The following is a 129,488-nucleotide window of genomic DNA, read 5'->3' on the forward strand; positions in this document are numbered from 1 at the left end:
TTTATATGTGTATGATTCACTAGCGATAACCTTTCAAAGGATAATAGTTTAATGAAGTGAGCATAGCTAAGTTGGTTGAATTCCTTGTAGTAAAACCTATCTATTTAGGTTCAAGTTTTTCATTCTTTAGAATTACATAGTACGACGTAAACACTCACAACACGTACACACATTCACCCCTATGAACACGCGTATGCAACCCTACCCTATGAGCACCTCTGAAGGACTGAGCTAGCAAATCTCGAGATTCACGAAGTCACCATAGGTGCCTCACTATCGACGGGGACTTCACTTACCACTGAAAGTATAGCGCCGTTAAATTATGGAATAAATCTAGAAAAATACAAGCACTCGTGCCAAAGTCGAGGACTTGAATCCAGGTGGAAAGATTCCACCATAAAGCACACAAACCAACTGATCCATGATCAATTCACATTTAGGTTTAAGTTTTTGACTTAGCATGGATACCTGTTTTTGTATAATTTAATTCAAGAAGTAACAACCTTGTTCTTTAGGTAGCAAGAGCATGTTTGTCGACAATAAAACGCTTATGGTAATTTTGTCAGTCTCATATGTGCTACTAATATAAATGTAAGAATTGCATGTGTGCAATTGTGTATACATTATATGTAATAGTTCAAATCTAGTGGATCGCCATCATACAAACCTACTCCCTCTAACCTAATAAAATAAATTAATTCGTAGAGTCACTCAAAGTTTGCCCAACTTTATAGGAAAGAGTAATAATATCTATGACACCAAATAAGTTTATTATGAAAATATATTTCTAGTCATACTAATTTGATCTCATAAATATCGCTCCTTTCCATAAATTTGGTCAAGCTTAAAATAGTTTGACTTAGGATAACTCTAAAAGTTGATTTATTTTGGTACGGAGAGAGTACTTAAGAGTGACAACACCATTCCAATAGGCGGATTCAATGACTACACTTTGAATTATTTATGATCGAAGCCCCCTTTTAATTGTTGGCATGTTTTGGTGGCTAGACTTTCAAATCTTTGGTCATCACGGTGGACCGCCGTGGGTGGTGCATCATGAATGTGATAGCTTTTGGATGTTTCAATCAATCTCTAATATATAGAACATTTTCTTTTTCTTCTAAAGTGCAAGGAGAACAATGGCAAGTGCTATAGTAATAATCTACTTTCCCTACTTGTAGTACCGATATACCTCCATCCAATAGCTTCATCTACTTCCTATGGTAACCTCCTAAATGCTCTTTCATGGCATCTACACCATGAACTAATGACATGAAGGAGAAGTAAGGGGGTTATGATAAGAGAATCTACTAGATGAAGGTGTATCGGTACTACGAAGAAGGGGATAAGATAAATAGCCATTGTTCTTCTTGCGCACTTTAGCACAAGATGCATTAAGAGAGAAATCTTTCTCTCGCCACACACACATATCTTTTCTATTGTGACATTCCTCCAATTCAAGCGATCCTTCCTCTTTGACTCGTCCACCAACACCTTTCCATAATGAAGAAAGCACTGACTGCTGCCTCTAGGAGGGTGTTGGCTATGACGATGTCTCTAACTATCACTGTTCTTAACCTCAGTAGTCGTGGCTTATACAACTACAGTTTTGATGGAGCGCTCTTCAACCTCACCTCACTCTAGTGACTAATTGATCCGAGTAAGAGTGACTTTGGTGGATCCCGTATTTTGGTGGTTGGCTTTGAGAGGCTTTTAATTTTGGTACTCACACACACCTCAACCTTTCTTATGCAGGTTTCTATGGATGAACTCCCATTGTGATAGGCAAACTCTCTCACATCATTGGATATTTCTTCAATAACAATGATGGTGCTAAAATAGACACACTTTATAGTGTTGTTGACATCTATAAATTTTTGCTCTTAAAAGAGCCTAATTATGAGACAATAGTGCCAAAACTCACAAATTTGAGAGACTTCTGCCTAGACAGATTGAACATAGCTATTGAAAGATAGGACTGGGACAAAACTCTTGGAAAAATTGTTCATCGCCTTTAGGTTCTTAACATGGAATATTGCAGCCTTATTAGTCCTATACATTACTCAATGTCACTTCTCCCCTCAATTGAAGTGATCAACTTTGAAGTGAATGGAATTTTTAGTGTGGTTCTAGAATTCTATACATATGTTTCTCAATTTAAGAGTTCTCAGCTTTAATAATTGGAGAATAAATTTCTTACTAGGATGAAAAAATTTTGCCCTCAGGGGCATATGCTCCCATGTGCATCACCATTGGATGTACATGGGGATGCATGTGTAGCAGGATCCCTCTTATGTCTATCTATGAATAACACACCAACCCTTCATCAACTTGATTTTATGGTAATAATATTTGAAACTAAATTTCATTATTGTAATCATCAAAGCCAAGGAGTAAATATAATGGACTAGTTCTCCATTGCTTGCTCCACCTAATAATTATAAATGAATGCATCAGGAAATAATATTTTGCTCTAAAAATATTGCCAATCACCTCACCTAGATGTGGAGATACATGCGGCTTGTCTAGAAATCCTCAAGGCCAAAGCAGACTAATGTGTAGCACCCCTTGCAGAGGAATCAACAATAGCATGATGAATTTGAGTTGGGATGATGGGCAGGTAAAGGCAAAGTCAGGCAAACCTGACATTGGGAAGAGCAACAGTCAACCTCACCGGTCGATAAGAAAATACTATTTTTTGTACTTTATAATTAGTATCGTAAATCATTGAATATATTTTTATAATAATTTTTTGAAGATATATATGTTACTATTTTTTCACAAATCTAATCAAATTTTTAAAAAATAACAAGTACCAATCCCATGATGCTTTTTTAACGAGATTGAGAGGTAGACGTTGCTGGCTGTGCGGCCAGGGTCAGAGGCCGCGAGCCGCGCTTCACACTCTCGCTAGCCCCAGCTGCTTGTCTCTCGAATGGCCGTTGTCATTGCAACTATTGAGAATGACAGCGAGGGAGGCAAAGAGAGAAGCTCGCAGCTGTGAGAAGCAAGGAGAGTCGGGGACTGCCGGAGGTGGACAGGGAGCCACCCACAACAAAAATTTAAAAGAGGGTACGTGAAATTTTGAACCATGCTAAGCAGTTTCGTTTCCTTAGCACTACTGACAACGCGTGTTTTGCTGAGGATCCGAGGCTTTATAGAGGGCCAAATCTGTATAATTTCTTTACCAAGGGCCGTGGATGGAGACCCTCGGCAAAGACTTGGAAACGGCGCTGTCACTGTTACTTTTATTTGCCAAGGGCTGTTTTGGCCCTCAACAAAGGCTTTACCGAGTACCCGACCCTCTTTACCGACTAAGAATTTCACGAGAACTCTTTGCCGAGGGCCGCCCTCGGTAAAGCCTTTGCCGAGGGTTTATGGGCCTTTGTCGAGGACTTCGGGCCCTCGGCAAAGAGGCCGTGTCCAGTAGTGTAGGTAGTGTACTATACATCAGCCCCTGCTCTTAAGCAAAAACCATTACAATTTTTGAAAGCTTTACAAGTTCGATTGTATTATATTACATACCACATCTTTTAACGAAAATTATTTATATAATTCATATGGTCCACTTTTATATTAAAATAGTTTAACATTCTTTTCATGTGTCGTCGTAAACCTGCTATTAACCCTAGCGCTAAATACACACACCATTTTGCCAAGTTATTATTATGTCTATTTGAAAGTTATTGGACTAATCTGCACCCATGGACCCACCTAGCAAGTTGTTGTATAGTGAATGTAATTTACTCTTTACCAAATTAATATGAGTGTCATGTCTCTTATCATCGATTGGAATTATAAAACTATAACACTAATTTCTCACAACATCGAAATGATGAAATGACAACCCACTAAAAGCAATAAAACGAGCCATTTAAATTCCTTTGATTAGCAAGAAAACTTTGCTCCATTATAAATGCATAGGACTATGCATGTTATATTTATGAAACAAATCTATTCATCGAATTGGTTAGTAGTAGAAAAATATAACTTAAGTAAAATATTTTCAACTTGCCCTTGACCAAAATAAGTCAATTATATTTCCATTATCTATGCAACATTATTGGCAAACTTTTAGAAATAAAGATGACTTCTTCCATGGAAAAGAGAATTATTCAAGTCACTAAACTACCATCATAAATCCTACTAGCTAAGGAAAAAAGGTTTTCATGTTGAATCAGAAAGCACTAGCAAAAGCTAGACCCATACTGATTCAATTTCCTATAAAACAAGAGAAATGTAAACACATAAAATAGATCATTAGGGCCACTACATGTTAACTGTAAAACATTTAGTGACAAGCATCTATACTTGTTGCTTCATAAGATTTTCATTCATCCATAATCATTCAGATGAATACATCATTTTGCTCAATAAGAATTTCGGCCATCTCAATACCAAACATTGCAATGTTGTATGAATCAAAACGTGTGGTTAAAAAAGTTTCTTAGTAACCCAAACCATAAGGCAAACATATAGACAACCATGCACATCAGTCATATCATTCTCATTTTGTACATACAACACAACAGACATTAGACAACAGAATCAAGAGCAACCTATCAAATAGTAAATCAAATGCGCTAAAATCTGTTTTAGTACCAAATATAATTGAAACCATTAAAATTAGCAAAACTTTTCCATGATCATATTATAGAATTGTACCACAAATCAACTCTCTATACCAGATCGATAATCGATTGTATGACATCTTTAAGCCGATCTACCAATAAGGGTCGTCGATTCTCAATTTTCTATATATCTTGAGTGGTCTAGTCTATAGTATTTATGATAAAAAATCTGAGTTTGACATCTCGGATATCTCATTAATAATGTAGTTATTTATTTTATGGTCGCGACGTTGCATGTAAATTATAGATGTACATTTGGCCCGTTAAATTTGGCTCGGTCCGTGGCCCGGCCTTTTGGCCCGGTCCGTGGCACGGCCCGGTCCGGTGTTTGCGGGCCACGGGCGGCCCGGCCCGCTGCCGGACCGGGCCATGGGCCGCACCCTCGGCCCGCAGCACGGTGGTGGCCCGGCCCGGTCGGCCCGTGGCCCGACATGGCCCGCTCATTTTGTTCTATATGTTGTGATTTTGTGCTCTTTCTCTTTGATATAACTTGTGAATTGAGATATGTTTTGCTTGAAACAATGAAATTGTATTCTTTCATATGTTGTGATTTGTGAAAAAAATTAACCTTTGTTAAAAAAAACTGGTAAATTAAGACATGAGATGCTTGTCGGGCTGTGGGCCGGCCCTGCCCGACCGGGCTGAACAGGCGGCACGGCCCGGGAAAATGGCCCACGGGCCGGACCATGGGCCGCACCCTCGGCCCGCAGCACGGTGGTGGCCCGGCCCGGTCGGCCCGTGGCCCGCCCCGTGCTGGCCCGGCCCGGTCCGATCGGGCTGCGGGCCGTGCCGGCCCGGCCCGTTGTACATCTATAATGTAAATAGACATATTTGTTCTTGGTTACTAAGTAACTGTTCAACCAAAGTAGGAGACGGAACCAGTGCAAGCCACTAGATGTGGTTGATTACATGATTATGATTGGCATATATGTAGAAAAGGAAAATGAAATAGACGTTTTAAACCTGTCTCAATAAAAAATATCTAAAAATAAAATACTAGTTTTTTGGGCTAAGAGAAGTTTGTACGAAATCTAAGGCCTTGTTTAGTTCCCAAAAAATTACCAGATTTCCCGTCACGTCGAATCTTGTGGCACATGCATGAAGCACTAAATATAAATTAAAAATAACTAATTATGTAGTTTGTGAGACAAATCTTTTGAGCCTAGTTAGTCCATGATTGGACAATAAATATCAAATACAGACGAAAGTACTACATTACCCAAGACCAAAAATTTTCAACAACTAAACAAGGCCTAAACACATTAGAGCGTACACTCATCTCATAACTCCCACAAAATCAAACCAGGCCACGCACACACACATGATCAGCTCCTTGGACAACAGGAAGTAAATACGGAGATAAAAGTATTATTTTCATGTCAATGGACCTGTATATATAATGAATAATTAGTGTCTAACTAAACAAATTTAGTTACATGCCAACTACACAACTTATCCATTTAAAGTTTTACTAGCCCCATTTTGTTTGGTGATTGCCATGAAAATATCTAGACCTGCTGCACACACAGCATGCATAAATTTGTAGGAATAAATTATGCTTGTCATGATTATGAAAACTTTTAAAAATTTGTTGGGACAGTTCACACACTGTCGAACCGAAAATCACATATATAGGACGATGGATGCTTTGGTTGCATGCAATTGATTGCCTTTGCGACAGCCTAATGAATCGTGGCCATTTCTCATGTAGATATTTCATCCTGGTCCCTAGATAGCTAAGCTAAGCAGGGCGGGCTCCAATCGGATTTTGACTTCTAGTGTCTAATCACCATATCCTTCGTCATCCCCCCAAAAGATAAAAATTTCCTGACCACTGTTCATCAGCTAATGCTGCAATAATTCCAAAAGAACCTAGTCTTAATTATTGCATGCAAGAAACTAATCATATATATTCACTCTCATCAGGTCTTATCTTGAAGCAAGCGCATTCTTTTTTCTTCGCAAAGGGCGAGAAAAAGGGAGCTGAATATATACATACAATACCAAAAGTGTGCCTACTTTCTTCTGCTACAAAATTCTCCAAACCACACCACCGAAAAAAATTCTAATTAAACAAGGAAAAGCGAGGTGAAAAGCATGGACGTGATTGTAAATAAATAAATAAATTAGGCTACATGTTCTATGGAGTCTGTCTGTCCAGGCCTTGTTTACTTCCTAAAAAATTTTGTAAAATTTTTCAGTTCGTCACATCAAATCTTTAGACGCATGCATGAAGTATTAAATATAGACAAAAATAAAAACTAATTGCACAGTTTGGTCGGAATTGACGAGACGAATCTTTTGAGTCTAATTAGTACATGATTGGATAATATTTGTCAAATACAAATGAAAGTGGTATTATTCTTATTTTGAAAAATTTTTTGAACTAAAAGGAGAGAGAAGGAGAGGGGCTCAGCCGCTCGCCAGCAAGAGGAAGAGGGTGGGGGGTAAAATAGTCCATTCACAGGACCACCCCCATGGCCATGGGCATCAGCCATGAGCCCATCAGTTCTCCATGTCCATGCATACCCCACCACAACTCCCACCCCCACCCCACCGCAGCAGCTTTTAAAGATAAACCAATTCCGCTGCGGCCTTTCCTTGCCCCGCATCGCAGTTCAGCAGCAGCAGCTGCTGCAACTTGCTCACAGGACACAGGCACAGCTGATGAGCAGCAGCCAAAACAGAAAAGCGCGATTTGATCGCTTCCTCCTCCACCTCCACTACCACTAGCTAGCCTGCCGCCGACCGCCGACCGCCGTGCGAGCTCCGGCCGCCTTGTGGAGCAGCTCGTGCTCGTGCTCGTGCAGCGCCGCACGGCCGGTGCCGGAGGCAGAGGAGGAAAGGTGAGCTGCCGCTCCGTGTGTTCTGTCCCTCCTCCTCCTCTCTTTTCTTTCCTCTCGCAGTTTTGCAAAGAACTTGGAATTCAGTTCTGCGTCGAGGAAGCTTTTTTTTTTTTTCTCTCAAATCTGCGTCGCATTTCCCCCCCCAATGTTCCTTTTTTTAAAAAAAAAAGAAATATAAATCCCTACTGTTTTTTTTTGTTTCTGGTAGTTAGTTACTGGAGTCGGTTAGGAATGTTTATATGTTTTGTCTACGAGTGATGTTGGTTTGGTCATTTCCTCGTCCTGAAAAGCTGCCTCTTCTTCTGCCTTTTGTCCAGTTCCATTCCCTCTCTGAAAAAAAAATCGCAGTTTTCATCTCTGCTCCGCTCCGTTCCAAGAAAGCCCCCGTTTCCCTTGTCGCCCTCCGCAAATCCTCCCTCAAACGGTGCCGGCGGATCTCCTTGTCGCCGCCGGGAGGCTCGTTGCCGTTGCCGTTTCCGGCGCAGGTAGGTCGCGCCATTGCCGTCACCCCAACCGCCCCCAACCCAGGTTCTTGGGATTGGGAATCACTTCGGTCTCGTGCTTCAAAGATGATCTCTTTTGGGCCACAAATTCTGAGAGAAATCGTGATTTCACAAGATCGGCTGCGCACTCAGGCTGGCCTCTATACTCACCTTGCGCCCTCAGGTTAACCGAAAATAAATTGCAAATTTCTGGGAGCCACGTGACGCGTGTTCTTTCCGTTTCTTCAACGGTGAGGAGGCTAGGCTGGACATCAGGAGATCAACCCACTGGAAAATTTTCTCTGTCAATTTCCTTGTGCGCATTCCAAACCTGTTGTTGTCTACGAGTTTCTTCTTTTTTTTAAAAAAAAATAGAGAGTGTCCAGACTCCAGAACCAGTGGTCTGTGGATTGCAATTCTTTAGTCACCGTTTGACTGCCTACATGTGCTAGATCCTAAACAATACAACAATTTCCCTGTTGCAGCGCGTTTTGCCATCCACATCCATTCATTCATGTGATTGCTTGCAAAATTAACGAGCTAAAAGATTCCTCCCCCTCACTGGTGCTTGTTCCCATGGTCTCCCAACATCGAGTTGCCAATTATTCCCGCTGTCCCCTCACCACAAGATGCTGCCCTTGTGCTCTGCAGGTGCTGCTGCTCCCCCTGCCGCCCCTGCGTCCTGTGACTGAGATCCATCCAGCTCGGAGGAGGAGGAGGAGGACGAAGAGGAGGAGCTCCTGGTCCTGGCTTCTAGACGTTGTGACCCAGATCTTGATGCAGCTGCGCAACTAGTTTACTCATCTAGAGGAGGGGTTGGGTTCTTGACCCGATTTGGTGGGGGTTTTGCCACTGGGATAGGGGGACAGTTCGGCCTGCTGGATCTTTATCGCCAGTTGTTGGTCCTGTCCTTTCCGTTGGGCTGGGAAGCATTCACATGCCGGTGGCTGCTGGTTTGGTACTTTCTTGACGGATTGGTTAAGCGCTGTCTGTGGGGTTGTTGTGCTCCTCCTCCTTTCATCTCATTTTGTGGTGATTGGTGTGGGGAGGAGGAAGAGCTAGGAAGACCGTCTCTCTTGTTTTTGGGTCATTTCTCGGTGTGGCACAATGAAGTACATGAAGCTTGGATCAAAGCCGGATGTCTTTCAGACAGAGGGCAGCAATATCAGGTTAGTTGATTTTTGTTCCTGCCTTAGCACCGCATTTCTTTCAGATTATTACAGAGACATACATCTTCTTTTTTTTACTAGTCATCCTAGACTTTGTTCTCATTGATTTACTCTGCTTAACCGTTGCTGGTCATGTTGCACGGAATTTATCTTGATGAATGTTCTAGAGATTCTGGGATAGAAATTTCAAGATCCATTTCACTTGATAGAAAATAGGCCTCAGCAGTTCTAATTCAATTTCTTAACATATTTGTGTTTTTATATGCATCTTGTCTGCTATTTGGCCAAGATTTAGTGGATCTGCTTTTTGACTATTCATTTAAAAGAAAATTTAAATCAATGGAGTTGCTCAAGGGGCCAATCATACTGGTTAACTGGATCAGCTGGAAAGAGGCTTTAGTTATGTAGTTTTTCTGTGCTCTGTTTCTTAAATGGGAAGGAAAGGAAGTGACGATATCCATAGGGGCTTTTGCTTTGCTTTCTATTTGTTTGAGTTTAGAATTTAGCATGGAACATCCAATAATTTTGAAGTGTGTAAAATTAGTGCTATGAATTAGGACAGCACTAAAAATTAAATTAAGGCTAGTTCCATCTTCACAAAGCTATATGACTGACAGCTGTGTTGGCTTGTGTGCTAGTTATTAAGGTGTGGATTACCCTCTCATTTGACAACCAGCATGAAACTCATGGTCTGGAATACTAGGAAGCGCATCTGATGATGACATGCAGATGGCTAACTGTATAACTGATCTTGTTTATATGCTAAGTTGTCCTTGATTCTTTTTAGTGGCATATGTTCTTAAAGTTCTTATGTACTTTGGAGGCTTGTGACGATTTAACCATAGGAGTTCTTTTCTGTAGTTTGCTTTCTATTTTACCTTTTGGATGAGTGGATTGGTTGGTGGCATTGTGGTCCATCAAGTAAATTTAATTCCTGGAGCTCAATAATTTCTCTTTACCTTTGATAGAACTAAGTTTTTAATCATCTATATGTTGGACCACATATCAATTCAAATTAGTTATACCTGTCATACACGCTGCTGGTATATCTGAAGTTGCTTTTGCCTTTTTCTAGTTTTGCTTATGGTACTTGGGCAAAAGGCTAATGTTCTTTGTCACTGTTATCTCACCTTTAGCTGATTTGCTGAGCGATGATTTTGTTTTGTTGCGTCATTTCAGCTCTGCATTATTGCAACATTTGCAGTATAAGGATTTATCTAACAAACATTGCATCCACATAACAAGTTTTTTTTATCCTAACATATCTTACCATGATTTTAGATAAATGATATGTGTACTTACTATGTTGCCTCACATTGGGTAATTCTGCTTATCATGCAATATCTTCACATCTTTGGTCCCATTGCCTTTTCCTCTACTTGCATCACTTAGCTCCAATGCTAATCTTTTGCAATCATGCTTTTCAGGTTTGTTGCAACAGAGCTGGCAACAGACATTGTTATATCCATTGGGGATGTCAAGTTTTATCTTCACAAGGTATTGACTTCTTTATGTTCCGCACATTATTGGCCTCAGCATGCATTGAGCAAGAGTAAACCTTATTGTGGTAGAGCTATATTTTGTGCCACCTGAAAATCTTAGATGTGGTTATGAGTACCATTGGCACATCACATCCTACTCCTTTTACTTGCTGAAAAAGAAAAACACCGTGTTTGCATATTCCGCATATTGTGTCTGTGTTCTGACTAGATGCATTTGCTTAGCAGCTGGTCATATCTAATGCAGCATAGCTCTGTGTCAAACAACTAGTTGACATGTTTTTTATGTACAAAGGGAAAATAATCACATACCCTGCAATTGTTTTTCAGTTCCCTCTTCTATCAAAGAGTTCACGCCTGCAAAGGTTAGTTGCTTCAAGCAATGAGGAGAAAAATGATGAAGTGGATATCTCTGACATCCCTGGTGGACCTTCAGCATTTGAAATATGTGCTAAGTTCTGCTATGGCATGATTGTAACACTCAATGCATATAATGTCCTCGCTGCCCGCTGTGCAGCTGAGTACCTAGAAATGTTTGAGACCATTGAGAAAGGAAACCTTATATACAAGATTGATGTTTTTCTAACATCAAGTGTATTTCGCACCTGGAAGGACTCGATCATAGTTTTACAGAGCACAAAGTCACTACTGCCTTGGTGTGAAAATTTGAAGGTAATCAACCACTGCATTGACTCTATCGCGTCGAAGGCGTCAATTGATCCATCAGAGGTTGAATGGTCATACACTTACAACAGAAAGAAACTCCCATCTGAGAATGGTATTGATTCACATTGGAATGGTGTCAGGAAGCAACCTATGGTCCCTAGTGACTGGTGGGTTGAGGACCTTTGTGAGCTTGAAGTGGATTTGTACAAGCGGGTGATCATGACCGTCAAAGCAAAGGGAAGCACACCAGCTGTTGTCATTGGAGAAGCATTGAGGGCCTACGCATACCGACGGCTGCTTGGCTCCCTTGAAGATGCTGTGAGCAATGGAGTCGATTGCACAAAACGTCGTGCAGCTCTTGATGCTATTCTATTTCTCTTGCCCGCTGAGGAAGGCTCAGTGTCATGTGGTTTTCTTCTTAAGCTGCTAAGAGCTGCATGTTTGCTGGGATCTGGGGAGTCCCATCGGATTAACTTGATCAAGAGAATAGGCACACAATTGGATGGTGCTTCAGTTTCAGACCTTCTTATACCACCAAATACTGATGAAAACAATACATACAACATAGATCTGATCATGCCAATAGTGGAAGAATTCATGTTACAGAATAGTGATAGTGGTAAGGAAAAATTTCAAGATGATGAAGAAATCGTGGAGATTGAGAACGTGACATCTGTTTCCAGCACGTCAAAACTGGCAGTTGCAAAGCTGATCGATGGATATCTTGCTGAGATTGCCAAAGATCCCAACCTTCCTCTTCCAAAGTTGATCGCACTTGCTGAAATGGTGTCTTCTCTACCCCGGCCAACACATGACGGGCTCTATCGTGCCATTGACATGTATCTGAAGGTATCTCTTTGTGTTACCACCAAGTGCTCCCATTGTAGGGAGTTTGGATACTTAACACTGCTTTCCATGCTTACAGGAGCACCCCGGCCTATCAAAGAGCGAAAAGAAGAAATTATGCGGACTGATGGACTGCAAGCAGCTGTCACAGGATGCGTGCATGCACGCCGTGCAGAATGAGCGTCTCCCCTTACGCGTGGTTGTGCAAGTTCTCTTCTTTGAGCAAGTCCGGGCATCAGTTGCTTCTGCAAGGAGCGACCCTTCATCTGAGCTCCCATCTGTTGTTCGCTCACTTCTTCCCAGAGAGAATGGCAACTCTATTGGCAGCTCCAGGTCAGCTGCGACCACGACAACCGAGGAGGAATGTGGGGTCCCGACATCGAGTGACATCAACTCTTTGAGGTCAATGAGGCTCGCCAACAACAGCGGTGGAAGTGAGAGGAGCAGTGGCAGCAGTGACATCAACAAGAACAGCGATGACAAGAGCACCGCAGGGAAGGCAAAGGGGATGCTGATGCCGAAGAAGATATTGAGCAAGCTCTGGTCTGGGAAAACGAACGCCGGTGAGAACAGCAGCTCAGACACGTCGGAGAGCCCTGGGTCCGTGAACCCGGAGGAGGTGAAGTCCACGCAGTCACGGATCACAAGGCGCTCAGTATCCTAGTCGCAGGGGGTTAACGGTGTCACAGCCTAGTTTTGTTCTTGCTCTTGATTTGCCTTCACTAGAGAGTAGTAGCAATCTCAAAATGTGGAGTACTACTACTGTCCTCACTTGTCATGTCGCCAATGGCTCTCTTCTTCTTCTTCTTCTTTTTTTTTTTTTTGGCATGGGATTGCTTGTAGCTGGAGTAGGTTTGGTCATTGGTGATGTTTTCAGCGAAGTTCCATGTGGGATATTTATGTGACCTTTTTTCATGGTAGGAATACAAAGAAAGTACAGGTCGTTATAATTGATGTATTTTTGCATGCAAAATCATAGTGTTTTAGTATGCTTTTTACTGTTCTCTCTGTTCAAAATTATAAGGTAAGCGGCTTATAATTTGGAACGGAGAGAGTATATAACATCCGTTATACTTATACATAGCATATATTCAAGTGAAATGGTGAGGATGGTCAGGAAACATCGGTTGCTCATGTTTTTATTACGAACAGTAGTGTTAGGACTCATTCCATCGAATCTTTGGACATATGCATAAAACATTAAATGTAGATAAAAAAATAAACTAATTACACAATTTGGTTGAAAATCGCGAGACGAATCTTTTAAATCTAGTTAGTCCATGATTAGCCTTAAGTGCTACAGTAACCCACATATGCTAATGGCAGATTAATTATGCTTAATAGATTTGTCTTGCAGTTTCCAGACGAGCTATGTAATTTGTTTTTTTATTAGTTTCTAAAAACCCTTTCCGATATATTTCCAACACATCAGATGTGACACCCAAAAATTTTTCACCCAAAAATTTTTCATCTCTAATCTAAACAGGGCCTTATGTTAGAGCTGTTTTCGGCAGTTGGCTACATGTAGGAATTTGTGAGAAGATACGAGCTACAGTCTTAAATCATTGATGGGGGGCTGAAAATAGAGAGAAGAAGATGCATTATGATGTGATTGAATTTGTTAGAAGAGTAAAGTCTATCACCACTTACTAAACTTGTTCGAGTGTGTCATATTGGTCTCTAAATTTACAAAACGACTGTTTAGATACTTAAACTTGTTCGGTTGTGTGATCCTAGTCCCTAAACTTGGAAACCTCCCATATAAGTCCTCAAACTTGTTCAGTTATATCATTCCGGTACCTAAACTTGTTTTTAAGTATCATCTAGATCAAAACGTGGCGAATCTAAAAACTCTATATAAAAAATAACTCATAACTTTTTCATATGAACTTGAAAATAAACTTTATATCAAAATTGAAGCCAACAATGCAATCTACAACTTTGTAGTTGAAAAGTTTTTAAATTAAACTCATTTAGGACCGAATTTTTTGTAAGTTTATAGATTTTGAAATTTAAGATTTAAAATTAAATTTTGTGACACTAAATGATTTCAAATAAAAAAAATTCAACTACAAAGTTGTAGATTGCATTGAGGGCTACAACTTTGATATAAAGTTTGTCTTCATTCGAGTTCATATGAAAAAGTTACGAATTATTTTTTGATATAGAGTTTTTAGATCGCTTTGTTTTGAGCCAGATTAGACTCAAAAGACAAAACTGAGTTTAAGGACCTAAATGGGTGATTTCTATGTTTAGGGATCGAGATAACACAACCGAACAATTTTAGGAACCGAGATGACATAGATAAACAAGTTTGAGGACTTAAATGGTTGATTTGCGAGTTTAAGGACCAGAATGATACAAAAGTACAAGTTTAGAGACCGATGATAGACTTTACTCTTGTTATAATGTGATACTTTGTCTAGCTCACCATATTCATGACTCGGCACCTCTCAAGGTCGGGTCCACTGAATCCCACAACAAATAAGATTTAACTCAAATAAAAAAAGACTAGAGGATTGTCTATACTTATATGTTGTGCTCCTAATCATCAATTTTCGATATAAGACCGAACGTCTAAACATAGCAATGTTTCATATTCTAGATATTGTTTAACTCTTCTTATTAGTTCTAGTTGTGCGCCCGTGCTGATATCAAATTTCTGTCATTTTGCATTTCACGTTATTATGGTCTACTTCCCTATGTTTATGTTGAGACGTGTGATAAAATAGAATAACATATAGTTTTTGAGATCATATTGATATGGACATCACTGCTTCAAGGTATGCAATGACAATACCGAATTCTTCGTTGCCAAAACACCTTTTAGAACCTAGCTCAAAATGGTTGTTGGATGAGAGGCATGAACTTAATGATACTTAGTTAGTATTATAAATATTATTATTTTATCAAATAAATTTAATTAAACTTGAGATATTTTAAATCTTTAAGATTTTTAAAATGACTTATAATTTGGGACGAAGGAAGTAGTTTCTTTTTTTAAGATGGGTGCTAACTTTGCTGATATCCAAAGTCTCCTATTCTGCTACGTACAACATACCCCCAGTAGCCCAGTTCGTTGCACAGTAGGAAAGCCCGGCCCGACGACAAGGAAAAGGCCCAGTTTGGCAATTGCAGCCCTAAGCCTACTCCAGAGTCTCCCACGGCGCCGACGCCTGAGGCGCTCGCCGACGCCTGCCAGTGCCAGGCCGCCACCGCGCACGACTCCGTCTTGCTGTCCATCCTGCGCCGCCTCATCCTCTCCTCCCCGGCTCCCCGGTTCCCGCCCCTAACACTAGCACTAGTAGTAGTTAGGGGCTGTCCAACGGGCCGGCGACCCCGCCTCAACCGCCGCAGTTTCGCCGGAGATGGACTTCCAGGTCGTCGTCCTCGCCGGCGGCACCTCCGACTCCGAGAAACTGTGCCCCCTCGTTTCCAAGGTGGAGTCCCCCCTCTCTCTCTCTCTCTCCCCTTTTCCCCATCTCACCTCACCTCATCCATGTTAGTCCCGCCGCGCCTTAACCTCTACCTAAGCTCACTTCCTCCTCTTCGCTGCGCAGGACGTTCCCAAGGCGTTGCTCCCGGTCGCCAACCGCCCCGTGCTCTCTTACGCGCTGGACCTTCTTGAGGCCAGCGACCTCAAGGACCTCATCGTGGTGAGCTCCTCGCTCTTCTGCTTCTCTTCCTCCTGTCACGGCTGTGGTCCCAACTTCCCGAGCCACGAGCAGGATATTGTTTGGCTGAAGTGGTGTGGTGCAGGTGGTTGAGGGGCAGGAGGCAGCACAGCTTGTCGACGCTTGGGTATCCAGCGCGTACCTGGATCGCCTTCGAGTGGAGGTGAGTCTGCTTCTGATTCCGTGTCTGAGATTGCAATGCCCAATGCTCTGTTACTAGGGTATTGCCTTTGTGTTAGTGCTAAGAGTGATATGTAATTGGAGAAGATCCTAGAAACAAGCATATAAATTTGTTCTAAGGATGCATGAAGATAAATTAGCCGGATACATTTTCATGGCAGAACCAAATAAGCCTTTAAAGAACTAGGTATTAGGTGAATGTTTCAGTTCTTATAGATTAGATTATTGTTCATGTGGATTTTGAGTTAGTTTAACTACACACCTATCTACTAGCATTGTTATGGTAGGCTGTCTATGGAGGCAGGTTACCTCATCCCTGCAATGTCATTGGGACTCTATATTATTTTTTGTGGAAAATTTTCTCTTGTGTTGCGAGTGGAATTTCATTTAAACAAACTGGTCTTGAAGCATGGATATGCTATGGTACCTGATACCTTTTTGTCTGGATTGTTGAGGTGCTGATATTAGGATTATGACTATTGAAGGCTAATCAGCATTGGAGAAGCTGCCACTTGGGTGTTGCTTGGCCTCCCCTACTATCATTTTTGAGCAAGCTCCTAACCTTTTTTGCTATGACTTCCTTTCATGCTAGTTAGCCACCTAAGTGCAGATGAGGCACTAGGCAGCAGCCAATCGCTCACCAAGTTTTGAATTGAATGACTTCTACAGCAAGGATGTTAATTTATTATGATTTATGAATGTAGCATAACAAAACAAATTCTTTAGTTCTAAATGAAAATTTGATTTCAAGTTGTTCCCTCTATATCTCAGTACCATTTCATGTTGTTCATTTGTTAATCCTTATTTAAACAAGGCACTTTGCTCTCCCATTGTTTCTTTTTCTTTTGTTTAAAGTTGGAGTTAAGCTGGCTACTAGTTTGAATCTTGTAAGATTTATATTTCTTTTACCAATGCTTGAATGCTATCTTTGTTGTTTTTTCAATACTTTCTTCGATGAAGTGAGAATGTGAAGCTTGCGGACTATATGTCAATCCAAACATAACTCCATTAAAATTTAAATATCTTGTGAGCATGTCTCTGTTCTAACTTATTTCCTTTTTTCATCAATGCTAATCATTAAGCCCATGGATGTTTCTGTTCATGTTATATTATATAAAAATTCAGTATAATATATGATTTTATTCCTAGTAACTTCAACTTCTTGAGTTCATTCTTGTTTTTATATCTCCTAGTTTTTGTTTTCTTTGATTGACATTTGTTTATTTATTATGGTATACTACGAGCTCAATCTCATTGACAAACAATTGAATGACTGTAGGGAAACATATTTTCATTTTGTTTGTGGAAATAACTCTTTTTTGTATTCAGGTAGTTGTGGTTTCTGAAGACCTTGGAAGTGCTGGTGCATTACGAGCTATTTCAAAGCGACTGACAGCAAATGATATTTTGGTAATGTTTGTGCTTTCATACTATGGCAATGTGCCAATGTTGACAAAATGTTGCATGATTCTAACACATTGAGCTGTGTTTGAATAGGTAGTTAGCGGTGACCTGGTAACAGATGTGTTGCCTGGAGCTGTTGCTGCTACTCATAGAAGAAATGGTGCAGCTGTTACTGCTTTACTATGTTCTGTTCCTGTTAGTGGTCCTTCAGACACTGCTTCTTCTAGTGGGAAAGATAAAGCTAAAAAGCCAACTCGTTTGAACATAGTAGGGCTGGACAAGAGTAAACAATTCTTGTTGCATATCGTGTCAGGTTTGCTTACTGTGATTTCATTAAGTGTAGTAGAAGGCTAGTAGTGTCATGCATGCTTGATTCTCATACCTGTCAATGTCACCTGTAGGAACTGATGTTGAAAAAGATGTTCAAGTTCATAAAAGAAAAATACAGGCTGTTGGTCAGGTAAGGCACCTATTCTACGTATGAAGTCAGCTACATTTGTTTCTGAGGAATTTTGAGTTTCAGTGCTATACTTATGTGCACATTGTTATGCATCATGATTCTTGAAAAACAATCAGGCCAACACTATTGTGTCAGTCTCAAGTTTTTGCAACTGGGCTGTCCTTGCAATGATTTAGATAGAGAAATTGGTGGCCCATGGGCATCCATCTATCTATCTATATGATCTTGTCAGTCACTCAGAGGGGTGCTTGGATCTCAGGAGTAAAAACTAATCCTTGGTTTTGGATGCCAAATAGAAGGACTAAACATAGACTAAAAAAAATTAATGACGATTAATTGATGGTTAGACCATTAGAGGCCATTAGAAAAAATAGTTCACATTTAGCCTATTATCATATGATGACTAATTTTTAGCCCTGAGATCTAAACACCCCTTAGGCATGGCAACTGTGGAGCTGTGACAGAACCGCCCAATTTATACAAAATCAAGTACGGCTGCCCCCACAAACACATTGGCACACACACACACACTTCCACTTATATAAACCCGGTAGTCCGCCGAGTGTCACGAAGGACCTCGGTAAATCCACATCACAACCAAGACTGTAATAGATTAATAAATACACATCACATACACTAGAGTTTGCAGCGGAAATAATGTTTACAATTGAGTTCACCAATAAATAATTAATAATACATTACGGAGTTTAAAACCAATTAGAGAACAAAATATCTTTGAAATGATTAGCTTGGGGATGCATGGAGTAATCTTGTTGCTTTGTTTTTGGCCGTTCTGTCTTATGTTACGGTTAGCAGGTCTTGAAAGTCAATAATGTAACATAATCCAATGGCTTTGGCATTTCTAAGTTGAAGTGAGGTATTTATTTTATTTTGGTTCTTTTTGCTCCTGTCCTTTGTGCCCTCTTCATCATGGGCACTGGTATATGATGTACTTTTACCAAATATAAATGTATTTCAAAGCTTAATTCACCCTTTATTTTTTAAATTTTCTAAAACTTCCTTTTAACAAAGTTGTGGGTTGGTATTGCAAAACATGCCTTGGGCTAAAACTTTAGTGCCTTAGCTATGTACACATTACTTGATGAAAAGTATTGGGTCTGTCGAATTTTATTGATTGATGAGGCAATCTGATGTAACCTCAAACCACAAAAGCACAACTTAGCTGTCACTGTCAGAAGTCTGAAAATCTCAATCATTATTTCTTTGTTGTCTGTGTACACATTATTTGTTTACAAGTAGCACAACAATAGCTAATATAGGAGTCATACTCTTCTAAGGAAGCAAGTGAAGAAACTTATTGTCCCTTTATGGACGATCTGTGCTGGGAACTGAATGATAGCTCAATTGGTAGAACCTCCATTAGAGAGGCTCGCCACTCACCAGCCAGCTTTCCTGACTCCTGAGAACTGGTTTCAGCGAGTTTTCTAGCCAGCCAGGATTGGGCACTCCTTAAAGTCAAAGCCAGGGTGAAGTCTTCTCCCTGTAATCAAATTCTTTTTTTTTAAAGTTTTTATAAGATGGCCTCAGTCCCTTGATAGCTTAGTTGCAATATACGGTACTTAGACACAACTTGGATGCTATTATTTTTATAGTAACTGTATTTTTGTTGGATGTTCATATCAAATTTTTATGGGAAGTAATAACAGTCATGTTAATTGTTCTGTAATGATATGGTTTAATTTAAATTCAGAAAAGCACTCAGTTTGAATGATTTGATGAACTATAAATTGAACTATGCTATCCTTCTTTTGTTAGATGGAAATTCGAAGTGACCTAATGGATGCACATCTTTATGCTTTTAAGAGGTTAGTTTTTTTTAACCTTTTGTGATGTCTTGTTTGGTCGTTCTTTTAAATATGCTCACACTCAAGTCATAGATTTTGCCATAATTTACTGCTGGTCACAGGACAATATTACAGGACGTACTGGAACAGAAGGAAGCATACCGTAGCATTAGACTTGAAGTCCTCCCATATTTAGTTAGGAGTCAATTGGTATGCTCATGCTTAATGACATGTAAACATGTAACACACTCGTCTGAAGCAGTGTTTAACTGTTGTAAACTTGAACAGAGATCAGCTCCATCTGGTGGCAGTGGAACAGCAGTTGATGAAACTGGGAGTAGTGCTGTTCAGTCCAGTGGTAATTTGCAGTGTTTGTCACAGCATCGTGTCATTGCACCATCTGCTTTCAAGCAGGATGGTGGTGGACATAGGTGCTGTGCTTATATTGCTACTAAAAGCAAATACTGTCACCGGTTGAACTCAATTCAGTCGTATTGTGATATCAATCGAGACGTAAGGATTTCACTCTACAGGGAATTATTTTGTCACATGCACCACTATCGAATCATGATTAAATTATTACTATTTTGTATTGCAGGTTATAGGGGAAGCTAGCCACTTGTCTGGTTATTCCTTCTCTGCACAAAACAATATCATCCACCCATCCTCTGTGCTTGGATCAAAGACTACAGTAAGTCTGTTGAACTAATAGCAATCTAGCATCCAGATGACCGCCTGAAAATACAGAACATATCGTAAAATGAATTTAGGATGTTACTGTGTTAGCTGCTACCATGTTGCGTATATATATGAAAATATTCATTTGTTTGCTTTAAGATAATATTGATCTTTCATTTGTGGGATTTCAGTATAAGTATGCTTCAGTTAAAATTGTGATTACTTTGCCATGTTGGCTAGCATTTAAAGAGGGATCATGACATGCAAGTATGTATATTGAGAGGTTAATAATGTTTTTTCATGTGACAAATCCAAGACTTTTTAATTGCATGTCAATGATCAAACTTTACAATGTTTGGTTGCATGTCTAGATTATCTAATTGACATCAGAGGTAGTGATAAATTGCTTTTGATACATTAATAATGTATCCAATTCTGCATGATGTTTGATGTTTGAAATTGTTACAATTTCTATTTTGGCTTATTTTGTTGTATTTTATGTTTGTTTAGATAGGACCACATTGTATTCTTGCTGAGGGTTCACAGCTAGGTGACAAGTGTAGTGTGAAGCGATCCGTGATTGGTCGTCACTGCCGAATCGGTTCCAATGTGAAGGTAATTGTGGTGTGACTTGTTATTCCATTGTAATGATTTTTGTATGCTCTCGGTTAAAAAAAATACTACCTCAATATCATGATAAAAGTTGTACATGCTGGCTTATGTAGCAAAACTAGGAATTGCCATGTTGGGTGCTGTGCATTACAGGCTACAGAAACTGCTTGTATTTGTAAACAGTATTGTTCTTTTAGATCTAGCCTGCTTAGGCTTAAGAGTGTTCCTTAATATAGCCTTCCTTGCAGAGGCATGGGTATCCATATTTCTACCAATTATTCGTTGCCATCATGCTGTATTCCTCTGAAAAGAAGTCATTTTTCATAAATCTTTTAAAGATTTTCTGTTAACTAGCAAGATGCAATTGATAATATCTGTTTGTTCTCTGTAAGATATCTTTTGTGATTGTCTTGCAATTATATCTTGGTGCTTTATTGAAATATTACTGTTTGGCCTTAGATGTCTATGCCACACTTAAGTTCCGTTCTGGTTTAAGCTTCTTTGTTTCCTTCTTATGAAAGAAATCATTTCCACCCTTGCTGCAGATTGTCAACTCTGTTGTGATGAATCACGTTGTTATTGAAGATGGTTGCCACATCCAAGGTTCTGTTGTATGTAATAATGTTCAACTGCAAGAACGGGCTGTTCTGAAAGATTGCCAGGTACCATCTTCTGTACTCCCTGTAGCAAAAAGAGAGACATTTTAAAAATGCAACAAAATTGGCCAGCAATATCTTCCATTATGTCATAGTCTTACTAGGTTTATTTAGTAGAAAAAAATAACCATTAGTGGCCAAAATTATTATTTTTGGATAGTCAAGGTCCATAGTGATTTAATCTTGATCAGGAGTGGAGCTCCTTAGTTGGCCAGTGATGGTCGTTAACTTTAATGGATGCAAAGCTTATAAATTCATATGTAGGCCTTGTTTAGATGCGATTTTTTTTGGATTTCGCTACTTTAGCACTTTCGTTTGTTTGTGACAAATATTATTCGATCATGGACTAACTAGGATCAAAAGATTCGTCTCGCGATTTACAGCTAAAGTGTGTAATTAGTTTTTGTTTTCGTCTATATTTAATGCTTCATGCATGTGCCACGGGGAATCTTGAAAACTTTTTGGTTTTTGGGGTGAACTAAACAAGGCCGTAGTGTCTTATTCAGTAATTTCTTCAATCTCCCATTTTTCAGGTTGGAGCTGGTTATATTGTGACTGGTGGCAGCGAGCACAAAGCAGAATCCCTAGCAAGAAAGTACAGTGAGCTTTGACTGTTTTGTTGGATACTGAATGATTTTGTATTCACTTGAGATGCACCCCAAAGAAGAAGAAAAAAGGGTAGCAGTTCTTGTCTAAAATTTATAAAATATGTCATTATGTACAACAGCACAGTTTTGGTTGCAGTGTAACAGTGCGAAAGGTTTTGGTTGCTTATTCAGTACCAGTTTTGTACCAGGCTGCTTGAGCAAGTTACTATTGTCTAAAATTTTGGATCCGGTTCCTCCTTCGCCGTGTGCTTTTGAGAGGCCAGGTTGTTGCCTACACCTTTAGATGTGCTTTGTGCTTGGTTGAGAGGGTACATTTAGCACGGTCTTTTTGTTTGGTTGGGGTGGTCGGGTCAAATGGGACTTGTGTGCATCCTCTAGCCTGGCATGAGGAGCTTGGCTTTAGATCTATGAATTATTTTAATTAATTATAAAAAAGTATAGATTTAGAGTTATAGCAAGAATTGTATACTAAAGCATACCATATTATATATGTTTAATGTGTAGATCTATTTATGTGAAGTTCAATAAAATTGTTTTTTTTATTTTATGATTTTCTATGATTTACTATAATTTTTTAAAGATTCAGTGGAAAAATAAATTAAAAAAGACAAAACTATCGTCATTATAGCAAAACAACTATCTAAAACCGATTAAAGGGATTATTTTACCGGTTTTTGGAAAGTTTAGTAGGGCAGAAAATCAAGTTTTATAGTTCATGGCTTTAGACAGAAGATACACCGATGACAATATTTGTTTTTTATTTTTTTTCTTTTGTCAGCAAAACCATTGCTGAATTCCTCCATTTGAATATGTGCCTGATTGGTTTTAGTACGTGAAAGACTTTGTCTCGAATTTTTTTTTTTTGGTCTATGGAAGAGTTTTTTCGAAAAAAATTATTTTCTGTATATTTTATTTTCTGATGAAATGTTTTTTTTGGAAACTGGAAATATAATTTCGTCGGTGTTAGCAAAGATTTCCTGTATGAATATATGTGTGATATTTTTTTTGTTTGACAGCAATGCTCTTGCCGAATTTCTTTGTTCGAATATCAATCCTTTATGGGTGTGTTTGGTTTGTGTCTACAAGCCTGACTTGTAAAACTAAGCCAGGCTAGCCCAAGTCTGTCTTTAACAAGCCAGGATGGACTTGTTTGGTTGCATGTATCAACTAAGCCTGACCAATAACTAGATGTGTTTGGTTGTCTGATTTGCACTACATACAATTACCTCTTCTCTATTTCACAAACACCTGGTCTCCCCTACTGCGATGGAGATGGAGCTGAGCCTTACATCGACCACCACGTGACCCGCCCGCCACTGAGCTTCGCGAGCGATGAGAATTAGAAAGGAGAGCACAGCCTCACCGCTGGACATGGGAAGCACACTACCGGAGAACAAAAAAAACACGGGAGAAGAAGAAATCTCAAGGGAGCCCGCTACTGGTCCTCGACGGCGGTCGCGGGCGCAGGGTGGGCGGTGAAGATGCGGCGGAGGTGGGACGCGAGGGCGCCGGACGAATCGGCGTCCGCCTCCCTGCGGAGCGCGTCCTGGAGGTCTCGCATGTGGTGGGAGAGGTCCTCGCGCTCGCGGCGGAGGTCGGCGTTGTCGACGGCGAGGTCGTTCAGGCGGTGCTTCTGGCCTAGGGACCGCAGGCTCATCATGAAGACGCCCGCCATCAGGAACAGCTGCACGAACCCTTGCTCTTCGCACTCGATCCATGGCAGCGCACTCGAGGTGGAGAAGCTCTTCGGGATGGGGGAGAGCGAGAACCGTGCCGGCGGCAGGCGCGCCGGCGCGGAGGCCACACCCCGCATGGCGAAGGGGAGCGTGGCGGGGGGCGAAGGCGGTGGGAGGAGACCCCCACCGCCGCGACGGAGGAGCAGGTGCGGGCTTTGGTGGCAGACGGCGGCAACCGCCGCGGGTGGCAGCGCCATCGCCAGAGATTCCTTCGGGAGCGGGTCGGAGAGGCGGGTCTTTGTCACCGCAAGCACCGGTACGTGAACCGAACGGGACAGAGGGCTGGCCAGAGAGCCTGGCTCAGAAGGTCGATTTGGGTTTCAAAGCTGGCCAGACTATGGCCTTGTTTAGTTCCGAAAAGATTTCGGATTTCGGTATTGTAGCACTTTCGTTTGCTTGTGAAAAATATTATTCAATTATGGACTAATTAGGATCAAAAGATTTGTCTCGTGATTTCTAGCTAAACTGTGTAATTAGTTTTTGCTTTCGTCTATATTTAATACTTCATGCATGTGCCGCAAGATTCGATGTGACGGGAAATCTTAAAAACTTTTTGCTTTTTTGGGTGAACTAAACAAGGCCTATCTCAGTACGGCTGGCCAAGCCTGGCCGTGCCCCAAGCCGTATTCAGCGAACCAAACATCCAATTTCTGGCCAACTGAGCCATGGCCACATGTAGAATGCAACCAAACACACCCTATATGATTTTTGGAAACTTTTTTTTTCCTCGGAAGAGTTGTTTCGGTAAAGTTTTTTTTTGCCGTTGAATAGTTGGTTAGTTTTTTTTGGGAAACCTTTTTTAGCAACCCTTTTTTGTGTGTGGATAACGTGGAAGTTTTGGAAACGTTTTTTTTTTGTGCCCGTGTTTGTTTTGGAAACAGTTTCTTTTTTTTTGCCGTATCATATTTTCCCTTTTTTGCCGTACCATAATTTTTCTAGAGGAAAGTTGCGGGTGATTTTTTTTACCGTCGGGACGCAGATTCAGTGACGCTGTAACTTTTCCTGTCAAATCCACCGTTCATCCAACATCTAAGGGCTGCAGGCCACTTGAAGCCTGGGTTCGGTTCTCTCCTGCAAAGACGGAGCAGGAGCTCACAACTCACAAGTGACACAGCCAGCGTGCACGGCCGGCGCGGCTGACGTGGTGAGCGCGCGGCCAGGGGCGGAGCGAGTGGGCGTGGCCGGTGCGAAGAGCGACACGGTGAGCATGCGGTGGCGGCGAGCTCGTACGTGGCCGGAGACGAGTGTTTGGATGCACAACGCCTTATCGGTGGCACCTTGCTCCATGCCGGCGCCGACTTTGGCAGGTTTGGACTCCGTGCTGGCCTCGCCGCGCCTCCGCGCCCACCGCATGCTCGCCGTGTCTCTCCGCGCCGGCAAGTCGGAAACTGCTCGATGCGCGTCCGGGACAGCACGCTGACATCGCCCATTGGTTATGGTCCCCACCGCGACGGCGTGAGCCCGCTCGAGGTACCGGTGAACTTGGGCTTAGTGAAAAATTTGAAGTACCGTAGCATTTTCGTTTGTTTATGACAAATATTATCCAATCATGGACTAACTAGGATCAAAAGATTCGTCTCGTGATTTACAGCTAAACTGTGTAATTAGTTTTTGTTTTCGTCATGCATATGCCACAAGATTTGATGTGACGGGAAATTTTGAAAATTTTTTGATTTTTAAGGTGAACTAAACAAGGCCTTGCATTTCATCTAACAGTGACTGACGGATGGACCCCAGAAGCTGAGAGGAAGGATAGCCTTTGGATCTGATTTGGAGGGAGAAAGTTATATTGCGACTTTACAGAGCAAAGTCACTAGTAGATCTCAGTCCAACCAACCCGTCTTCCCCTTCCCTTCCGTCCGCTGCATCCTGCTCTTCCCTCCTCCTCCTCCTCCGCCTCCTCTCTCCCTCGCGCGCTCCAGACGACGACTGTTGGGCCGCCGCCGCCGCCCTAGGCCAGGTGCTGAGGCTTTCCTTGGTCTCTTCGCCGGCGACGAGCACCCTACCAGGTACTCCCACCCCTTCTCTTCCCTTCCCTTACGCTGTGCGAAGCTGAGCACCGAAACCCTAACCTGAAGCTATTTGGCTATTATTGGTTGTACATGTGTACACCCATGTCCGTTTACTGGATCCGCCCAATCTAGACTGGCGTGTTCCAGTCATTTTCCAGGAGCAACATTTGTTTTTCCTCTAGGAGCTAAGATCCAAGTTCACTTATGCAAGTCTGGTTGTTTCGGCACTGAAATCTCTGGGTTGTAGAGGTTGTGGCAGGTTTTATGCCCTTCAGATCAGCCTTTTATATATAAAAAAAAAATATTATATTTCAAGCATGCTCAAATTTTGTGCATAATTTCAGCTATTCTTTTAGTTGGTCAGCTCAATCGACATTTGGAGTTCTTGATGTTTCTAAATTTTGCTCCTTTGTTGTTTTTGGGCAGGTCTTTTCAGTTCAGCACAGCATATCAAGACTGTCTCTGTTAATTTGTGTGTATGAGATCAGTTAACGGATAAGGACATGTGAAGCACTAGTGAAGAAGGACTGATGATCAGTAATTTGTATGCTCCAGATTATAGTATCCTCTGAGATGGACGGAAGAGAATCAGGCTTATGGTAAATCCTGGTGAATATTCATGGGAGGTCAGCAAGTTCTGGCCTGACTAAGACTAGTAAAAAAAACAGCGTGCTTCATCTCAGATCATCATGGTGAGAATGAGGTTCCCGAAACGTTATCTCATTGTATTGCTAACATTCGTCTGCACAAATGTTTGCTACATTGAGCGTGTCGGTTTCTCGATTGCTTACACAGTTGCAGCTGATGCCATCGGTGTGAATCAAGCCAACAAGGGGATGATACTCTCTATGTTCTATTATGGTTATGTTTTATCACAGATTCCTGGTGGATGGGCCGCACAGAGGATAGGAGGTAGACGTGTTCTGCTACTGTCATTTGTATTGTGGTCTATGATATGTGGTTTAATTCCACTCGATCCCAACAGAGTAACCATTCTGGTCCTGTCTCGCCTATTTGTTGGTGTAGCACAAGGTTTCATATTTCCTGCCATTCACACTGTTCTGGCCCAGTGGGTGCCACCACAGGAGCGCTCTCGCTCGGTATCTCTCACTACCTCAGGGATGTATCTTGGTGCAGCCTGTGGCATGCTTTTCTTCCCAAGTCTGGTGAAGCACACGGGACCCCAGTCAGTTTTCTTTGTTGAAGCAGTGTTGGGAGTAGCATGGTCTGTGATATGGTTTAGATTTTCCAGTGACCCACCTCGTACTGATCTTCCAAAGGTATCAATGCCAAAAGTGGCATCTCGAGACATGATTAAGGCACAGGCAGGAGGGGTTGTCGCACCTCGCACAGTAAAGATCCCATGGCGAAGGATAATATTCAGTCTACCTGTTTGGGCGATCGTTGTAAACAATTTCACCTTCCACTATGCCCTGTATGTTCTTATGAACTGGCTCCCTACCTATTTTGAGCTTGGCCTTAAGCTTAGCCTCCAGGATATGGGTTCCTCAAAGATGCTTCCTTATTTCAATATGTTCATTTTCTCCAATATCGGTGGTGTGATTGCTGATCACTTGATTACAAGGAGGATTTTGTCTGTTACCAAGACAAGGAAGCTTCTGAACACCATTGGGTTCATTGTCTCAGCATTTGCACTCATGGCCCTTCCTTTATTTAGCACACCCTCAGGCACTGTAATGTGTTCAGCGATATCCCTTGGTTTCCTGGCTCTAGGAAGAGCAGGGTTTGCTGTAAACCATATGGATGTTGCTCCGAAGTTTGCAGGGATAGTGATGGGGGTCTCAAATACGGCGGGAACACTGGCTGGAATTGTTGGTGTCGGCCTCACTGGGAATATTCTGGAGGCAGCAAAGGCTTCTAACAAGGATCTAACAGACTCGGAAACCTGGAAAACAGTCTTTTTTGTTCCAGCATACCTTTGTATTTTCAGCTCTGTCATTTTTTTAATCTTTTCGACTGGCGAAAAGATCTTCGAATAAAGGGTGGCTATTTTTTACTATTCTTTTCTTCCCATTTACAGTGAGGCAGGATAGCAAAACGGGAATCTCACATGTATCTGTAGTATCTGTTACCAAATTTCAGATTTCAGACTGCATCATACACATGATCTAAAGTTATGTCAGGAAAACTCACATTTTCATTATGAAGACTCATTTCCTTGGCACAGTAGCACTCACACGCTGAGTGCAGCTAACAGAATTTGCTGTGCACCAGGGTTATCTTATCTTCTTGGTTTTGGTACATATAATCTCACCCAAAGTTTGTTATGTTTCCATATCTTTTCCCTGCAATGTAAACATATGATCCCAATGAGGATAAACAACATTGTCATTTGCTTATTTCAGTTATTTGCATGAACCTTGCTGAGTTGAGGAAAATTCACTAGCTTAAATGCTCTGAACCAAGTTTTTTTTCTGTCTTTGGATCTTTTTTTGAGTTGTGGTTATAGACTCGGTCTTTCCAGCATTTGCTGAATTAACGGTTCAGGTGGGCCATGTGTGTTTGCTTAGCAAGTATATGGTGCTTTTTTTTCTGCCCAGAAGATACATTGCCTTGCTTATCCTTCCTCAATTCTTCATTCATCTTTTTTCAAGTTATTTTTCTTGGCTGCACTGTGTTTCTTGACTATTTGACTTCTCTGAATGTGCATGTCCAAGGGCTAGATGAACACTGACCATATATTGGTTGAAGCTTGGTTGTGCTTGTGCATGCTTGCATATGGCGTAGGGGTTTCTTCCTTCTGGTTTTCAAGTGCTGTGCTTGTTATATCTGATCTGAAAAAAAAAAAACCAACATGTGCAGAAAGTATATAATCTGACGCCAGTTTGGAGCTTTTTTCTCAATGAATGATGTTTGCTTCAACTGGAGCTCCTTAGATTATCGTTGGGCGCGTTCAGAAAGGTTGTTGTCACATGCATGATCTTTCGATTGGAAACATTTGTGCTGGTCACATGTACGCGTGCTCTTTGCTGACCACGGGCAGCCGTGCAGCACGACAGCACAGGCGCAGCACCTTTGGTGCATGCATCTGATCTAAGCAGAACAAAACCACAAGTCTGGAGTGTCATGTGCGGAGAACGTGCCCATCATTCGAATCATCAGGTGGCCTCGGCCACCAGATCTGATCTGGGCAGTGGCAGGAATGCAGGTTGGTGTGCGTTCTTGAGCTTTCCGAGATTCAAGATCATGTTCATGTAAACGACGGGCAACTAAAAAAAAGCCGTTCAAAGTTGGAAGCTTTGAAGAAAAAAGTCATTTTTTTTGCTTTCTCGAACAATCGTCCTTTTTTTTTTTGATAAATTCTTGAACAATCGTCCTAATTTATCGTCCTTGACTTCCAAAACCGTTTAAATTAAGAGAGTGACTACACATCTTTCGGTTGATTTTGTTTCAGTCCATCAATCAGATTGTAGTCCAATCATTACATGACACATAGGTTCCTGAAACCAGATTAGAATCTGGTAGATAAAAGGGAAATAATTACACCCAAATTTTATACAGAGACATATAAAACAATAAAAAGTGATTGAAATTCCAACAATGAACACCCAGATCGTCTTATCAAATAGGCGACCTCCTGCTCACGTGCAGCAACAAATCCCATAGAAATCTCAATGACCAACAGAATGCATTGTTGAATATCATCGTGCTACAAAAATAAACCGACACACATGAACTTTACTTTTTTTTATTTAGGGGATTTATATAACATAATAGCATTGTTGTAACACAGAAATCTCACTTTTTTTATTTAGGCCACAACCACAAGGACGGCAGGATGAACGAGGCGGCGCAGTGGTCAGCTAGGGAAGGGAACTTGGGATTGGAACCCACGGACACAGAGTTGTCAGCAAAAAAGTCCAGTGGGCCGGCCCAGTGGGTACAAACACCAAACTAAAACATTCTGGGGTGTGTGGCCTTGTGGGTCATCTCGTTGATCCAGTAATTTAAATTAGGACGTGACGTGCAACAGGCGGTTTTGTCATGTGGCTCCCGATGGCTCCGGCCGGCCTGGTGCTCGTCGCATTATTTTTGCCGCGTCCGTCGCCGCCATTGTCCATTGACGACGGGTGGGCGGCGACGAGCCATGCATGCGTTGCGAGTTCTTTGCGCAGTCCCGGCAGTCCTGAAAAGGAAATTAAGGTGGGGGCCGGGAAAATTAAACCCGAGCGCGCGCGCGCGGGGGGCGGGGCCTGAAAAAGATGTGAATCCGATGCGGCACGGAGCCGGAACCACCGATTCCATTCCCATTCCATTCCCGTTGCCCGGCGGCGTACGTCACGCCGCACCACCGTACCGGCACGCACGCATGCAGCCATGCCAGCATGCCATGGCCCGCGCATGCCTGCTGCCACTCTCTCTCTCTCTCTCTCTCTCTTTCTCGTCACAGTCCACACCCCCGGCCTCTGACCCTCCATGCATCCCTGAGCCATCTGAATTGATGACGTGGTACGCTCGATCAATGCAAAAGGCTCGGCGCTGTCCAGATTTTATATATATATATATATATATATATATATATATATATATATATATATATATATATATAGAGCAAGTTGCGGCTGGTAGGGCATACTAGCTGCTAGCTCCGTAAGTCGTCAGACGCGAAGATATATAAAAGAAAACTAACGCAGCTAGATAGCCGAAAGGCACCCCGGGGTCGGCGCGGCAAGTTGCATGGGTGTAGGACCTGCGTGGCGTGGCGTGATGAGCGCGCCAGGTACGTACGTGGGTCCGGGGCGCCAACGACCGAGGAGGATACGATGGAGGCCACCACCAGCCTGGTGAAGGGTCTACTGCTACGAGGGAGGGACGGAACGGAAGGGGCAAGCGGCGGAAGAGAGAGGCCAGGGCGAAGGAAATTAAAAAGGCGAGAGAGACAGAAGAAGAGAGGCTCCGGCCTCCGGTTTGAGGTGGCGATGGCAGCCGAGCCGGCAGCAGCCCTTGGCGGCACCCAAGGGCCAGGGGACGTCGCACATCCATTCGTGTTCATATAATCTGAGACTTTTCTTTAAAAAAAATAATAATAATTTCGCGGCATGCATGCCCACCCCACCGGGACGGACCCTCCGATCCGCCCTCCCCGCCGCGCGTCGCTTTCCATTCTGCCGGTCGGCTCCCGGCTCCCTCCCTCCCTCCGCTTTGTTCCTATCCACAAACCCTGTTCCGCGGCCTAGATTAGCGCTGCCAAAACCGTCCGCACTGACACGCTCGGATCCTCTGCACTTGCGCTCCCTATGCATCACCGCGAGAGCGCGCGGCCCGGGGGTTGCAAATTGCGTTGCGTTCATGCATGCCCACACAATGACACTAGTACACAACCCATGCGCCCAAAGTGTACTCCAAATAAGCCGGTGGTAGTTAGGACGTGGACAGCCTACAGACTAGCATGTGTGTTGGCACCCAAACTAATCAAAGTGTGTACCCACAATTTATCAACGTCTAAACGCTTATCAGTTGTAGCGGTATATAGCCACACAGAGAGGGGCTATCAATTGTACGACGTGCAGAATTTGTGGATAGGAACCGGAGACGACATCTAAACGTACGCTTATCACGCGTCGTGCTCGGCAGCGAGGTGTCGTGACTAGGGTGGGCAGGGGTGGGTGGCGTGGCGAGGCGGCCAGTGGTACGGTAGGGGTAGGATGAGGACACGACTGGGGAAGGTCGCGGCGGAGGTTGGGGGTGGGCGGGGCCGAGAGGTGGGGTGGCGCGACCAATGGCGAGGTAGTCACGGCTAGGGCAAGGGAGGCAGGGTACATGTGTCGCTAGCTAGGAAGAAGACGCGTGGAGCTAGGTCGTGCAATAACTCTGACCTTGAAAAAAAAAGTAAGATGCAATGCAAGTCATCTAGATTCCTGAATGCTGATTGAGTATAAAGAAAAATGATTTCACAATGAGCCACTAGCTACAATGAATAGAAATGGTGCTGTTCTCACAAAACTAACCCACATTTGCATGGACATCGATGGTAGTACGTGGTTGTTGTGCGCTTAATTTCAAGTATCGATCCCCAGCTAGCATCGGTGTATTAGGCGGCGTTGGCATATTTTCTTTGAGAGCATATCGATTACACCTTGGTCAGCGTCTAATAAGGAGCATGGACGGATAGGAGTAGTGTTACCTGCGTAGAGGATCCTGGGGAGAGGGCGCGCGACAATGGGAGCAGACAGGGGGATGTTGCGGCAACACGGAGGCGCGCCAATAACCGCCAATGTCATTGGAGCGGAACGGAACCCTGCCCAATAATTTCTCCGCAGCTGCCTTGTTCAGCGTTTATTTGTGCCCCCTGCCACTCCGGAGGGACCGCCGGCCGCCTCGATCTCTTGCTCTTCTTCCTCTGCCTTCGTCTTCCTCTGGCTCTATATAAGCAACCAACCACCAGCTAGCTGCCTTCTCTCCTAGTTCTCCAAGCTTCTCGCATGGATCGATCGATCAGTTAATTGTTAGCTAGCTGTAGCTGCTGCATAGAGACATCACCTCGCCATCGGCAAGCTAGCTAGCTACCGATCGATTGGCTGCTAGCTAGTAGCTAGCTGCTCCGATATATCCTTCATCACACGCCGCCATTGCCGACAGCTTGCGGCGTTCGAGCAGCACACGGCCGGCCGGCCGGCCGGTGGTCGTTGGCTTCGATAGTTATATATTCAGTCGTTATTAGCAGCTTATATATATCGAGACAGGAGCAAGCAGAGCTAGAAGCGAATTGAAAAAAGGCGAAAGAGATCGAGAGCTTGAAGACGAAGATCCAAGAGCGGGCCGGGCCGGGATAGATAGATGAGCTGCAACGGGTGCCGCGTCCTGCGCAAGGGGTGCAGCGACGCCTGCGTGCTCCGGCCCAGCATCGAGTGGATCCACGGCGCGCAGCCGCAGGCCAACGCCACCGTCTTCGTCGCCAAGTTCTTCGGCCGCGCGGGCCTCGTCGCCTCCCTCGCCGCCGTCCCGCTGCACCACCGCCCAGGTAAATTAATTAACTTTGTTATTACTTCACTATTACGCTGGTGCTCCATCATCACATTCCATCTATACGCCTTCCAAGTTGCACGATTGATGGTTATCAGTAGTCGATCATATGCTTACTCTCTGACGTTATCCACATGTAGTATGTAGATGATCGACGAAGTTCGTTCAATCTTTTAAGTAGTGTTTAGTTGAGGATTTATTACTCCCTGCAAGTGTCTTAGGACGAGCTTTGGTTTCATCTATCCAGACCAAAAATGACTTGTTCAGCTACTGTTCATTGATTTATTATGAGATAAAAAATACTACTAAATAGTCAATAAATTCAGATAATCTCAGAGAACAGACGTGACCTATCCATCCACAAAGGTATCTCCCAGCAGCAGTACGTACCAATGTTTTGTTTATGGCGTTACTTTACGCGGCCTTCCGACGCCCCCATGGGACAAAAGTAAAAAGCCATCCCATCCCATCACAAAGCTGCAGAATCTTTTTGCCAGCAGGCCCAAACCCAACGCTACCTCACCAAACCGACGACTCCAAGATATGCTACTTAATTATTGGGATCTAATTTCAATCTTTTTTATTTGTTAGTGGTGAATTTTGAGTGGTAATAACTCCGGTGGGCGGACGCTACCGTAGCCTTTTTTTTAGAATTAAGAGCCAGTTTGATGAGGTTCACAAAACCGGATTAATTAATTAACAATGGATAATGGAACTGTGGATATCCTAAATGCAGCTCTGTTCCGTTCGCTGCTGTACGAAGCGTGCGGGCGGACCATCAACCCGGTGAGCGGCGCCATCGGCCTGATGTGGACGGGCAACTGGGACCTCTGCCAGGCCGCCGCCGACGCCGTCCTCCGCGGGGACTCCCTCCGCGCGCTCTCCACCGTCCCCGCCGCCTTCACGGAGCGCGACATGGACGGGCTCTACGGCGACGTCGTCGTCGGCCTCGCCACCGGTACCGCCTCCTCCTCCTCGCCCGACGAGAACAACTCCTCCTCCGCGCCGCCGTCCAGAAAGCGCAGGAACGTCGTCGTCAACGGCGCCGGCGTCGTCGTCCGTCCCACGGGCTGCCACCAGCAGCAGCAGCCGGCCGGGCTGCTGCAGTCGTGCGAGCTCGACCTCTGCCTGACGCCGGCGTTGTCGCCGCCGCCGCTGGCAGGTGGGCTGCTGCTGGGCGGCGGCGCGTCGGACGAGTACTCCGCCACGACGACGTGCGAGGACCACCAGCCCGTCACCGGCGGTGATCATGCGGAGGCCCGGACCACCCCCGCGCTGCTAAACCTCTTCAACTAATTAACTGACCGACCATCGTCGTCATCGATCGTGTTCTCCGTACGTAATTAACTGTTTCCGTTGTTCCTTCCTTGTAAGATATGTAACTGTGCAGAGAGAGAGAGAGAGAGAGAGAGAGAGAGAGAGTCGTTCATCTCGTGATGGGGGCAGGGCCAGGGTGTACGTGTGCTACGTGATTAGTTGCAGGGATGATCAATGGGTGTTGGTTAATCGACGTTTTTTTTTTGGCATGTGAAAATGCTTGTGAAAAGTAGTAAAGAAGAAACTCGCCGATTAGCACTGTTAATTGGGTGAATTAACGAGTTTTTTTTTCTTAATTTTAATTGATGATTCGGTTGCCTCGGCACCTTGCTACGTGATCCGGCACCCCCCGAGTATTCAGGAGATGATTTGGACCCAACATTTTGTCTCTAGTCTAGTCAAGACACGTAGGGTCAACAAAAACATTGATTCCTATGAGCTAGTATTGCGGCATGGATGCCTGCCTTCTGGCTATCGTTAAACACCAAGTCAAAGTCAACCAATCACCTCATCGATCGGGATTGTTATTTGTCTCATATTGCTGGGCTAATTGTTTTTTCTCTCTTGTCTCTCTACCGATATATATATGGTGATGGAAAATGGCCATGATTCGCTATACATATGTTACTTGTCTGATATTGTTGGGCTATCTGTTCTACTGATAGTGATGAAGAAACATACATGGTGGTTATGAATCGCTGTAAATGATATTTGTCTTGATATTGTTGGGCTATTTGTTTTTTCTCTCGTTACCGGATGGTGATGGAAAAACATACGACATGGTGGCCATGATTCGATATATATGGTATTTGTCTCATATTGCTGGGCTACTTGTTTTCTTTTCCTTGTCTACCGATGGTGAGATGGAAAAACATATAAATAGTGTGCCCATAATTCGATTATATTTTTTTTTTGATATATGGTCTCTTTTCTTCTATAAATAGTGTGGCCATAATATATAGTGTCCCGGGGAAATAGAATTCAGGTGCGCGTAATGTTTGCATGTGAGAGAGCCAGCTGAAACCAGCTCTAGCGACGCCGAAGAGACAGGCCAGAATTGGATTCAGGACAGTGCGGCATGCCACGCCATCACCAACTACAACCTGCAGTTTCATTCAGTCAACCAACTTGCACTTGCCAAACATCGACCGCACCGGATCTATCAGAGGTCTGGAGGCACTCAGTTGCATGTTTGCAACCAATAATAACAGTGCTTTTCTGCTCTGCATGCAGTGCTACATCCTCCACCGCCACCAGCATCAGAAAGTTTTTTTTAGCAATCGTATCAGAAAATATTGTTTCCTAATTTACTAAATGACTGACAAATTTGACAAATTCGACTGATAAACTCAAGCAAACAAATTGAGTGTTGTAGCAAGGGATGAGCAATTGAGCATCAGTCACCGTCGTCGCCCACCCAAACCATCAGGGATGCTAGATGCTACACGTCCAGATTCTCGGTAGAAACGATTGGAAATTTGTCACTGAAAAACTTTTACCCCTTGAACGAATGAATGACACGTTACGTGGGTCCGAATTCGTGCCCTAAATTTCGGAAAATCTTCGGGGCTAATTTAGAAACTCAAATCCTCTTCGAAATCCCTGGTTCTTTTTTCAGGGTGAGAAATCCATGTAGAAATAATTTAAATAATTATTTGGTTTTCATATGGAGGGGTTTTCCTTTTCCATCCTAGGTGTGTCTCCCCTTATTTCCAAATTAGAGCTCTGCATGTGGGACCAGGTTGCTTCTTCTTCGTTGAAGTTGTTGCTTCGCTCTCTTTGTTGAACCCTGCTAAGCTAGTAGCTCCATGCCAGTCTTGTCGTTGGAAGTTTTCTTCTTCATCTTCATGGTTGTATTTTTTTTGTTTTTTAGGGATGTTCATGGTTGTTGTAATTAAAAGCATGAACTAAGTGAGGCCTGTTCACATGGCCCGAACGAAGTCCTACTAGGCTGTGTTTTGGGTTGTCCGGCCCATGATGGTTTATTACCTATGTGTTTGCATCCGCGACATATATACGCGCGGCCCAGCTTGAATTTCTTCCATTCCTCCTCCATGCGTAAACTTGGTTCTCTCTTCTAGAGCTGTTTACTGATGTTTCTCCCTATACGTTCCTAAATACTAGTACTAGGATCCTATGATTTCTTGAACAAAATTAAGGCACAGTGTCTCACTAAGCAATTAGCCCATAGGTGAAGAAAGAGGTGGGGCCACGTTAGTTAACAGAATGAGTCTTAATTTACCATCAATGTGTAAGTCAAACTTTCCATTGGCCTCAATAATACATTACTAGTTGAGAAAACTTAATAAGACACAGTTGGAGCACCCGCTTCTAAAAAAAAATACTCATAGGAAACTAGACATACTCGCTCATAGTTAGATACAGTTGGAACACCCGCTTCTAAAAAAAGCATTTTTTTTTGTGTCGTCCCTAAAACACCAATAATAATCTGTCCTGACCAGTTCAGAAACACACATGAGCGGACCTCAGCTCACTAGTTGTGAAAAAACCTTTTTTTTTTCAAGACAGCGCAAATAGTGCAGAGAATCCCAATAGACAGATTTGGATTTTAGCGATATGTTTTCCTTGATCTAAGGGTCTCGACTAAGAAATGTGCTCAAGACAACATATGTATAACTATTCCCTGGTTTTCATGCGCATTTCAAGCACAGATTTGCAAAAGACCGAAATATGTAGATACCGCATAAGAATACAAATTTCTTAGCAACGACTCTAAGCATGTTTATCTTTGCATTAAAAATATTAGCCTTAGAATAATCATGTGGTCAAATATTCGAAATGTAATAATGACTTTCTGAAAAATGAATGACCCTACTACGGAATTAATATGTATATCTAACATGGTTTGCATTCAAAGTCTATGATATATAGGAGATAGCGACTACTTGTAATCAAACAGCTCACGGGAGAGTTTTATGAAGATATAAGGGTCTAATGCACGTTTAAGGCAAGTGATCATGACGTTAGGAACAAAATTAATATGATATTCTGATATAAACAAATTTACAAATTAATTAGAAACATGGAAGCCCATACATATATGTTTCATGTACGAGGTTAACCACATATAAAACTTGTAAAGTTCATATCACTAATTAACAACGGGTTAACCCATTTAAGAGAAGTGTCTGAAAGTAGATTGGCGAGAGTGCTTGTGTTTCACTCACCGTGAGGGATATGAGTCGTGAGACATTAAAAATTAAATGGTGTCAATGCTGAGCTTTAGTAGGTTAGGGACATAGGCGGATCCACCACTAGGGCGAGCCAGGGCGGCCGCCCTAGGTCCTCTTGGGGCTGATCTGACACTCTATGGGAATTTTAAATATTAGTGCAAAATAAAAAGAGGCTCCCAAAGTATCCGACGGAGGTTGAAGACAACTTAGACATTTTGGACTATCATGTGTGGTTCAGCCCGTATAGAAAATCACAGCCCACAAAACGCAATAAGAATACGATCGACTTTTCTCACGTTTCTCGCTATTCTCGACTTCTGACTTTTTGGTCGTCTCTCTCGCTAATTCACAAACTTGCGAAACCTAAGAACCTGCGTCGGACTGCAGGTATCTTCATTTTTTATTTGCCCTTTTCACATAGTTAATTGTTTAAAATTTGATTAAGGATGAATCATCGAATGATTTGGTGAAGTCAGTTTAGAACTATTAGGTATGTATGGCTTCTCTTAATTTAAGGAATAAACTTCTCTAATTTTGATGTGGAAAATATATGCTGAAAACTTTAATATTGGTCAAATGATTATGTTGCCAAAGCAACTTATGGAATTTGTTAGCTTATATTGCCATTGATTTTGTCAAAATTTTAGAGTATAAGTCCGCCCTAGGTCGTCATTTTTCGAGCTGGATTCGCCACTGGTTAGGGATGTGGACATGTGCCATATGGCATACATGGGTGCTACAAAGCACATGGTATGTCCATATGTTTTATATGTGCCAAGTAGGAATGTTCTACTCGATTGTACCATGGGTTCCTTAGGCAGATGAGAACGTCGGGCTCTGCTTTGAGGGGGGAGGGGGTCATGACTAACATGTCAGAGGTGTAACCAGAAATATATTTTTTTCTCTTTGATAGAGGAGGCCAACAGTATTTTTTTTTTGAAAATATAGTCAAATTTAAATAAAAACTGAACGAGGGGTGGATAGGTGTTGTCTTGGATCTCCACACCTGACACATGTATTATTATTCAGGTTCCGTAATAACCAATTTAATCCCCTTTTGGGAACTCACATGTAACTTTTACATGGTAATGATCATTGTTGGTTCTATATAGTGAGTTTCTTTCACGTGGCAACGATCATTGTGAGTTCTATGTAGTGAGTTTGTTTAAAGCATGCATTGGAGATGACGTGAACGAACCTTGTTGGGGATATGTTGACATTTGTATGATTTATGTTTTCTATGCATCTTATGTTTTCATATATATGATAGGTTTAAATTGTTGTATGGAATTGTGGTTAGAATTTTAATACACCTATTGTTTCTATGGTAGATTTGTTTACCCACTAGTGAGTTGCTGCTATCTGAGTTATTCGCACTTCAAGATCAACTCAACAGGTTCTATAGAGGGTAGTGACATCGGATGCCAAATTTCACTTCCTCCGTTCATGAAAGAGTCAATCTCTAGAGTTGTCTTAAGTTAAATTTTTTAAACTTTCACTAAATTTCTAGAAAAAATGCTAAGATTTATGGTATCGAATTAGTATTATTAAATTTATCATAGAATATATTTTGTATGATGCGCATTTTAGTCATAGATGTTGTTACTCTTTTCTATAAAGTTAGTTAAACTTAAAAGAAATTGACTGGCACGGATTCTAAAAATTGATTTTTTTTTCATGGACGGAGGGAGTATTGTCAAAATTAATGTATGGAGTTATGGTTACGACTTAACGTATGGGCTTTGTGACTAGAACTTGATGTATAGATTTGTACGTGATACTTGCAAATTGCTATATATATATATTTTGGTGTAGCTAACTGTGACATGTATGCTCATTTGACATGTATTCCCGCCTGTTTAATTATGAAATAAGTACTAGCTAGTTGTATCCTATAACCACCGGTGATCAGCCAGGTTTGAATGCCGGTACGTTGTACCATACAACTGCTAGGGAAACATGGATATCATCGTCAGTTCCACAACGGTAGTCATAGGTATTTGCCAAGCATCAGTTGCTGACAAATGTTAGTGCCACTACAGGAGACTGGGCCTTTGCTAGTGCCCCAAGTATTCGGCAAAGGCCTAATTGCACTCGGCAAAGGCTTAGTGCAGCACTTGACAAAGGCCACTCGGCAAAAAAAATATCGGCAAAGACCTCCTTGCCGAGTGCCTTTTGTCGGGCACTCGGCAAAGAAAAGGCTCTGTCACGATTGTTTCGCCGTTAACAGTGGCTTTACCAAGTGTCTAGCAGCGCGGCACTCAGCAAAGAAAATATTTTTTTTGAAAAAAAATCTTTGCCGAGTGTCTACAACAGGGCACCCGACGTTTGGCACTCGGCAAAACCTCTGGCACTAGGCAAAGACTCAGTTTCCAGTAGTGTGCAGTATACATAACAAAACATGAGCATTATATGAATTGTCACATGAACACTGCAACAATGTTGTAACCATAGATGATAATTAGTCCATGTAGTTAAATTAAAATCTTATTGATGATTCTGGAAGTAAAAAGTGTCACTTCCTGGCGCTGCAGTGATCAATAGTTGATTATAGAAAGTAAGCCAAACTATGTGACCATAAAAGGGCTTCTTATGTATCTATATCTATCCTTCTATCCTGTGGCAAACAATATCATAAATAATTCTAATAAATACTCAATGATTCTAAATCTTATCATTCTTCTATAACAATATAAACTTTCAGCAGATAGGAGGCAGATCAAGGGAGCTCCAGAGAAGCATGTCACTGTTGTCTACTGCTTTCGCCTCCTGCGGGGAGTCGTCGTCGTTGGTTGCTTCCGGCGAAGAGCTCGTCGCTTCCGACGAGAAGCTGTTGCTGCAGCTCGAGCACTCCTCATGGCCAACGACGTTACCTTCCTTGTCTTCTACTTGTTGTCGCCGTCCCTGTTCCTGCTGCTGCCTCTTGTTCCTGCACGCGTCCCTCAGGCCGGAGAGCGCCAGCTCGCGCTTCCCAGCAGCACTGCCACCGCCGTCGCCGATGCGCATGCGGAGGCACTCCGACACCCCGCTGAGCGCATAGAGCGACGCGGAAATCTTCCTCTCGTACTTCATCCTCTTCATCACCTCGTGGATCGCGGTCGACGGCTCGCCGTCGCCGGTGCCCTCGCCCTCGCCTGCTGCATAAGTAGGCGGCGGCTCCATCTCCAACCCGTCGTCGTCGTCACCGAGGTCGGCGGCTGCCACCATTTCGAACGGCGAGTACTGCAGCCCCGCGTTGTTGTCAGCCTCACCCTCACCACCAGCTGATGACGGGCGCTTGTCCATGAACCCGAAGTCCAGCGGCGCCTCGTCCTCCTCCTTGCAGGCCACCACCTCCTCCTCCTCGTCGCCGTCGCCGCCCTCCGTTTCTTGGGAGCAGGTGGACCCCTCCTCGTGCTTCACGTCGCTGGTGGTGCTGTCGTAGCTGAGGAAGTCGTCGACCTGGAAGCTGTACTCCTCGGGGACGGCGCCGGCGCCGGCGCCGTACCCTTGCTGGCCTTGGTGCTGCGCTGATGGCACCTCCTGTGTGACCGCACTTGCACTTGCAGTGCGTGCTTTCTTGAGGCGGAGGAGGAGGAGGCTGGTGACCTTGGAGGGCAGAGCGGACGGCGCAGCAGGCGGCGGCGCCACCAGCTGGTGGTGGGGCGGCGGGGGCATGACGACAGCACCGGCGGCGGCGCGGGCGCGGGGCCAGAAGTTGGTGCGGGTGTTGGAGCCGCGGAGGAGGCAGGCGGCCTCGTCGTAGGCCCGGGCGGCCTCCTCGGCGGTGTCGAAGGTGCCGAGCCACACCCGGATCTTCTGGATGGTGTCCTTGATCTCCGCCACCCACCGGCCGGAGGGCCGCTGCCGCACGCCCACGAACCGCTTCCGGGCCCGCTGCGCTGCCACCACCGCCCCCGCCGCCGCTTCTGCCCACGACGACTCCGTCATCGCCGCCGCCGCTGCGGGCGTAAAGCTGTTGCCGGCGCCGGTGCCCAGGGGCGTCGACGTCGACGACGCGAGGATATGGTCGCCGTCGGCCAAGCTCGGACACGCCTTGCGCTTGAGCGCCATGATGGGTGGGTGGATATGCTGCCCGGCAGGCCGGCACACGGCGGCCCTTAGCTGGAGGCCGGTACGGCGAAGATCGATGGTGGTGAAGTGAAATGCTTCGTGCTCTGCTGCCAGGTGGGCTATGAGCATGCCATGAGGTGGGTGAGCAGAGTATAAATAAAGGGTTCGGGCTGCGGGAGAGGAAGAAGAAGAAGAAGGATGGAGGAGGCCGGGATGCATGATGTCATGAACTGGCTGTTTGTTGCTTGTGCAAACAGTGAACGCGTTGTGATCTTTGATTGGACTCTTGGGAGCTTTACAAATGGAAGCTGCTGATAAAGAGGGCTACTCAGGACTTACCTGGCTGATGATATTACATGGAAAAGCCTGGGGTTTGCTGAATTTTTTGGTTATACACAGGAGTATATATATAAATCGTTTCTGAGGGAAAGGAGTATATAAATCGTGCTTTACTTGAAAATTTCTTGGTCTGAAAGTTAACACAGGGTCTGACGACAGACGCCCTTTGGCTTGACCAAGTAATTTGGGATTTAGAGCAGATTCAGTTTTTCTTTATTTAAAGGACTATTTGGGGCAAAACAAGAGAACACTGTTTGGTCTGGCTTTTGGGGATTTCGGCTGCTCCTCCGGTTCAATGTAACACTATTATTTGCTATTTTCGCAAGGAGTCATTTTGCTGCCTTGAGATGAAAAATAAACTAGCAAGATGAGGAGCCGACAGAGCCATGAATTCTACTAGTTTCATGCTACAGTGTCGTTACAATGCTCTGCAGTGGCGGAGCCATAGCTACGCCAAACAGCTCCTTAAAAATTTATGTAATTATGTATGATGAGTAATTGAATATGATAACTTATGATGATGGATTAGATCAGACGACTGTTTTTCTTTTAAATTTTACTGGAGCATAAATAGGTGAATTCGAAACTTCAACAGTTTTCAAAACAACATTCCTCTTTTATAGTTTAATCCACGAGAATCGCATGCATAGAACTACTGTAAGATCTAGTTGAAATTTGAACTTCCTGCGCTGCGCATATATAATTTGAGCCATGACTAGACTAACAAAGACATATCCTTTTCATTCACGGATTTCGTTCAACAGAAAGTGACCTACAGGCGACAGACCTACCAGTCTAGTGTTTTTGTTAGCGTCTCGTCCAGGGTACGCACATTTTTGTTTATTCTTGTCAGATCTCAAAGGGGTCCTTGAAATCTAGGACGCTATGTTATGTTGCGTCAAGACGCATCAAAGCCTTCCATCTACCGTGCGTGAGGATGTACACTCGGTCACCTATTTTTTTTTTTAAATTTCCTTGGACTTCCATTTGGGACTCGATCGATCGCTTGACACTTCGAATCATTTCGTCAAGCCTACTTATATTGAGCATAACGGAGACATGACGTGGTATTGCCAATAGTCATGTATATTATTACATCAAACCATTAGTAGAGATGGTAACTCACCCACATCTGTAAATAATAATAATATAATAGAGACGACATTGTAAGGGACCTGTCTCTATAAATGCCCATCAACAGCGGTTATTTGACAGAGATTGGTAGATGCCTATCTCTGCTAATAGAAAACGGCTGCTTCTCATACATATGACTTCAATTATTTTAAACATGAGAGTTGCCACGGATGTGAGAGTTTAAATGGGAATCGCTGTAATACAAGTGACTGAAAATGGGTTTCTCCCATGTGATGATGCAGAGTTGTCAGATCATCATCATGTGGCTAGGGTTACGTGCGCACTATTCATCTTCCATGTTGTGTCCGCGCGGTTTCTTCCTCCTCGTGTCTACGCCAGCCGCTGCCAGGCCCGTATGCCCTGCCACGGTGCGATAGAGTCTCGCTAGAGCTCTGGCGAGACGCTACTATGGTCGCGACGGCCTCCCTCTTCCCCTCCCCCTCACCTCGCTGCCATATCCATCATCGCCCTCACCTCAACCTGGCCTGGCCGCCTCCATCGCTGCCAACGCCCCTAAACTGCCCGGCTAGCATCCCCACCACTTGGCCGACCTTACTCTCCCTCCCCTGAAATCTCTTCTAAGCCCGCCGGAATTGGAAAACTTGCCTTACCAGAACACTAGCAACGGCGAACTTTTAGTCTCCAACGCCGGCTAGCTCCTCTTCCATGCAGCCATCTCTTTTCTTCTTCGACTCCGGTGGGGGTGCGGGCGCGCGGGAGCTCGGGTGTGGGCGTCGTCGCCTGAAAGCTCCTTAGATTTCAGTCAACTAAAATCTAGGAAGCGTGTTTAAAAATACACCATCACAATGGATTCACATTCAGCTGGTGTTAAAAACGAAGTCGCGATGTTTACTTAACACAAAACCAAAACATGTTGCAACTTATACAAACTAATAATAACATTCCATGTGTAGATTAAAGCAGCAAAATAACTCAGCATACCCTATATTTGCACATATGAAAATCTGAGTTTAGGTGTCTGTGTATATATGAATTCATCGTGATTACTTCATTATTAACATATTGGCAATTGATTTATTAGTATGATGATGTGAATATCAGACAAGATTGGGGAAGAAAGTAAGGAGAAGGAAGGGACCCTGACGTCTCTATCATGCATGCTTTGAAGCTTTGACAAGGTCCATAATACGTCCAAATATCATCTTTTGGTTGTTACTCGATGTCTTAGTCTTTCCAAAACACTTCAAGGTGAGAAACCAAATTAATTATATTGTTTATCTGGTATATATGTTTGTGACCTTGAATTGGTCAAGTGGCCTAATTTGGTGCAACTTGCTCCATTAAACAACTATAATCGACTTGGATTCCAACGCCGGAGAATTCTGGATTGAAATTGAAGTCCACACACTACCGGAAATTGAAGTCCAATACAACAGGGTAGCCCAAGACTTAATCTATACATCATATTCTAGAGCTACTCTAAATGTGGGTCTTATAGATAAATAAAAGTTGCCATATGGCATCTTATGATAAACAATTGTGCACTTTGATGATATAATAAATTAAGTCAGAAAGACCTGGCTTTAAATTTGGTAAACTCTAATCAACCTTGATAACAACAACCATTGGATATATTATGTTTCTAAAAAGCTAATCCCACCTCTACCACTATGAAAAATAACTTAAAGTAACCCATAAAATTCACATCTAAATTACCCATCCTACCTTTATGATACATAATCTAAGTAATCGCTAAAAAAATCTAAGTTACTATCTTATCCCATTATCAATTTTTAAATTAAAATACCCTCAAATTGACATTCAAATTACCAGCATCCGCTATTATGGATAGATAACAATTGGCGGGAGCAAATAAATAAGTAATTTTAATTAGTTGCTAAGCAGGAACTCTTTATGATTATGTCGATCGTCATGGGTGATGAACTACACGTAGCTAGCTAGTTCACATCAATAAATCTGCTTATTCCATACGTCACTACAAATCCATTTTGCATAGAGGTTCATAACCGTCTTCGAGAGAAACTAATAAATATCTACACATCATACATCGTGGCCGGTGTGACCAATTCGAAGCAACTCTATCTACACACAAGCGAACAAAACTGATGAACCCGAAATTTAGAAGCAGATTTACGTTCACAAGGTCGCATGTTGGATGGTAACTATGCATGGGAGACATGCATGTTTAAACACGAATAGATATGACAGTAATGCCACAGGGTGGATTCCTGGATCTACAGCTGTTAGATAGAACTCTAACATTTTTTCCCCTTTTCTTGCTTGATTTGTTTAATTTTGTGACGTTCCATATATATATTATATATACATTTATTAAACCAGCAACGCTTTCTCATGTCCTCTATCTTGTCATTTCTGAGGAAATCATCCAGATGATGACGGTGTATCCGATGCGGCAATGCCCTTTCTACAGCTCCTTTTTAGCCAAAACTTGGTGGCTTCATTTGAGGCAGCGCTGAAGCTACTCTGATTTGAGAAAGTGAAGAGACAAACACAAATGGTCAATCGTGTGCATATGCGATGATAGTGATGTGGATGTGATTTAGTTTTAGGACAACTAGCCGTGCGCTGTACTGGAAACAAAATAATAATTATTATGTTTGTGCATTGAACGGAATCAAAAAAATAAACTATGATTTCATATTTCCAAGCCATGGGAATTGTTCCGCAATCCTCTTTGTGGTATGAGCAGTGTGTTGCCTTGGAGCCACATGGCACAGTCATGATCAACAAATTGAAATAAATCGTACAAACCTTGGATTCTAAGTAAATCGTGCATCACACATTTATATAAATCTCTCTTTGTAATCTGTAAATATAATGTTAATAAAATTACAGTAGGGGGTCAAACCCCTCCTGTTCCCTCAAAAAAAAAACATATAACCCTGGCCGCTTTATACCAATGAATTAAGATCAAATGACAAACTACTAAAGATACTAAAAGCACTGCAGGGAACACTTAGTGGCGTCGTCTGTGTATTCAACGGTACAATGAAAATTCGTTTGGAGCATTGCAATATAATATGGGAAGTACTTGCAAGAGGCCACTAATAATAGTTCGACTTAGAACAAACCTAAAATGCTTTCAAATTTCCCAATATATACTTGTGCTAGGTGCAATACAAAGCCCTGTTTTGTAATGGTCCCGTAGCATTATCATGTCCTTAGTACTTCTATAAAATAGATGAGCCAACTGGCTTAGATCAATAAATCATCCTTTAGGTGGGCTAACCCTCCCGCGTTGATTCAAAAAAAAAAAATACTTCTATAATAGTGGCATGTCTTAACAAGTCCCGTAGGCATTGAAATGTTTTTTTAATGTGTGCGAGTGCAAGTATCCTATTTAATACACAGTTTAACAAAAATAGGTTCCGAACAAATAAGTAAACTATTTCAGTTTAGCGAGAGCAAGACAAGGGTTCTGGCCAGACAAGAGCTGAATGCCTAATGTGGGCCACGAAGAGCAACTCCAACAGTTTTACAAATTTTGTTTGACAAATATTGTTATTTGTCAACTCCCAAAACGATATGAAGAGGGAAAAAAGGGCATCCCCAAGTGTTTGTCAATTTTTACTTGGCAAAAAAATTCTATTGGTTTCAGAGATCAACAAAGAAGCATCAGATTGTCAGTTTGGTATAAAAGCGCACGTATGCAGAATGTCAAGCCTATTCCAGGCATAAATATCAAGAAAGGAGTAAAATTTACCAACTTGCTATTAATGTTAAACCCAATTGTCAAACTTGCTATTAATGTTAAACCCAATTGTCAAACTGTTGGATAGGATATTTTAAGAGTTTTAGCAAAAAAACAAGAAAACTGTTGGAGTTGCTAAAAAAACATAAAATAGTTTATGACAAAGTAATTCATAGAAAAAAAAGTGCCGCCAAAAGAAAAAAAACTAACGATACAGCTGCACGGGTCGTGCGTCCGCGTGTATGCGTTCGATGGAACGGACGCCCGCCTCCCAGCATTTGGGTGCTTGAAGAGCATTTTCAACCGTTTGACAAAATTTATTTTTCAAATCTTGTTATTTGTCAACTCCTAAAATAATATAAAAAAAAATCTCATCTCTCAAATTTTATTTCCACCCAAAAATCCGCTAACAAAACGAAGAGCTCCACTACGCAAATGAAGAGTCCCGGTAAGCATGAGAAGAAAGACCAATACAAAGTATGGAGCTCGCGCGCATATTTGTATGCTAGATAGAGAGATATGTCAAGAGAGCATCTCTAACAGTTTGACAAATAACTTCTCATCCATAATTTTTTTAGCAAAAGAAAAATCTTCTCCAACAGTTTGGCATCTCAATTCCCCATCTTTTTCAACTTGACATATCTCTCTCTAGCGCGCAAATATACGTGTGGGCTCCGTGCTTAGCATTGGTCTTTTTTCTTATGCTTAGCGGGCCCTTTGTTCGCTTAGTAGGACTCTTCGTTTCGTTAGCGGGTTTTTAGGTTTTTGAAAATAAAATTCGCCAAACTGTTGGAGATGAGATCTTTTTTTACTCCCCATATTATTTTAGGAGTTGGCAAACAACATGATTTGGGAAACAAATTTTGCTAACCGGTTGGAGATGCTCTTAGAAAAGATGAGGAATTTGAGATGTTAAAGTGTTGGAGTTCCTTATTTTGCTAAAAAAAATTATAGATAGGAAGTCATTTGCCAAACTATAAGAGATGCCCTAAAGCTTTGTCATCAATACCTAATTTTCCTGTAAGATTTCAGGGTCTATTTGAAGCAAAGTATTTTTAAAGTATTGGGTAAATATTATAGTTTTATAAAATATTTTTGATTTTAAAAGCTACTAGGTATTTAGATGCAACAAATCTTGTAGCCTCTAAAAACTATGGAGTTTGTCAAATTATAGTCTTTTTGGAGTTTTAGAAATTCCACTCATGACCAATTTTTTTGTAAACCATAACTTTATGTCCTTTTGGCTTAAACTATATTTTTGTGATACTATAGTTTTTTTCAAAACCACTTCATCCAAACAAGTCCTCGGTGGTAAATGATGTAACCCTTCCTAATCAATAAAGCTCAGCCTTTTAAAAGAAGAAGAAGAAGAAGAAAGAAAGAAACCACTTTTTTTACCGGTTGTGGGTTTGGGCTGTAATGCCTCTGTACTTTTGACTGTTTGTAGGTTTGGGCTGTATTGTACCCTAGCAAAGAGCTTTTTCTTTTGAAAAATTCCTAGTAAAGGGCTGGTTGTTTGATTGGAATGTCAGGGCCCAGGGGAGTACGATTTATGATTCTAGTCTGCTCGCTTCTCTCAAAACTCTGAACTGCTCTACGGAGTCTCTCTCTCTAAACCCCAATCCTATCTCTTTAGAGATTCGAGAAACCCCAATCTCCCAATTTGTACACCACCATGGTGGAGCCAGGGTGTGATTCTGGTCTCGGCATGTCGCCGGCTAAGTAGAGGGATGTCAATCCTATCACCCTGACTGAGCACCCTTGGAACCTGCCTGCATGGTTCCACCTCCCCTAGTGCTCCAATGACTCCCTAGTGCTGTGGTGATACCTCGCTAGGCAAATATGTTAATCGACACATAAACTAGGAGGCTTGTGGCGCAGGTCTCCCAGGCAGTGGTCGGCATCGCCTCCGTCGATGGTAGTAACTCCATGGGCTCCATGTTTGATCTCTTGTGTGTTCCTGCACTTTGTTAAAATTACTAAAGCTTCTGCATTTAAAAAAACTCAACTTTGGGCTACTCTAACGTACACATGTATTCTAGCCTTAACTACAACAATGGGCAAGATCAAGAAAGATTACACCTTTACAACATGCCCTTAGGTTTTAGCTAGCTAGACAAAGTGTTTGGATCATGAGATTCTAACTGAGACTGCTAACCTAAACCTGGAAAAAGCAAACCATGTGATCTTTGCAATCTCCCTTATTCAGAAATAAAAGTATGTAAAAATTCACTAGCGTGTGATATTTTTATCGAACATTTGTTTTGGAAACTATAAAACAAAACGTGTTGCTATTGTCTTTTGAAAAAGTAACAATTTTTTATCTTTCTTTCTCTCTAAGTACTAACACTATGTTATACTTATTCCTTATTTTTTATGAGATCTTCACAAGGCTTTAATCCCAATGTGGACAGTTAAATACACTGTAAAAGAAACCTATAAATTAATTTTACAGACCAAAGCATGGTTCTTATGAGCTCATTTTTAAATTGTTCTTATGCATCAAGCTATTCTGTTTAATAGCTGATGGTGACCAGATGTGGAAAGGTTCAGAATTTGTTGCTGAATTTGATGAAGCTAGTATGATCTTGATGATCTTTTCATCAGCAACTTTAGCTAGATGTGACTCTTGCTTCCCAGCCATTGAAAAAGGTCATATGTTCAAATATAATTAATTTTGTTAATTGTTCTTTTGTTTTTGGTGGGAATGCAAGTTTCTAATTTGTAGTATACTTATTGTAGATAAAACTATATCTATTTGATGGTGCCTCTTATGATGCCACTATAGCAGCATGTGATTACCACTGGAATTTATTAGTTCTATCTGTGTCATTTGATCGTGTTGTCAAACTCATGAAATTGGTGGAGATAAGTGAAAATAGAAATTTAAGAGATCCTCCACTAGAAAGATGTAGTCCTCTGCCACGTTTAAGTTGTGAAAACCTCTGTGGAGATACCATTATTGGACTTAGTCGATGGCTAGAAGAACCCTTCGAACTTAAAGCGAATCGTGGACTTCACAAGTATTATACATCTATATCTAGTTTTGTTGGATGGTTATCATGATATTTATATGAAATCCAGTTTTTAGTTAGTTACAAGAAGGATTTTGGGGGAATGCTTCAAAGGAATTGGATTGTTTAAGACAAATGAACAAAGAAAGTTAAGAATGGTTGTTTTGGGTGGCAATGGCTGCCATGTTGTCGTACGGCCAGGACTCTAGGATTGGCTGCTCTGTTCTACTGGCTGGCTGCGTATATGGTGGGAGTGGGACTTAGGGCTTGTTTAGATACACCCAAAAACTCAAAACTTTACAAGATTCCCCATCACATCGAATCTTACGGCACATGCATGAAGTATTAAATATAGGTAGAAAGAATAACTAATTGCACAATTTACTTGTAAATCACGAGATGAATCTTTTAAGCCTAGTTACTCTATAATTAGACAATATTTGTCAAATAAAAACGAAAATGCTACAGTGTCAAAATCCCAAAACTTTTTGCATCTAAACAAGGCCTTAGACGTTATCAGGGGCCCATGGGGATGTTGCTCATCCATCTTGATGCCATGAGGCAAACTGGCAGCCCATCATGGTGTTGTCGTCTAGGTTCTTAACCACTCTTTGTGGTTTTGTAACCAGTATCTATGGCGGCTTTCCCACAGTTATGTTCTCTTTACCGTTCTTTCGGCACCTCTCGTATTTAATGAAATACGCGTGAAGTTGTGTTGTAGAAAAAAAATAGTGGCATTGAGAGATCCAGTGAGTAACAAAGGGCATCGTAGCATTCTGACTAGAGTATTTGTTGTGAGCGTGGCTTGTTTCTTAAGCTGAGTGGATCACATCTGGTTGCTCAGGGTTGTGCAATTGGTGACCCGGTCCACATGCTTGGTGACCCGGTCCACAAAGAGATGGGCTGCTAACTAGGGAAACATTTTTGGCCCAGTGCACAACCATGGGTCAACATGGCTTCGCCCCTACTATCTGCATTTGAATGAAATATATATATATATATATATATATATATATATATATATATATATATATATATATATATATATATATATATATATATATATATATATATATATATATATATATATATATATATATTTACTCTTATTAAGACAGCTAACATCGGCAGTAGAATGGCCATGTCCACGTGTCCTGTACGATTTGGAGACCGGCAAAGGCAGCAAATAAAATAAAATAAAATAACACAGCGCTCTTCCCTGCGGGTTGCCTCTGTGTGGTAGAAACATCCAGAGCGCGTGCTGCCATGTGGTTGGCCCAGCCCATTTCTCATTGGCTCCGGATGCATTTACATCTGGGCCTTGTTTACTTCCCAAAAAATTTTATAAAATTTTTCATATTTCCTGTCACATCGAATCTTTAGACGTATGCATGAAGTATTAAATATAGACGAAAATAAAAACTAATTACACAGTTTGGTCGGAATTGACGAGACGAATCTTTTGAGCCTAGTTAGTCTATGATTGAACAATATTTATCAAATACAAACGAAATCGGTACTATTCACATTTCGCAAAAAATTTTGCAACTAAACAAGGCCCTGGACCTTGTTTACTTCCCAAAAATTTTGCAAAATTTTTCAGATTTTCCGTCACATCGAATCTTTAGACACATGCATGAAGTATTAAATATAGACAAAAATAAAAACTAATTACACATTTTGGTCGAAATTAACGAGACGAATCTTTTGAGCCTAGTTAGTCCATAATTGGACAATATTAGTCAAATAGAAACGAAAAAGCTACAGTGTCGATTTTGCAAAATATTTTGGAACTAAACAAGGCCCTGATTGCCGTGCTCTTTCTTTCGTCCGCTTACTTTTCGTTTATGGTCTTGTTTACTTCCAAAAAATTTTGCAAAATAGGAATAGTAGCACTTTCGTTTGTATTTGACAAATATTGTCTAATTATAGACTAACTAGGCTCAAAAGATTCGTCTCGTCAATTCCGACCAAACTGTGCAATTAGTTTTAATTTTCATCTATATTTAATACTCCATACATACGTCTAAAGATTCGATGTGATGGAGAATCTGAAAAAATTTCAGGAACTAAACAAGGCCTATGTGTTTTCCTGCTTGCCGTCCTCGTTGCCGTTGTCGTGCACGCCGCCGTTACTGCACCCGCCGCTGCACCGCGTCTGCTGGTCGGCGTCCCGCGTGGTGAGTTCCTCTCCTGCCTTCTTTTCTCTTGCCCCTTCCTTTCTCCTTTCCTCGAAGCACGGGATAGGCTCGAGGCGACGGTTCCTACTGCGGGCGGCTCCCTCCCTTCCCCCGACCCCCGGCCCTGCGGCGCGGGTGGCACTGCCGGCGGCCGCGGCCGCTCCACCCTTCCGCGCGATCTCGTGCAGATGGTCGGCGCTTCTCTGCTCTTCCTCGATCTGTCCACTCTATCCTCTCTCTCTGCTCCGCGTATGCGGGCGCCGGCGGCGGCCACGGGCCACTCCACTCCTCCGCGCGAGCTTGTGCAGATGGTCGGCGCGGCTTTGCTCTCCATCGATCTGTCCGCTCTGCCCTCTCCCCCTGCTCCGCGTATGTTCGTGTGCTACAGGTAACCCTACCTGCTTGGGCTACAAGGTCACGACCGCCCGGCACCGCCCCCACCCACGGCAACGGTGTCCTACTCCCAGTGAGGCGCTCGCCGGTGATAGTAGCGGCGCCCACCAGGCCGCTGTCCCTCCGGTGACTGCGTGGACGACGAGGTAAACTCCCATCTCCTCTCTCTCTTGCCCTCGCTCTCTCTATCTTGATGAAGCTCAAAAGAATTGATTAGAGTGGGGGATTGTGCAGCAAAATTTGTTCTCGTCTCGTCATGTAGGGAAACCCACTAGAATATGTGATAATCTCGTCAATGAGTAGTAGATTACAGTTGATGAGCTACCTCCACGATCCAGGTTGCATACAACCTCAATAGTGTCCATGATGATTTGGGGTGCTCATGAAAAGAAGAGATCAGATTATGAACAATTGTTCTTTCCAAAAGATTACGAACGGCAATACAACCATGGAACGTACCAATAGTTGCTTTGGTTCTCCATAAAAAATTAAACTTTTCGCTACTGACTATGGATACAAATATTCTTGATGGACTGATTAGCGCTCTTTCAGTATCCTATGTTCACTTACTAATGGTACCTCTATACTGCTTGTGTTTTCAGTTTTTTTTTTCTTTAACACACTCTTGCCTTCGTTGCTAGGTGTGAATATAGAGGTTACACATGCATAGGCAGGTGTTGGTCTTCAAAAAATAAGATTCATCAATAAATATGTAGCTTATTTTGTAACATCAAATTTCGATGTTGTAGCATTTACATTTGTTTAGGTAGATCCTCTCATGAATTATAATTATGAAGTTAGTCTCATGGATGATTGTTACAAAATAGAAATATAGTACCTAGATCTCTGTTAATTTTTCATCAGTTCCTTAGTGCCAAATTAGATGAAAAACTACTTTGTGTTATCAAATCATGGGGATTTTTTTAACTGATCAAATACCTTTGGGATTTCAGCAGGACCATTGGAGCGGCAACTTTAATAGGAGGTCAGATAGAGACTGATAACAGTGTCTGGCAAAAGGTATCCATCCTTGCATGTTCTAACAATTTGCTGCTCCTTTCCTTCACTACCAATTGAAATTGATTTATTTCACTTTATTGGTCTTGAATAAAATAATGGTTCTACCTACGTTGTGCAAAGTAATTGCCTCACAAAGATTGTCATTGCAAGTGCATGGCTTTCAGATATAGTGACTATAGAAACCAACTCATTCATGCTGGTTTTGTAGTGGAAGATGGCTTCATGTACTTTACTTTCTACCAGAGTATTAATCCAGTAGCCATCAAATTTAGTTTAACTGAGATATACCATTTGCTAGATTTTTCAAATCCCTTAGGCTACTAATTTGGCACATGCAGATTGTGGTTTTAACATTATGGTAATTATACTATTCATGGCAGTATCCTTTGAATTGGTGTTCATAAAGCAGAGGCCCAACTACACCTTCCAGATATATAGAGGTATGGCCACTCATTTGAATTTATAGATGAACGCAGGGGGCAGAGACAGGACAACATAGAAGTGCTTGTACTCATTTTTAAATTTGTACATGTTATTATGCTTGTTATCAGAAGCTGCAAATCAATCCTTTTGTTGTTTGTTCAATATGCTGAGAGCTTGCATAAAATTTCTTTGAAATTTATTTTTCACGCCTCTATTTAACCCTATATGATGGCTTCTGCGTTCATTCTCCTTAATCTTAGTTTTGTTATTTCTTTTTCCTAGCAGGCCATGTAGTTCGACTATAAAGATGCCAAGCATGCGAGTTGCATCTTGAAATTTAAATGTTGATGTTCCAAAGGAAAAGATCAGTGACTAGATAATGAAGTTTATGCATGCTATTTAAAATTTTATGGTCTTAGTTAGCTATGGTTGCATCATGCTGAACATGTGGTCAATGGAATATCCACAGGAAACATGGTCAGTACCCTATCATTTCACTAACCTGTGTTTCGTTTGCAAAAGTACCTGGAGGCTACTCCAAGGTGTATATCTTTGCGAATCTTAATTAATTGATGACTTAATTTGTAGATCATCTTCTAGCCATCGATATATGTCATACGATTAGTTTCAAGGACTGTAAACAGGTTATGATCAGCATGGAACTACTCCTTTATCTTCCTCTATGTACTGTTTTGGAAAGGTAATCATGATTCGCTGAAATTTCTCGGTATCTAACTTCATCTAATATGTCATGCGTATGGTGAGATTATTTTCTCCCTAATGGAATGAATCCTAGCCATGTCTGCTTAGTTGTACACCTCTTTCATCTCTGCAACTGCTTTTGCATTTGAAGACAATTGTATGGCTATTACATATCAGTCCTTCAAGTAATAAAGCACGTCATTGTATATTGTTCATGGCTTCTTTGTCAATATTTTTTCTCCATCCATTATAACAGCATCTATTTTCTTATTGCTTTATATTCCTCAAGCAATTGATGTGTTATATCTTTTTCAAAGCGATCGACGACATTGCCATTCACTAGCAATCTTATGATCAGAGTGGGGAGGCAAACTTCTCAGTTTTGAGGATTGAGGTGAGCTCTGACATAGCTGATTTTACACAAAAGTTCCATCAGATTGAATTTTATACCCTTGGTTATTTATTTGTTGCAAATTGGCTACATGTGTATCAGCTACATGTACACACGCAAGCACGCATATACTCTTATGAATATTATGTCCATACTTCTTCCATTATTGAATCATGGTTTTGTAATGATTAGCCTATTTTGACAACTTGAACTTCATCACTTGCCTACTACATTTGTTCTAACTTCTAAGACAAAATATGCAACAATATGTTAACAAAATGTGTCTGTGTGGACAAGCGTTAAGATTCTGTAGCTAAATTGTGTCTGTGTTAATATACTAAGGTGGTCAGATCAGCACCTCTGCCTCTAATGTGTTGTATGGCTGCTTTATCCCAAATTCAAGCACATTAGCTCATGCTGCCACAAATTAAGCACTCCAACAGATAGGCCAGTGACATTATCCGTCCTAGCTGCCACATGGATATTGCATTCTTAGTTGGATTACTTAGATGGTTCTTTCACATATAAGCTTACTATCATAATTCCTAATTTCTTTCTGCTCTACCTAGCAAACTTATATACTAAATAGGGGCTACATTCAAGATGTGTATTCCTTTCACAGCGACACTCAAATAAGTGTTTGCATGGTCCACCTGGCATCTGTGTGCATCCACAATATATCTGAATTTACAGAAGTCAACTATTAAAGGTGCTTAAAACATGTACCTGCCTTGCTTCACCACCTCTCCATGATGTTCTACTACATATAAATTTATTTTCAGATTTTCTCTTGCCCCATCCTATTATCATACATGATAGTTTTGCATTTTCTTCTCTGCATAGACTCCTTCAGCCATCTCTGAACTAAAAGTACATTATATTAGGAGAAACCATGTTGCTTGCCACAAAAAACTTCGAGCTGAAAAATATCCGCTCGCCAGGCTACCATAAACTCAGAGAACAAGTTTGGTGCACACTGCACTAATTGTCTTTTGAATTGAAATTATTACACCATTGTAGCTAAAAATACTTACAGGATGTGCAAGGACAATTGCTAGCTACATATATAGACCAAATACTTGGCAAACAGCTCTGGATACAAATTGTTGCTTTGTGATGAAAAGGTTTGATAGATAGAACCACATGCCTATATATGGCAACAGTTGATGGGGGTATAATCTTACTGATTTTTTATGATATATTTGTTATTACTGCAGGTTTGATCTTCCAAGGATATTTAGACTCTTCTCTAGAATTAATAGTGGCTTGCCACCAGTATCCAAAATATTCTAGGAGGTACTTTCTAACTCTTTACTTCTTTACAGCATGCCAGTGAAGTAGGCATGTCTTTGTTCAAATAGGCAATAGATGCTACTACCACAGAAATGGTAATTCATATTCTTGCATATTCACTGTTTTTTCCTTTTCGATTTATAGAAATTGTGAATTTACTCACATACCTAAAATTCTTTGAATGTTTTTCCCACCCATTCTGCTCGGTGGTATCTTATTAGTTGTGCACCCATGCTAACAATTGTACTCACTTTATGTACTTTTAAATTCCTTTCCTTTGATCGACTGTTTATTGTCCAAACATGAAAATCATAAACAACTATTTCAAGTAGTTTTCCTGATGCGGCAACAATTCAGGCTTGTGCATAGACTTATTTTTCATAAATAGAATATTAATGCTAATAATTGTACTCCCTTTATCTACTTTTAAATTTCTTTCCTTTGATCGTCTGTTTATTGTCCAGACATGAAAATCGTGAATAATTATTTCAAATAGTTTTCCTGATGCGGCAACAATTCATGGTTGCACATAGACTTATTTTTCATAAATTTACATAAAGGAAAGCATCAAATGGCTAATAGACACAGAAAAGACAGTTGGCTGGCTGGCACTATGCGTACTAAAATAATCATGTCTTTGCCAATATTAAATGTTGTTCTTAGGATACTTATTTCCCATGGAGTTATGATAGATCAAAGATGGATGTAGTCATTACCACGCTTTCTAATTCAAGTAAATTTTAATCCTTGTAGAATCCTGATTGCTTTGAGAACATCTATTCTAATCAAGGATTCTTTTATTTACTCTGCATATCTGCAGAATCAGAAGAGATGTCGTAAGGATGTTGGAATTGATATGGATCATGCTATTTTCCCTTTACAAATGACTTGGTATGTCAGGAAACAAAAAAGGCCTACCGTTGTAATCCTCCCGTGAGCAGCATTCTATGGCATCCCTCCCGACGAAGAGCAGCCGCGTCGCAACCTATGGTAGACGAGCGGAGCGTCGTGGCCATGCCTTATGAATTATTTGCCTACGACATGTTTATAGACCCATTAATCTATTGGTACTACAAGCCTTTGCTCATATATTTTTCTGTGACCTTTGTGTTTACATCCCTCTGCCATGTTCTAAACAAAGCATTTGTGTACAAATTTGTTCCTGGTGAGTCTAAGCTAATGCATATTGCCACTGCATTTCAAATTGATCCCACCTCAATTTATAACTTGGTTTGCTTTTCAGCTTATTAGTTATCAAAATTCCTATAGTTTCTTTTTGCTTGTGCAGGCTTTTTTGAATTTGCATTATGCTGGTTGGTCTACAATGGATATGTACCTTCTCAGTAGCCAATATAACATCAAAATTTTTATGTTTTGTCCTTGATGATGACTGCATGATTATTTACGCATTTGTCTTTTCGTATCCTTAAATAGTGACACAATATACTAATATAAAATTAGAAATAGTGCTAGAGACCTAACTGGCAGCTCAATATGGTAGATTGGATTCACGCATCCTAATTTGTGGTGATGCTACAATCTTGACACGGCCCTAATTTTTCTTCCCGTTTAGCTTCTTGTATATCCATGTTTTTTGTCAAAGGGGCTATGTATATTAACAGAATATAACACTTTACATTTCTTATGGTCAAAAAAGTAGACTTACCGCTATTGAATGAATTATGTGTTACGTATCAATGCTCTGATCTTACTAAAGATTATGTGACCGTTATTAAGTCCTGCGTTACATCTTAAGTTGTCTGCGGACGCGCGCAATGGCGCGCGCAACGTACTAGTATCCTATTATAGCAGTATATGTAATCATTTGGATTTTCTAAAGCCTAGTGCTCATTTATATCCCTTAAAGTTTATTCAGCATATTACAATTATTGGTTGTGTTGCATGCTTATTTCCTTGTTCTGAATGTGCAAAGCAAGCATGTCCATATTTGACTGAACAGTAAAGATGCGCAGTTTGAGTTTGGATTCAATCAACATCTATACTCAAATTGGAATTTGAGATGTTTTAAATTATTATTTGGCTTACACATATGTATATATGTTAGTTTTCTGTGAGCCTGTTACCAACTTTTGATCAATGTTCAATATACTTCCACGCAAATACATGTAGTTGATGAATATAGGAGCAGGGGCGGGCCTAGGACTAGGGCCCCTAGGGCCATGGCCCTAGTTGTGGCCCAAAAATTTTGAGAGCAACTCTTTAGGCCTAGTTTAGTTTTTAAAATTGTTCAAGATTTTCCGTCACATCGAATCTTTGAACACATACATAAAGTATTAAATATAGACAAAAACAAAACTAATTGCACAGATTACCTATAATTTGCGAGACGAATCTTTTGAGTCTAGTTAGTTCGTGTTTGGACAATAATTGTCAAATACAAACGAAAATGATATAGTAGCAAAAATCAAAAAATTACGCGAACTATTAATATATGATATAGCGTGTAGTTACTCCTATGTCTATATTCTGTATATTTATGGTGCATATGACCGGACGAAATGTATGTAGACGAAGTATGTGATTATACTAGACCATTTAGGATTATATGTATATTAAGCATGCATACATACATAGAGTATGTGGTTATATTTATTATATATACTACAGTAGTGGCATTTTTGTAATATTTTTTTAAAAAAATATGGATTTCTTTGAAAATTTTTTGCGTGGTAAGATCTAGAATATGAGTATATAAATATATTCAAATCGATCAACAAGTATGAACACATACACAATGTTGTTCAATAAACTATACTTTAGGCTATAACTTTTGGATTTTGACCGCTATAATTTGGTCCTAGTCTTCACTAAATCCTGGATCCACCACTGTATAGGAGTCTACTAAATAGTATGAATGAACCCAATTATCTTATTTCTTTCTTATTCGGGAAGGCATGAATCCAATTAACCCAAGTTTTCTTCTCTCTATAATACTATCATTTCCTAGTAGGCTGCAATTGGAGGTCTAGTGATAAACATAAATGGGAGGGTTGTTGGAATGCTTTTTCAAAGTCTCACTTGTACTCCTTTCCTACCATCTAGCATCATTTTAAGATATTGGGAATATATTAAAAGTACATGGTATGGTTCTTATTGATTGATCATTGTCATCTTTGGTGTATTAGATGGGAATAAGCTCATTCATTCTGGTTGAGAAAAATCTTATATTAGATGCATATAAGATGAGAAACTATCAATAGATTTTAGAATAAATGGGATCCAACTTACTAGATTATTTTCCTAAGATAATGTGCTCATCCGAATTAACAGCTTGCATTTTTTTCCTTTCATGTAGCCTATATGTTGGCTAGACCTAATAGCATTTCACATGTTGTACCTCGTCCTCCACCAGGTACCCAAATGCATAGGAACTCCCAAATTGGTAATGAATTCATCAGGAATAATAAACCTTGTGAGTCTGAAAGATAAGTGTTGAGCACAATGACTTTTTTTTTACTTGGCTATTAAGTAGCTTAAAATTAAATCAAGTTGGTTTTGAGCTAAAAAGGCTAGAGAATGAGATTTTGCAAACTCCCTACTTTAGTTCACCACAATAAATACAAATTGTCTTGAGGTTTTTTTATGTCATGGTTATAGAATTTTGTGACCGCTTTTTTTCCTATGTCTTATTTGCATGACTATTTTACATGATGTATTGTCATCTAACCATAAGGGTTTTAGGTGTGAATATGCATAATGCCCGGTCTTCACCTTGGGTGAAATTCCCCTTGTCTTTGCATGAAGGGTTGGATGGCATTCTTGTTGAGCTGGTATATTCTATGTTCATTATTTGCATCGATTTACTTGTCAAATGTGTAGATCATGTTCATGTTTTGTAATTAATTAATTTCTCATTGAATATGTGAGTGTAGTTTGTGTTTCTATATTAAATTGTAAATAATATAACTTATACGTGATGTTAATTCATTTATCTAATCTACCATTTTTCATAAAAAAAATCTTACTATCTGGATGCTTGTCTCCTACAAGGCATCACGGGCAGTTTTATCACTACGACTATAACAAAAAAAAATATTTTTATTCAATGCAATAGAAGACGCGTCGCTAAAAATTTACAGGCTATAACACCCCAAAATTTCTATTTCGAGTTGTTATTAGAAAATATTAAATAAAATGTATGGTTTTAATATGTGGATAAAATTTGCCAACAATAGTTTAGATTTCCACATATTTTTATCAAAGAAAAATGGTGCTTTTCAAATATTTTGGAATTAATTAGACGGGCTTTTGTTGATGTGATGCATATCTATTGCTTCAGTTGGTTGATTTTGTATGTGCTATGTTTTAAAAACACGTTTAGACGCCTTCCAATCCTTTCCGAGAATTTTCTAGACTTTTTTGAGCTTTTTCCCATTTTTCCTAGAACAAAATCTATTTTTTATATGCTCTAAAATTCTTTTTTATAGACACCAAAAATTTTATTTAGATTGATCAACTCTCAGTATATCTCTAAAAGTTTTCCTTTAATTTTTAGAATTTTGGAAATATTTTTCAGGGATTTAAAATGATTTTAGCTTTTTTTGGAATTATTTTTTTTATTAAAAACGAATTTTATAAATCCCGAAATTAGAAAATTTCGAAAATTTTCCAAACCCTAGACCTATATATATGCCGGTGTTCTCCTTGACGCGCTGATCACAAATCTAAAAATCCCATCGCGAGCCGCCACCCGTAGCTCCCTCCATCTCTCGCCGAAGTTTGCAAAAGCTAAGTTTCCGGCGAACACTCCGGCGAGCTTTTTCGGCGAAACGATCGCGTTCCGGCATCAACTAGTACCATCAAAAGGTAGACCTCGTCGTTCGCTTCACCGTGGTATACTTGTTTATACAAATCCATTACCGTTTAGCCTGTTCCCATCTTTCAGTTTCATCTCCGGCGAGAAACCTCCATTGCCGGTACCTGCGTTCTTCGGCACTTAGGGCCCTTCCTCGGCTTGTCCTGATCCCACGCCACCGGCCACCGGCTCCCTGGCCAGTGTGACGCCGTGTCCCACGTCGGCGCCGCCAGCGCACTCGGCCGCGTGCTCGCTTGAGCGGGGCAAGGCCGCGCGGCCTCCTCCACTCGCTACGGCCCGAGTGGGTCCCAGCCGCGACCAGTGGGCTCCTCCACGCTGCAGCTGCGTGCCGCGCCGTGCACGAGGCAGCCAAGGTCCTGCCGAGCCATTCCTTCCCACGCGAAGCACCAACAGCCCTGGTTTCGTCCGTACATAAGCTTCAAGGTAGAAGAAGACATATTTACAAGTTTGCCACTGGTCATTAATCCTTCGCCATTTAATCGTTCTAACTCTGTTTCATTCCGTTTCAATTGCGTTAGTTTCGTAACGTCGCGCTCTTCGCAGTAGTGCTAACTTTTATTATGTCATATATTTTTTCCATATTTAATTGAATATTAGATTAATTAATATATGCACCTAATTTTATAATTAAAAGCAATATAAAGTTATAATCATATTTTCTATTGTTTTATAGTAGGAGTAGTAGTAGCAGCAGCAGCAGTAGCAGCAGCAGCAGTAGTAGTAGCTAGAGACCTAACTGGCAGCTCAATATGGTAGATTGGATTCACGTATCCTAATTTGTGGTGATGCTAAAATCTTGACACGGCCCTAATTTTTCTTCCCGTTTAGCTTCTTGTATATCCATGTTTTTTGTCAAAGGGGCTATGTATATTAACAGAATATAACACTTTACATTTCTTATGGTCAAAAAAGTAGACTTACCGCTATTGAATGAATTATGTGTTACGTATCAATGCTCTGATCTTACTAAAGATTATGTGACCGTTATTTAGTCCTGCGTTACATCTTAAGTTGTCTGCGGACGCGCGCAATGGCGCGCGCAACGTACTAGTATCCTATTATAGCAGTATATGTAATCATTTGGATTTTCTAAAGCCTAGTGCTCATTTATATCCCTTAAAGTTTATTCAGCATATTACAATTATTGGTTGTGTTGCATGCTTATTTCCTTGTTCTGAATGTGCAAAGCAAGCATGTCCATATTTGACTGAACAGTAAAGATGCGCAGTTTGAGTTTAGATTCAATCAACATCTATACTCAAATTGGAATTTGAGATGTTTTAAATTATTATTTGGCTTACACATATGTATATATGTTAGTTTTCTGTGAGCCTGTTACCAACTTTTGATCAATGTTCAATATACTTCCACGCAAATACATGTAGTTGATGAATATAGGAGCAGGGGCGGGCCTAGGACTAGGGCCCCTAGGGCCATGGCCCTAGTTGTGGCCCAAAAATTTTGGGAGCAACTCTTTAGGCCTAGTTTAGTTTTTAAAATTGTTCAAGATTTTCCGTCACATCGAATCTTTGAACACATACATAAAGTATTAAATATAGACAAAAACAAAACTAATTGCACAGATTACCTATAATTTGCGAGACGAATCTTTTGAGTCTAGTTAGTTCGAGTTTGGACAATAATTGTCAAATACAAACGAAAATGCTATAGTAGCAAAAATCAAAAAATTACGCGAACTATTAATATGTGATATAGCGTGTAGTTACTCCTATGTCTATATTCTATATATTTATGGTGCATATGACCGGACGAAATGTATGTAGACGAAGTATGTGATTATACTAGACCATTTAGGATTATATGTATATTAAGCATGCATACATACATAGAGTATGTGGTTATACTTATTATATATACTACAGTAGTGGCATTTTTGTAATATTTTTTATAAAAATATGGATTTCTTTGAAAATTTTTTGCGTGGTAAGATCTAGAATATGAGTATATAAATATATTCAAATCGATCAACAAGTATGAACACATACACAATGTTGTTCAATAAACTATACTTTAGGCTATAACTTTTGGATTTTGACCGCTATAATTTGGCCCTAGTCTTCACTAAATCCTGGGTCCACCACTGTATAGGAGTCTACTAAATAGTATGAATGAACCCAATTATCTTATTTCTTTCTTATTCGGGAAGGCATGAATCCAATTAACCCAAGTTTTCTTCTCTCTATAATACCATCATTTCCTAGTAGGCTGCAATTGGAGGTCTATTGATAAACATAAATGGGAGGGTTGTTGGAATGCTTTTTCAAAGTCTCACTTGTACTCCTTTCCTACCATCTAGCATCATTTTAAGATATTGGGAAAATATTAAAAGTACATGGTATGGTTCTTATTGATTGATCATTGTCATCTTTGGTGTATTAGATGGGAATAAGCTCATTCATTCTGGTTGAGAAAAATCTTATATTAGATGCATATAAGATGAGAAACTATCAATAGATTTTAGAATAAATGGGATCCAACTTACTAGATTATTTTCCTAAGATAAGCATGAACGGCGGTGGTGGCGCCTCTTCCTCTCCGGAGGGGCGCGCCCCTCCTTCTGCTTGAAGTCGGACCCGAGAGGGAAGGGGAGCCTCTGGCCACCGGCCTGGTCCATGGCGGCCGGGTCGTGTGGCTGGAGGTTGCGCCCTTCCCAATCCGCGCCAGTGCTAGCCACTGGGCGCATGGGCACGGCGGCGGACGGACATGGCGAGGGCGGGCGGTGGCCGTCGGCGGCGTCAGCAGGCAGTTCCAGCTGCGAGCGCTCGCGTCAACAGGCGCTTGCGGGCGGGCGCTGGCGGCAGTGGCGGCTCCGGCGGCAGCGTGCGCATGGCGGCAGCCGGCGCTCGAGGCTGCAGGCGTTCGCGGCACAGGAAGGGCGACGAAGGAGGCAGGGACGGCGGCGCTCCTCGGGGCGGAGGCGGCGGCACCCTGGCCGTGGTTGGAGTGGTGGCGGTTAGGGTTTCAACCCTAACCGCCGCCCTTTTATATGGGCCAGGGGGAGAGGGGGTGGGGGGGCGTGCCTGGGCCGAATTGGCAGCCCAGACCCAGGTTGCGGCCTGCCCTACCGCTGGCTGCAGCTGCTGCGGCGTGGGCCGGCTGTTTTTGGTCCGGGCCAGAAGACGTCCTTTGTTTATTTCTGTTTTATTTCAAATTTGTGAATTCCAGCAGCATTAGTTCTTAATCTTTAATTAGGCTATGCTAATTTCTGCTATATTATCAGTATTTAGTGTTTTATTCTTGAAAGTTTAGAACACTGATGTGACTGTGGACTTGTACAAATGTGTTTCTTTATTTGTACTTATGCAAATTCAGATTCCAATATAGATTGCTAGTATGTTTATGTTATTCAATGATCACTCTCATACTTGTTGTGTCATTACAATAATTATATCACATATTCAATCTCCCTGTTATTTTATTCATTAGTTTATTACTGATGAATTACAGCAATTAATTTATACATAGCTTAATTATTTATTTTGGGGAGAATATTTTTTGAAATATTCAAGGCATTGGCTATGATTGAAATTTTCTGCCGATTATTTAAATCTAAAGACAGTGCCTAAGATAGTGAATTTATTCACACTTTTAAAAAGTTCTACATCAAGTCTTCTTGACTAGATGATTACCTACTGAATATATACCCCAAAATAAAGGATTAGACCAAGATCATTTATGGCTTACACTATTGCAGTGATTACCATGTTTTAATCATTAATTTGTTTATATATGGTGTAGTAGAGTTCTTAGCATTGGCTGCGTTTAATTCAATATTTGGATTATTCAGCCTAGAGACCGTGCTAAGACAGCAAATTATTTGCCTACTATTAAGATCTACTCTATGTCTTATGACATTTGAGATTATCTAACCATATATATACAAATTTTTGAGAGTTGTCCTGAATATCATATGATCTTTGTCTACCTAGTGATATCTTAAATCAAGATGAGCTATGTTATTTAAATTAACTTGTATTTTATTACAACTTTTGCTTACCATAATGATTGTAATTTACTTTGAGTAAATTTATTAAATCAAATGGTATTACTTTGTAGGCTATGGTCATGGCTAAAGAGTTCGATGAACTTGCTTTAGATGGTCACAATTATCCTACTTGGGCATTGGATATCAAAATTAACTTTGCATCCCGTGAACTTTTGGCACACATAAATGAACCAATTGAAGGGGTAGTGCTAGATGAGCAAAAAAAGTACGGGGCCTTAATGTTATTAAGGTTCTATATTCATAAGGATCTCAAACAAGAGTACCTTATGGAGGAAAATCCTCGCACATTATGGCTTGCTCTTAAAGAGTGTTATGATCAGCAAAAGGAACTCATATGGCCTGAGGCTAATCATGAGTGGAATCATTTACGTCTGCAGGACTTTAAGTCCGTTGCTGATTACAATCATGCTGTTCATAAGATTTGCTCTAAGTTGAAATTTTGTGAGAAAGAGCCAACAGATGCTGATAAGATAGAGAAAACTCTATCTACCATGCTACCCGCTGACCGAGTCTTACAACAGCAGTATCGGGCTAGTAATTACACTGTTTATTCTCAACTTATTCATACATTAACCCAGGCTGAGAAACATGATGAGCTTCTTATGAAGAATCACCATAAGCGCCCAGTTGGGGCAACACCTCTGCCTGAGGTCCATAATGTTCAGAATAATGTTAAGAATAAAAAGTTCAAAGGATCTACTTCTAGAGGTCCTAAGAACAAGCCCGAGAAGCGAAAATTCAACAAAAAGCAAAAGCCAAATGCTAAAAATAAACAAAAAGGTGAGGGCAAGCCCAAGAATGACAATAAATGTCATAGGTGTGGGACTTACTCTCATTTTGCTAAGGATTGTCGTACTCCTAAGCACTTGGTTGCACTTTACCAAAAGTCCTTAAAGGAAGCAAAGCAAGGCAAAGCAAAAGAACCAGGAATTGAAGCACACTTCAATCTTGCTTCTGAGGCCACAAAGGAAGTGGGTTGTTCAAGCAAGGCTATTGTGGAAGCAAAGAACAACAATGCTCACCAAGTTGAGAACCTTCCAGGAAGGGATGACATGATCATGGAGTTCACTTCCAATGACATGTTTAGAGATTTCAATTAAAGTCTCAATCCATAGTTGATATCTATCTAATTATTTTATTAGAGATGCAAGTGTGTTGTAATAAATTAAGTTGTACAAACTCTATGTGACTTGAGTTGTGCAAACTTGTTTGTGAGATGAGTATTGTGACCTATATGTATTGTAATGTCATACTCTTATGTTGGTATTGTAATAAATTAAGTTGTGTATGTATTTCTATATGTTTTATAAGAATTTTTAATTACATTCTTATTTCACTATAGATGTCATCTGATGTCAATCCAATGGAGGAATTATGTCTTGTAGATAGTGGAACCACAAACACTATTCTTAGGGAGATGAAATATTTCTAGACTCTTAAGAAAAGAGAAGGAAATGTTATGACCATCGCTGGAAGTGATGCTCTAATAGTTGGTTCAGGTAGAGCCACTATTGTTCTCCCTATGGGTACACAATTAATGATAGAGGATGCATTATTGTTTCCTGAATCAACTCGTACCCTTTTAAGCTATAGAGATATCTGTAAGAATGGTCTCCATGTGGAAACACATGTAGATAATAAAGAAGAATTTATTCTCTTTACTAAACTTACTGGATTTGGCAAACAAATTTGTGAGAAAATTCCATCCCTCCGATCTGGATTGTACTATACATACATAAAACCAATATCTCATGTTGCAAACAAGATAATTTTTCAAAATGTTGATTTATTCCAAACATGGCATGATAGACTTGGTCATCCAGGAATTAGAATGATGAGAAAAATTATAGGCAATTCATTTGGTCACAATTTGCATAAAGCAAAATTCCCACAATCTTCGGATTTTGTATGCACTGCATGTGCTACAGGGAAATTGATTTTAAGACCATCAACTCTTAAAATCAAAACTGAACCACTAAAATTCCTTGAACGAATTCAAGGGGATATTTGTGGGCCGATTCAACCTGTATGTGGACCGTTCAGGTATTTCATGGTATTAATAGATGCATCTACAAGATGGTCTCATGTGTGTCTTTTATCGACACGAAACCATGCTTTTGCTAAAATAATGTCTCAACTAATACAGTTGAAGTCACATTATCCTGAACATCAAATTCAAACAATTCGAATGGACAATGCTACTGAATTTTCATCCCATGCTTTTAATGATTATTGTATGGCAATGGGAATTCAGGTTCAACATTCTGTACCCTATGTCCACACTCAAAATGGTTTGGCTGAATCTTTAATAAAGAGAATCAAACTCATTGCAAGACCAATGTTGATGAATTGCAAGTTGCCTACTTCGTGTTGGGGTCACGCAGTACTGCACGCTGCTGAATTAATCCAACTACGACCAACTGCATATCATGATAATTCCCCTTTACAATTAGTACGTGGTGATCCTCCAAATATTTCCCATTTGCGTAAATTTGGGTGCGCAGTTTATGTGCCCATCTCACCACCTCAGCGAACAGCTATGGGACCACATAGAAAATTAGGGATCTATGTGGGATTTAAATCTCCGTCGATCATTAAGTATTTAGAACCTCTAACAGGGGATCTATTTACGGCCCGGTTCGCTGATTGTATTTTTAATGAGGATCATTTCCCGGTATTTGGAGGAGAAATGTACCAAAATGAATGTCAAGAAATTAATTGGAATGCGGAAGGCATTTCATCATCTGATCCACGTACTATGGAAACTGAACTTCAGGTTCAGAGACTTATTGATTTGCAAAATATTACAAATAATCTGCCAGATGCGTTTACTAACTATAAAAGTGTTGTTAAATCTTTCTATCCTGCAAGGAATGTGCCAGAAAGAGTGGAGGTACCAAATAAAACCACTCATGTAATCCCTCTTGGAAACAAGAGGGGGAGAGGCAATTCCAAGGTGCAAGATAAGAAACAAAAGAAAGTAGTAAACGAAGATCAACTTTCTGTTGATATACACCTAGTGACTAATCAATATCTTTTGGAAAGATTTGATATGTTACCTGACCCACTTATGTGTATAAACACTAAAGTTGGGACATCAAGAAACCCTAGATCAATCATTTTGGGAAATAATGATGATCCATCAAGGGTAGATGAAATTGCCATTAATTATATAGAGACTGGAGAGTCCTATGATCGTAAAGCTACAATTGTCGACATTTATTTCTCTGAGCAAATTGCTGAAATCCTTCAAAATGATCCAGATCCAAAATCCATGGTAGAGTGTAAGAAACGCTCGGACTGGAACAAGTGGAAGGATGCATTAGAGACAGAGATAGCCTCGCTTTTAAAAAGGGAAGTGTTTTCGGCTGTATTGCCAACACCTCCTGGTATCCATCCTGTTGGATATAAATGAGTTTTTGTCCAGAAACGGAATGAAAACAACGAAGTGGTGAGATATAAAGCAAGGCTTGTAGCACAAGGTTTTACGCAAAGACCTGGTGTTGATTTCAACGAAACATATTCTCCAGTTATGAGTGGCATAACATTTCGATATTTAATATCTTTGGCAGTTCAAAATCATCTATCTATGCAGTTGATGGACGTAGTGACCGCATATTTATATGGCTCATTGGATTCTGAGATATACATGAAAGTTCCTGATGGAATTAGTATACCAAATTCTGAGGCAAATCGCAACATGTTTTGTGTTAAATTGCAGAAGTCATTATATGGCTTAAAACAATCAGGCCGAATGTGGTACAATCGGTTAAGTGAATTCCTTATACATAAAGGATACATAAATAATGATGATTGTCCATGTGTCTTCATTAAAAAATCCCAAAAGAGTTTTTGCATTAGATCTGTATATGTTGATGATATAAATATAATTGGCAATGAGCATGATATTAATGAAGCACGTCATCATTTGAAAGCGGAGTTCGAAATGAAAGATTTGGGTCAAACCAAATTTTGCTTAGGTTTACAACTTGAGCATTTTTTATCTGGGATTTTTATTTACCAAGCTGCCTATATCCAGAAAATATTGGAGAAATTCAATATGGATAAAGCATACCCATGTAAAACCCCCATGGTTGTAAGGTCTTTGGACATAGAGAAAGACCCTTTCAGACCTAGGGAGGAAGGTGAAAAGATTTTAGGACCTGAAGTCCCATATCTAAGTGCTATCGGAGCACTTATGTATCTTGCTAATAGTACCCGGCCGGATATTGGTTTTGCAGTTAACCTATTAGCAAGACACAGTGCAACTCCTACCAAGCGTCATTGGGTTGGAGTTAAGACCATATTTAGGTATCTCAATGGTACAAGGGATCTTGGATTATTTTACAGCAAAAATCAAGATCAAAATTTATTGGGTTATACGGATGCTGGATATTTATCAGATCCCCATAATGGTAAATTCCAAACTGGTTTTGTATTTTTAAATGGTGGAACAGCAATTTCTTGGAAATCATCCAAGCAGACATTAGTGTCTACTTCCACCAACCATTTTGAAATTATAGCATTATATGAAGCATCACGAGAGTGTGTATGGCTTCGCGGAATGGTAGACCACATATTAAAATCATGTGGAATTGGTGCACTTGATACACCAACAATTATCTTTGAGGATAATGCTGCATGTGTTGTACAAATGGAATCAGGGTATATCAAGAGCAACATAACAAAGCATATTACTCCAAAATTATTTTATCCCCATGAATTACAAAAGAATGGGGAAATTGAGATTCTGCAGACTAAGTCATGTGATAATCTAGCAGATTTGTTCACCAAGTCTCTACCATATTCTATGTTTCACAAATATGTTGAAGGAATTGGTATGAAAAGACTTAGGGACTTGCAGAAATCAAGGGGAGTATCTCTTGATAAATGATTCATTTGTATTATATTGCACTCTTTTCTTTGTATGAGTTTTACTTTAAAGTTTTCTCATATAAAGTTTTTAACGAGGCAATATCAGCATTATATATATGTCATATCATCCAGTTTTTCCCATTAAGGGGTTTTTTGGAGATAATATTTTAAGACATTGTTATAATGATTATCACGGTGTTTCTCCTTTATTTTCCCATTGGGTTTTGAGGAGTTTTATCCTGATATATCAAAGCATTCCTAAGTTTTTTCCCACAGGGTTTTTCGAAGGATATATGATGGCAATTATTATGATAAACAATTGAAGGAGATAATTGATCAGGGGGAGTGTTAAGAATATTCTTAATACTCTAAGTGATCAATTAGTGGATAATTAGCAACTGCTAATGACGGTTTTTCCTTCCACTCTCCCGATCGTGGAAGGGGACATCGTGGGAGCGGGGCCTTCCACTCGCCCCTGGAAACTGCCCCATCGAGGGCATGTATAAATACTTTTTACTGTTCATCAATAAAGGCCACTGGTTCACTTTTACTTCTACTGTTCCTATTACACACATCTCAACACCCCCACACACCAGTTTAACTTTGGACACTTGTCATATGCTTCATCTAATTGTGGCAGGTGGCCAATCTAAAGCTACTATGGAGGATTTTTCTAGCCAGTTGTTGGAGGTTGTACATTACCTGATGTCGCCTAGCTAATTTGAAAATTGTGTATGCTGTATTTCGTTCGCCGAGACCATTTTTATTTATATACTTTACTTTAAGCAGGCTCTTAGATTGGTGTCTTATTTTGCTATTAAAAGGGTACGTATATATAAATACATCTCAAAAGAATACGTAAAATATATACATGAAGCATAATGGACCAACAAATCATTTTGGTATTTATTGTTGCACACAGCAATATTTTTTGCTAGGTTTCTTGCCCTATAATATATACCACTTTCGTGCCTTTTGCTTTTCGTCCGTAACTCTTCTTGGTTATTACCTGTTATTTGAGTTCGGTTGTAAATGTTGAGCTGTGAATTAGAACCACTGTAACTTGGAGACCAATTTAACTTTGATTCGAGGACATACTATATTATATATTCAATGTGTAGATCTACTGATCTGAAGTCCAACAAAATTGAGTTTTCTATTTTATGATTTTTATGTGATTTGCTGTGATTTTTCAAAAAAATTCAGCCAAAATAAATAAAAAGAAAAAGGTAAAAACACTTTCAAAACCAGGTCAAGGATGTAATGTGCACGGTTTAAAAGTTGAGGGATGTATTTTGTCCGGTTTTAGAGTTCAGGGATGAAAATCAGATTTTCGTAAAAGTTGAGGGATCTAAACTAGACTTTTTCCGAAATAGACATGCGCGCGGCTCAGGCCTTGTTCAGTTTTCAAAAACTTTCAAATTCTTCGTCACATCAAATCTTACGATACATGTATAGAGTATTAAATATAGATAAAAATAAAAATTAATTATACAGTTTACCTATAATTTGCAAAATATCTTTTAAGTATAGTTAATCTATAATTAGATAATATTTATCAAATACAAACGAAAGTGCTACAATATTCTAAATCCAAAAAATTTAGGAACTGAACAAGGCCTCATAAACTTTGTTTGTGGGTTGGGAATACGGCTGAGCAAAGCTTCTCAGCAATAAGAAAACGTATATGTAGCGTTTTCTGCTCTAGCGCCGCGGCCGCAGCTCCCGTCGTTTACCGCTGCTGATCCCTCTCCCTTCCTCTCCGGTATCTCGCCGGAGGTTGAAAGGAGTGGGGATCCATTGTATCTAATAAGTTTTTCTTTAGTAGATCGAGTCTAGGGTTACTGTCTTTTAATGCCAAATTTTTTGGTATTAGAGTTTTATCTTCTCCTTCTCCTCTCCGGCGACGGTGAAGGAGAGAGTTGGAATCGACTTCTCCATGGCGACTCCGTTGAAGATAATGACGACAACTTCGCGTCAGCATCTTCATCGACATGACGACATGGAGACTTTTGTTTCCGGACGGCGGCATCCAGGCGGAGATGATATCGCTGCCATGGAATAATTTTCTCCAGTCTCTTCTCTATTTTATTGTGGTTAGATGTAGCCATAATGAAGGACTAGGAAGAATAATTTTCAGATTAGTCATCGTCACTCTTCGGTGGTAGAAAGAAGAATAAGGACGACACCAGAAAGAAGAAGTTCCTCAATTCCACCTATTGGAATGTTGGCCGTCGTTCGTTGGACATTTGTTCTTAGTCTATTTGCCGAGTATTTGCCTATACGGTCATCTATACTGCAAAGCATCTAACAGGTTAGGTTTTGAGTTGTGCTTTACACAGCGTGAGTACTGTATTGTAATCCAAAGTGTCTGTAACGTGTTTGATGTACTCAGCTATTATATAATACTAGCAAAACATACACGTGCGTTGCAACGGGGTATAGAATTTATTATTTGATAATTGTACACTTTTTGTAAAATTTAAATGAGTTTAGTCCAACCTTGAATCAAATAAATATAACCCCACCAAAACAAAAAAAACTACCAAACTAATATTGGAAATCACCTTGAGAAGAAATAGAAAAAATTCATGTTCCATAAAAAAAATCAAAAATCTTCATGTACAGTGGAGGAAAAAGAGTAAAAAATGATATAAAAATATGTATAGAAATTAAAAGAGGAAAAATATTACGTAAAGAAAGCATAAAAGCATCACATGAGGGAACAATTCCATCAAACAGCACGTCAGATCCACTTTTATTGTCGCTCAGTGCAATTCAAAGCAAAACCAGCGGCGCAGTTAGTGACAAAAGCCCACAGCCACAGCCGCCACATAATAATACAATTAATAGGTAACAGTTCTCAACATCCTTTCATCACAACATTTGTTTGAGACATACATGAACAAAGCACATGTAATTCTGTGTGATTAAGAGGAAGTACCTTGTGGCCAGCATTGATGCATCACGAGAGAAGGAACAGCCGATCAGAGGGCGATCATCTCCAATCTCGCTACACTCTAGGACAAACTCCCCAGCCTGCTTCACGACGAGTTCGGCCTCCGCCTCTGGGTCCTCATCGGAATCCTCGTGGCAGCGCTTGGCCATCTTAATCCTGGCCTTGGCACGGGGCAGCGAGTACTGTGCAATGTCGACACGCGCCTTGAGAAGCTCCTGTGTGCCCTTGGTGAAGAAGGGGTACTGGATCTGCTCCTCCTCGCCGGTGCGTGCAGCGTGGTCGTCCTCCTGTGCGCGGAGGAGACGGTCGACCTGGCCATCGGCCTCGAGCCGGAGGCTCGGAGGCGGTCGTGGCGCTCCATTTCACGCTCGCCAAGGCGGCGTAGGTAGGCCCGCACGGCCATGGCGTAGGCGCGGTGCCACTAGAGGAGCTCCTGCACCGATTGCTCGTGACGCTCCCACGCGGCGCGGTGGTCGTCGGAGACCTCGTAGTCGGCCTCGCCTCCGCCCCCGGCGGAGGAAGTGGCGGCGGCGGGACGGGGATGGGAACGATTGGCGGGTGGACGGGGATGGGGAGCGGAGCCATGGGAGGAGTGGGGGCCGGGGCCACAATTTTTTTAAAAAAAATTGCTTTTCCTCAATTTGGTAATATTGCAACGGAAGAAAAACATCAAATAACCGATGACATAATGCTACATATCTATTTATATTTATCCTTTTTATAAAATTTAAAGTCCATAATTTATTTTATTGATAACCCATAACATCTATGGTATTAGATAGTTAATATTTACAATAATATGTAGCTTAAAGACATATTTATTGAATAATAAAAATAGAAAATAGTTAAATCTTATCTCACTCTAATATTACCTCTTAATATGCCTCAGTATTATATTGAAACATGAGAAGTTTGATGCTAGCATTATTTTTTTTAGTTTAGATTAGGATTGCTATGAAATATGAATCAAGCATCACATTAAATAGGGTACCATTAAATTTTTATAATAATTGGAGCAAGATAACTACAATTTTAATTTTACAGTAAAAAGCATAGGCAAGCATTTCCAAAAAAAGGTGTACTAAAATTTGTGATATTTTTTGTTTACTGCATGGATCTATATATGTGGAGCTGAACAAAATTTATTTTATAATTTTTAGATTTTTCTATGAATTACTATGCATTTATTAATTTTTAGCCGATTTAAAAATTAAAAGAAAAGTAAATTAGAGATTTTACATTGGGAACTTAAAAAAAATTTTATTCTTTTTTCTTTTCATCAGTACCGATTCGGGTTGGGATTCCGGTTGGGCTGATTGGCGGTACCTATGGCAGAGGCGAGCGAGTGAATGTTTTTTATTTTGTTTTTGCCTTTTTAGAAACTTTGGACAGAGGAGGAGATCAGTAAACCCAACACGGACAGAACATGGATAGAAGGCAGAAGAAAATATTTGGTAAACTGAAATTTTGGCTCTTTATAGATAGGTATAGATAATTCTTCTTTCATCGGAAAAAACTTTGTTTGTGGGTTCCATGTTGTCTCTTCTGTTTATTTTTATTATATATATAAGAAAAAAAATGTTCGTGTTGGTTGGCACGACGAATCGAGGGCATGGTCAGTTGGACGACATACAGAAGGCGTGTCTGCGCCGACATATATATGATGCGTGCGCGCAACGTCATGCGTGTCAAATCCTACTATTTTATTTATTACGCTGTTTGACTTGGACCTCAAAATATAAACCATGCCTTATATAAGGTTGTTGGTTAACTTTCGTGACAAATATAGGTTGTTGGTATTAGTATAATATATAATAATACCGCCCGATCGAGTTAGCATGCATTCGAACTCGAGTCGGTATAAACTTTATCTACACACGGCATTGTGCATATATAGCTGACTGCTGATGACCACCACCCGGACCCAGTGTGATCGAACATTCGAGTGTGTGTGGTGCACGTATATATAATTATTGGTCCACCAACTAACTCGTTGCGACTTTGCACCGCGCAACATCTGAATTCCGACATGCATATGGAGCTAGCTGGTGGCACACGAATCTCATCTTCCTTCTTCTGCAGTTAGTTGGTGACCTCAACCCTCAACGCGTGTATCCTCCTCACCGACACGTACGTCCCGGATCGATCGATTCCCTACCAGCGCGGAGATGGACGCGACTTCCGCGTTGGGGTTTCGTTCGTCACCGGCCGGCTATATATACACGGGTAGGGTAGATACGGGGGAGGGATTGCAGACCCAGTCACCCACCCACGTTGTCATTCATTCGGCTGGCACGGCACACACAGCGCAATTTAGCTAACCAAACAACCATGGCCGCCGGCGCCGCCAGGAGCTTCGCCACGGCCTGCGTCCTCGCCGTGCTTCTCGCCGGCTGTCTGCGGCTGCCGGCCGCCGCCGACGCACGCCGTCTGCTTTACGACGATGACGACGCGGCGATGCCTCCGGCTCCGATGGCGTACGCCGTGGACTACGACTACAACATGTCCCCGGCGCTGGCGCCTGCTGCGCCCGAGTCCGGCGCCGACGACGACGACGACCTCGCCGGCCAGATGTTTTTCCATGGCCGAGGGCTGCTCGACACCGGCCTTCACTTAGCCGGCAGGCTGCTTCTTGGCCTAGGTCTTTAACTTCGTCTTCGATTATTCTGTGGATGTGCGCTTGATTTAATTTGCTACTTTCTTGTACCATTACGTACGTACTACAGTATTTTATATATATATATATAATCCGATCCCCTCGTCAGTGTAACGGTTGATTATTAATTTGAGTATAGTTATATATAATAATCAGTGTGCTACAAGCCAAACCATTTGCATTCATAGTGATAGTGGAAATCATGTCAATAACAATAATGTTGATATATATATATATATATATATATATATATATATATATATATATATATATATATGTGTGTGTGTGTGTGTGTTTCTTATTATGAGGAATACACAACTTTTTGTTTCTTGTAATGTGGGCAAAAGCTTGATCTCTCTGCACGTTCATTCTTTCTACTGCATGGTAAGGAAAGTATCAGGAGCAACCACCACCTCCAAGCATCGGAGATGCCGTCTACAATACTATATACTGCGGGAATGCTGTGTTTGATCCTACACAACTGCTGCAGGACGTCGAGCTCTCCGTGTGACAGCGCCCTTGCCCCGTGCGGTCATATGACAATGTCCATGCCACCCACCGACCCACGCGTCGGCCAGGATGGCAACAGTGTAGGTGGAGTATCCGATTGATACTCTAGAACCCGAAACCCACCACTATATGACGATACAACAATAAAAGCAATAAGGAATTTCGAAGCACATGCATGATATATTTACGTATTCACGTATGACTAAGAGGCAACAAATAACAAACTATTTGAAGATCAGCTTAGAACACCTAATAGCTTACCGCAACAATTTATTAATAGAAGGCATGACTTTTTTATTCAAAATGATTTATTTCGTGTCTCCATTGGACATTTGTTGGGTGAAAACCAAGCCCCATAAGTTTTACCCGAAAGTCGTGGGGAGTGAAGAGAATCGCTCCTGCACTAACAGCCGCTGGATCCGAAGCCCATGAGACCCCAACCCAAAACTTTCCCACTGCCATCCATAACGCCTATGTCTAGCAGCGAGGGCAGTGAAAAGCGATACGAGGAGACAGTGGCGGATTTAGGATTTTAATCATGGGGTTACGAACGAAAACGATATAGTTCATCGATATGAACATAACATAATTAGATCACTAAACGATGATAAAATAGTTATGAATATAGAGTGTTAAGGTTGTTATATAAGCTAAGTAGACTAGCAATTACGTATAACAATATATTATACATGTATATATTATTAAAGAGTATACATATGAAATGTTTTTCAAAAAAAATTTGGGAGGACAGCTGTCCCCCCATGCTACTACTCTAGAACCGCCCCTGCGAGGAGAGGTATCGTTGGGGAGAGAACGCTCCTCAATAGAAAGGAGATCCCTGCAAAATTAACGCTAGGCGGATGTACACAAAAAGGATCAGGATCCTTGACTTTTTATTCTTCATGTTCAAATAAATTTTACATGCAGGACCTTAATGCATTTGCTTTGAGATATTACATTAAGTGGTACTAGAGATCAAATTGAGTGTAGGATTCTTATTACACTTGGTGGTTACCGTCATCTAAATGGCTTGTGGTGCAGTGAGTCTCTGTTAAAACATTCAACTGAAAATTGTGAAGTGCTTCGGAGTTGATTGTGAAGAGCTATTAAGTTTATCCAGATCAAAGGTAGCAAAGAACCAATCTAGTGGAATCGGGGCTTGGCTAGCACCTTGTGATCGAGCCAGCTCAAGATCATGCACTCCCGTAGGAGCTAACATTATGGAATTGTTGAGCCTTATAGAGTAGTGGTGATCTTTAGGCTTTCCCCAACATGGACTTAGGTAATCGGCAAGTTACCGAGCTATGGGGATATATCTTAGTGTTTTCTTTGTGTGGTATTGCTTGATCACTCTACTCTTGTGCTTTTACATTGTGATCCTTACAGTTCATAGAGTAGAGATAGTAGGACTTGTTATCCTATGGAGCAAACCTAGATAGCTTTTTCAGTACTAGTAGTGAATTAGCTTAGTTCATATCTTGATTACTAGTCTTGTGTAGGTGTTTCTTACCCTAGGTTTGAAAAAAAATGTAGCTAGCCGAAGTTTTTATTTGGGCTTCCTTTTGGTCTAACCCTGTCATTGGGAAGGAGAAAAGACGACGAGCTTTGTGTTCCTATGTTGAACAAAGGGATGGAGAATTGTGGACTATATAGATTACATGCATGGCTTGCTAAAATCACAGACTTCTTCAGCAATTCTCCTACACACCATATTGTAATCTTACGCAAAAATGATTATACCTACTGCCATAGTGTTATATGGTTATAAATTATTAAAATACTTGTACTGACTAATCTCTAATATGCAAAGCTATTTTTAGCTTCAACTGATTTTGCAGGAATCAAATGATCTACATTTTGACCCTCAAACATATATATTTGTGCATTAAATATTACATGTTCAATATGTAAAAGCTTTGCTAACCTTCACACTTAATTTGTGGAAGTATTTCTTTTTAATAAATGCATGGACTACATTCATTCATCGTACCATTATATAGCATGAACACATTGTATATACAAAAATAGAACACCGCAAAGCAAAATACCTTGTCTCACTCCTCGAGCAAGTTGAGTGAAAACAAAAAAAAGAGGGGAATGTTTACAGCGAAAAGCAAGGCGAATAGTTCTCTCGATACATTTATGAACTTTATTTAGGTAATAGTTTAGCACCACAGAAAAAGGTTTCCTCCTAAGTCTTCAGCTTGACTACAATGTAACTCCCTCGTCTAGCACATAAGAACAAAGAAGCACGAGCTATGATCACGTCACCAACATCACAACATAGTTTCAAAAAAATCACAACACCCTCACTCTTGGGCCTCACCGTCATCTTCGGTTCGAGGGACTACATCATCATATTTGCCTCACATGGCTCACTGTCTGCTTGGTGATGGGTTCTACACCTTAGAGCCTCCCTTGACCAAGAGTATGGTTATTTTGGTTAAGCATGTTAGGTATGACATACTGACATGGCTCGTTGTGTTATAATATAACTTAAACTTATTATACTAAATATACGCTTTCGATTGATGAACTTAAATCGAGCAAAATGTTGAATTTTCTCTAAAATTATATAGAGAGAAGGAGGAGAAATAGCGAGAGTATTCATAAAAGAAATATTGTTTATCATTTGATAATAATATAATATGTTATCGAAACTGTATAAATATTATATAGTAATAACTTATGTAAATTATTATCATGGATCTTAATATATTTTAAATTTTTTTGTTTGTGTTATTGGTATATGAGTAATTACAGAAAACGTTTTTCATTATTATTAAAAAGTAGAAATATACATTTATCGCCCATACATGAGTGTATACTTGATCTTTGTGTGAGTGCACACCATGAATGTTTAGTTTAAGTTAGTTTTTCGTATTAATAACAATAGAGAAAAACAAAAAATATATAAACATAATATATAGTGATCTAAACCTTTTTTAGGAAAGAATATAGTGACAATTTAGATGCAGATTTGAGGTAATCTATTCGGTATTAGACAGATGTTAGTAAATTTTTTTATATAAGTTTATTAAATTATTTGACTTTCAAAATCAAGAACTTTTTTTATTTTTTTATTGCCGAGGGAGTGCTTATAAAACCTTTCTCCTCCGAAGCAGCTCTTTTAACCCTTCTGGCCTCTCTCCCTGACCCCGCGCCATCGCCCAAAGCCTCGCCCGCATCGCGCCACCGCCAAGAATTCTCGTCGGCAAGAGGAAGACAAGAAGAACCCAAACCCCTTCGCCACTTCTCCTCTCTTTCTCTTGTTCCGCGCCGCGCCATTGGACGATCTCCTAAGCCACCGGGCGAAGCCGCGGGTGCTCACGTCGCATATGACCCACCTCCTACGCCCGCTACCGTGCATTGCTCAACTCCAAAGCATCTTAGGTTTGGCCTCAAGCCCCGCTCGGCCAGTGTAGGAATTATGTGTTGCTTGGTTCTTTATTTCTTGGATGGCGACTCCAGCTTTCTTGTTCCTTGCTTTGGGGTTTCATCGAATTGGTCTGTGGAGCACGTCAGGCATTTGTTCTATTCTTGGTCTTGCAATGGCGGCGCGCTAGGGTTCTCGCACTTTTTGCTCGGGCAGTTTTTCTTGGTTAATGGTGCTTGGGCTCCCCGGACCGAATAAATGGTATATACTATGGGTTCTTGATAATTTTGAACAAAGAAAATGATCAAATTTTCTTGCTTTTAGTGTTGAATTGCTTGATAACCACGAATGTGATTCTCTTTTCCTCATATACATCGATCAGTACTATATTGGTTATCCCTGGCAATGCCAATTCATCAACTAGATGAAGGTGTGAGTTCTTGGTGCCTCTACCAAAAAAGCATTTATCTGATCAACATTTGTTTCCTCTGCTCGGTTTGAACAGTAAGCAGAGGTCTCGTAGTTTGTTTGTAAATAAGCACAATGGATTAATGTCAACTCCTCACTTTGGTTAGGATTCAGAGCTTTTGAATTCGTCTTAAGCCTGAATTATGAAACATAAATACTTCTTCAGCTTTCGGCTTGCTTAGTCTAGATGGAACTATGGAAGTTATTATATTAATTGGATTAAACTCTCCGAGCTATTGGTTGTTATTGCAACATTGACCAATTATTAAGTAAATTTATAGTGTTGGTTAGGTTCACCAGGTAGCTGCTTGTATAAGATTATTTTAATTTGGAAGTGGCAGAGCTAGAAGTTTTATGAAGCCTGGGCAAAATGTCATACTAATATAACAAAATAAACATAATGCAAGATTATAAAAGGCATTAAGTGCTAAGCGAGCAATGGCTCACTGTCTAAAGTTTAAGCGTGCTTAAGTATTTCTAATCCCTTAAGAGTTTTGTGATGTAGTAGACATTTAGAATTTTAATCTTAAACGAACAAATAGAGAAGAGAGTGGAGGGCGATTGAGAAAGGGCAAATGAAAATTCATAAGTCCTTATCTATCTTCCCTCTTACCTTTTTATAGGAAAGTTGTGAGGGAAATTTTTCATAATTTCCCCTAATAGGTTTTGTATTTTAAAAAGTATTTTTAGATGAATTATTATCTCATAATGTTATGTATGGTCCCTAACATATAATGCACCTCCAACACAGAACTCAAAGCATCCAAGATACATTGAACTAAATGATTTTTCTACGTGTTTTGTTGCTAGAATTTAAAAGATAATGATATCATTCTAGTTCATTCTTCAATGGTTGTCTAACCCATTCATCTATTTTCTAGCTTCACATATGGTATATAAAGGGGCTTCTTTACAGTCATAAATTTAGGTGGAGTGGTTTGATAATCACTCACCAACCTTGATGTTGTGGGAAGAAGTTCACGATCTTCAAAGGCAATTTGCATCCATTGTTGCTTCGGGACAACCAACTTTTCGAGGGAGTGGCAATGTCAAGGCCACGAAGGAGAGGGCAAGAAGGATCAAGAGTATTGCTACGCATTTGACAACAGAACAAATGACATCGATCAAGGTGGGGTAATATTGATATCTAAGCCATAATGGTGTGAGTTGGTGGTGAGTTGACGAGTGTTTTGGTAAAAATCGGGCTAATATATAACATTTGAGGCCATTGTATCTTGTAACGGAGAACTGAAACTCTAAAACCTGAAAGAAATTTATCTCTATTCTTCGCCCCCAATTTTGTTTCTCTTCCTAAATCTCCAATTCTCAAGCTAACTGTCTGATTCGTTGCAAAACCATGACAAGAGCCTATGAAGCCCAATGGATGTCAGGGTTTAAAATCAGTCTTCTAGTGGAGTAAGGAACTTAATTATAAATATGTGGAATCAATTGAGGATAATAGAGCCGGCGTAGATTTATAAAATTACCTTATTCTAGTTATATAGACTAGCAAATATGTTTGTGCGCTGCAACAGGAGAAAAACATCAAATGACCATATAAAGTGATGACATAATGTTACATATCTATTTATATTTATCCTTTTTATAAAATTTAAAGTCCATAATTTATTTTATTGATAACCATGACATCTATGATATTAGATAATTAATATTTACAATAATATATAGCTGAGAGACATTATTTAATAATAAAAATAGAATTTAGTTAAACTTTATCTTACTCTAATATTACCTCTTAATATACCTTAGTATTGTATTAAAACATTAGAAGTTTGTTGCTAGCTTTATTTTTTATTTAGATTAGGATCCCTATAAAATATGATATATCAATTAAATATATGTAAATTATGAAGACATGGGCTTATGAAGTGTCCATTTGACATAACAACACACTATGCAAAGGTAGTGGAAGCATCCTCAAGCATAAATTTAGATAAATTACTAAATCAGTGAGATATGCACGAATGATGTTAAAATTTTACCATAAATCAAGCATCATATTAAATAGACTACAATAAATTTTTCATAATAATTGGAGCAAGATAACTACAATTTCATTTTACACTAAAAAGCATAGACAAGTATCTCTAGCAAAAAATTGTACTAAAATTTGTGATATTTTTTGTTTATTGCATAGATCTACATATGTGGAGCTCAACAAAATTTGTTTGTAATTTTTAGATTTTTCTATGAATTACTACACATTTATCATTTTTAGCCGATCAATTTTACACTTAAAAAGCATAGACAAACATCTCCAGCAAAAAAATACTAAAATTTGTCATATTTTTTATTTACTGCATGGATCTACATATGTAGAGCTGAACAAAATTTATTTTGTAATTTTTAGATTTTTCTATAAATTACTATGTATTTAAGAATTACTACGCATCCATTAATTTTTAGTCGATTTAAAGAATAAAAGAAAAAAAACTAATATGACAAACACTTTGCACCTAGACCCCTGCATTTTTTTATTCTCAATGTGCTTTGATTTTTGTATTAGGAACCTAAAAAAACTTACATTCTTTTTTCTTCTTCCAAAAGCGTTCTTTCCTTATTTTTAGGAGATTTTGCATTAGAATTCCTATAAAAATTTCTATTCTTTTTTTCTTCTTCCATCAGCGTGCCATGGGCAGATTCCGTGGATTGCGGATGGGCACGGAGATAGACGACAGACGCAGAGGCAGACAAAAAGTTTTGGCAGTTTTGTGTAATACCCGATTTTAAGGATAAAACCAGATATGCACCATATGTGAGTCTTAGAAGTTAAATCTCACATATAGCTACAAATAAGAGGTAATATCAAAAGACAATGCATAAATATATAACGTACTTAGTATAAAAGAGATAACCTTTAATAACAAACAGCGGATAGACAACTCCAAACTTCGGGTATTAACTTCTCTCTACAGGATCCAACTGACTGGTTGATCACAAGCCTAACACATCTCCTGAAGTGTGGGGGAAATAGCAAGAGTGAGTCCATGTCGAACTCCACAAGTATAGCAGCTAGATTGTATAGCTCTCACAATCTCATGATCAATGTGACATAAATAATGTATAGCATTAAATGATAAATAATGAGCATATTTAACACATAGGAATCATTATCGTCGCAGCAAGAATCCCCAAGGCCGCTCCTGACCGTGAGCTCGGCTAGTATACTAGTTTTTCACCCTCTGCAGAGGTTGCACATCTTTACCCATGAGTCATGATTTACCCTTTCGCCCGAGGTAGCTAGTCTCTTAACCCCCTTCCTAGGGAGGTCGGCAGGGATCACTATGAAGTCTTTCAAAGGTTCGTCTAACAAGTTAGGGCCGCTTGGTTTCATTAGTCAGTCCGTGTGATTCACCCGCAGGAATCCACGGTCTGCTATTCCCCAATTGCGCCACAACGGGTAACCGCTAACGAGCTAGAAAAGTTACTCATACTTAACTAAAGCCAGAGCCATTATAGCCCTCATGGTTGCACTGTTGTCCCGGTTATCACTTACAGATAAATCATCAAGTGGCTAAAGAGTCATTTTTATCATTTATTACTTAACATTAATCTAGTCACAGGATCATGGTCACAGAAATAAAATCCAAATGCTATACTTGCCTTGATCCAAATGCTCTTGCTGATCCTGCTGGTCTTACTAGTTGCCAAGGCTCTGATCTTGATCACTGAAGTATTGTTCACCGTCTAAACTCGATCATCGATCACACAAACAATCGGGAATAACATACACGAAGCAAACAAGGATATAATTAGAACAGTACACCAATCATATGAAAACAGTATGAAAAGTTTATAAAATGATTCTACGCATCGCTACGATTTCATAGACGTAAAGATCACGAAAATCGGAGTTCAAACGGAAAAGATATGAATTTTCTAAGATTTCCTATAGATAAATAATTAATTAAATAGGATCACGAAATTAGAAAGTTTCAAACGGAGTAAACAATATTATTAACATGTAGAGTTCATTATTACGGATCTAACGCAACTTGAATGGGTTAAAACGGAGTTAAAGCGAAGAAAATATGACCTAAGCAAGCAAGTGTATTTTCTTTGTATTTCTAGATTTGTTTTCCGAAGAAAACGGCCACAAAATTCAAATGACATCATCATGATGCCATCACGACGTCATCATGCTAGCAATCTGTTCAACAAGCACGAATTGGAAAAGCTTGCAATACAGGCAGGGCGAAGCACTGCACGGTGCGTAGTTGTACTTGGCCACACTTGCGTCGGCGATAGCCATCACAATCCGCATGACATGAGTAGATTTACGTAGCCTACCGGCTATGAGGATCAAAGAGTAAATGATAGAGAGCTCACCAGGATGCTCGAGTTCGATCGAAGCAAGCAGGGACGTCAGAGCGTTGACGCTAGTTGCTCAGGTGCTCGGCAACGCGTCGCGAAGAGCGGATAGGCGTCCTATGGCAGTTTCCACGGCGACGGGGCAGAGCTGCTCCTATGTAGGTGCTCGATATCTTGTACGAGGTAGCGCACATAGAAGCTCGACGGAGGCGGCGGCACTTGACTTGGCAATGGCGGTGGTACGTGCTAGGGTTCGCATATAATAGGATAAATAGGCCGAAGGCATCATATCTTAAAGCCCAGCTGAGTTGGAAACGTATACAGAGATATAGTAGGAAGGGGATATACGATTTCCATTGGGATGGCTTCAAGGGACGATATGATCCCTATTTGGATTAGATTGCTTGGATCCAAGCTGATGACAAAGGAGTCTTACGCCATACATGCGGGGAAGAGAGATGTTTTTTTTTATTTTCTTTTCCTTTATTTCAAAGCTATTTCAAACATATTTTCAAAATATTTTAACTTTGATCAAAGTCACACAGTAAAAAAAATATAAATGATCCAGCATGAGTGCACATACATGTTACTAAATTCTACGATAAGTTTTATTTTAATGACAAATATTATTTTCCTATGTTTTATGAGCACAAAAATACAAAATTAAATTAAATTCTCCTATTTTAAAATGAGCAAATTTTTGGGTGTTACAAATCTACCCCCCTTAAAATGAATCTCGTCCTCGAGATTCGGAAGAGGCACGGATTCAAAAAGAGAAACAGGAAAAAGATCTTGATCATTATTTCAACTTGACAACTTGTATTCCAAATGCAAGCACTTATGTTTCGGGATTACAACTTGTAAACAAAACTTCCATAAGATGTCTATTATTCGTAATTGCTCACTGTCCATCTTGACTACCAACTTTTCAACTTATACAACTCAAAGACATGATATCTCGGCATGGATATGCCTCCTCAGGTAGGAGTGGACCACCTTGATACTCAATTCTTTTCCCTGATGGTGCAGTTAAGAATATTTTCCACTGGGTCGCATAGATCACTGCCTTGTGTGCACATAACCATCCATTGCCAAGAACCAAAGGAATATTGAGTGACTCTAGCACAATGAGGTTTACAGTGAAGTTTTCCTTCTTTATGACAAGATTGATATTTGAGCAAACCTGATCTGCCTGTATTTCTCCCATTGGGGTTTGAACTAACAAAGGCTTTCTCGTCGGACACTTCACCCGTTCGATTGTCTTTACCAAGTCAGCGGAAATAAAAGAATGCGAAGCACTTCGGTCAAACAGAGCAAAAACTAGCACTGAGTCCACTTGAATATAGCCTCCCACCACTTTGGTGGCTCCTTGAATGTTATGCCTATCCACATTGTTCAGTCTTGCATTGATATAATTTCGCTGTACTTTATTTCCAGGAGCGGGCTTCTTACGAGCTTTCCTTTTACGCTTCCGTCGTTGTGGATTTTGATTTGATTCGTTGTCAACTTGCTCTTCCATATTATTATTTTGATAACACTCAGCTTTGTCATACTCATAGCATCTTTCTTCAAAATCAAGATGATCATATTCTTCCCACCTATCCATGAGAGGTGTCATATTGTGCTCCGGATTCATGGGACACTACACTCCCTGTCATCAAGTGACCAACGTCAGTAACACGGCAAGGATAGATGATCATAACCATAGAATATCTTAGAAGACAATTATCACTCCAAGCTAGTCTTAAAATGCATCACTCGTGATATCAAGGTACTACCCCCCTTAAAATTAGATTGATTGGGGACACTAGGGACTAGTTCTCCTATCCTTTTTGGACGCCACACATCATAGTCTTTTACATTCGTGGTACCGAGTCTCTTGTTCCAACATTATCCAATTCTTCTCCATGTAACCCCTTTATTTAGGCTACCCCCCTTAATAAAGGTCATCTAGGGGACACAAGAAAGGTAGCTAGCATGTTTTCCAGACAAGTTAACTAACATTGAGAACTTATGACATCCCAAAGAGCTTCTGTGCAAGAGAACAAACATGTATCCTGAAATTTTCCCGCGATATGAAAAACACCAGCATAGAAAAACAGGTATAACTCCCATTCTGTTAATCCAATAGAGTTGTAGCTTATACCGTTAGAAAGATTATGAAATTCCCTACAACTTTCCTGTAGAAGACGTCCTTAGGTTCTGTATTTAGGCTCAGGTAAAACAGCCAAACATAATATCCTTCCTGATAATATCTCAGCAAAGATGCAGTAAATTCCAGAAATTATACCTCGAGCTACTTAACTCATATGGAGATGATCCTTACATTGTTGAAAAGCTTATGAAATCCTTTACAACTTTCGTATACAACTTTTCCCCAGATTCTGTCTTTAAGCTTGGCTGAGAATAGGAATTGCCAGATCTATCCAGATTTTGAAACAGAACAGAAACATCCAATTGTAAATATCATATCTCAGGTTCTACTTATCCAAATAAGTTCCAGCTTATACCGTTGGAAAGAATAGAAAATTGTCTACAACTTTTCTATAGAATACTCTTCCAAATTCTATAGTTATATATGCCTAAAACAGTAAGCAACCGAAACTGGTCCAGGTTCTCGACAGCACAGTTGTATCCTGTTGTGATTTTTGTAACATCCAAACCATAACAGCTATGAGGGTGATTCTTGTGGTCAGAGAAAGATCTTGGAGTCTAGTTGTTTCCAGAAAAGTTTAGTAAACTTTGCACGACCAGATCTTGATATACACTATGATTATTGCAGACTGCTCCAGAAATCAGCAAAAGACAGAAACAGGATATAACCAAACCCAACTATTTATGTCATTACTCCGTATGCCTTAGTTCTATAAACTAAATGAAATTGTGAAGAACTTCACAAAATCATTACACTCATTACAAAGATCCAAATCAAACATAAACATAATAACAAGCAATTAAGCATTAAAGGTTCACAAGGCACACAAACTCAACTTTCGCTACTAGCGTTTTTATTACACCAGGGGACACGGACACCTATATCTTAGACTTAGTGTGGTTATCTTCACGATGCATCTGTTGCTTCTTTTGTGGACAAGAGCTTATATAATGTCCTTCTTGTTGGCAGTGATAACACCTTCTCTTAGCTGGTTCCTCTGTGATGTTATTTTCCACTGAAGTGTTGTTCGGTGTGTTATCAACTTGCATACTCTGATGGTTTATCTTTGCCTGGTTAGATTTCTTTCTACATTGCTTGATCCTCCGAGGTTGAAACTCTCTATAAGTAATTGTCCACCCATCTATGCATACCTCATGAGCAGTGGGATTAGCTTGGGGAATTTGTTCATCTCCAAGGTTTGAGTTTTCCTGACGAGAATTTGAAGCTACATGTGACATCTTGGGATTTGGGTGTTGATCACTTCCCAATCTCGGCTCTAGTGCTTTTGCCTTCCTCTTCTTATCCTCATTAGTCACACAGGTTGGTTTTGTCTTAACTTCCTTCTTAGATGACATATTCCGAAGACAAGGAAGACCATAATGCTCACAACAGTGGCATTGATCCTGATATCCTGATGTATTACTCCCAACGCTTCCATGATTTCTCATATTTTTCCAAGCTTCTGCTACTTGTCTCCTCACGGGTCCTGAGATACGTTGTTGAGAGTTCTTATTCTGAGTTATTCCTTCCACTACTTGTGTTTGCATGGCTAGAAGCTTCTCCATGTCGAATGCTTTTACGGTTGGAAAATCTGGGTGCTTTCGTTCCTTCTTGTCAAAGGTCTCCTCGTTATGATCCATCTAAAGAGACAAAGAGAGAGGATTTAGAATCGAGACAAGATTTTATAAAAGAACTAGGCAAGAGGTAAGCATAACTTTTAGCAACTATCAAGGTCAAGGCGAAAACCAAGAAGTAAGCAAAGAAAGAAGCATGCCAAAACGTCCAGTTCTAACTAGGCTTGCGTCCTACAGTCAGCATTGCTTTGATACCACTTTGTAATACCCGATTTTAAGGATAAAACCAGATATGCACCATATGTGAGTCTTAGAAGTCAAATCTCACATATAGCTACAAATAAGAGGTAATATCAAAAGACAATGCATAAATATATAACGTACTTAGTATAAAAGAGATAACCTTTAATAACAAACAGCGGATAGACAACTCCAAACTTCGGGTATTAACTTCTCTCTACAGGATCCAACTGACTGGTTGATCACAAGCCTAACACATCTCCTGAAGTGTGGGGGAAATAGCAAGAGTGAGTCCATGTCGAACTCCACAAGTATAGCAGCTAGATTGTATAGCTCTCACAATCTCATGATCAATGTGACATAAATAATGTATAGCATTAAATGATAAATAATGAGCATATTTAACACATAGGAATCATTATCGTCGCAGCAAGAATCCCCAAGGCCGCTCCTGACCGTGAGCTCGGCTAGTATACTAGTTTTTCACCCTCTGCAGAGGTTGCACATCTTTACCCATGAGTCATGATTTACCCTTTCGCCCGAGGTAGCTAGTCTCTTAACCCCCTTCCTAGGGAGGTCGGCAGGGATCACTATGAAGTCTTTCAAAGGTTCGTCTAACAAGTTAGGGCCGCTTGGTTTCATTAGTCAGTCCGTGTGATTCACCCGCAGGAATCCACGGTCTGCTATTCCCCAATTGCGCCACAACGGGTAACCGCTAACGAGCTAGAAAAGTTACTCATACTTAACTAAAGCCAGAGCCATTATAGCCCTCATGGTTGCACTGTTGTCCCGGTTATCACTTACAGATAAATCATCAAGTGGCTAAAGAGTCATTTTTATCATTTATTACTTAACATTAATCTAGTCACAGGATCATGGTCACAGAAATAAAATCCAAATGCTATACTTGCCTTGATCCAAATGCTCTTGCTGATCCTGCTGGTCTTACTAGTTGCCAAGGCTCTGATCTTGATCACTGAAGTATTGTTCACCGTCTAAACTCGATCATCGATCACACAAACAATCGGGAATAACATACACGAAGCAAACAAGGCTATAATTAGAACAGTACACCAATCATATGAAAACAGTATGAAAAGTTTATAAAATGATTCTACGCATCGCTACGATTTCATAGACGTAAAGATCACGAAAATCGGAGTTCAAACGGAAAAGATATGAATTTTCTAAGATTTCCTATAGATAAATAATTAATTAAATAGGATCACGAAATTAGAAAGTTTCAAACGGAGTAAACAATATTATTAACATGTAGAGTTCATTATTACGGATCTAACGCAACTTGAATGGGTTAAAACGGAGTTAAAGCGAAGAAAATATGACCTAAGCAAGCAAGTGTATTTTCTTTGTATTTCTAGATTTGTTTTCCGAAGAAAACGGCCACAAAATTCAAATGACATCATCATGATGCCATCACGACGTCATCATGCTAGCAATCTGTTCAACAAGCACGAATTGGAAAAGCTTGCAATACAGGCAGGGCGAAGCACTGCACGGTGCGTAGTTGTACTTGGCCACACTTGCGTCGGCGATAGCCATCACAATCCGCATGACATGAGTAGATTTACGTAGCCTACCGGCTATGAGGATCAAAGAGTAAATGATAGAGAGCTCACCAGGATGCTCGAGTTCGATCGAAGCAAGCAGGGACGTCAGAGCGTCGACGCTAGTTGCTCAGGTGCTCGGCAACGCGTCGCGAAGAGCGGATAGGCGTCCTATGGCAGTTTCCACGGCGACGGGGCAGAGCTGCTCCTATGTAGGTGCTCGATATCTTGTACGAGGTAGCGCACATAGAAGCTCGACGGAGGCGGCGGCACTTGACTTGGCAATGGCGGTGGTACGTGCTAGGGTTCGCATATAATAGGATAAATAGGCCGAAGGCATCATATCTTAAAGCCCAGCTGAGTTGGAAACGTATACAGAGATATAGTAGGAAGGGGATATACGATTTCCATTGGGATGGCTTCAAGGGACGATATGATCCCTATTTGGATTAGATTGCTTGGATCCAAGCTGATGACAAAGGAGTCTTACGCCATACGTGCGGGGAAGAGAGATGTTTTTTTTTATTTTCTTTTCCTTTATTTCAAAGCTATTTCAAACATATTTTCAAAATATTTTAACTTTGATCAAAGTCACACAGTAAAAAAAATATAAATGATCCAGCATGAGTGCACATACATGTTACTAAATTCTACGATAAGTTTTATTTTAATGACAAATATTATTTTCCTATGTTTTATGAGCACAAAAATACAAAATTAAATTAAATTCTCCTATTTTAAAATGAGCAAATTTTTGGGTGTTACAAATCTACCCCCCTTAAAATGAATCTCGTCCTCGAGATTCGGAAGAGGCACGGATTCAAAAAGAGAAACAGGAAAAAGATCTTGATCATTATTTCAACTTGACAACTTGTATTCCAAATGCAAGCACTTATGTTTCGGGATTACAACTTGTAAACAAAACTTCCATAAGATGTCTATTATTCGTAATTGCTCACTGTCCATCTTGACTACCAACTTTTCAACTTATACAACTCAAAGACATGATATCTCGGCATGGATATGCCTCCTCAGGTAGGAGTGGACCACCTTGATACTCAATTCTTTTCCCTGATGGTGCAGTTAAGAATATTTTCCACTGGGTCGCATAGATCACTGCCTTGTGTGCACATAACCATCCATTGCCAAGAACCAAAGGAATATTGAGTGACTCTAGCACAATGAGGTTTACAGTGAAGTTTTCCTTCTTTATGACAAGATTGATATTTGAGCAAACCTGATCTGCCTGTATTTCTCCCATTGGGGTTTGAACTAACAAAGGCTTTCTCGTCGGACACTTCACCCGTTCGATTGTCTTTACCAAGTCAGCGGAAATAAAAGAATGCGAAGCACTTCGGTCAAACAGAGCAAAAACTAGCACTGAGTCCACTTGAATATAGCCTCCCACCACTTTGGTGGCTCCTTGAATGTTATGCCTATCCACATTGTTCAGTCTTGCATTGATATAATTTCGCTGTACTTTATTTCCAGGAGCGGGCTTCTTACGAGCTTTCCTTTTACGCTTCCGTCGTTGTGGATTTTGATTTGATTCGTTGTCAACTTGCTCTTCCATATTATTATTTTGATAACACTCAGCTTTGTCATACTCATAGCATCTTTCTTCAAAATCAAGATGATCATATTCTTCCCACCTATCCATGAGAGGTGTCATATTGTGCTCCGGATTCATGGGACACTACACTCCCTGTCATCAAGTGACCAACGTCAGTAACACGGCAAGGATAGATGATCATAACCATAGAATATCTTAGAAGACAATTATCACTCCAAGCTAGTCTTAAAATGCATCACTCGTGATATCAAGGTACTACCCCCCTTAAAATTAGATTGATTGGGGACACTAGGGACTAGTTCTCCTATCCTTTTTGGACGCCACACATCATAGTCTTTTACATTCGTGGTACCGAGTCTCTTGTTCCAACATTATCCAATTCTTCTCCATGTAACCCCTTTATTTAGGCTACCCCCCTTAATAAAGGTCATCTAGGGGACACAAGAAAGGTAGCTAGCATGTTTTCCAGACAAGTTAACTAACATTGAGAACTTATGACATCCCAAAGAGCTTCTGTGCAAGAGAACAAACATGTATCCTGAAATTTTCCCGCGATATGAAAAACACCAGCATAGAAAAACAGGTATAACTCCCATTCTGTTAATCCAATAGAGTTGTAGCTTATACCGTTAGAAAGATTATGAAATTCCCTACAACTTTCCTGTAGAAGACGTCCTTAGGTTCTGTATTTAGGCTCAGGTAAAACAGCCAAACATAATATCCTTCCTGATAATATCTCAGCAAAGATGCAGTAAATTCCAGAAATTATACCTCGAGCTACTTAACTCATATGGAGATGATCCTTACATTGTTGAAAAGCTTATGAAATCCTTTACAACTTTCGTATACAACTTTTCCCCAGATTCTGTCTTTAAGCTTGGCTGAGAATAGGAATTGCCAGATCTATCCAGATTTTGAAACAGAACAGAAACATCCAATTGTAAATATCATATCTCAGGTTCTACTTATCCAAATAAGTTCCAGCTTATACCGTTGGAAAGAATAGAAAATTGTCTACAACTTTTCTATAGAATACTCTTCCAAATTCTATAGTTATATATGTCTAAAACAGTAAGCAACCGAAACTGGTCCAGGTTCTCGACAGCACAGTTGTATCCTGTTGTGATTTTTGTAACATCCAAACCATAACAGCTATGAGGGTGATTCTTGTGGTCAGAGAAAGATCTTGGAGTCTAGTTGTTTCCAGAAAAGTTTAGTAAACTTTGCACGACCAGATCTTGATATACACTATGATTATTGCAGACTGCTCCAGAAATCAGCAAAAGACAGAAACAGGATATAACCAAACCCAACTATTTATGTCATTACTCCGTATGCCTTAGTTCTATAAACTAAATGAAATTGTGAAGAACTTCACAAAATCATTACACTCATTACAAAGATCCAAATCAAACATAAACATAATAACAAGCAATTAAGCATTAAAGGTTCACAAGGCACACAAACTCAACTTTCGCTACTAGCGTTTTTATTACACCAGGGGACACGGACACCTATATCTTAGACTTAGTGTGGTTATCTTCACGATGCATCTGTTGCTTCTTTTGTGGACAAGAGCTTATATAATGTCCTTCTTGTTGGCAGTGATAACACCTTCTCTTAGCTGGTTCCTCTGTGATGTTATTTTCCACTGAAGTGTTGTTCGGTGTGTTATCAACTTGCATACTCTGATGGTTTATCTTTGCCTGGTTAGATTTCTTTCTACATTGCTTGATCCTCCGAGGTTGAAACTCTCTATAAGTAATTGTCCACCCATCTATGCATACCTCATGAGCAGTGGGATTAGCTTGGGGAATTTGTTCATCTCCAAGGTTTGAGTTTTCCTGACGAGAATTTGAAGCTACATGTGACATCTTGGGATTTGGGTGTTGATCACTTCCCAATCTCGGCTCTAGTGCTTTTGCCTTCCTCTTCTTATCCTCATTAGTCACACAGGTTGGTTTTGTCTTAACTTCCTTCTTAGATGACATATTCCGAAGACAAGGAAGACCATAATGCTCACAACAGTGGCATTGATCCTGATATCCTGATGTATTACTCCCAACGCTTCCATGATTTCTCATATTTTTCCAAGCTTCTGCTACTTGTCTCCTCACGGGTCCTGAGATACGTTGTTGAGAGTTCTTATTCTGAGTTATTCCTTCCACTACTTGTGTTTGCATGGCTAGAAGCTTCTCCATGTCGAATGCTTTTACGGTTGGAAAATCTGGGTGCTTTCGTTCCTTCTTGTCAAAGGTCTCCTCGTTATGATCCATCTAAAGAGACAAAGAGAGAGGATTTAGAATCGAGACAAGATTTTATAAAAGAACTAGGCAAGAGGTAAGCATAACTTTTAGCAACTATCAAGGTCAAGGCGAAAAGCAAGAAGTAAGCAAAGATAGAAGCATGCCAAAACATCCAGTTCTAACTAGGCTTGCGTCCTACAGTCAGCATTGCTTTGATACCACTTTGTAATACCCGATTTTAAGGATAAAACCAGATATGCACCATATGTGAGTCTTAGAAGTCAAATCTCACATATAGCTACAAATAAGAGGTAATATCAAAAGACAATGCATAAATATATAACGTACTTAGTATAAAAGAGATAACCTTTAATAACAAACAGCGGATAGACAACTCCAAACTTCGGGTATTAACTTCTCTCTACAGGATCCAACTGACTGGTTGATCACAAGCCTAACACATCTCCTGAAGTGTGGGGGAAATAGCAAGAGTGAGTCCATGTCGAACTCCACAAGTATAGCAGCTAGATTGTATAGCTCTCACAATCTCATGATCAATGTGACATAAATAATGTATAGCATTAAATGATAAATAATGAGCATATTTAACACATAGGAATCATTATCGTCGCAGCAAGAATCCCCAAGGCCGCTCCTGACCGTGAGCTCGGCTAGTATACTAGTTTTTCACCCTCTGCAGAGGTTGCACATCTTTACCCATGAGTCATGATTTACCCTTTCGCCCGAGGTAGCTAGTCTCTTAACCCCCTTCCTAGGGAGGTCGGCAGGGATCACTATGAAGTCTTTCAAAGGTTCGTCTAACAAGTTAGGGCCGCTTGGTTTCATTAGTCAGCCCGTGTGATTCACCCGCAGGAATCCACGGTCTGCTATTCCCCAATTGCGCCACAACGGGTAACCGCTAACGAGCTAGAAAAGTTACTCATACTTAACTAAAGCCAGAGCCATTATAGCCCTCATGGTTGCACTGTTGTCCCGGTTATCACTTACAGATAAATCATCAAGTGGCTAAAGAGTCATTTTTATCATTTATTACTTAACATTAATCTAGTCACAGGATCATGGTCACAGAAATAAAATCCAAATGCTATAATTGCCTTGATCCAAATGCTCTTGCTGATCCTGCTGGTCTTACTAGTTGCCAAGGCTCTGATCTTGATCACTGAAGTATTGTTCACCGTCTAAACTCGATCATCGATCACACAAACAATCGGGAATAACATACACGAAGCAAACAAGGCTATAATTAGAACAGTACACCAATCATATGAAAACAGTATGAAAAGTTTATAAAATGATTCTACGCATCGCTACGATTTCATAGACGTAAAGATCACGAAAATCGGAGTTCAAACGGAAAAGATATGAATTTTCTAAGATTTCCTATAGATAAATAATTAATTAAATAGGATCACGAAATTAGAAAGTTTCAAACGGAGTAAACAATATTATTAACATGTAGAGTTCATTATTACGGATCTAACGCAACTTGAATGGGTTAAAACGGAGTTAAAGCGAAGAAAATATGACCTAAGCAAGCAAGTGTATTTTCTTTGTATTTCTAGATTTGTTTTCCGAAGAAAACGGCCACAAAATTCAAATGACATCATCATGATGCCATCACGACGTCATCATGCTAGCAATCTGTTCAACAAGCACGAATTGGAAAAGCTTGCAATACAGGCAGGGCGAAGCACTGCACGGTGCGTAGTTGTACTTGGCCACACTTGCGTCGGCGATAGCCATCACAATCCGCATGACATGAGTAGATTTACGTAGCCTACCGGCTATGAGGATCAAAGAGTAAATGATAGAGAGCTCACCAGGATGCTCGAGTTCGATCGAAGCAAGCAGGGACGTCAGAGCGTCGACGCTAGTTGCTCAGGTGCTCGGCAACGCGTCGCGAAGAGCGGATAGGCGTCCTATGGCAGTTTTCACGGCGACGGGGCAGAGCTGCTCCTATGTAGGTGCTCGATATCTTGTACGAGGTAGCGCACATAGAAGCTCGACGGAGGCGGCGGCACTTGACTTGGCAATGGCGGTGGTACGTGCTAGGGTTCGCATATAATAGGATAAATAGGCCGAAGGCATCATATCTTAAAGCCCAGCTGAGTTGGAAACGTATACAGAGATATAGTAGGAAGGGGATATACGATTTCCATTGGGATGGCTTCAAGGGACGATATGATCCCTATTTGGATTAGATTGCTTGGATCCAAGCTGATGACAAAGGAGTCTTACGCCATACGTGCGGGGAAGAGAGATGTTTTTTTTTATTTTCTTTTCCTTTATTTCAAAGCTATTTCAAACATATTTTCAAAATATTTTAACTTTGATCAAAGTCACACAGTAAAAAAAATATAAATGATCCAGCATGAGTGCACATACATGTTACTAAATTCTACGATAAGTTTTATTTTAATGACAAATATTATTTTCCTATGTTTTATGAGCACAAAAATACAAAATTAAATTAAATTCTCCTATTTTAAAATGAGCAAATTTTTGGGTGTTACATTTTGGCAGACTGAAATTTTTACAATTATATATTAGAGATATATATTTATTATATATAGGTGTTAATTTGTCAAAAAATATTAGAAAGACAAAAGAAATAGAAGTTGCTCAAAAAAATAAAAAAGAAAAGAGAAAAAAAATTACATGGCCTTTTATTTGGGGGCCGGCCCACGCACCGCCTCTTCTGCTCCGCAGCGCCGAGATCTTCTGCTCGTTCCCCAACTCCCAGGCTCGGCGGCGGCTCCCCCTCCCGCCTCTCGCCAGTCTCGCGCCCTCGCCTCCGTCCTCCGCGCACCGGCCGGCGACCCTGTGTACGCACCTCCCTCTTCCCTCCCGCCTCTGCTGTACCGTGGGAGCCCGGCCAGCTGCCCAGGGTGGCCGGGCCTTGGCTCCGCCGGGTTATGTTCGTATTACTGTTGGGTTATTAGACAATTATTAGTACACCGATGTTTCTGGCTTCATGGAATTTCCAGCATAGAGCTCAGATGCAGCCAATGATTTTTAAGTTTTGTATTATTTTACAAGAATTGGCAAGAACTTGTTTTGTTGACTGGATGTTTCGGTAACATACCATTATCTTACTATTATAACTGCCAAATCTTCAGTAACCGACTTTGTAACTACCTTGCTAGACTCCAAGAAAGGGTTGGTTCTTCCAGTGTGGTCTCCAATGGAGAAAAAAGGGCCTCAGGTCCTCACAGGAACTGAGCTGAATGCTGCCGTGTACAGATACCTCCAGGAATCAGGTTTCAGAACCATATTCTAACCTCTCACATCTCGGTCAGATATTAGCATTACATGTTTGTCAGTTCTTTCTTGGGTAAATTCTGACCATTGTGTTGTTAGGGATCTATGTAATGGCCGGAATTAGTGTTGATTTGTTTAGTTTGAATGAAAATCTGGAAGATTTATGTCTAGAGAGAACAAAAGGAAAAAAAATAGGGAGGTGAAGGGAGGGAGCAGGAACAGATTTTATGAAATCATCTGTTACTGCTGTTCCATAAATTTCGGTTGGTTCTTGGCTGGGGTCAGGGTCATCCATTGTCATTTTGGTTTCATCAAATTGCTTAGTGCATCTGAATTTCTTTATAAATCTGAACCAGGAGAGAGTGTACTTCTAATTTAAATAAAACTTTAACGGTGCTTCATTCCTTTCAGAAATATTTTTAAGACAACAGTACTACATCCTTGTATAGCTTTTTCTTGCTTAGCCAAATGAAACTTTAAGACCAGTGTACTAATTTAAATAAAACTTTAACAGTGCTAGATGAAGTATGGAACACTGTGGTTAGAAAAAAATATGGTGTTCTGTGAAACATCCATAGAGTTAGAAAAAATATTGTGCTCAGTTCATTATTGGCTTTGTAGTATTGAACACGGTTTGTTAAGAAAAGAAATCATGATTAGCTTTTGTTTTAAGGGATTGTTAGAATATGTGCTGCATGGTTCATCTTTGGGCCAATTTAACAAGTTTGTTTGGGTTCTTTATGTAGCTACTTCATGTTTGTTTATACAGTCAAACAACTAACTTAGCAGTGGCCACATACCAATTCTTTATAAGTTAGGATTGAATAATAAAGTGTTGTTGGCGTGTTGCTTTGCTTGATATGAAGAGAAAAATGGCTGATTTCAAGTGTACATACAAACTTGGTTGGAGACTGAATGAATGTCAACATTTTTTTTCCTTGGTTGGAGCGTTCCTTCTTTCATGCCACCATGCCTGCTTACATGATAAATTAATATTAGACTTTTCGGACCCATAATTTGGTCTATGCAAATAGCTAAAAGCAATTTGGCTCCTGGCAACATTTTTTCTTAAGGGCGACCAGATCATTGCCGCATAATTTATTATAAGAAAATGAATTGATCCATTTTTTTAGGAAAAAAGGGACCCAAAAACCGAACAACTGCACGGTTCCAAAATGGAAACCAGCCTGATCTGCACAGTTCCTGACAACTTAAGAGTTGAAGAAAAGAACAGTATCTAATGTAGTAATAAAACATTGGCATCATTTGTATTTTGTACTACTACCCTTCATTGAGGGGTTGCAGAATTATTTCTGCATTGCCTAATAGTTTCTTGTATACTTTGTCAGGTTTTCTCGCTAAATAATTCAGCACCTCTAAGAACTCACTAGGACCTAGCTGATTGTTTAGTGTTAGCTTGTTGCTCAGTATGAGACAATTGTAACTGTTTTTTATTGTATAGAAAGTAGAATCAAACTTTTCTTTAGCTGATTGATTTCAGTATTGTTGTTTTCTGTTTTTTCCTTTGCTGTGTTATTTAGGTTTTTGTGTCTTATAAAGCATGTAAATTATTTTTAAGGTCTAATTTGAAAGATAAGTATTCCGTGTTTAAATGCTTTATTTGCTCCATATGAAATCGCAGGATTTGTGCATACAGCATTCAATTTCTTCTATGAGGCAGGCATTGGAAAAGGCAACATCCAGGGAATGATCCCACAAGGTGCCTTGGTGAGAATCGTGCAGAAAGGTCTTCAGTACATTGAACTTGAAGCAAATGTAAGTTAATATACCTAGTCTGTTGATGATCACTGTGTTATCTGTTGGCAACTCCTAACATGTTTTCTTCTATCTGTATCTGTAGTCTGAGATTGGCAACGATGACGAGCACCACTTTTTTGAATCTCTGGACCTAATGGCCAATGATTTAGATGACCTGATGAAGAAAATTACCAGCAGTGGGAAGCACAGTTCTGTCAAGAACGAAAAAGAGCAGAAGATCGATTCAGTTGAGACTGACAAAGCACAGATGATTGGTTTTTCTGAGACTACCACAACTTATAGGAAGCAACCTGTGCAGAAAACAAAGGCTGCACAGAACAGCAAACCTGATGAGACTGCTACAATGCGTAGAGCTGAGCCAGTGAAGCATGTGAAGGCACAAAACATCAATTCTGCTGAGACTGTGCAAAATACCAGTTCTGTTGAGGCTACCGCAGGACTGGGGTGCCATCTTTCGTGGATAGGGAGGAAACCTAGACTCAGAAAACGAAAGCACTGAAAGCTATACAATTGAAGAAACTGAAGTTAGACATTCAAATCCATTGCTGATTCAGAGTGTGGAGATTTGACAAAATTTGTGACAGATACCATTCAGTTTCTGATTTCCTTGGCAGTATATGAAAGTACATAAGTAGGGCTGCATTTTCATACAGGCAGTTTTACAACTCGTATATCTTATAAATTGTTAGTTTTAGATCGATGACTGTTATCATGTGGTAGTTCTAGTGCACTGGTTCTGTAAAGCGGATAGGTTTTCCTTTCCCCTCTTTTGTAGTAGTTAGACATATGAGGTTGCCTTTTGACAAATATTAGGATAATATATTGAATTGATTTTTTGCAACACTGTGTGCCACTGAGCAAATGTGAGAAGTAAACATAAATTATATTCAAGCTGCGGATTCAAATGTCAGCCAACCAAACAGCTCATGGTCATGCTAGCGAAGGTACAGCAGTTTTCTGCTTCCCATTTAATTTTGGTTCTGTAAAATAGGGTCTCTTGTGATTAAAGGAACCCCATACTGGTTTACTAGACACAAGAATCGGCATTTTCTAGACGTCCATCAGTTAAGTATGAGAGTCTGCTGGATTTTTGCTGTAAACATTTGAAAACCAGCTGAAACTGTGTAATGCATGAGTGGTGGTAAATTAATCACAGTTTTATCCAGATCATGAATGGTGTTTATCCTGCATGTTGCAGTCATTGAGAATGTAACAGCATCGACCGGGTTCCTTTTTTGCAGTGTAAGCACATACTCCCTCTGTCTTAAAATAGAAGTTATTCTCGCTTATCGAGAAGTCAGTTTTTCTTAACTTTGACCAACTATAGATAAAAAAAATATTAATACTTATAATACATAATTAGTATTATTAGATAGATCATTAAATATATTATCATAATAAATTTATTTGGAGATATAAATTTTGTACATATTTTCTATAAATATAGTCAAAGTTGAAAAAGTTTAATATGCACTCATCTTATAACGTCATCTATGGGAGTAGTAAGGAGGCACTCCGTCCATGTCAGTATCTTTCACCTCCAGCAGTGTGTCAAACTTAAAACTTGGTTAGGAGTGTCATTTAGATCCCTAAACTTCTAAAATACATATAAATTATGGTTCTTGGACTTGGTTGGGAGAGTGTGATTCAGCTATAGGTACTAGACCCGGGCTCCATTACTGCATTACATGTCCAAAGTCCAAACAAGTCCCACTAGACAACCGGTCCAAACAAGTCCCACTATACAACCGGTTGGGACTTGGGAGTGTCTGTCTTGATAACGCAACTGATGACGAGGCTCGGTTGTGGCCTGCACATCCACCAGGTGCTACTTGAGCCTCGCAAGCATGGCCATGGCGTGCTAGCAAGATCATCCTAGTCCAAAAAAAAAAAGGGCCTGCAAGAGTCGCAATGGCGCTAGCGGCGACGGCCTTGCTGTGGTTGCCCGCGCACTGAAGCAGCCCATAGAGGCTGACCATGGCACACGGGTGCACGCTGTGTTGAGGATCAATTGCGCCAGCGTCAAGATGATAGGTAGAACAAGATGGCCGCCACGTTTCCCATGCCTTTAGTCTGGATCACAACATGTATTTTAAGAGTTCAGAGACCTAGATAACACTTTAACCAAATTCAATATCTGCAAGTGCATTTTATTTGCCAGTTTAGCATGAGTTATATTTTTTTTAGATAATGGATAAAATTATCTGGCCTCTACATCCAGGGGATGTACACAGCCAATTATTACAGAGTTTTGGAAAAAATAAAAGAGAAATCTTGGTCTTATAGATCGACCAGGACGCTAGTTCAAACAATAAATATGTGTCCATCCTTTATTGGATAACTCTAAAGCAATTACTTCTAATTTCTTGCTCATCGTTGAGAGTGCGTCCACGGCTGTCTCATCATGCTGCAACGGGACCCAAGTTCGTAACCACTATGCTCCTCTGAAAGTTGAGATTTGGATCTCTTTTTTTTTTCTTTTGAACCGGAGGTAACCCTATTTCCATTATGTTTAGTAGAAATACAGCAGTTATCATACTGTTTCGAAAAGAGAGGATTTGGATCTCATATGAAGAATTAGTAAGTTTGGGGCATCAATATGCATTTTAAGAGTTGGGAGATGTTGCCAAGTAATCGACTGCATTAGTAGCCTCCTCTTCATGCCTTTGCATTATTGTCCATAACAGAAAAGGCTCAGTCTAGCGATCAATATTCAAAATTTCTCCTACTTCTTATAGACGTTAGTTGCATAGTGTCGGCATGATTAGGCAGTACAGTACTTATATATGAGATAATAAAGTTCCATGGCCCTTTCGAACAGCAGTTGCGCTACTTTCTCTAGCACATCACATGTCCATAGTTTCGATGCCAGTACAAATTAGCGTTCCATGATTTCGCATTCCTTTGCTCCTTTTCCTCAAGGCCTCTTTTCTAAATGTTTCCGTTTCACTTTATTAACGCACTTTCGTAGGCTCTGGACTCATTTTCTGAACTCAAACAGTGACACGTTGGACGAGCAATCTTTTTTTTTTGGGGTGAGGAACTGCGGCAGGCACAAGGTCAACCTGAACACATTATATTTAGCATATATGCAAGTGTCTTTGGCATACAAGATTTGGGAGAGAGGCACTAAAGAACTAATAAGCAAAATTGTCAGCTAATGGACAAAGAGGACATTAATTATGTATGCTATTGAATTTGTTGGATTCAATCTAGAGCAACTATACTAGATTTGGTTGATTCCTGAACTTCACTTACTAGTATTTTCTGATACATTTTTTTAAAACGATTTCCAGCTGATACAAATATATTACAATCACAGATAATTTGTAAACAAAGAAAAAATCTCTGCAAGGCCTACCATGCATGTCAAATGGATGGATCAACTCAGACCTGCTTCATCAGTTTCTGATTTACTTTTGCCAAGTGTGTACATTCATGAACCATACTACGATACTGCAGTACGTATTTATCGAGGACATGTGACATAAAGGAAAGATAGCGTGTTTGCTAAAGCAAAACAGGATAAAAAGTTGGCAAGATGCCAAGCAGATGAAGCAGCAGTCCCAGCAAACTCATTCCCATGGCTGCTAATCAATCAAGCTACCGGTACTAATCGACGACGACGACGAATCTCCTACATCATGCATGCATGGCATGCACACAAACTCCCGTCCACGAAACAAGCACCTGATTTCCACCATGTGCGCTCGTCGTTCACTGAACTCAAATAAACCTTGTGTCACTTGTCAGATGATGCATATGCTTTAACAAAGTCGCAGCTCACAAGGCAATGCAACTACCACTGCTAGCTGCTACTGAAAGTTCCTGTCCAAGATATGTTGAGGCATATGGCCTCGCTCATGGACAGATGCAGTTGTTGCTTGAGACTGGAGAGCCTGGCCTGTCTCTGTCGCAATGCGATTGGGGAACAATGATGTGAGTGAGGACAGACAAGAGAGACGTGCCCGATTGGAGCACACAAGCTAGCTGCTTGGTTGTCAGTAAAGTGTGTCTTGGATTGATCAAGTTCCCCAATAATATTCTTGTCGCACTGCATGAGATGAGACCGACCGTGTGTCCATCTGAAACGTAACCCCCCCTCTAATTCTGCTCTCATCTCATACTACAGTGTAGTACATACACATGTCACTCTCATCTCCGTTCCCTTTTGGCTTGTAGACAGCACTGTGGAGGCTTGGGATACAGCCCCCATGCATGCATGGTCCAAGGAATCAACATGTCTGCATACACTTGATGTATAGTACAGTACTGTAGAAGATTTTTTTGGAGGGCTTCACTTCACCCAGCACCGTATGATATCCCTGAGTGAACCCCTATAGTTGCAGCTACGACCAGGGATTGAGAGTATTTTGCCCTCTCGTGTTTTCCATGGGCCGTGTGTCCATCTGGTGGTAGAACTAGCTAGAAGCATGCAAATTAAAGTGGCAGACAAGGGTGGCCTTATTTAGTCCCCATGGAAAAGTGCGGCTGCCTTTTGGACAAGTTGAACTAATCTCACTCACCTAGCTCACCTCAGTACCTCACCTTTAATTGTGTAGTTCGATCAAGTTAGGACTTAGGAAGAGTCCAGCTTCCTGCTCATTTATCACATGGGCATCAGATGACTGATGATTATTCTCAACGCATCATGCATCAGGCTTAGAAGTTCATTTATTTCTTCAGGAAGCAAAGCAATCATCGCTCTGTCTCTGCAGATCCAAGTCTCACCGTCACTTCTCAAGGCGCAGATGGAGCGATTACAGTGCAAACAAACAGGATTTGTTACTGTCGCCTTCAGCTGGAAGGCTGAATCAGAAGGGGATCGAATAAGGTCGTCGAACAAAACAACAACTGTGCTTGAGCTCTCAGGTTGCTGCAAGTACAGGACCGAATGCAACTTCTTCATTCTTCCATAGTCAAATGAAGTGACGTCAGTTGATTTCTTGCTCCAGGCCAGGCCAACAAGTTGCGTGTGTTGCTGATTGGCCATTTGTAAGTAACACTGCATGCATGGCTTATAGTATAGCCATCTATATCATATCTAATCACGTTGAAAAAATTGGCCGACGCGTACTACGTATTGCCGTCTCCATTACGAAACTGATGAAGGATCTCCCATTATGACCATGTTCAGATTATTGGACCTCCACTCCCCTCAAAAAAAAAAGTTTGAGAAGAGCATCACACACAGGTCAAACACAAGAGCTGAGCTGGACCACGGATTCAGGGGCTCAGGATTTGACAAGTATTCTCCATACCTAAATAGCGCATGATGACAGGAAGCACTTGCAACAGCCGTCGAAACCGAACTCGGAGTATATGCGATCATACATACATATCCTTCCCTGTTGATCGGAAAAGAAATTAAAGCTGCTTCCTCATCTGAAAGAGAAATGGATCCTGGACCAGCCGGAAGCATACGATGGAGGGTGGCTCTACGTGGAAGGGAATAGACGAACTAGATGCCGCTTGCGACTCCGGTGATGGATGGATCCTCAACTGGGTCCCTGATGGATCGATGATGGTGCTGGCGGAGAAATGCATGTGGATCTGCAAATCTCGCCGAAAGCGACGCATGGTTGGAGCTGCCCCCCTGCAGATATGCTAAAAGCAGCATGGTGTGTTAAGTGTGTGGAAGGAAGCCCAGGTGCCTCTCCTTTTCTATCTATCCTCAAGCCAGAGCCAGCCTGATCAAGTTGACTCAGGACACCTCCAAATGCTAACATCATCACACACTAGACACTACACACTAGACGACTAGCTTTCACAAGAACTCATCAGCTCCATCCATCGGCTCCCAGCTGCAGAACACAAGAGAAGACCACCCAAAAAAGTACAGCTGGTGGTCGTCCTCCTCCTCCTCCTGTATGTACCAATTAATACCAGTGCACTTGCTGTGTGACTTGTGCTGTGACAGCAACAGTCTCCCACTACCAAAAGGAATGAAACCCTGTGGTGTGGTGTGGACTACTACTGTGGAGGCTGGCCGGAGGGGAGGCATCATTGTACAATCCCATTAGTCCATTACTAGAGCTGCAACTTGCCACTTGAGGAGGAGGAATACAAAATGCATGCACACGCATGGGACAAGCTAGCTAAGGTTCATGAACCAGCTGCAGCGAGTCATAGTGATTTAGTCTAAACTCTAAACTGTTAGTGTGTTCATATCAGTCAGCTCTAGTGATGGAACCGAAAACGACACCGCTTGGCCAGGGGCTGTTTGGTTCCTAGACTGGCCTGGGACCTAGACGATGCCTAGGCTAAGGGGGTGTTTGGTTGGGGAAAATTAGTATTTAATTATGGACTAATTAAGCTCAAAAGATTCGTCTCGCAAATTATCCTCTAGCTGTTGTTTTAGTTTTACAAATAGTATGTATTTAATACTTCATGCATGTGTCAAACATTCGATGTGATGAGCCTAAAACCAAACAGGGCCTAATTAACAAAACATGCACCCCAGTCACAGGGCCAGGTCAGCATCCAAACAGGCCCTAACTGGTACGGAGTAGGGATTACTACTAGCCAGCGAATAAGCACTATACAAAAAAGAAATCATGGGTGCTAAACTGCTAATGGAACTTATCAGAGAGAACAGGGTGCAGAGTTAACGTCAGGCGGTGGTGGGTGCGTCTCGATCAGTCTGTGGTGTTTGGGCGTAAATGCTAATCTCCAGACAAACTAAAAGGTTTGCGAGATGTGTAAGCATGTAACTTCAAACAGGCCGGTGCCCATCAATATATATGCCGTGATTGCTGCGCAATCTTCAGGGACAGGATTACTTCGTGCATGGCTTTCTGACTGTGACATGAACCCAACCGCGCGTTCCTTCCTTTATTTAACTGGAGTCTGGAGTTTGGACAGCTAAATTCCAGAAGAACTAGTAGTTGTCTTGTGTTCATTCACGCATGCATGTTTTTTTTTCTTTTGTCAGATTACGTAAAGTAGATCACTTTCACCGCACCCTGCGCCACTGGTAAAACGACGCGTGTCCATCGACGCTGGGGTGGATGGTTAAGTTGTACTATACAGCTACAGTTACAGAACCTGCAGATGGGCATGGATGGATAATATATATAGTTGAGATGGAGATGGTGACGTGAGGAGGCGTTGCTCCAGTGACATGGGCCAGATCCTGGGAGATCAGAGATGGGAAAGCAAAGGAGATCGATCGAGGACGAAGAGATAAGCGGGTAAAGTAAGCTAAGACAAAGAGAGCGGGATTCGCTCTGGATTATCCACTATGTAAAAGTTACTATGCCCCACCGGTTAGGGTTTCGCCAGCGGCAGGGTTAGAGGCAGTGGCGGAGCCTAACAATAAATGAAGGGAGGGCAAACATAAACTATGTGATTGATTATGGATGAGTAAATGCCTAAGGTCTTATGCTTAATAAACTGGTTATAGACAGCTTTAGAAAATTATTTAGAGTATGGAGCAGCAGCCCAACTTCACCTCCAAGAGGCTCCGCCGGTGGTTAGAGGATTTGTTTCTGGCTGAGAAAGAGCTTTTGGGAGCAACGGTCGTGACACGGCGGTAAAGGCGGGTTGAGGGGCAGCAAGCGAGGCAGTGGAGGCACTGCCGAGCGGGCGACAGGGGACAACCAGTTGGGCAAGGCCGGCAGCGGGGGCGTTGTGACGAGCTCGCTGGAGCGCTACCCTAGCGTTGAGGTGGACGGGCTCGGGGGGCGATGGCGGGTTAGTGGTACGTCGAGGCGGCTCGCCACCAGCCGTTGGTGGTGGGGGCAAGGCGAGAAACGAGGACGGCGAAGCTCGTTGGCGCCCTAGGGCGAGGTAGAGCGACGACGCGGATGCTGCTGACCTGGGCGTTCGGGGAGCCGACAAGGTAGGGGAAGGAAGAGCGCGTCGGGGGATGAAGGCACGTGGCGTGGAGGGGAGAACGGGTAACGACCTAACATTGTCTTATCCACTAGTAATAACTAGTAGTGTGTAGTGGGTGCAGTGCAGTGCAGAGGGGTATGTAGAGAGAGAGAGAGACAAGGTTCTCTTTCTCTCTCTACCTCCTGATTTCGCGCAGAGACCTTCCATTACCCATAAGAATTATTCCCTCTCTTGTCGAATCCCAACGTTATTAAACGTGTCCTCGGCCGGCCTCGGCTCCCCTCACTCTCTATAAAGCAAACTGCAAACCTGAAAGCAGGCGTGGTAGTAGCTAGCTGCTGGTTGATCACCTGCAAGCAGCGATTCAGAGCCAAGAAACATCAGCAGCAGCTAGCCAGAGCCAGCTTCAGTTCGCATGCAAGATTTACTGGGCATGGAGCAAACGGACGAGGCGTCGTCGGTGAACGAGCAGAGCGCGGAGCGGCGGCAGCCGTCCGTGGTGGCCGGCGGCGGCGCCATGGCGTGGCTCGACCTCACGCTGGCCGTGAACGCCTCTTCTCGCGACGAGTTCCCGGCGCCAGACGGCGGCGACTCCTCGTCCGCCGGTTCAGACGGCGAGCCGCCGCCGGCCAAGCCCGACGCGTCTGCGTCTGCGTCTCCTTCTCCTCCTCCTCCTGCCAATCCCACGCCGCACAAGGTGTTCTCGTGCAACTTCTGCATGCGCAAGTTCTTCAGCTCGCAGGCGCTGGGCGGGCACCAGAACGCGCACAAGCGGGAGCGCAGCGCGGCCAAGCGCTCCACGTCGGCGTACCACCACCACCTCCACGCGCAGCAGCGGATGGTCATGGCGGGCCTGCCGCTGGAGGCGCACGCCGCCCTGGTGCGCGCCGCGCTGCGGGTCAGCCCGGCCAGCACGGTCATCCACAAGGCCGCCAGCGCCAGCCAGGACCTCGCCGCGGCGCGGGCGTCTGCTGCCGCTGCCGCTGCCGGTGCCGTCGCCACGAGCACGGCGCCCAGGTTCCACGACGGCGACAGCAGCAACGCTTCCACGGCTGCCACACCGTGGGCGACCGCGCTGCTCTACGAGGAGCCGGTCAGCTCCACGTGGCCCGGGAGCTTCCGGATGAGAGCGCAGCCTGAGCCGCCGAGCTCGGAGCAGCAGCAGGCGTCGGAGCAGAGTAAGAAGATCGACTTGGATCTCAGGCTGTGAAACTGAAACTGAATCGTAGTTACAACTTACATACATGTAGAGAGAGGAGCTAGCGACCCTGTACTTTGATTTTAAATTTGTTTCAATTTTCACCGGTATATAGTTATTTATCAACTGTTTAATTCCACGACTAATCGAGCTTGTGCCGCCTTCTGAATAACGAATGATTTTGGAAGGAAATTATGGAAACCATCAGTTCGACTGCATCTTCGGATTTCATCGCGGATGAGCAGGCAGCAATCGTTTTCTGAATTCTTTCAGTCAGATGCAAAATCCGTTTTGAGTGCATGCTCAGACAGTATTTATTATGACTTATAAAAAAGATCTAGGATGATCATGCGCCAAATTTTGTCATGACATCGGATCACAGGAGAAGAGTGCATTTGGAACTGCCTAGTATATTGTGTGCCCTTTATTTAGCCAACAGAGCTTTCGGCGAAAAGGCAAAAAAGCACTACATTATACTAACTAGGAAACAAACAAATTTTGAGGATTTTATAGAACTTTAGTGTGCATATTTTACTTTTCTCTCAAGATCAAAGCCACAGTAGTGTTTAGGGAAACAAAGAAAGATATGAAAATGGAAAAAAAAAAACAAATCAGAAGAAACTTTGCAGGCGGATGGAACGGTATCAAGAACTTGTTGGCAGGAATAAAGTTTGCTTCAAAAATTGTTCCTTTGACATCTCAATTTGTCCGGACGCAATCCTGACATATGGAATGCTGTCGTCAGCTGTTCCCTCCTGCAGTCCTGCCCATATTCTGTATCAAAAAAAAAAGGTGCTGCTCCTATTCAGCAAGTTGTGGTTCCAGATGCCAATGTGCCATTCCACTCAGCACAAAGATAAGATAGAGAAAGATCAGCAGAAAAGCAACCTAGTTCACTATTTTTAGCTACTTCTGTCAAAAAAAACTATTTTTAGCTACTATACCTCAAAGAATTTAGCACCTCCGCAGTTCCGCACATTGCAAAAACTTCTTTATTCAGGACAAAGAACCTAATGCGTGATTTTCAACGTGAGAAATTGCCAATTATCTATTCCGAGAATGTTGTCTCTTTCTGTGCATGAAGAGAACTTGTGTTCTGTTTTTCTTTCTTTAAAAAAAAGAGTATAGGAGTATATTTGAAGGGCTTTGCTGCGGTACTCACAAATGACTGTGAGCCGTTCATTGATTTTAATCGGAAGGTTATGATGAACTATTACCTCCTAGGAGGTAATAGATGAAATGCATATTTAGTATAATATTTTATTTTATAAAATAGGTTAAATAATGAAAGTTTTAGATATAAAAATCTTTTTTCTAGATTTGATTGATGCATGCGTGATCTCTAAGTGATATGGTAAATCTTTTAATTTTATGACTTTGGACATATTAAATCTTTTATTTTATGCGTGATCTCTAATTAATTGATGCATGCATGGATAAATTTTTTATTTTATACGTGACCGTATGCAATATGATTAAAATTTATAGTGTGACATGATGCATGACATGGATAACTGATGTATACATGGGTAACTCACACATGACATGATTTTATACGTGCAAACTTTATAGCATGACAGATTAAAGTTTTATGTGGTTTGCATGTACGTGCTTGTGTTAGCGTGTGCTCGTGTATGCATTTTAAATGAGTTGATACGCGACATGCATGCATTGTGTTAGGGAGTGGGTAACGTGTTAGTGCATATAATGTAATTTCATTTGTAACTTTATAGTTTGAAAAATATGCTTGTAACTTTATGATTTGATAAAAGTTTCTATGTTAGATATATTAATTTAGTGATATTTTGTTTTATTTTATTAGACTAAATAATTGTGTATATTTAAATTTAACACACGTCTCCACGGTATTTTATTAGGGGAATCCGCATGCGAGATTTCCCTTCCCACCATTAGTGGGTTGTGGGGGTTTTATTTTGTTTTTCTGAATTTATTAATTTATTTAGTAATTCATTAAATTGTAAAAATCAATAGTTCAGATTATTTTTGAGATATTACTTCATCTGGCCTTGTTTAGTTCCAAAAAATTTTGCAAAATAGAAATAGTACCACTTTCGTTTGTATTTGACAAATATTATCCAAACATGTATTAACTAGACTCAAAAGATTCGTCTCATCAATTCCGGCCAAACTGTGCAATTAGTTTTTATTTTTCGTCTTTATTTAATACTTTATGCATGCGTCTAAAGATTTAATGTGACGGGAAATCTGAAAAATTTTGCAAAATTTTCTGGGAAGTAAACAAGGCCATAGGTAAAAGGTGTACCTTAGCAAGCATGAATAAATGTTGGTACTAGAAGTTAACTCATGGCTCAATGAGTTTGTAAACTTTTGGATAGAATCTTGTGGATAACTGAAATGTTCAGAGCACATTGTGCTACAGAAATTGGATACAGGGGAAACTGACTACTGGAGGGGCATTGTGCTACAGAAATTCTGCATATTGTACTTTTCTCAAGATCAATACCATGGTGTTCAGCAAAAGAAAAAATATATGAAAAGGGAAAACCAAATTAGAAAAGAAACTTCGCAGGTGGATGGATGGGTATCAAGTACTTGTTGACAGGAATAAAGTTTGCTTCAGAAAATATTACCTTTGAAATCTGAATTTGCCAAGTAATGCTGAATGTTGGTGACCGGTGAGAAGCAAACCTGTAAGGGAGATCAGTTGTCCAGAGTGGGTGTAGGGTAAACACAAATCACAGAACTCTGATGTATTTATGACCCAAAGCTTCACTTATTTACGATTAGAGGGAGTATCCCAATATATTCTGGAAATTTTTTTTTTAAATCACTGTATATCGCGATCATATAAACTTTTCAAGCAACGTAGTGTGACATGGGACGGGAGTTCAAGACTTGAGGTTCTACGGAGAGCTAGCACAAGAGTCTATATTGAGGTAGCCTAGCTACGCAATTACTTTATGAATTAAGCTAGCACAAGAACCTACATTAAGCATGAATGGACTTGATAAGAATTCCAATTTCCAAAAGCTTAAGACTATGTGGACGCAGGTAGATGGGAGCAAACAAATTTTGTCTTATTAGAACTTTACAGTCTATTGGCTCACGTAGTAAGCTTTAGTTGGCGTGAAAAAAAATGGACAGGGTTTATTAGTATCATTAATGGTATAAGGATTATCTACCAAGCACTAATGTGCAGAATGCTGAAACTACTGCATCCAGTGTGAAATCAATGATGCTTAGAAAGTTTGTTTTTATTTACCGATAACAATTGCTTTAGGCGATCAAGAAACATTTTCAACAGCTTGCCTTGGTAACAAAGTGTATTGGCGAGAATCAGATCTGTGTGAAGACAGGGTACACTGTACAGATAACCAAATTGTCGATTTCACTGTACAGCTAAGCAGATATGTCATATTTTTGTTTGATGGATAATGCCAATAGCCCAATACACAAATGGCTGAAGTCGAATTACCTAAATGAAAGTGGAACCATCCACAGCACGTTCATGGTAAAATGAAAGTGGAATCATTGAAATTAAGAAATTGGAAATTTTATCAAACAACTTCATTACCAAAACATCTAACCATGTAATGTGTTTCAGTTGAAGTCAAAAATATGTTAGGTGGCCACTTTATAAAGCCATAGTTAAGAAAATTGATGCAATCGGGCTAAAGAGGATAAACACTCAATTCTTAGATCATGTTAGTTACTGATCAACTTAAAGAACTGTATATGTTAATCATGAATGGGAACAAGCATTTCAAGACAATCAGAATTCCAACATTCAGATGTGACCAATTTTCGTAGTGACAATAGTGAAGGTGTGCATTGTGTTTGAAATTCTGATCATTCACATGTGACCAATTTCTTAATTAACAGTTCCAGGTTTGCTTGTTAGAGATAATGATCATTCACAACTGTTCCAGGTTCCAAGTACCAGGTCTACCAGGACATATTTCTTGTATCGAGAGCATATCATTTTCTGGCTTTCTGCATGTTGTGTTTACCAAGATGTCAAGGTCAACATCTATATTACTGACCACTAGATACAGTGTTCTGTACTAGAACTGTATGAAAAAAAAAAGAGAAAATGGAAGAAGAGCCAACAAATGAAAATTTTGGAATTGTGCCCTCAACAAATAAAGACACCTGGTTGTAATGTATAATTATGATACACAAATACAAAATGTGACACGCCTAGCCTTATATTGCGCCTGAACTTCAAACAAATCAACTCTGAATGCTCCTACCCGAGCCTAGATGCAGCATCCAAGAACCCGCAGTACCCTTACAACCTTAGCCATTGCACATCTTGCTTGAGGAAAGCTGTGTGCTTGGCTTTACTAGATTATCCAGGAACACCTACTCCTTCAGTTTCTTGAAGTATGATGCTGGGATCTCAACAGGAGGTAGCAAAGCTGATACACCCTTGAACTGTTCAAGAGATTTATTCCACAGTTAGGACACTAGAATTATGCAAACGATCTGACAGCAAAACCATGTGCAGCTGTCAAGGCCCATCCTTACCTTGTGTTGCTTGTATTTCTCCCGGATCGCCATCATGGATGAATATTTCCGGTTGAGCTGCATATGATGTATGGCAGCAACACAGTCCTTCAACTCAGATGGCTTGTAGCCAGTTAGTGTCTGCATCTTCTTGCTCTGCAACCGTACATAACAAAATGAGTTGGTGGTGTTTGGTAACTAATGAGACAGGAATGATTGGGATCGACTAGATCAATATCATACCCAGGGATTGGTGTGTGGATCAAGGGTCAGCCTTGCAACAAACACCACTGAGGCTGCAACAAGTGATGGCAAGAAGCGAAGCAAGCTGTAGTCCAGCAAGCTCAGCTCACACAGGTAGTTACCCAGGAACTCCAGCTGGAGGCTAGGACACTGCAATACATCACAACATAATGGATCAGACAACGGCATACACAAGCAGCAGGTATTCAGAACAGAAGCAGATTCCATTGTTGAAATGCAACAGATCTCACAGGTGAAAGTACCTTATTGTTGTCTTCTTGGGCAGATCTGATGAACATCCTAGGAAACAGAAAGCAAATGGCACACAAAATTTAGAAACAGATTCATTCTGGCAAACAAGGATTAGTATAACACTTCAGATTGATTTGGTTTGTGATCTACCTCAGGAACGTCTTGGGGGTAGGATTGCCCACCTCAAACTTGAGGACATTCAGTATATCACTCTCCATCTTAACTACCTACAGATCCCGAATCACAGATCAATTAACATTTTGCAATCAATCAGTGGCAAGATCCGGAGGCAAATCCCTTTCAAATCATACAGAAAGGACGAGCACACACCTCCTGCTTGGTGTAGGTGTTATCGGTGATGTAGCAGAAATCCTCCACATTGGGCGGGCTGATCTCCTCATACTTGCTGCATCGATTCGAATCGGACCCAGCACATAAGAAATGGAGCTCGGTTCTTGAAATGTGGATGAGTGAGATTTAACGGATCGGTTGCTTACGATGCGACGAGCATGGCGCAGACGCCGAGGAGCTGCAGCCTCTGCCTGTTGAGGGCGTTGGCGGAGAGGAAGCGGTCGACGTAGGAGACGGTGAGGTAGAGCGTGTCGGAGACGAGCTTGTACTCCTCGGCGACCTCGACGAGCCAGTCGACGAGGATGGCGCGCATGTTAGGCGTGACGTCGACCTGCACCGCGGCGATGTAGTCCGCGGCGGGGCGGCGCTTGGGCTGCGACTCCATGGAGCGGAGGTAGGAGTAGATGTCGGAGGCGTAGGGCTTGCAGAGCTGCGGATCCTCCGCCTCCTCGTCAGAGGCGGCGGCAGGCGCGGGCGCTGCCTTGGGCTTGGGCTTGGCGGCGGGGACGAGGAGGTGCTGCTGCTTCCTGACGGGCTTGTCGTCGTCGTCGCCGTCATCGTAGTAGTCGTCGTGCACGGCGTTGGGGTGCGTGGGCAGCTGGGTAAGCGCGACGCGCTTGCGCTTGGCGGCGACGGCCACGGCCGTGACGGCGGCGGCGCGCTTGGCTGCGGCGCGGGTGAGGCGCGGCGGGGCGGCGGCAACAGCGGCGGCGGCGGAGTTCTCCTTGTCGGCCATGGCGGGTGACGATAAAGGCGGGCGGCGCTGCTCCTGCTCCGGCTGTCCCTGCACGGCGGCGGCGGCGGCGGGGGCAGGAGCAGGCTGCTAGGCGCCGAAGCACGGAGGAGAAGCAGAGCAGAGGGCTGAGATGGGATGGAGCAGGAGTAGTGGGCGGGCGGTTATGTAGGGAGTGGGGGGGGGGGGGGGAGTGGAGGCCGCCATTATTTTGGATTCGAAGCATTTCGGAGAGCTCCGGTTGGCGCGGGCAGCATCGGGTGCTTTGGTTTCGATCGCCGCGGCGGCTCGATTTGGAAATCCGTTTTGAGTTTTGGCAGCGACACGCCGTGGAGGGAGAGGGAGAGCGAGAGCGAGGGAAAGATTGGGGGATTTTTTTCCTTTTAAAAATTCGGAGCGTTTCGGGGGATGGCGCGAGGCCCGCGGCGCCCACCCGCCAGACGAGAGCGCGGGAGTTTTGGGGGGCTGTCAGAGAGTGACGCGGGCGGAGTTCCAATTCCATTTTTTGATTTGGCTGAGCGTGCGTGGCGCTATGCTCTTTTTTCGGCGTCACGCCTCCGGCCTCGTGGTTGACCTGGCACGCGGGAGTTTTTCTGGTTTTTTTTGGTTTCCCTCTATTTCTTTTACCGCTGCTTGCAGGTAAGAGCATGTTTAGTTCAGGAATACAAAATGTAAAACATCAACTACATTAAAATAATAAAATACAAAATATCAAAATTTTCAGAGTTATATTTAATTTTACCCAAAATACAGAATTTATTGCCCTCATAATGGTATCTTGAGGCTCATTTTTGTTTTGTTTTTTTTTTTGCATCTTGAAATCAAAATCCAAAATAAAGAATGACAACCATTTTGCCAAAAAAATTGCATGGTGTTTAGTTCCATTATGTAAAATGATAGACTAAAACCCAATTTTTTTTGTGATGAAAGAGGAACTAAACACCCTTTAAATGAGTCGCAGGACTAATGTTGTGTTGCTATGTTTGAGGCTGTCTCCAATAGGAGACCCATTTGGAAACCCAAACCCAAAATAGGTCTCCAACACAATACCTATAGCCTCTGACAGAGTACCCAAACAGAAGATCCATTTTGGGTATCAGGAGAGACATAACCTAAATTTGGGTATCCTCTCTCTTCGAGACCCATTTGCAGAGAGTGTTGTCTTTTAGGTCTTATTGTTGGAGAAGACTAAAAATAAGTATGGAACCTTTTACCTGTAGCGCTACCTAAAGGACAAATGGGTCTTGTATTTTGGGTAACGATTGTTAGAGATAGTCTGATATTGTCAATGCACCTATATGCGGGGCATGCCGATCGACACATGGCGGCACATGGCGGATGATTTGATGATGGTGGAGCTCATCGCCTCACTCCCTATCATCCAATCAGCTACAGCGCCGATAATGAGGCCTCCACCTCCCGTGCTTGCTGCTCCCGCACAGGGTGAAGCCCCAAGAACACCATCTTCGCCTATGTGTGGTTGTCGGGTGTTGTGCCTTGATTCATGGGGGCATGTTGGTGGAGATGTGGTGGAAGACTTGATGGTGGTGGAGCTTGTTGCCTCGCCCTTGCCATCTAGACAGTTGGAGCCTCGACAATGGAACTTCCATCTCATGTTTTGCTGCTCTTGCAGAGCACGAAGCCCCTAAGCTCTTAGATCGCCATCTTTGCATGTGTGACTTCTCACACGGATGATCCGACTTCGGATGCTTCTGGGAATATTGGCACGATGTCCTCAGCAGACCTTAGCAATGTGTAGGATTTCACTATTGGAATCAAGGAACTCCTTCAGCAGCCACTTATTGTGTCCCTACCTAGGCTACGCATCACCAAGGACCTTAATGGTGCTGCTACTGATGATATCATCCTAGGCGTAGCGCTCGTCTAGCTACTAAGAGCAAAATCAGAGCAACAAAGCCAAATGCCTAGGCAAGAAAGGTGCTCTAAGAAATACTTGGTCTTCAAGTTGAGACAATGAAGCCTGATGTGGCACCCTTTGAGGAATTTTAGCAAACTTTCCCCACGCCACTACCCCTGGAAAGCGGGAAGCCATGAGGGTCCACTTTTCCTAGGAGGTGTTGGCGTCGTGATCCGGTAACGGACGTCGAGTATGCCAAGCATTTCCACTGTTTTACCTTGTTCCCACAATCACAAATTCTAGTGTGGTATAGTCCTTAGCTTTGGCTTGTTGATTTCTTTAGTGTCATCTAAATGAAAATATGTTTCTGCTTACAAAAAATAAATATCAAAATTATATATATATATATATGTATATATATAGTCAAAGCTTATAAATATTTAGCTTTGTAAAAATGTGAATAACACATTTCGTGAGACTCAGTGAGTAAATTTGAGTGTGTTGCTTTTTGTGTTTCCCCAAACTGAGCACAAGAAAGTCCAACATTTGGCACGTGATAAGAACAACTCCAAGAGCTTGGCTAAAATTAGTAGCTAAATTCTTAAAAACCAGAGTATTTCTTAATTATTTAGCTATTATGTAAATGTAAAACTTCTTAAAAAGAATAAATCCACAATAATCTTACTATTTTACAAAATTAGATAGCCAGTGTATGTGGTTAGCTATATATAGCTACCGAAAAACAACCAAACTTTCTATTTTACAAAACCAGATAGCACATCTGTTGAAGCCTACTTTTTACTTTCCAAATTCTAAAATAGCCTCCACAACAAGAATAGTCAAACTCTTAGAGTTACTCTAAGACGACCCAAACAAAATCTGATGCTTAGGGTTTGAGGTCTTACTTGGAACATGGAATCTTTTCCTATTACTGTATTGTTTTCTATGAAATTGCTATATAAACTAGCTTGATAGCAGTGACAGGTGGTGTGGTGCGGTGGATTCAGGTTCGCGCAAGGGAGGATGATGTAGCCTCTTCTTAGGGCATGCGCAACACCCCCAACTAGCTCTAACACAACCTCTCCAAATCTCCAATAGTGTTAACTTTTAGCAAAGGCTTATAGCATGATTAGACTCACATGACAATATCACTATTTCCTTTTATATTATTTTTCTCAATCTTTTATTAAAATATATAATAAAATGCTTAGACCTTGCTCATAAGTTATTGTTGGAGTATGTGGGTGCAAACGAAGAGCGGAGGGGATGAACCTTGTCGGCGTCTAGACTCGCGGTCTAGGCACTAACAAGTATAAATCTGCGTGACTGACCAAGCTTGGATGGTGATGCAAGTGAGACACAGAGGGTTTATACTGGTTCGGGCTAAGAATGCCCTACGTCCAGTGTAGTGGTGGATTCTGTATAACCTTGCACCCAAAGGTGCTTGTAGTAGGGGGTACAAGCTGGTTGCGAGAGAGGGCTAAGTCCCAGGTCTCGGCTTGGTGTGGACAGAGTGCGGGCTGCTGCTCTGCGAAAGAGTGTTGTGTGCGTGTTCTGGACCTGTGTCCCCCCCAGTTGTGAACCCTGGCTCCCCTTTTATAGTCCCAAGGGAAGGCCAGGTATTTACATGAGTAGATTTCTTTTATTGAGGGGTGAAAACACAGCCCCGACCCTGTTGAGGCTGGTCCATCTCGTCCTTGTGGGATGGTTGACGGCATGGCTGTTCCTGTAGAGGGTTACCGAACCCTGTAGGGGTCGCGGGGGTCGGATCACCGGTACTGCTGCACATCCTGTCAACAGTGGAAAATGACCACAAACAGTGGTGCTGATTTACCTCACCCATTCCCTTTCTACTGTGCGGTAGTGTGCTACAGTGAACAGGGGTAGGGGTGTATAGTGACAGAGGTAAGGCTGCAGTGACTGGGGTGGTTGAAACAGTTGTCGCCTTGCCCTGCCGCGTTATGGGGGCCGTCGCATCCGTCATGTCGGGGGAAGTCTTGTTGCCCAGGCGGAGTGGGGTCCGGCGCCCGAGCCTGGACGGGGTCGGGCGAGTCGGAACTGGCGTCCGAGGTCCTGAGGGGTCGGGCGAGTCGGAACTTGCGTCCGAGGCCCTGAGGGGTCGGGCGAGTCGGAACTTGCGTCCGAGGCCCTGAGGGGTCGGGCGAGTCGGAACTTGCGTCCGAGGCCCTGAGGGGTCGGGCGAGTCGGAACTTGCGTCCGAGGCCCTGATGATTGTGATTAGTATGTTTCTTTGCGTTTTTTGTTGCTCTGATTTGGGTATCCCTTATTATGGTACCCAACAGTAGCCCCCGAGCCTCTGAAGAGGTGAGGTCACCTCTTTAGGGGTTCTTTCCCCGTGGACTATGGTTGACTTGGAGCCTTTTACTGTTGCCGGGGGGTGCGCGCGAGCGCACCCGCCGGGTGTAGCCCCCGAGCCTTTTGGAGGAATGGTGTTATTCCTTCAAAGGCTTTCACCCCTTGACATCTTTAGTCTGGAGTGTTTTATGGGATAGGTTGCGTGTTCTTTACACGTAGTGCCTGTTCCCATGGTGCGAGGAAGCCCCCGAGCCCTTTCCCCGCGAGGGTCGATCAGGTTCTTTCTCGTCTTGTAATTCCGTCCCTCATTCTTCCTTTCGCTCGGAGGAGGGGTGGGTCGTGCCGTACTACCCTCGGTGGGCGAGTGACGACACTTCCCGGGAGCTGCAGGCGGGTAGATCCGAGTGGATGTCCGAGTCCCGTTCGATAGGGGTCGGCTAGTGGCCTTATGGGCACATCTCGAAAAGTACCCGAGGGCAGTCACGGTGGATGTCGGAACCGTTCGTTAGGTCCCGAGGGCTCGATGCCTCCCTCGATGGGATCCCACTCTCGTGACACCCGCATAGGTCTCGGATATGACTTGCAAAGATGCGCCGACTCCCGGTAGGGTTCGGACCTTGGCCTCTATCGTGCTCATCTCCAGTCATCCCTCACTCAGTTATCCTGAGGCGACTGTTCGAACCTGTGTCGCAGGTCAGTCTCGCAACCTCTGGAACGTAGGTAGCCATGGCCTGGGGATTTTGGGCCTTAAAAGGCTTTCTTTAGGCCCGTTCTTTCGCGTCGGGGTCGGGCGAGACGGAATCTGACGCCCGAGCGAGACCTCCATGCGACGCTTGGTCAGCGGGGGGTCGGGCGCCGCGTCCCTTGGAAGGAACCGCCCTGACATAACTTTTCAGGGCGTTCCTTTTGAGGCGCGGCGCGTGGGGACTCGAGACGGCTGTGCCGTCTCGCCCTGGTTTGGACGGGACGTTTCGCCTGTGAATTTAATGCGCGCGTGCGGTGGGCGCGGGAATCGGAGGGAGTTGGCGCTTCGAGTTTTTCACCTGAGTGGGCGACGGTTGCTCTCTTTCTCCGCTTGGCCTTCTTCGCAGGGGCGTGGTCGTGGCTCTCCCCTCCTATAAAAGCGGCTGTTGGGGGGCTCGATTTCTCTCCTCTCGCTCCTGCGCCATCAATCCTTTGTCTTCTGCCCCTTCTCCTGCTGCCGTCTCTTCCACTTTCATCGCGCAGACTCTCCTCTTCCTCGTGGAGCCATGGCTGGTGTCGAGGCGTGGCCACCCAGCAATGTGACCAAGTCCGCGCTGGAAGCACGCGTGAAGGCGGGGATTCTCCTTCCCCTTAAGGATGTCGGGTTCCCGAAGTGGATTGTTCCCTCGGCGAACGACAGGGAGCCAAACCCGCCACCGGGCTACGTGGTTTGCTTCCTGTCGTTCTTAGACCGGGGGTTCGGGGTTCCGGCGGGCTGCCTGATCAGGGCCATCCTCCACTACTACAAGGTGGAGCTGCACAACCTGAATCCCAACTCGGTGATGCAGGCTGCCGTCTTCACCACAGTTTGCGAGGGTTTCCTGGGGGTTCCGGTCAACTGGAATCTCTGGCTTCACCTCTTCAAGGCGGAGATGTCGGCCCGCTATGTGGGGAAGGAGAAATTCCCCCTGCGGGCTGGTGGCTGCACCCTGCAGCTTCGTCAGCAGCGGGCCGGGCTGTACATATGGAGCTCGATGCCATCGTCGAACCGGGGGTGGCAGAGCGGGTGGTTCTACCTCCGGAATGACGGCGGCCTGCTCCCGAAGTTCACCGGGAAGATGGTGACGGAGGTTCCCATGAAGTGGGCGTGGGGTGCTCCGTCCGAGGAGCAGAAGAGGCTCGCCCCGCTTCTCGCGGGGCTTCAGAAGTTGCGAGATGCCGAAGTCACCGCGGCGACGGTGGCGATCGCCTTCCACAAGAGGAGTTTACTTCCGCTGGCGCAGCGGCGAGTGCCCATGTTTGAGATGACCCGGGGGGTCCCTTGGGCCGGGACTAGGATGTTGGCCGAGCCGATTTCGGCCTCGGACATCACCGCCCGGGTCGAGAAGACGACGCACCCGGAGATGAAGAATTCCCGGGTGTTGCCGATGCGCCCTGAAAAGGGCTACATTTCCCTAGTAAGTATGGATCTTTTACGCCTTCTTTTCGTTTCCTTCTTGCCTTTTTCTTGACTCCTGATCGTCCGCAGAGGATGGGGGTCGTCAAAGACTCCCTGCCCCCTGTCCCAGAGGACAAAGAGATCCGGGCCAAGAATCGGGCCCGGAACGAGGAGCAGAAGAAGGCCAAGGATGACAAAAAGGCCAAGGCAGCGCGGAAAGCGCAGCGGCGGGAGATCTCCGCCAAGAATCATCGCGAAGCCGAGAAGGCAGGGGTCGCCCCGCCTCCGTCTCCCGAGACTTCGGTCTCGGAAATAGAGGGCGGAGGAGGTAGCACCGACTGGCTCGACGAGCTTGCGGAGGAGGATGATGTTATCCCTCCAGCCGGCGGGGGAATCGAGGCCCCGGAGGATTCGCGGGCCCGAGGGGGGTCGGAGGCCCGAGGTGGGTCGGAGGCCCCCCAGGGGGCCCAAGCGCCGGGGGGGGGGGGACGGGCCGCCCCCCACATCATTGTGGATGATGAGGATAGTGCCCCTCATGAGGGTTCGGCCCCGGTGGGACCTCAGGAAGGGGAGAGGGCGTCGGAGGTCGGATCCGAGGCGCTTCCTCAACCGGTAGGCCCAGAGGCTCCGGCCGAGCCCGCCTAGCGACCAGGGCGGGAACTGATGCCTCGGCGGAGGCGTCGCAGGCTGAGACTGCCGCGGTATCTCCTGCACCGTCGGCAGGCGAGGCCGGGATCGGACCAGCGGCCCCTGGTGCCGCGGGAGGCCCCTTGGGAGCTCCGAGCTCCCAGAAGAAGTCTGCTCCCCGAGCGAGGTACGCATGAGATTTCTGATTCCTCAGCTGATTTTTTGTTTTTCTCTTTCTTCTAACTTGAAGTTGTTCCCCCAGCCGCAAGCAGAAGGCGCCCTCAGTGGCGCTGGCCCCCCTAAAGGCCGTAAAGAGGGAGACTCAGTCGACTCCCGGGTCGGCTAGGCCCATGTCTCCACCGCCTCCAGGCTACGAGGAGGCAGGGCGCCACCCGGGGCAAGATACGGGGGCGCCACAACCCCAAGGACCGGAGGACGCTGACCTCAGAGGCGCGGCCCGTCCTGCGTGCGCCGAGGAGGGGCGAGCCATCGTGGTGTCCAGCGTGGCGCCCGAGGCCCCCGCGGCGGGAAGGGAGGAGGAAACCGGATGGGGCAAGAGCCCCGTAATCTGGCCCAACCTCGGCGATGCCGAGGGGGGAGCCAGATTCGTCCTGGATGACCCGTCAGAGAATTACCTCTGGCAGGGTCTGGACGCGTGTGGGCGTGCCGGTGTCGAGGCCCTTAACCGAGCTACCCAGCTCGTGGGTCGTGACATGTTTAATTTGGCTCAGGTGAGATTTTTATCCGTGTTATAAAGTAGTTTTGTGCTTACCTTCGCGTTACTAACCCCCCGTGGGACCTCTGATCTTGCAGGCGCTCAAGGCCACCTCCCAGGAGAAATCGGTGTTTCTCCGTCGGGAGAAGGATGCTTGGGTGTCCTTTGAGAAGGAGAGGGCTGCCAGGGAGGCGGCCGAGGGGGAGCTCGCGAAGGAGTGCGAGATTTCTGCCGATCTTCGGCAGAAGTGCTCAGCACTGGCCACTGAGGCTCGGGAGACCCGAGACAAGGTCGCCCCCCTGGAGGAGAGGGTCGGGGCCCTCACGCAAGAGTCCGAGGCGCAGAAGGCGGCGGCTGAGGAGTACAAGGGTGAGGTCGCTCGGCTTGAAGCTTTGCTCGCTGAAAAAGACCTCGCCTTGAGCCAAGCTCAGACCGACCTGGCCGGGGCTCTAAGCCAGGTGTCCCACTGGCACCAGAGCTCGGCCGAGTACGAGAAGCGCGCCAAGGGTAGGAGTTGCGTCCTTTTCCTTAGACGCCCTTGTACTTTTGAGTTAGTTTTTCCTGACTTCTCGTTTCTTGCTCTGTTTTTTGATCAGAATTGGAGGTGAAGGTGGTCGAGGCGACCTCTACTGCCGAGGCCCTGAAAAAGTCCCTTGACGCTGAGGCTTCGGACCGCTCGGCTCTTGAAGCCGTGGTCACCTCGGCGTGTGAGGGGCTCGGGGTATCGGTGTCGGGGTCATCGATGCGCAGTCGGGTCGAGGCCCTTTACTCCCGGGCTGGGGAGAGGATGAGGGAGGCGCTCCACACCGGGGTGAAGAAGGCCCTGGCGGTGGTGAGCTCTCACTACGCCGGCATTGATTTGCCGGCGGTTTGTGAGGGCTACGTCCTTCCTGACGACGAAACGGAAGCCCAGGAGGAGGTGCAGAGGCTTGATGATGCCGCGGCTGTCCCGAGAGACGCCTTGGCCGCCTTTTTTGACGATGAGGCGGAGCTTCCCCCCCTCGGGGCTCAAGGACCTGAGTAGATAGGTCAATAGGATTCTTAGTTTTTCTTTTCTTTTTGTGGGTGTTGAGGCCAGTGGGCCTTGTAACATATATATATATAACGTTAATGTCGAATGTAAATATAACTGCTCTTTTTAAGCATTTTCCTTAAGTATCTTATTTCCTTTCTCTTTATACCGATCCGTCCTCGGCAGCGCGGGGTCGGGTGAGCTACTTGGAGTTATCGCGCAAGTCGGAGTCCCCAATCCTAAGTGCATTTCCTCTTTCCTTAGTAACTCCTGGAAGCCCGAATTCGTTTCCGAATCTAAGGTGAGTTGAGGTGGTCTTTGCTCGTGAGCGCAGATCCTTCCTCGAGCTCATGCCTTAAGATTTAGGGGACGGATTCTTGGTTTCTTGAGTCTTTTTAGGAAGGAGGGGGAAGACCTTGGGTCGGGGTTCTTTTAACTTGTGCGAAAAAAGAAAAGGATTCGGAGTCGACATAGGGGGTTCCCCCCATGTAGCCCCCGAGGGAGGTTCGGACTCTGCTTGGCAGGTCCGAGGCTCTCTGATAACTTAAACTTTGATTTATTCCTTGAAGGCAATGGATGAACAAAGAAATTTTTACAAAGCTCTAAGGGAAAAAGCGACGTAGCTGTTCTATGTTCCATGCGTTTTTGAAGACCTCCCCTGCTTCATTGGCGAGCTTGTAGGTGCCTGGTCGGAGAACCTCGGCGATGACGAAAGGTCCTTCCCAGGGGGGCGTGAGCTTGTGACGACCCTTGTTGCTCTGTCTGAGCCTCAGCACCAAGTCGCCGACTTGAAAGGCTCGGCCTCGGATTCGTCGTGCGTGGTATCGGCGGAGGGCCTGCTGGTATTTGGCAGAGTGTAAGAGGGCTACGTCCCTAGCTTCATCCAGCTGGTCCAGCGCGTCTTCTTGGAACGTCTTGCCGCTATTTTCATCGTAGGCTTGTATCCTTGGGGACCCGTACTCCAGGTCAGTGGGAAGGACAGCTTCCGACCCGTAGATCATGAAGAACGGGGTGAAGCCTGTGGCTCGGCTTCGGGAGGTTCTCAGGCTCCAGAGCACGGCTGGTAGCTCCTTGAGCCACCTTTTTCCAAACTTGTTCAGTCGGTTGAAAATCCTGGGCTTCAAACCCTGGAGGATCATGCCGTTGGCACGCTCCACTTGACCGTTGGTCTTGGGGTGAGCCACTGCCGCCCAGTCCACACGTATGTGGTGCCTGTCGCAGAACTGCAAGAACTTTCGTCCGGTGAACTGTGTGCCGTTGTCGGTGATTATGGAGTTCGGTACTCCAAATCGATGGATGATGTCTGTGAAGAACAACACGGCTTGCTCGGCCTTGATCCTTGTAATGGTTCGGACTTCGATCCACTTAGAGAACTTGTCGATTGCGACAAGCAAGTGGGTGAAGCCCCCAGGCGCTTTCTGCAGAGGCCCGACCAGGTCAAGGCCCCAGACAGCGAAAGGCCAGGTTATGGGGATCGTTTGTAGGGCCTGAGCGGGGAGATGTGTCTGCCGAGCGTAGAACTGGCATCCCTTGCAGGACCTGACGATCTCTGTGGCGTCGGCTACAGCGGTGGGCCAGTAGAAACCCTGTCGGAAGGCATTTCCTACCAGCGTCCGAGGTGCGGCGTGATGGCCACAAGCCCCCGAGTGTATGTCCTGTAGGAGCTTGACTCCTTCCTGACATGGGATGCAACGCATAAGGATGCCCGAGGGGCTGCGTTTGTACATTTCCCCGTCGAGGAGGACGAAGGTCTTGGCACGACGAGCCACGCGTCTCGCTTCAGCCTGGTCCAGGGGCAGAGTGCCATCGACCAGGCGTTGAAGCAAAGGGTAGCGCCAATCAGGCGAGTCGTCAGTCGCAGGTGGCTCTGGCTCGATGTCCATGGCCTCCTGTTCTTGGGCGACAGCGTCTTTGGGGTCGGCACTCTGTTTGTTTTGGGGCTCATCCGACCCCCGTCGTCCTTGTAGTCGACGGAAGGTTTGTAGATGTCGCTGACGAAAACATCCTGGGGGACGGTGGCCCGCTCGGATGCCATCTTGGCGAGCGCGTCGGCGGCTTCATTATACTTTCTTAACACGTGGTTAAGTTCGAGGCCGTCGAATTTCTCTTCCAGGCATCGAACCGCCTTGCAGTATGCGTCCATCTTGGGGTCATGGCAGCTAGATTCTTTCATGACTTGATCGATGACGAGTCTGGAATCGCCTCAGATGTCGAGCCGCTTGATCCCAAGTTCGATCGCGATGTGAAGACCGTTCACAAGGGCCTCATACTCTGCTGTATTGTTTGAAGCGGGGAAGTGGAGCCGGATTGCGTATCGCATCCTTACCCCGAGGGGTGAGATGAAGACAAGGCCTGCGCCGGCCCAAGTTTTCATCAGAGACCCGTCGAAGTACATGGTCCAGCATTCGTGCTGGATTTGTGGGGGTGGGAGCTGAGTCCCAGTCCACTCCGCCACAAAGTCTGCCAGGACCTAGGATTTTATGGCTTTGCGAGGCTCATAGGTGATCCCATCGCCCATGAGCTCTATAGCCCATTTGGCAATCCTTCCATTGGCCTCTCGGTTTTGAATCACTTCTCCCAAAGGGAAAGATGAAACCACCGAGACCGGGTGTGATTCAAAGTAATGTCGGAGCTTGCGCCGAGCCAACACTACAGCGTAGAGTAATTTTTGGATCTGGGGGTATCGGGTTTTTGTGTTGAAGAGTACTTCACTGATGAAGTATACCGGCCTTTGGACCGGCAGGGCGTGCCCTTCTTCCTTCCTTTCGACCACGATAGCTGCGCTGGCCACCTGATCAGTGGCTGCAACGTAAAGAAGAAGTGGTTCCCCCTCGGCGGGGGGCACCAGGATGGGAGGTTTGGTGAGCAGAGCCTTGAGCTTGTCAAGGGCTCCCTGGGCCTCGGGAGTCCAGGAAAAGTGCTCAGATTTCCTAAGTAACCTATACAGAGGCAGCCCTTTTTCTCCGAGGCGAGAAATGAAACGGCTTAGGGAGGCAAGACATCCCATTACCCTCTGTACTCCTTTTAGGTTACAGACGGGGCCCATATTCGTGATGGCCGAGACCTTTTCTGGGTTGGCCTCGATCCCTCGCTCAGACACGATAAACCCAAGGAGCATGCCTCGGGGGACCCCGAATACACACTTTTCGGGGTTGAGTCTAATCCCTTTTGCCCTGAGGCATCGGAATGTTTCTTCCAGGTCGGCAACCAGGCCGCTCGCTTTCCTGGACTTGACGACGATGTCGTCTACGTATGCCTCTACCGTTTTGCCTATAAGGTTCCCAAAAACCTGGAGCATACATCGTTGATATGTAGCCCCCGCGTTCTTGAGGCCCAAAGGCATGGTTACGTAGCAATACATCCCGAAAGGGGTGATGAATGAAGTCGCGAGCTGGTCGGACTCTTTCATCTTGATTTGGTGGTAGCCGGAGTAAGCATCAAGAAAAGATAAAATTTCACATCCCGCGGTGGAGTCGACTATCTGATCGATACGAGGTAATGGAAAGGGATTCTTTGGACATGCTTTATTTAAACTAGTGTAGTCTACACACATCCTCCACTTCCCATTTTTCTTTTTAACTAGCACGGGGTTGGCTAACCACTCGGGATGGAATACCTCCTTGATGAATCCGGCCGCCAGCAGCTTGTGGATCTCCTCTCCGATGGCCCGGCGCTTTTCCTCGTCGAATCGGCGCAGGCGTTGCTTCACGGGTTTGGAGCCGGCTCGGATGTCCAAGGAGTGCTCGGCGACCTCTCTCGGTATGCCAGGCATGTCCGAGGGACCCCACGCAAATATGTCGGCGTTCGCGCGGAGAAAGTCGACGAGCACCACTTCCTATTTGGGGTCGAGGCTGGAGCTGATCCTCAGTGCCTTGCCTTCAGAGGTCCCGGGGTCGAGGAAAACTAGCTTGGTCTCCTCCGCCGGCTCGAAGCTCCCGGCGTGACGTTTGGGGTCGGGGACGTCCTGGTCGCAGTCATCGAGGCCGGTAAGGATGGCCAGAGACTCTGCCAGAGCCTCGGCCTGCTCGACGCACTCGACGTCGCACTGGTAGGCGTGCTGGCTGGTCGTGCTGATGGTGATGATGCCCTTTGGTCCAGGCATCTTGAGCTTAAGGTAAGTGTAGTTGGGGACGGCCATGAACTTGGCGTAGCATGGTCGTCCCAGGATGGCGTGGTAGGTCCCTGGGAACCCAACTACGTCAAAAGTGAGGACCTCCTGTCTGAAGTTGTTGGGGGTCCCGAAGCAGACGGGTAGATCGATTTGTCCGAGGGGGTGGGCACGATGTCCCGGCACCACCCCATGGAATGGTGCAGTGTCGTTCCTCAGCCGGGACTTACTGATCCCCATGAGGGTCAGAGTCTCGGCATAGAGTATGTTGAGGCCACTGCCCCCATCCATCAGTACCTTAGTGAGACGGGTCTCGGCGATGATGGGGTCGACGATCAACGGATAGCTACCGGGATTGGGAATCCGATCCGGGTGATCCTATCGGTCGAACGTGATCGCGCTCTCGGACCATTTAAGGTACGAGGGCGCAGCCGCGCTGACTGCGCAAACCTCTCGTAGTTCGCGCTTCCTTTGACTCGCAGTGAGGCGAGCCGCGCGTCCCCCAAAGATCAGAAGGCAGTTCTTGATCTTGGGGAAAACCTCCCCCTCGGGGTCGTCGTCCTTGGGAGGCTCTTCGGTGCTCTCCTTGGTGATGATGTCGGTATAGTACCGACGGAGGACGGTGCACTCCTCGAGGGTGTGCTTGGTTGGTCCCCTGTGATAGGGGCATAGCTTCTTCAACATTTCGTCGAAAAGGCCAGGGCCAGCAGGAGCCCGTTTGGGGTTCTTGCGATCTACCGCAGCGACCAGGTTGTCGTCCGGCTGTCCCTGCTTCCCCTTGCGACCCTTCTTCTTCTTCTTTGGGTCGCGCAAGCCCGAGGCCTCGGTGGCCTCAGCCTTCTGTTTCCCCTTGGCCGCGCCGTCGGAGAAAATAGCGCCAACCGCTTCTTCGCCTGAGGCAAAGTTGGTAGCGATGTCGAGCAGCTGGCTCGTGCTCGTGGGGGTCTTGCGTCCGAGCTCGTGTACCAACTCCTTGCAGGTGGTACCGGAAATGAAGGCTCCGATCACGTCGGAGTCCGTGATGTTGGGAAGCTCGGTGCATTGTTTGGAGAATCGCCTGATGAAGTCTCGGAGGGACTCGTCAGGCTTCTGCCGGCAGCTCCTGAGGTCCCAGGAGTTCCCAGGGCGCACATATGTGCCCTGGAAGTTCCCGACAAAGATCCTGACCAGGTCGGCCCAGTCATGGATCATGCGCTCAGGGAGGTGCTCAAGCCACGCCCTGGCCGTGTCGGCCAGATGCAGTGGGAGGTTACAGATGATAAGCAGGTCGTCATCCGCCCCGCCTAGCTGGCATGCCAGGCGGTAATCCGCCAGCCAGAGCTCAGGGTTCGTTTCCCCTGAGTATTTGGCGAGGTTGGCGGGCTGTCGGAACCGCGCCGGGAACTTGGCCCTGCGTATGGCCTCGCTGAAGACGCGGGGACCCGGAGGCTCTGGTGACGTGCTTCGGTCGTGATCAGGGTCGTACCTCCCGCCTCGGCGCGGTCGGTAACGTCGGGACTCGGCCTCGTCCCTGTCACGTCGCCTGGCCTCGAGGGTGGCCCGTACGTCCGCGTCGGCTCCGACGCGCTCGTGGACTGACGGGGCCCTGTTGCCCCCTTGTGGGTTAGGGGGTGGCAGACCCTGTATTGTTGGTGCCTTGTTAGGAGGGGGGCGTTCCCCATGACGTCTCGTGCTATGGGATTGTGAAGCAGAACTTTCCGCGTTCTGCACCACAGCCTGCTCCAGGAGGCCACGTAGTCCCTGGCGCACTCTCCTTCCCTCAGGAGTCGAGGGCTCGGGCATTGCCCTGAGGAGGAGTGCGGCAGCCATCACATTCTGGCTGGCCGTGCTGAAGACCGGGGAGTCTTCCCCTTGGTCCGCAACAATGCGACGGTTGACGTCACGGGCGCGACGCCTAGCTTCACCCCCGTCCCCGCGGCCGGACGGCTCTCGGACCAGGGCCTCGCGGAGTTGGCGGAGGCGCGTGCGCTCTTCTTCGAGCCTGGCCTCCCGCTCATCGAGCTGTGCGAGGTCAGGATGGTGTCCCCCAGCGGGGGCAGATGCTACCCCACGGGCTCCGGGATTGGTTCCGGGAGTCGGATTGGGAGGTGGAGTTGCGTCCTCTTGCCTAGAGGGCCCTGCGCCCCCCTGGGCGCTATGCGGCGTGCCTCCGACTTCTAAGTTGAAGCACTCTCGAGACGGGTCGTAGCTTTCGTTGTCGGAGTCGGAGTAGCCGAGACAATAGTTACTGGCCTCCAAGAAACGCATGAAGGTCTCCGGGTCGCCACATCCGGAGAAATCAGCGCCGGACCACCCGTCGTTGCCCGAGGTGAGGTCCTCTGGGTAGGATGAGGCGGGCGGTGTGGAGACGAGGTCCAGTGTAGACCTCAAGTGGTGCCCGGGAAGTTCCGCGTACGCACTTAATGAAGTGCTTACGGAAGAGGCGTAGGTAGCGGCGGCATTCCTGAGCCCAAAAGGTAACTCGGGAGGTGCCGCTGCTGCTACTTTATCCGCAGGTGGAGGAGGACGGGACGTTGAGGCCCCTTTGTCCCCCTTGCGGGGGACGGGCGCGGGCCGTGCCTTCCCCTTCGAACGGGGTGGGACGGGTGGCCGCGATGACCCTCTGTTGGTCCTGGGAGCGGGGCTTGAAGCCCCGCGAGCCCTTCCTCCAGCGCTTGTCGGGCCGGAGAAGCGGGCGACCTGATGAGGAATATGCGGGGGGAGGACCGGACGGACCCTGGCCTCAGTGGTGGGGTCGGAGATCCTAGATCTCTGACGCCCCCTTCGTGAGCCCCCCGCATGGTGTCCCGAACGTCTCCCACGCACTGACTGTGGTGGGATCGGCTCGGGGCTTGGCTCGACGTCGTCTCGTGGCGGGAGGAGGATCATGTCATAGCCGGAATCGAGGGACATGAACTCCAAACTCCCAAATATCATGATGGTGCCGCGGCGGAGCGGGCGAAAACCGTCTGCCATCCAAATCTCCCCAGCAGGGGCAGGTGGATGTCACGCAGAAGGCCCCTACCTGGCGCGCCAACTGTCGGCGTCTAGACTCGCGGTCTAGGCACTAACAAGTATAAATCTGCGTGACTGAC

At 42.8% G+C, this 129,488-nt stretch overlaps 9 protein-coding genes and 1 long non-coding RNA gene across 15 annotated transcripts; 7 read left to right on the forward strand and 3 right to left on the reverse strand.

Moving 5' to 3' along the window:
* LOC8064501 (BTB/POZ domain-containing protein NPY4) lies at window positions 7,188-13,112 on the forward strand. The gene is made up of 5 exons (XM_002464193.2): window positions 7,188-7,477; window positions 8,611-9,128; window positions 10,556-10,625; window positions 10,958-12,142; window positions 12,219-13,112. Exons 2-5 carry the CDS (start codon window positions 9,067-9,069, stop codon window positions 12,801-12,803), a joined length of 1,902 nt encoding a protein of 633 aa, XP_002464238.1. The 5' UTR covers window positions 7,188-7,477; window positions 8,611-9,066; the 3' UTR covers window positions 12,804-13,112.
* On the forward strand, window positions 15,262-22,490 carry LOC8064502 (translation initiation factor eIF-2B subunit gamma). Of its 2 annotated transcripts, XM_002464194.2 has the most exons (13): window positions 15,265-15,579; window positions 15,700-15,795; window positions 15,899-15,976; window positions 17,323-17,403; window positions 17,491-17,710; window positions 17,799-17,857; window positions 19,634-19,683; window positions 19,785-19,872; window positions 19,951-20,175; window positions 20,261-20,353; window positions 20,851-20,955; window positions 21,498-21,614; window positions 22,142-22,490. In XM_002464194.2, exons 1-13 carry the CDS (start codon window positions 15,508-15,510, stop codon window positions 22,217-22,219), a joined length of 1,362 nt encoding a protein of 453 aa, XP_002464239.1. In that variant the 5' UTR covers window positions 15,265-15,507; the 3' UTR covers window positions 22,220-22,490. The 2 variants fall into 2 exon arrangements, with proteins under 2 accessions (XP_021310135.1, XP_002464239.1); XM_021454460.1 differs by having other exon boundaries at window positions 15,262-15,579; window positions 19,785-20,175.
* LOC8064503 lies at window positions 23,398-24,373 on the reverse strand. Its single transcript, XM_002466780.2, has one exon. The coding sequence runs from the start codon at window positions 24,147-24,149 to the stop codon at window positions 23,652-23,654; it is 498 nt and encodes a 165-aa protein (XP_002466825.1). The 5' UTR covers window positions 24,150-24,373; the 3' UTR covers window positions 23,398-23,651.
* Window positions 25,757-28,149, forward strand: LOC8062518 (probable anion transporter 7). Of its 2 annotated transcripts, XM_021447182.1 has the most exons (3): window positions 25,758-25,961; window positions 26,391-26,656; window positions 26,760-28,149. In XM_021447182.1, exon 3 carries the CDS (start codon window positions 26,801-26,803, stop codon window positions 27,962-27,964), a length of 1,164 nt encoding a protein of 387 aa, XP_021302857.1. In that variant the 5' UTR covers window positions 25,758-25,961; window positions 26,391-26,656; window positions 26,760-26,800; the 3' UTR covers window positions 27,965-28,149. The 2 variants fall into 2 exon arrangements, with proteins under 2 accessions (XP_021302851.1, XP_021302857.1); XM_021447176.1 differs by having other exon boundaries at window positions 25,757-25,961; window positions 26,391-28,149.
* LOC8064504 (LOB domain-containing protein 38) lies at window positions 32,214-34,885 on the forward strand. The gene is made up of 2 exons (XM_021447185.1): window positions 32,214-32,946; window positions 33,685-34,885. The coding sequence occupies exons 1-2, from the start codon at window positions 32,763-32,765 to the stop codon at window positions 34,242-34,244; spliced, it is 744 nt and encodes a 247-aa protein (XP_021302860.1). The 5' UTR covers window positions 32,214-32,762; the 3' UTR covers window positions 34,245-34,885.
* On the reverse strand, window positions 39,993-41,783 carry LOC8064505. The gene has a single exon (XM_002466781.2). It carries the CDS (start codon window positions 41,729-41,731, stop codon window positions 40,160-40,162), a length of 1,572 nt encoding a protein of 523 aa, XP_002466826.2. The 5' UTR covers window positions 41,732-41,783; the 3' UTR covers window positions 39,993-40,159.
* LOC110431857 lies at window positions 51,751-57,303 on the forward strand. 4 transcript variants are annotated; one of them, XR_002449326.1, is made up of 8 exons: window positions 51,751-52,412; window positions 53,220-53,286; window positions 53,667-53,726; window positions 53,992-54,186; window positions 54,298-54,409; window positions 54,729-54,805; window positions 56,020-56,098; window positions 56,916-57,303. It is a non-coding gene; the product is annotated as an uncharacterized LOC110431857 (long non-coding RNA). The 4 variants fall into 4 exon arrangements; XR_002449325.1 differs by having other exon boundaries at window positions 53,995-54,186; XR_002449327.1 differs by having other exon boundaries at window positions 53,223-53,286; window positions 53,995-54,186.
* Window positions 96,200-99,714, forward strand: LOC8062520 (WD40 repeat-containing protein HOS15). Its single transcript, XM_002464199.2, has 4 exons — window positions 96,200-96,334; window positions 96,656-96,769; window positions 98,413-98,546; window positions 98,632-99,714. Exons 2-4 carry the CDS (start codon window positions 96,694-96,696, stop codon window positions 99,046-99,048), a joined length of 627 nt encoding a protein of 208 aa, XP_002464244.1. The 5' UTR covers window positions 96,200-96,334; window positions 96,656-96,693; the 3' UTR covers window positions 99,049-99,714.
* LOC8064508 (zinc finger protein 4) lies at window positions 106,822-107,804 on the forward strand. The gene has a single exon (XM_002464200.2). The coding sequence runs from the start codon at window positions 106,822-106,824 to the stop codon at window positions 107,596-107,598; it is 777 nt and encodes a 258-aa protein (XP_002464245.2). The 3' UTR covers window positions 107,599-107,804.
* On the reverse strand, window positions 111,663-113,792 carry LOC8064509 (cyclin-A3-1). The gene is made up of 7 exons (XM_002466783.2): window positions 113,070-113,792; window positions 112,903-112,978; window positions 112,723-112,799; window positions 112,584-112,620; window positions 112,321-112,470; window positions 112,099-112,233; window positions 111,663-112,005 (listed from the first exon to the last, which is right to left on the reverse strand). Exons 1-7 carry the CDS (start codon window positions 113,657-113,659, stop codon window positions 111,934-111,936), a joined length of 1,137 nt encoding a protein of 378 aa, XP_002466828.1. The 5' UTR covers window positions 113,660-113,792; the 3' UTR covers window positions 111,663-111,933.

Source organism: Sorghum bicolor, chromosome 1, assembly GCF_000003195.3.
Source record: "Sorghum bicolor cultivar BTx623 chromosome 1, Sorghum_bicolor_NCBIv3, whole genome shotgun sequence".
Lineage (NCBI taxonomy): Eukaryota > Viridiplantae > Streptophyta > Magnoliopsida > Poales > Poaceae > Sorghum > Sorghum bicolor.

Bases quoted from the DNA above. Each gene is read 5' to 3' on its own strand.
- LOC8064501 (XM_002464193.2), top strand. From the start codon at position 9,067: ATGAAGTACATGAAGCTTGGATCAAAGCCGGATGTCTTTCAGACAGAG. The intron at 10,626-10,957 runs GTATTGACTTCT...ATTGTTTTTCAG, and splicing joins TCAAGTTTTATCTTCACAAG to TTCCCTCTTCTATCAAAGAG. The intron at 12,143-12,218 runs GTATCTCTTTGT...CCATGCTTACAG, and splicing joins CCATTGACATGTATCTGAAG to GAGCACCCCGGCCTATCAAA.
- LOC8064502 (XM_021454460.1), top strand. From the start codon at position 15,508: ATGGACTTCCAGGTCGTCGTCCTCGCCGGCGGCACCTCCGACTCCGAG. The intron at 15,580-15,699 runs GTGGAGTCCCCC...TTCGCTGCGCAG, and splicing joins TGTGCCCCCTCGTTTCCAAG to GACGTTCCCAAGGCGTTGCT. The intron at 20,354-20,850 runs GTAAGTCTGTTG...ATGTTTGTTTAG, and splicing joins TGCTTGGATCAAAGACTACA to ATAGGACCACATTGTATTCT.
- LOC8064503 (XM_002466780.2), bottom strand. From the start codon at position 24,149: ATGGCGCTGCCACCCGCGGCGGTTGCCGCCGTCTGCCACCAAAGCCCG.
- LOC8062518 (XM_021447176.1), top strand. From the start codon at position 26,654: ATGGTGAGAATGAGGTTCCCGAAACGTTATCTCATTGTATTGCTAACA.
- LOC8064504 (XM_021447185.1), top strand. From the start codon at position 32,763: ATGAGCTGCAACGGGTGCCGCGTCCTGCGCAAGGGGTGCAGCGACGCC. The intron at 32,947-33,684 runs GTAAATTAATTA...TCCTAAATGCAG, and splicing joins CCCGCTGCACCACCGCCCAG to CTCTGTTCCGTTCGCTGCTG.
- LOC8064505 (XM_002466781.2), bottom strand. From the start codon at position 41,731: ATGCATCCCGGCCTCCTCCATCCTTCTTCTTCTTCTTCCTCTCCCGCA.
- LOC8062520 (XM_002464199.2), top strand. From the start codon at position 96,694: ATGGAGAAAAAAGGGCCTCAGGTCCTCACAGGAACTGAGCTGAATGCT. The intron at 96,770-98,412 runs GTTTCAGAACCA...ATGAAATCGCAG, and splicing joins CAGATACCTCCAGGAATCAG to GATTTGTGCATACAGCATTC. The intron at 98,547-98,631 runs GTAAGTTAATAT...CTGTATCTGTAG, and splicing joins ACATTGAACTTGAAGCAAAT to TCTGAGATTGGCAACGATGA.
- LOC8064508 (XM_002464200.2), top strand. From the start codon at position 106,822: ATGGAGCAAACGGACGAGGCGTCGTCGGTGAACGAGCAGAGCGCGGAG.
- LOC8064509 (XM_002466783.2), bottom strand. From the start codon at position 113,659: ATGGCCGACAAGGAGAACTCCGCCGCCGCCGCTGTTGCCGCCGCCCCG. The intron at 112,800-112,902 runs GTGTGTGCTCGT...CGGGATCTGTAG, and splicing joins ACACCTACACCAAGCAGGAG to GTAGTTAAGATGGAGAGTGA. The intron at 112,234-112,320 runs GTATGATATTGA...GTACGGTTGCAG, and splicing joins ATCCACACACCAATCCCTGG to AGCAAGAAGATGCAGACACT.